At 46.5% G+C, this 134,764-nt stretch overlaps 5 protein-coding genes across 5 annotated transcripts in view; 1 reads left to right on the top strand and 4 right to left on the bottom strand.

Annotated features, from left to right (window-relative positions):
- The first annotated feature begins 15,964 nt into the window (after positions 1–15,964).
- LOC119405505 (facilitated trehalose transporter Tret1-2 homolog) lies at positions 15,965–31,486 on the top strand. The gene is made up of 6 exons (XM_049419424.1): positions 15,965–16,158; positions 22,122–22,380; positions 23,775–24,004; positions 25,366–25,442; positions 27,967–28,190; positions 30,932–31,486. Exons 1-6 carry the CDS (start codon positions 15,965–15,967, stop codon positions 31,484–31,486), a joined length of 1,539 nt encoding a protein of 512 aa, XP_049275381.1.
- A 964-nt stretch (positions 31,487–32,450) lies between these two features.
- Positions 32,451–37,958, bottom strand: LOC125759746 (lysosomal protective protein-like). Its single transcript, XM_049418841.1, has 4 exons — positions 37,845–37,958; positions 35,604–35,764; positions 33,626–33,718; positions 32,451–32,582 (listed from the first exon to the last, which is right to left on the bottom strand). The coding sequence occupies exons 2-4, from the start codon at positions 35,655–35,657 to the stop codon at positions 32,499–32,501; spliced, it is 231 nt and encodes a 76-aa protein (XP_049274798.1). The 5' UTR covers positions 35,658–35,764; positions 37,845–37,958; the 3' UTR covers positions 32,451–32,498.
- Positions 37,959–39,293: 1,335 nt separating this feature from the next.
- On the bottom strand, positions 39,294–45,449 carry LOC119405504 (uncharacterized). Its single transcript, XM_049419423.1, has 6 exons — positions 45,265–45,449; positions 43,489–43,831; positions 42,375–42,617; positions 40,973–41,065; positions 40,266–40,362; positions 39,294–39,453 (listed from the first exon to the last, which is right to left on the bottom strand). Exons 1-5 carry the CDS (start codon positions 45,438–45,440, stop codon positions 40,339–40,341), a joined length of 879 nt encoding a protein of 292 aa, XP_049275380.1. The 5' UTR covers positions 45,441–45,449; the 3' UTR covers positions 39,294–39,453; positions 40,266–40,338.
- Positions 45,450–48,896: 3,447 nt separating this feature from the next.
- On the bottom strand, positions 48,897–90,051 carry LOC119405126 (lysosomal protective protein). Its single transcript, XM_037671922.2, has 10 exons — positions 89,879–90,051; positions 71,226–71,388; positions 68,385–68,630; positions 67,576–67,667; positions 63,749–63,851; positions 61,744–61,935; positions 60,021–60,148; positions 57,427–57,586; positions 52,648–52,740; positions 48,897–49,084 (listed from the first exon to the last, which is right to left on the bottom strand). Exons 1-10 carry the CDS (start codon positions 89,887–89,889, stop codon positions 49,004–49,006), a joined length of 1,269 nt encoding a protein of 422 aa, XP_037527850.1. The 5' UTR covers positions 89,890–90,051; the 3' UTR covers positions 48,897–49,003.
- A 29,675-nt stretch (positions 90,052–119,726) lies between these two features.
- The window catches only part of LOC119405124 (receptor-type tyrosine-protein phosphatase kappa), a 52,220-nt gene continuing 37,182 nt past the window's right edge, over positions 119,727–134,764 (bottom strand). Inside the window, exons 17-22 of the mRNA XM_037671920.2 lie at positions 131,516–131,574; positions 129,717–129,854; positions 128,522–128,641; positions 123,641–123,783; positions 122,218–122,353; positions 119,727–119,837 (exon numbers count right to left, since the gene is read on the bottom strand). Of these exons, the coding sequence (XP_037527848.1) occupies positions 119,760–119,837; positions 122,218–122,353; positions 123,641–123,783; positions 128,522–128,641; positions 129,717–129,854; positions 131,516–131,574 (674 nt within the window). The 3' untranslated portion in view covers positions 119,727–119,759. The remainder of the gene's footprint in view (positions 119,838–122,217; positions 122,354–123,640; positions 123,784–128,521; positions 128,642–129,716; positions 129,855–131,515; positions 131,575–134,764) is intronic.

Here is a 134,764-nt window from a genome sequence, read left to right as displayed (position 1 = left end):
TCGGTCACGGACAACGCTGTTTCTATCTAACCGCAGTTCACGCCGCCTAAGCAGAGAACGAAGAGGAAATGAAGAAAAACAAAGGAGAAAATAGGAAACAAAAGATAACAAGCCTGAAAGAAATACTTATATAGTAATAAAAACTGAAAGCCAAGTGTCATCTGTAACTGTACGTGCATACATGCCTCTCGAGTTCCTTGCCCCTATATATCACCATAGGAAACCACACGTGCAGAATTAGGGAGTATCGTACTCGTCGGTATTTTCTTACCTATACGTTTGATTTTCCATAACAGACTGCAGCTTATGCACCGGATGAGTCTGAAGCTATTCGGCGGCGCTCATACAAAACAACATATGCTGTGAACCTAGGAACTTCTTCTCCGAAACAGTTTTGTGTCAAAAAGCAAGGTGTTAAAGGCCAACTCCGGCGATTTTTCGATGTCAATGCATTTCAATAAAATTCGCTGGTTACATTTCTTTTGACGTTCCTGTCATTCATGACAAATTACACGCTGGAGAGATACGCAGATTCATTACAAATGAATTTTATGGATTGCCCGGACCGCCTCCACCTTGCTGCCCAGAATTATCGGCAACATTGCGAGCGTGACGTCATTTTTGGCGATTACCTTGACAGCCACGTAACACTCCTACCTAACGATTGCCCCGCGTCTTCATATTAGAGTGCTTGTCTGAGCTAGCAGGACGGAAAGTGCGGCACCAAGATACCGGCTGAAGAGTGCGCATTCGCGAACGTTACTGTGCGCAAACACTTTCCGTAACGTATACAGGGTGCACCGTGACCGGGCCAATCGGTATACGCTGAGCTGCGCGACGGGCAATAGGTGGCTCGTACTTGGCTCATATTAAACTCCTTCGGCACTACCTACGCGATGTTGATCGCCGCTATTGCCAAACTTATGCACTCTTCCCATAGCAATAATAGGAAGCTTTAGTTAGCCCACAGATTTCTCAGCGATAGCACTTTACCCGATTGCGTCCCCACAATCTTGAGCCGCCTGGACAGGTTGCGCAATCTGGCGGCGAAATGCGCAAACAGGTGTGTTCTACTTCATCGAAGAGGGATGGTTCTTTTAGTTGGCCTCCAAATGCGTCCAATCGCAGCTGTCATTTTCCGACAGCTCCGAGTAACTTGTGCACGTACCACGGTCATTCACAGACATGGTACGGCTGTTGCGACGGGGTCACCTTTCCCCTGAGCGTCTGCCCTTCGACGCTTTCATACTACGCACTGGCGGATTTCCACGCCACGCCTCGCACGATTTCCGGTTTTTGCCGACTTATATGTCACGGCAAGACAGTACTGCTCGGGTAGGGTTTCGGTTTCGGTGCTGCTCTTTTTTGCTTATTTAAAATTATTGTCCAATTTGCCGAGTATTTCTGCCAACGGACCCGTGACAGGAGCGTCTCAGGAACTTAAGAGCACCATAACATTGACATGGTCAAAAAATCGCCGGAGTTGGCCTTTAAAGAGGTCATCAACCCCATCTCGTGCTTGGTAAAAAACACACAGGCTGCGGAAAGCAGACACTGTTATCAACAGCTCAGCCAAATCTTGCAGTCTTGAGCGGCAAGGAGAGGTTAGAAGGGGATAGAGAACTGCACGGGCCGTGATTCTTGACCCGAGCCCGGCCCGAGCCCGGCACTCGTTGAAGTTAAACCGCCCGAACCCAGCTGTTGACTCAAAAGCAAGACCCGGGCCCGGCCCGGCCCGAACCCGAGAAAAAGTTTCACCTACACGGCCCGGCCCGGCATGAGCGCAGATCGGGCCAGACACAGGCTCGAGCCAATTATCTAGGTGGTGTTGCCCGCACAGGGAATCGACAGCAAGGTGTTTTAAGTAGCAAATATCTACGTTTTATTGTCGCATGTTACGCTAACAGTTACGCTTTAATCTACGATAATTTCTTGTACAAAAGGCCGTCAGTCACTGTGGTAACAGTTGACCGGACATACTGGGTACGATGAACCGTTATGCGCTAGCGGTATACTGTGCATATTTTTTCTACAAACACAATGGAATAATCAAGAGAGTTTGATAGGAGATATTGTAGCAAGAAAAGTAATTTGCAGCATGCGTTCAGTTTCAACAGAGAGCGCAGTAAAACAGAGGAGTCAGAGAACAGAACGCTCTCTACCCTTTGTTTTTATTAGCGCCCTTTCTTGAATTTGAAGCATGCTCTACCATCAAACCCAATCGTGCCACATTTTGGATATGTAGCCCTTGTGTTCAGCCTATTAGCACCTTGCCACGGCAAAAGAAATGCAGGAAAAAAGCCATATTTATTACCTTTGTTGTAGATACGCTAACCTAGATAAACGTTAGCGCCGCTTGCACAAAGTCCCTCAACGCTGGGCGGCAGCAGAGCTGCTGGTCACCTATAGCTTTTCCTGGCATGGCTATGCTTTTACCCTCTCATCTCTCTCTGCGCCACCCCTTGTTACACCATACTATACATGCCAATGCTTTATCTCTCTTTTTCTCTGTCTTTTATTGTCTCTTTATTTGTATCTTTTTATCTTTCTGTATATTTCGTCTCTCCCTATCTTCTCTGTAGTCGTTGTATCGCCTTCTATCTTCTTCTCTTTCTTGCCTTTCTTTCTTTTGCGCTCTCTCTCCTTCGCTCTTTGTACTCGTTCTCCGCCCCTCCTTGCCCTCCTCCTCAGCCTGACTTTCCTTTCCCACCTCCTTGCTATGCTATACTATACAAGGCCATGCTATTTTCTGCTAGAGTGCCTCGATAGCCGAGTAGTTAGGACGCTCTCCTTCGGATCGTAGGTATGCGGGTTCGAATCCCGCCTCGCCAACAATCTCTATTTCGCTTTTTTCTCGCTTTCTTTCTCTCTATCTCTACTGCTTCTCTCGCCCATCAGAGTTATTGCGTCAAACATATCGGGGCACGTGTTTCTGGGAGCCAAGCAGAATATGAAGAAGAGGACAAAAAGAGCGCATGGCGGTTCATGATGATAATTTCCTTTCCACGACGCATGGAAAACATCAAGTATAAGAGCTCAGCTGTAAAACTATAACGAACTCCGTACACCGCGTGTACTTTTCAAAATACGTACAAACAGCCGACAGGCTAAAAAAAGCAATTTTTTATAGCATTATTTCCATATATCACGCAACTGCTAGTATATACAGTCTATAGGGCCGAGGAACTTTTATCTTTATTTATGGCTTGCTGCTTTTCTTGCTTGCTCTTACTTCTATTTTTTTACTCACTCCCCTCTGTAATGCCTCTGGCCTTGAGCGTATCAATAAGTGAAAATGACATTAAATATTTTCTTGTGGCATAGTTTACAGTTCACGTTTTCACAAGCTATTGTGCGAAATGCTAAATTTTGAAGAAATTCCGGCTGTAAGCACGCCATGCTCTGTTGCAGAAGCTATCCTGCCGCGCTACAGTTTCTTGAACTGCTTGTGCTAGCCGCAGGGGAGCACTAAGCCTGCCTTGCGAAATGTGAAGGCGTCGACAGTCGTAGTTCTTAGACTTCCACCGCTGGAGCAAAGTTCGGATGTCTCTGCAGACTTCTGCAAATTGAACATAGTTGTGCAGCTCGTCTCTTCATTTCTCTTATTCCCGAAAGTCGTGCTACTCTTCAATTTCATCTATAAAACTCCTTGTTGAGGGTTTCTCCTTGTAGGTTTCAGCAGTGTATATAATGCAGGGTTTCTACTGTGGTCCTTGATTGCTTTTTTTTTTCATTATATTATGGTGTGTGCCTTGCTAAGTTGCTAACGATGTTGTACCGGTAGAAGGTAGCGATTGGAATAGGCGGATAGGACTGGCAGGAGGTGGACGAAGAGAGAGAGAAATGAACTTTATCAGCCATGGCTCGCTGCCGCCGCCCGTGCCCTGTTCACCAATCGTAGCTGGTTGTCAGGGTCTTGCGTCACCAGCAGAGCCTCCCACTAGTCTTCTAATTCTTTCTCTGCATTCGCTCCTTCCTCTTTGATTTCGCTCGGGGGTGATGACGGTGGTACGTCCGGATTGTTCGTGCACTCCAGCACCATGTGGCGCAGGTTGTTGCGCGTGTCCGGTGGGCAAACTTGCAGTCCTGCCTGTAGGTCCCTAGATACACTGCGTGCATCAATGCTCCGTGCGGGTAAGTTCCGGCCTGCAGTCTTCTCTAGGTCACCGCTTGCTCCCTTCTCAGACTCTTGTGTGCCGGCGGGTACAGCTTCCTCTGCTTCCTGTAATGTGCCAAAATGTCTGAATACTTCTTCGGTATGCGTTCATCCTCGTTGTGACAGCCATGGGTACGTGCTCTCTGAGTGTCGGAGATGGCTCGGCGTGCATGATCTCGAGCCGCAGCGTGCGCCGCCTGGTTCCCCGCGAGAGACTCATGTCCCGGTGTCCAGAGGATGGTGGTTTCTTCCACCTTCGTGCTCTTTATTACATGGAGTGCTGCCTTTCCGATGCTTCAATTCATGTACCTTCTGCACGCTTCTTGCGAATCCGTGATCACGGTAACCCGCGTCTTCTTTGATGTAGCGATGGCCAGGGCTATGCCCAACTCTTCCGCTGTACTTGCGTACTTGGCATGTATGGATGTTGTTGTCAGTTCTTGACCGTTTTCGTCGACCACGCTGATTGCAAAACGGTCATTTGTAATGTAAGCTGCTGCGTCCGTGTACCTCACGTCTTCTTCATTGCTGTTGGTGCGTTTTAGTGTTTCCTTTAGCAGTTGTATCCTAGCCTGTCTTCTTCCCTTGTCGTACTCAGGATGCATGTTTCTTGGTATATTGCTTATGTGTAGGTTGTTTCTGATCTCGTGCGGGATACGCCGAGGAACGTGCATGCCATCTTGGACTTGATAACCCAGATCTTGAAGTAGGGCTCTACCCGTATTCGTCAGCTTCAGTCTCTCCAGCTGGTTGATATTGTGCGCTTCCACGAGCTCTTCCCATGTGTTGTGCACTCCCGTTTTAAGCAGATTTTCCGTGGATGTGGAGGGCGACAGGCCCATGGCAATCTTGTGTGCTTTTCTGATTAGAGTGCTTATTTTAATCCGTTGACTGTTCTTCATGTCTACGTATTGGGTCCCGTACGTGATAATGCTTGTGATTAGCGCTTGTATAAATTTCGTGCAATCGTCCTTTTTTGAGTCCTTGACGTTTGCTAGTCACTATTTTGATCAGATGACTAACTTGTTGCACGGTTTTCTGAATCCTTTCTAACTGTGCTCCCCCGGCCCCGTCCTTTTGAATCTGGAGTCCCAGGATACGAAGCGTTGAAACCTGAGGAATTATGACGCCTCCTACCTTCCCTTCCGGGTCTCGTGGGTTTCTATCTATTTTTGGGGTTCGTCCCAGTTTGTTGATAAAGGCCTTTACTAAGCTTCTCAATGCTCACTCATTGTGTGCATATGCTTCGAGGAAAGGGTACATCAGCCGCAGGGGCGTAGCCAAGGGCGGGGGGGGGGGGGGGGGTTGGGGGGGTTCAAACACCCCCCGAAATTTTTTCAATTTTGCTTGCTCATATATACACGCACACATGCACACGCAAGCACGAACATACATAAAGTATGGTTGAACCCCCCCCCCCGAAAATATTTCTGGCTACGCCCCTGATCAGCCGACACGGAATTATAACTGTCTTTTTCAAGCCACATATATCGTCAGGTGAATACGGTTACCCCGCACCTTGTTTATTGAACCTATGCTATTCCTGCACAATACAACGCTGTTGCGGCAGTATCACGTAGCTCTCGCACCATATAGCAGAATACGACAAAAGACGTTAACAATGTGGGAACACAAAGCAGGCTGCATGTCCATGTCGCGTCACATGACCACTGGGAGCCGTGACGTAGCCACTGAAAATGAACGTGTCTTTATGGTGATTCTCTGTAACGAGACTCAGCGAACGCCTTTCGTTTTAGTGGACTGCGGGCACTTTCAAGAACGTTGCCCTGCTTTGGAGCTCCGTTATCGCTCTTTCGATGATAAGTTACAGTTATAACTTTGATATAGAAATTTATGATATGACATTTATGGTTGCGATTCCAAATTACATTACGGATATAAAATAAAACGGATGCAAATAATAAATCACAGAACAGTTTGGCTTGGAAAACTTTATTGCACAGGATAGTGAGATGTTAACTACATAAGCACCTAGTCTATCAAGTAAAGAAGATGACTTTTAAGGGCTAGTTTTTCTTTGTTAGGTACAATATTAATGAGAACTAACAGACACCAGTCTAAATCTATAAGTACCCAATAAGTCTATCAAGTAGCCCCATATGCAAGACGCAAAAGAAGTTCAGTATTTGTTTCTCATAAAACTTCTCCAAATAGTTTGGCCCAAATAAAAGAAATTGTTTTTTCGAGATTCAATATGTGGAACATATATGTGTGCACAGCGTATGTGGAACAATCTTAAGAACTGACCAAAGTCCAAGCCCGGCCCGACCCGAGCCCGCCACCTCAAACTTGGTTCCGACCCTAAGCCCGGAGCTTCAGGCCCGAGCCCGGCCCCGACTCGACGTAAAAACTACTTTACCCGGCCCGGCTCGGCCCGGCACACGGGCTGGCCGGGCCCGGGTTTTCGGCTAGGCCCGAGCCCGGGCAGTGCTCTAGAAGCGGAGCGCAAAGTTGCCATTTTCTCGGGTGCCCCAGTATCTCAAAGAGTCCTGTGCTCACTCTCTTCGGAGCTGCTAGTGCCTGCTCTTTGGCATGAAACAGCCAATAGCGCGCTATTGGCCTATAGCCGAAGTAACTCAAGAGCCGCGTTTGGATCAGATGCGCATCATGCTGCAGGGTTTTCTCCGCGGTATATCGTGGTTTCTCCGCGGTAATAAACTATTATTCCACAAAGCAACGCCACTGTCTGAAAATGGAGCCTATACAATCGCTGTGCAAATCGAGCCTATACATTCGTCATCTCGGGCCAGAAGTCGCGTTAACAGATGTAAAAGAAATTTCACCATCTCCCACTAAACGGAACCATGTGGGGATGCGAAGGAGCGCATGGGTTCCGTTCCGTTCATCACGGGCACCTTGTCCGATGTTAACGCGTCCTTTCAAGCGGAGCACACCATGAATTCACTGCAGTTGCTGTTACTCGTCTCGAACTCTTGTTGGAGCGCGCCACGCGGGGTTCATCGCGCGTCTGCAGAATCTCGTTCCCCGACGCCATCACGTGATTGCTGAGAGAGTGTAAGGGGGAGAGGCCACAGCGTCTTACCCAGCCCCTTACACAGGCCAGATCGCGCTACCGCGTGCCAGCGCGTTTTGACTAGGATACAACGCGTTGATTCATCGCGCGTCTGCAGAATCTCGTTCGCCGACGCCATCACATGATAGCTGAGAGATTTTAAGGGGGAGAGGCCACAGCGTCTTACCCAGCCCCTTACACAGTCTTACTTGAATGAGTTGAGCGCATACGAGGACACGGACAGAAGGAAGAGACGTACACACACTGGCGCTACTAACAACAATGGTTTATTTCATTCTCCTGCCGATTCATATACCAGTTTTGCGCACGACAGTCACGTGAACACTCTTTCATAAAAAACAACAATTTGATAACAAGCAGGGAATTCACCTCACGAGAAGATAAACAGGGTGCACAGGCAATGACAAGCAAATTTAATTATTCATGCGCAGAAAGTGTAATTCTTTAGCACTCAGGGACATTGAGGGATTGCTAACACAAGCGTCTCCAAGAAAATCGATTTGTTCGGCTTCAATGATCAGCCTAGTCATTTCGGACCGGTTCCTACTGACGACAACGGTTCCCTCAAAGTTCGGTTTGCACGCACAAGCATGGCAGTGTTGCGCCAGGAAGCCGTCAGGTGGGAAGTTGCCCACTTTATTACAGTGCTCTCCAAGCCGGACATTTAGGCAGCGGCCAGTCTGCCCAATGTAAGCACGGCCACAAGACAGAGGAATGCGGTATACAACGTTAATCACACACTGCACAAAAGGTTTTCTGTGCTTAATGGAGCATTCAGACTGAGCTGCCTTATCTGAATTAGTTTTCTTGCACAACTTGCTGAGTTTAAACGGGGCGGAAAAGACAACACGGGTGTTAACTCTGGCGGCTATTTTTTTGAGATTGTGCGATACTTGATGGATATACGGGACCACTGCCACGTTTCTACTTTCAGCGTGGGGCGATGATTGGTGCTGGCATTACAGTGCATACCTTTAGATCTTTAAGCAAACACTCGGCTACTGCAACATGAGGTAGGTAGGTACCCTGCTGTTTGTAAACGTTGAAGCTTGCTGCCTAAAGCTCTCGTCAAGCATTGTGCACAAGGATTACTGAGGCATTTTTGAGAAACATTTTTACGATGCCCTTTAACGCTTAGAGTGACTCGAGTTAACGCCAATAACGACTTATTTGCCCTGGCTCGTAACACCAGCAAATTAGATCATCGGCAAGGGTGAGCGATACGTCAAGGAATCTGATGACACCATCTGCAGGCTCCCAGTCACAACCAGGGCAAAGACAGTTACGTATCAATGATACAAGGTCATTACACTGATCATTGAATGATTAGACGTACATTTAAAAACACAATAAATCGTCAACGAACCTAAAAACTGTTACACTGCTACCCCTTGCGTCAAGCTGCGTGGACATCTGTCGGTCAATTCCAGCTAAAAACAGATCGCTTAAATAGTGCTAGCAGGAGCCGATACATACTCCTGCTTTCTGTAGGAAGGAAACTTGCTTCCTTTGGATGAAAGTGGAAGTTAGATAAATTGGAGCAGCTCCAAGAAAGCACCCACCGAAACACCGGCTTCGCCGGAAAACTTAACGGAGCCAAATTCTTCAATAGATTCTTCAATGCAAAAGCAAAAGCTTGTCATGGGGCAGAGGAATAGTCGAGGTCTTTTTACGTCGACAGAAAAGGTTTCAGGCCTTCCTTAGAAGTGTGGCTAAAAACTCTAAAACCTGGTTGGAATTTTTGATAAGAAATGGATCCCGGACTTCGAGAGCCTAAGCTTATCGAGTAGATACAGCAGCAATCTCCTTCTGCCACGTCCCTTTTTCGGATATGATAACCCTGAAGGGAATGTCAATTTGTGGGTCTTCGCGCTGAAGAACACATCTAAGGATAATTTGCCACTTTTGTCAACACTTTTGCGTAAGTCTATCAAGGCTAAGCTCTTGCACATTTTCACTGCTCTTTGCCTTGACTTTGGCCAAGGAACCATTGTGTGCTCGTTAAACACTTCCGACACCGTTTTGCATGCTTTTTCGTTAAAACAACTGCGCGAGAAGACGGCAAGCCGCTTCTTTATCGGCCGGTATTACCAGAGAGAATGTTCTTGAGGTAGGAGCACGCACGTTCACAGGAAGTCTAGAGGCTGATGGTTTGCAGCGGAAGCAACACGTCAACTCCCTCCGAGTTGATTCTCGGCTCGTCCTGATTCTCGGCTGTCCGTGTCCTCGTATGCGCTCAACTCATTAAGTATGACCAACCACAAGCACCGCATCGCCACCCTTAGCCCGAACGCGCTAGCGCGTGCCAGCACACGTGGTTTTGCCTGCGTTACGCCAAGCTAGGACAGCATACGGCAGCCCGGGCCCCTAAAGTGCTCTGCACGTATCATCAAGGCGGTCACGAAACATGACGAAGAAGTCTTCTCCTTGGCGCGAGCGCGCGCTCAATATGTTACAGATGGCTATGGTAGGTTTTAGAAAGCGGATGGTCGCCAATGGAACTACGGACAAAGCCCAGCGCAAAACCTGCTTCGCATCTAAAAACTGAAGGAAGCTTGAGCTTCGCCTTTAAAGGGCCCCTAAACCACCAACAGACACTCGCGTGCTCCCCTCCGTGCCTTTCCTATCGACAACAGCTGTCATGACGTCACCTGTATGATTAGTGACGTCGTGAGCAGAGACGCTGTCAGTGGGCATACAAGAGCCTGTTTTCTGCTAGCAGATGCGCGCGCTTCTTGCGTTGCCACCTCGGACGCTGCGGAAGGGCATTCGGATAGGTGGACAGACAAGCCGAGGAACGCAGCCTAGCGAAGGGAAGAGCGAAACAACAAAGCGCGTGCAACTCCGGCGGCGTTCGCAGTAGACTCGTGCACAACTGCAACGCCACAACTAAATTTCGACCTCTGCGTGGTTTAGGTGCACTTTAAGAGTAGAATGTGTGGCGGAATCGGGCTCCGTGCGCATCGCCATCAACCATACCGCAAGGAAAAGGAGCGTTTGGTGCGCGTAACATTGGTCATTTGAAGCTATTGAAGGCCTACTGCAAGTGCAGTACCGAAGTGCCCACTACACTGTAAAAAAAAATTACTCCCAGGTGGGAGTATAATGCTTGTCCTCTAGCGACCCCCCCATTCGGAGTTTTTTATACTCCGGTCTTCCGGAGTAAAGCATTTACTCCGGCTGGCCGGAGTTATTGCGTGGCGCCTCCGGAGTGTTCCTGCCGCTCCTTCACTCCGGCTGGCCGGAGTTATTGCGTGGCATCTTCGGAGTATTTTCACTGTTCTTTTACTCCGGCTGGCCGAGTTTTTTGCGCGGCACCTCCGGAATATTTTTGCCGTTCTTTCACTCCGGCTGGCCGGAGTGACTGCGTGGCACCTTCGGAGTATTTTTCGCCGTTGTTTCACTCCGGCTATCCGGAGTTTTTCGTGTCACCTCCGGATATTTTACGAATCTCCTTACTCCGTCCGGACGGAATTTCAGTGAGATGCATCGGGAGTATTCTTCTCTTTGCTTCGCTGCTACAGTTTCTTCACTCTATGCTGATCGTGTCACGCTTGGTTACATAAGGGATTCTCATCGAAACACTGCAGAGTCACTGTGTACTTTTATCCACAGACCTCTAGCAGATGAAAGTCAAGAGACACGTGAGTTCTTTTATTTCATTTATTCACAATAAGCTGCAGTTTTCTGTTCATGAGCCAGCATTTGGGAAAGCAATACAAGAAACAATATGCAAAAGGCCACCAAAAAACAAAGCGAAGTCAGATCCACGTGAAACCAACGGCGTTCAAGCTTTAAGCGCAGCGTGTCGAAATGAAGCCCAGAATGCTGCAAAAGAATGCACAACAAACGAAGGAAGCGTAGTCGCCGGAACCATCCACGACGGACCGTCCATCAGATTCATTGACGACGCAAGGATTCAGCTGATGTCTTCCTGCATAATTTAGCAAAAAAGTAGTACATGAGAACTAAGTCATGCCACAAACAGGAAAACTGAGGACACTGAAGCCACAGATACTCATATTACATACAGGGTGGCAGTCCATGGAACACCCAGGTTCTTACAGCATAGTCAATACTAAATTAACGACAAACTTTGACAGAGCAGCACTAATTAAACGGACCACACAAAGTACACAATATCACAAAGAAGTCAATATAAAGAAGCACATCCCACGTACTCTGGTGTCAGCCAGCCGCTCTATGATAAAACACACCTCCGCGCCGCGAACAAAGTGCAAAACGCGCGAAACTTTTCCATACAATTATAAATCGATACCTCTACTTCTGCTCAGTCTTTCAAAACTTTCTTTTCACTAAAATGAGCGAATTTCAGTACTCTCGACGAAAGTATCATGAATGCCTCTCCCGATTAACTTGCTAATTTTATAAAATATCATTACTGGTTATTACAGTTGCATTTCAATCTGTTCTTATCGTCCTACTTCCCGCATATTAGGCGCTTCCAGTTTTCATGCTTACGACCGCTCCATAAGAAAAGCGTTCCTCTATTCTGCTTTCCAAAACAGGCTTCGAGGCAAGTTGGCGTTGTACCTTTCTTTCTTAATTTGCTGCGCCCGCTCTGTCATGAAACTTTCGTAACGGACATTTTTCAAAATAGTTATTGCCTGGTAACGACGATGTGTACAACTACTGCACTTAGAAAAACACGGCGATCCACTTCGTAACGCTTGGCCCAACACACACACAAAAAAAATGCAGCCTCCTCACTGCTTCGCATGAAACCGATTGCCACAAGGCGTGGGATCTGCCGAATATTTAGTACCTTGTTATTCTGTCTACATGTTAACATTGTCTCCCAACATTTGAAAAGGATACCCTACGTCTCTTATTCGATCTTCGGCTTTCTTTACGCAATGCTTCGCCGATCGCACATGTTGTTCCTCCGGTGTACATCGTGCAAACTCCTGTTCCCGTTTTGCTTTCATTTTCTTTTCGATGCGTCGCGGATTCTAATATTTCAAGAGCTATCTTCAGTCTATGTATTTCATGTAGCTTGATGCAACGAGGGCCGTCGTTGGCGGCCGGTGCGCGAACAAGGCCGTCGGCAACGGCGATTGCAGACGGGATCCGATGGAACTGGATCTACTCCCCAGCTTTATCCCTATTTGCATAGCTGTTTGTGCCGCCTGCAGTTCAGCCTGTCTGCTCGGCTTGGTTCCCGGGCCTTTCGGCAGCGCAGGACACAAGCGACGAGAGCACAATCCAACATCCAGCACCGCGTCCCCGCAGCTAGCGCCTGCTCCTTTCTGGCACTCACATGCCATTAGTCCGCGCCTCCACCCCCAACCCGTTTCTGTGCCAAGCGACCCCTGCCTTCCTTTCGCATTTTCCGTCACCCACAGACTGGTCTCGACACACCTCTCTCCCTTTCTTTTTGGACGGACCACATTCTCGGAAGTGTCATTACATTCCTACATTGATATTTCAGATGCCACTTATCATATGAAATAATTTTTTTCGCCAAAATGAGCACGTTATGCGTTCTAAAAATATTACCAAACACATTTCTCTAGCTCAATTCGTTAATATATAAAAAATTAATACTGGTTTCAGTTTTTCATGTCCTATTAGTTCCGTTTATATGAAAGATCAAGATTAACACTTAATGATAGACCCCGACCTGGCGTATATTAATATCGAAAGCGGAAACAAAATTACCTTTTATTTATACTAACCAGGCCAACAATATCTCTTTACCAATTAGATTTACTTATCACTTAATACTCTTTATTGATTAACCCACAACTATGATGTTTTCCATGAATGCATATCGCTAGGGTCACTCTGCGCTGCGAATATTACAGTGCTCTGTTTAAGTTACCGCAGTATCCATATTAAAAAAAAAGAACACCTGGTCCAAACAACGCGTTTTCTAAATTTCCGCTGGATTTTTTTACTGCCATCCTGTAATGCCACCCTAGTCTTCGTAATCTCTTTGGTTATAACATAACAGTACCCAATTTTAGCACTTTTCGAGAAAATGACGCAGATAATTCAACAAGAGCTCACTCACCAGTTTGCGCCGCAGCCGCGACCGTCCGCTTGTTCGCCACTCGCGAGATCACAATGTGTCGTTTGCTGCACGGCACCATCACGCGATTAGGGAACCGCAACTTGCTGCTGGTCGATGAGATGACAACCTTCCGTTGACGCTTTGTAGTCGCTTGTAATGTCCGCAATGTGCATGGAACGATTTCCTTTTCCGAACGCGGCCGAAGGCTTCGGACAATCCTCGCTGCACTACGGACGGGGACACACGCGCTTCAGGCAGGGTCACTGAGGAGACAGGGGATTGGAATGCAAGGCAAGCGAACTCGTCGGACGGTTAGACTGCCGCGGCTTGTCCTCAAATTCTGCTCGCAGGCCTGAAAACCTGTCTAGGAGGTGTTGGTGGAAAACCGGTCGGCCGGCGAGGCTGCCTACGTCACTCCTCAGCAGCCAATGAACGTCGCTGAGCGATGCCGCCGACGTATTTGCGGCACGTGCACCGGAGTTATATTCAGGGAAAGGGCGCCCTTTTCCTCCCATCCGTCGCCCGCGGGAGGAGAACGGCGGTGAATGAACGTATATACTCCGGCAAATTTCCGATGTGTTCGAGTTGGGGAGAGGTCAGCGGAGTTTAGGCGGAGCATCATCCCCCAAGACCTCCCAGCTGGGTACATTTTCGTTTACAGTGTACGACATAATTATCTTTTGGGAACATTGGCAAAGCACCCACTGCGCCTCCGTAAGCTGACAAGTGCACCTGCGCACCTGCTCAGCTGCACACCTCGTAATGGGTGGGCACCTTTAAACCACCCACTGTGTGCGCAATTCACATGTTTTGACGCCTGGTGTGACTGCACGATTCTTCCACGTAATATTAAGTCGCTAAGGAGGCTGCTCCCACTACATGACATCTAGTAGCCTATTCGTTTTCTTACGAAGCAATTTCAAGTGTTGGCGTGGTTCTTTAGTAGGGCACCTGCTTGCCACGCAGAAGGACTGGGTTCGATTCTCACTCGTACCGAAATTTTTTATCGTTTATTTATTTATTTGCATCTACCTCGAATTTTCGCTCACGGACAACGCCAACTTTTCTCGCACGCCCAAGGACGCCGACACCGGAATATCTGCGAAACGAGCTGTTTAACGCTGGCGCGTTAATGTTGCGTCTGCAAAAATGTAGAATCAAAGGAGGTGTCGCACCATCTCAATTGCCTATCGAGGGGCTAGTGAAAAGCGGCCAACCCATTACAAAGGGCATATTAATCATCATCATCATCTGCCACAGCAGCAAGAGAGCTGTTCGCGTCACTCTGACAAAAGTCACATGACCGCCAGCACGCCTCATCGGAAAAAGATTCGAGTAATGATTCCGTAAAGAGTAGAGAAAACATTCATTGAAATCTTGTTCAGTGAAGAGTAACGGAAGGTGAAAAAAGTTCATTCAGTTCCGTGCCGTGAAAACAGTCCAGCCGCGAGTCTGTAATGATTATGAGCATGAATTTCGGAGCAAAAAGCCATCATCAGCGTCATTTCCAGCATCATCATCATCCACATTTGGTTTTCTTTATTCGCTACCCCTCTGGTCACTGACCTGCGTGACGACGATGACTGCTACTACTACTACTACTACTACTACTACTACTACTACTACTATGACTTCCGCCACCCGCGGTGGTGGTCCAGTGGTTATGGCGCTCGGCTGCTAACCCGAAGGTCGCCGGATCGAATCCCCGCCTCGGCGACCGCATTTCGATGGAGGCTACATGCTAGATGCCCGTATACTTAGATTTAGTTGCACGTTAAAGAACAGCAGATGGTAAAAATTATCGGAGCCCTCGCGTCCGTCATACGGTGCTGGTCATATTGGTGTGCGTCATATCATATATCTCGTTGGTCCGTTCGATTCGCCTTCTTTATTCGGAACCGGTTCACGGCGGTACACGCGAAGTTGAGAAGTTGTGCAGCGCCAGTTCAGTGGTCCAGGCACAGGAGAAACGAATGAGGAGGTGCCGAGATTGTGCAGGCCTTATGTTTGTTCCCTTAATTTACGCCGTCCACCTAACAGTGACAGGTGGCAAAGCGCGCATGTGGACAGTGTATGAGGCGCAAACACCTTGGCAAAACACACCACGTTAGCAGACGTGGGTACAGCGCCTACGCCCAGCCTGAATGCTGCGTCGTCTCCTCAGCTGCTAGTGCGCACGAGTGCGACAAGCTTTTGATTTCTCGTCAGCATAGGGGGGTGCAAAAAGAATCGTGAAACAGCGCTACAGCTCTCCTGCATCTTTTGAAACGAATGACGTGGTTGAGAGGTCCCCATTGCTCCACCGCTCTAACGAACGGCAAGATGCAGCCCCTCGTGAACTGGTTCAGGCGATGCAGGCGAATCGAACGGACGTCGTGGTTTTGCAACGTAAAACCCCGTCAATGACTACTACTACTACGGTGGCAGCGGCGGCGGCACAGGCTGGGCTAAGTTGGCTTCGCTGTGAAAACTTTCGCGTGCCATAAGCAGGATCTAATCACTTCGGCAATTTCACTACGCGCGTGGCCTCCGCGATTAGCTCCGGCATGCTACACGGCACCGCGCGTGCGCGCATTCCGCAGCTGTATCTCTATAGTACAAAGACGAAGAAGCAGAAGAACGCATTCCCAACTCGGCGAGCAAGAATAAGGGCTCCCAATCACCGGTCTTCTCATTTACAATTTGGACGACAATATCAACAGCCCTCGGGATCAAGATGCCCTGGCACTTCACCAACTTGGCGACGGGCAACAAGGTCGAGCTAACGGGTCCCATGTTAATGACGCTCGGCAGTACCTGGGCCGGTTCACTGTGCGTGGGCACCACCATCGGCTACACGACGGCAGCTCTCACGAGCCTCGCCGGCGGCTCCACCGGTCACAAGTTTGACACCGCTCTGCATGGCGTCTGGTGAGCGTGGATATTGAGGCAGCAGTCTCACGAAGCCCCGCATGAAGTTGACAGAGCATTTTCGAATTGGGTACCCAGATATAGGGTTCCTTGGGTTCCGTGGGTTTGCGTAAATGCATCGTGATGTTTTAACGCGATATCGTTAAAGAGCTACCCGCCATGGTGGTGGTTATGGTGCTCGACCGCTGAACCCAGGGTCGCTGTATGGAATCCCGGCCGCGGCGGCCGCATTTTCGACGGAGGCAAGAATGCTCGAGGACCGTGTTTTTATATTCAAGTGCACTGTTAAAGAACCCCAGGTAGTCGAAGTTTCTAGGAGCCCTCCACCACCACTCATAATCAGGTCCTGTTGAAACGCTGGCTATATCCAGGAAACCAGAAAACAAATACGAGGTTTCCTGGCTACATCTAGCACTTTGAGTGGGACCTGATTAAGAGTGTACAACGTTCCTCGTAATATGATGGTTTTCAGACGTTTAACCGAAGCAATTATTATTATTATTGTACCGTTCAGAAAGTGCTTTGTCATTGCCCGCGAAACTTATGCGCTGTCCGTGGACGGAAATATCGATTGATGTAAACAAAAAAATCACCGCCCGAACACTCAGTACAGATGGTGAACTATCGAAGCTGAAACGTGCATCCCCGGTGTTTATCAAGAGCTGGGATTTATCGAACTGTCTTCCGTGAAGCTTTTGATTTCTCGATCACCACTTATATGAGATATGTGCTTCAAACTTTTCGTTTGGTGACGTTAGTTTAAAGGATATAAAGGACACCTTAATGATTTTATGTGTAGCGATTCATGCCGCGGGGGGTATGTTAGGCATTGCTCCGTCATTACAGAGGTCTGCGCGCTCCAGGACCGCCACATTTTTTCTTACTCCACCTGCCTAGCATTACATTAAGGTCCCCTCAATCCGGGTTGACAATTTTGAGGTAATGAGCGTATGTATACGCTGGGCGTTTCACGAATCACGTCTGCCAAAATTTGCAACGCTACGTCGCCGCGGATGGGATCAAAATTTCAGGTGAAACGTCTGCTTGCCCGTCACTCTCGCGGCGCGCGCCTTTAGAGATGAGGGGAATGACGTACATGAGAAAATGGCCCCTACGTAGATGGTAGTGCTGTGACGGTCGGGCTTCTCTACGTAGACGACTGTGGCTCTGACCGTCGGCCAACAGTAGCACGTGACCCACTGCGATAATTATTTGACACGACATATGCAGTTGGTGTAATTTGTTGCTTGAACAGATTAATAAAACTTGAGAGAAATAATGAGACACACAAAGGGAATGTGTGCGTCTTTTTCATTTTTTTTTTTCGTGAATTGCAGTGAGATGCGGGGCTAATGTGCCTCCCTTTCCCATGCGCTCGTGTCCCCGCGGTTAGCGCATCGAGCAGATGCCAGCCCTGGAAACGAAAGTAATGTTCTTGCGCGTTCGAGCAGTCATTATGCTCATTTATTCTACCGCGTCCAAGTAAACGTTAATGCGGCACTGGCTCATGATACCGCCACTCTCGTGCCCGTACAAATGCCTCAACTTTCATGCCCGTCCCGCAGAAACAGGCAGTACACCACAGAGAACGCCGACAAAACGCCCACGGCCGCTACATAAAAAAAAAACGCCAGGCCTGCGCTGAAACCGCAGCACAGTCACAGCGAAAGCTGGAAGAGCGGCGTTTCTAGAGCCCGTTAAGCTATCTTGGGGCTACAATACAAAGTACACTAGAAAGGTACCCACTACGCCACAAATCAAATTTTTGTGAAGTTGGGAAGCACCCACTAAGCCATTATTCTTCATTCTATGGAGAAGCGAGGCACCAGCTACACGTCTGTAAGGCATTATGTGCCACTTTGTTGACGTGACGACTGATGACGATGAAGAATTATGGCTCAACCTTTTTAATGAGTTGGAATCTTTAAACGGGCCCACCACTTATGTAATTTGCATTGGGTGACGCCCGGTCGCTATTTGCCTCTCCCGTCATGCTGTATACGTTGACGTGGAAGAGAGACGGGGGTGGGGGGGGGGGGGGGCGAAGAACTTTATTGAGACCCCGAGGTAATGGATCATGCGCTTATGGGGCTTCCTTGGCAAACCAATGGCAAGTGCACTTGCGAGGGAACCCACTACGCTATAAATCATTGTAATCTTACTGAGACCGCGAGGAAGTGGATCTGCGCTTATGGGCTTCCTTGGCAACCAATACAAGTGCACTTGCGAGGAACCCACTACGCTATAAATATTGTAATTTTTTAGAAGTAGGCAGCAGGCACTGTGCCATTTTTCGGTCAATTCTACGGAGAGCGGTTGGTACCTACTAACGCATGTAAGGCATTATGCGCACTATTGTTGATGCTGTGCCTGATGAAGAATTATGGCAGAGCCTCTGTAATGGGTTAGAAGCATTCAACACCTACTCGTTGCGCAATTCGCAATTGTTTTGACCCTGGTTGCAGAATTCGCGTTGTGCGACGCTTGGTGCTTATTTTAATCTTCTACCACGCTATATTGCATATGCTATGTGGTTCCTTCCGACATGAAAGCCTGTATAGGACCTTTTTGCAAAAGCAGTTTTCAAGCACCGCATGGCTCAGAGGTGATACTGGGCTCCCACGCAGAGGGCCCAGGTTCGAACTCGTTCATCCTGGATGTTTTTTCTTATTTCGTTTTTTTCTTATTTCGAGCGATACTGGTTACGGGACACCGGCGGCGGTGGCGGCGGCGGCGGGCAGCGGCAGCGGCGGCGGCGGCGGCGGCGGCGGGACAACTACGGCGCCAAAAACGGCCGGAGAAATGATCTCATAACAGCTTTCTCTGTTAAAACAAAGGTAGCGGCCATGTAGCGGCCGTGCAACGCCGCTCGCGTGCTCGGGCTGGCTCGGGCACGTCATGCGCACGTGACCATACATGCGCATGACTTGTTCCTGCGTATGTGTCAAGTGAAGAGGGCAGGGAAGGATTGGCTTGCTAAGCTACACGGGGCGAGTGGCAAGGGTTTGAAAACCCCGCCTCCTCGCATCATGGTTTCGCGCCGCTACAATTATTTTTTCTCAGCTCGTATGAACCGATTTGCAAAATTCTTGCGGCATACTGCTCTTCATTCGCACACAACAACTTCCAGCATCTAACTAAAAATTTGCTATGTGGCCTGGTGAGGGGCCCTTTAAAGAGCATAGCGCATGAATAGCCATGCTCATGTTCATGGATAACCAACTAGCATAGGCGGGTGCAGGCTTCTCCTCTAGGGGGGAGGGAGGGCGAACTCCCACCGCAGCCCCTCCCCCTCAACCCCGTTGGGGTGGAGTTCGAGAAACAAAAAACAGCAAGCCTCGCAGTGAGGCAAAAATGGAAGTGACACGTTGGCGTGTTCCACACAACGGCCTGTCTTTGGTCTCCGGCTTTCGGGCGGTAAAAATGGGTAGTAAACAGCTCTTTGAATACAACATCAGTAATCCTCGGCGGCCATAGTTGTCACAAAACTGCATGGCCAACACCTCGCGCTTTAAAGAATGACGGGATCGGTACGACTGAGTAAAAGTGTGGGACGGAATTGGCGCCCCCCTCGGATGATTACGGGATGGCGGCTCGCTGCCGTCCACCGCCTGGTTGTGTATTGGGTGCTCCGAGCCATGGCTCTCGTGATAGTGCAGATATTTCGGGATGTTATATAAGTTTGTAAGCCGTAGGCCCAATGACGCTATCGCGTTGCACTCTTAAAGGGGCCGTCTACCGCTCGGAAATTCTTTTCTGATTGTGGTGAAAATGAGAAGATCGTTCGTCACATCGGCGGCAACGAGCATGCTTTTGCCCCATAAAAAAGGAATTATATTTTTAGTTTGTTGCAAATCGTGAAAGAATGACCGCTAGCGTCACCCAACAGCGATGTGGTCAATCTACTGGTAGGACAAGAAATCCTCGCAGGTAGACTCATTCCGCTTAAAAACACACATGTATAACTTGAAATTGTATTTTGCGCACTTGAGGCAGCTTTCGGGTGCGTCAGAGTAATTTTTGCTTTTTTTTTTCTCACGCAACCAAAAAGGCGTCCGGTGGCGCTGCTTGCGGCACCGTCTTCGATTTCGTCTGATTCAACTCATGCGCTATACCACGCCGCCGACCGCGCTGGTCGTACTGTGCCGCTGTATTGTTGTTACGATGTCTCACATGTGCTGCGCTGTGAAGACGCGTGCATTTATCATATCTTTTGATGACACGACTGGGATTGCGGCAGCAGTGCTAAAGTAAACGCATAGACTGCGATTACAGCAAAACAAGTGTTCTGTATTCGTATAATAAGGCTTCATTTAACGCTAGCGCGCTGAAAAGGACTGTTACATTTACCACATTCGTGTTCAGCGAAAAGAAAGTAACCCTACAGAAATGACAAGTGCTTTCGGTTTTGATTTTTACCGGCACTACAATGGTCATCGCGTCAACCACCCAGTGTTGTGGGCATGTTTCACGCCAATGGAAGAAGACCGAACGCAGATCGAAAAATTCCGTTTTAAAAATTTCTACTCACTTTCCAGAGAAACCGCTGCAAGGTTGGACACATCAGACGGCACGCTTTCTATTGCGGTACAAAGCAAAAAAGCGACGAAGGACGGTAGACAATTCCTTTAAAGGCGAAGCTTAAGCCTTTTCAGATTTAGGAGGGCGTTTGTTTTCCGTAAATACAAACACAGGATAATCGCGCTCGAATCTTCACTGAGATCAACGCAAATCAACTTGTCGGGCAGCTTAGCTACGCACGCTATTTCCGAGAAATAGGGTCAACGCTAACACAAAGGTTGTTAACGTATGACGTGTAATCTGTGGCAACAATCCAAGCCGCATGTGTACGCAAGGTTCTCGGTATTATAGTCTAAGCTGTCGGTCTATTAGATGGTTTTGCTGGTGTTGCGCTAGCAGTCTTTAAGGCGGCACCCAACGAGGCTCCCGGTCACGCGTGTCGTCCGTCTACCGGACCAGAAAAGGAAAAAGGCGTTTTAAATTATTGTTCAGTGTACTGGGCATCTGTTTCTTTACCTTTTCAATTATACGGTACGTTCCACATAATTCTACAGTGAATAAATATGTATTTATTATGCCTTACGACAAAATTATTCCGTTGGCTTGAAAGGAGCCCCAATTGAAAGCATTAAAAGTTAACTCGCTTCCATTGTGGCGCAACGCGGACGCCTTACACGTTTGTCCCCCTTGCCAGCCGGGTATTGAGCAATGCTGGAAACTTTCGTTGGTCTCCATGTAAACAGCAATAAATGCTGTACTCTTCGAAGCAGGTGTCACTGTTCAGCGTATGACTTATTGCATCTATTTTTTTTTTGATTTAGTGCATGTAAAAGTTCACTACATGAGTTTCCAGTTCTAGGATATTGCAAAACTCTTACCCGCGAGCTATGACGTAACTCTGAAGGTCGCATAGTACTTCCTTAATCAATGTTGTGCGCCTATGAAGCCCTAATAGGTAGAGATCAATGATTTGTGATGCTGTTACTTAATATTGGGTTACACCCTTCGAAGCCTTTCACATCTCTCTGTCACTGTTTTTTCTATGATGTTTGTTAAGAAAACTCAAACGAAAATGCAAAATGCAAACGGAAATACAAACTTTGCTTGCACGTCTGACAAGCCTTATAAAAGGTGATATCTCCACTCATGAGGCTGGCAGGAACTCCCATGGCGTATAGTGTGCTTCCTTCAAATAGCTCTTCAAAATCGACGTGCACGATTCCATATGCATGTTACAGGACACATTTATTTTCTTGCAACTCATCCGGCAATGAAACGGCATCATTTTCTGTGCGTTGAAACACTCCTTGGGGTGAGTTGAAGTGATAGCGTCAGCTCTTCCCATTTCATGCAGTTCTGGTGCGTTCAGACGGCAGCTCGCGTGACTCACTTCCGTGCTTCCTTCGCACCCCACGTGACAACCTTCTCAATTTATGACGTAGGTTCGTGACGTTGCTGCACGTGGGCGCCATAACGGGCTGCATCATCGCGGCGCTGGTGGGCCAGTCCATGGGACGCCGCTTTGCGCTTCTGGCCAGCGCGCTCGGCTACTTTTCGGGCTACGGTATCATGTCGGTGGCGCGCTCCGACTACCTGGTGCTGTTCGGGCGGTTCCTGACAGGTGTCGCCACTGGAATGGTATCCCTGTGCTCGCCGTCTTTTCTGGCCGAGATCACACTGCCAGAACAGCGCGGAACGGCGGTAAGTGAACGCCTCGCTTGCTTACGAAAGAAAAAATCGCCAGGCCTGCGCGGAACACGCAGCACAGTCATAGCGAAAGCCGCAACAGCGGCCTTTCTAGAGCCCGTTGTAAACTCTCTTGGGGCAACTAATACAAATACACATGCAAGTTATCCACTACGCCATAAATCATCGTAACTTTCATGAAGTAGGGAATAGAGCACTCTACGGGCTCGGCCCTATCTGAAAACCCGGGCCGGGCCGGGTAAAGTAGTTATCACGGCGGGTCCGCACCTGGTTCGGGCCTGAAACTCCGAGCTTAGGGTCCGGCCCGGGTTTGAGGTGGCGGGCTCGGGTCGGGCCGGGCTTGGACTTTGGTCAGTTCTTAAGATTGTTCCACATACGCTGTGCACACATATATTTTCCACATATTGAATCTCCAAAATACACTTTCTTTTATGTGGGGCGAACTATTTGGAGAAGTTTTATGAGACAAATACTCAACTACTTTTGCTTCTTGCATATGGGGCTACTCGATAGACTAGGCGCTTATATAGTTAGCATCTCACTATTCTGTGTAATAAAGTTTTTCAAACCAAACTACTCTCCGCCTTTATTTTATACCCGAAATGTTCTTTTGTAATCGCAGCCATAAATGTAACATAATAAATTTATATATTAAAGTTATATCTATAACTTATCATCGAAAGAGCGTTCACAGAGCTCCAAAGCAGGCGAACGTTCTTGAAACTTCCCGCAGTCCACTAAAACGAAAGGTCTGCGCGGAGTCTCGTTACATAGAATCACTATAAAGACACGTTCTTTTTCAGTGGCTACATCACGGCTCCCAGTGGTCATGTGACGTGACATGGACATGCAGTCTGCTTTGTGTGCCCACATTGCTAACGTCTCAGTTTTCGTCGTGTTGCGCTATATGGTGCGAGAGCTGCGTGATACTGCCGCAACAGCGTTGGAATGTGCAGGAATAGCATAGGTTCAATAAACAAGGTACGGGGTAACTATATTCACCTGACGATACATGTGGCTTGAAAAAAGACAGTTACAAATTCCGTGCCGCGTCATGTACCCTTACATCGAACCATATGCATACAATGAGTGAGCGTTGAGAAGCTTAGTAAAGGCCTTTATTAACAAACTGGAACGAACCCCAAAAATAGATGGAAACCTCTTCGTCCACCTCCTGCCAGTCCTATCCGCCTATTCCAATCGCTACCTTCTACAAGTACAACATCGTTAGCAAGGCACACACCATAATATAATGAAAAAAAACAAAGAGCACAGTACAAACCGTGCATTACATACACTGCTGAAACCTCTAAGGAAAAGCCCTGAACAAGGGGAATTGGAGCAGAAAGGCTGGTCTTGTACTTATAAGGTGATCATTGGTCATGCAGGGTGGCATACTGCAGGTCTGCCTCACCATCGGCATCCTGTATGCGAACGTGATGGGCCGCTACCTGAACTGGGACGGTCTCGCGTTCCTGACCATGGCCGCGGCCATCCCCCTCGTCGCCGCCTGCCAGTTCGCAGTCGAGTCGCCTCGGTGGCTTATGCTGCAAGGCCGCAAGGCGGAAGCCATCGAAGTGCTCGGCAAGCTGCGCGGACCAGCGGCCAAGGTACTGCAGCACACTACATTTACACTCTAGCTGCAAGCGGAAACTTCATACTACCTCCATGGTGTCATAGGCGTGCGCACGAGGGGAGGGGGGGGGGGGAGAGGCGGGGAGTCACCCCCTCTGATCACCTAAGAGGGGGAGGCGGTGCCAAAGTCTGCCCCATCCGTTTAGTCGCCTGTCCAGTCATTGCTTAAAGAGAAGGGTTATGGCCACGTAGCTTTTTGACGATAATGGTGGCCGAGGGCCCCTGATGTCACATACCAAGAACTGCTTACTTCCCCTCTTCACTCCCGGAAAGCGAAGGACCAAAGGCAGGCCATTGTGAGAAGCACGCCATCACTTAATTTTGATTGTTTCATCCATTGTTAAGCATGTTGTCTCTTGGACTCGACAAATGGGTGGGGGGCACACCATAACGCTGTGGTATATCCTTCGATCTTATCTTGTCCGCGTCGCCTTATCGCGCTGTTTTCAAGGTGTTTAAGTGTGCTGATGCTGTCTCGGCCCCGCTGCTGTTGTTCCCACAAGCGGCGATCTAACTTAATTTCGTAAAAGTGTGAAATTGTGGGTCAATAGCCACGCTTCAACACATTCTCTGGGACTGCAGGGAATACCCCCCTCTCCCAATCTCCTGGCCACTCCCTCGCCCGAAGGGTGGGAGGAGGTTTTGACCTCCACCAGCCTGGGAGTTCAGCTACAGGCCATACAGAGAGCAGAGGAGGTGGCCACCAGGTTCAGCCTGGCGGATCACCTACCTCCATAATGTCTGACGACAATAAAGTTGTGTTCTCTCTCTCTCTGTAGGGTATAACTTCAAGCGGCACGGCAGTGCGCGAAGAAAATGCAGCTTTTGCCACAGGGGAAGCCCCGAAACGTTCGTAAAACGTTTTAGCAAACGCTATAATATTTGATCCCACGCGCTCACCTATTTTTAGTGTCTTCATGTGCAACGCGTGACGCATCTAATGTAGTGTATCTAATGTAGTGGTCACAACTACTGCAGGTGAAATGATTGTGGTTGTGTTTGCGCACTGCACGCATACCAAAAGATTACGAAAATTGCAATTTTTATGGGCCAAGCCTGACAGATATGGATACTCGGCATGGTCTTAGGGGTATTTCGGAATAATTACGCGCGCACTCAGCAAGCTATGCCAACGTCACGTGATTTTATTGCCCAAAGTCGATGCGACAAGGCCGGCGGCAACTTTTTTAAGTATGCTTTGCTTTTTTTCTTTTTCATTGATGTTGTTGTTGCTCTTGAGAGGCATACTAGGGATGGGCGATGCATACAATTATAAGTCTAACACGAAGTGCAGTGCTATATCATTTGCCCTTTCCTGTGTTTCTTTTTTCCTTTTTGATATAGAGGGAACAATGAGGATGGGAGCCTGAAATATAGCCGGAACTGTCACGCACGCGCGGCCCTCTGTCACGGGCCAGATGGTACAATGCGAGCAGCAATTATCTCATAAAGCTACACTTGCCTTTGCGCTGCCATTAGAACATCTGAACATCTGAAATATTGCCTGGCTAATGGATGTTTGATCTCACCGAGAGACGCGTATTGTCGTTCAACTTGCTTTTTAAGCTTCTTTCGCGTCCGTATCAGAGGTTCGGATTGACTGTGCGTCAGTATCTCCTTCCAGTAATTGGCAACGCGTACAGTAATGCACAAAACGCGGTATACATATGTGCAAGTACAGAGAATCATAAATGTACACTAAAGTATTGGCACATTGCACGGAGCTATGAATTCGTGTTCCTTAGTCACGAAGACAACTTTCGAGGAGAGCACCTTGCGCAAAGCGAAAAAATCACGGTCCATCGCAGTTCTGCATTATATGCCGTGATTACGTGATTACAGCAAAACCTCGGTGATACGAATCTCGCGGGGTTACCAAAAATACTCGTATCATCCGAAATTCGTATCACCAGAAAACATGGAAAATTAGCATGCAACAAAATAAAGTTGGCATACGTTTTCATTCAGTGTTTCTCAGGGACGCAGCGACGTCATGAACAGCTTTGAATGATTGCCAGTAAAGTTTTCAGACGTCAATGATCATACTTGTACTCGTAAATATACGGTGCATGCGCGCGTGTGTAATTAATGAGTTAGATGTGTTGCGCCCCGTGACCGCCAGTAGCCCCTTCCTAATCTTACTACGCTTTTCTGCACGACACCGTAGTACTGCGGCGAAAGTGACTTAAGAAGCGCTTTGCACACGATAGATAGAGGCCAAGCTCCTTCGTCAAAATCATCCGCTTCGCCTCTTGGGGTCTTCGTCCACCTTTAATGGGACTTCATGACGAACCCGCAGCCCAAGGTTCAGTCTTGTTTCATAGAACGCCTGACTGCGGTGACATTACTTGCATCGACGTGGCAGTCACGTGTTAACACAATGCAAAGACGCCGCTGCCTCGAGCGCAGGTGCACGCGTCAACGTGTCAAAAAAAAAAAAAGCGCGACGTCAAGTCATCTGTAATCTAAACGCGAAGGCGCCTAAAGGCCTCCAATATTCGCGCGCACTTTCTCGGAGGCAACGACGCACCGTTGATGGTCGCGCAGCGCGCATGCCCGCGCCCGTGCGTGACTGCCGCGTCTTCTGCGACAGCGCGGGTAGCACCTGTTCGTACATGTGCCCTAGCGTACGTTCGTATCAAACGTCGCGGGGTGCAAATCGGTTCGCAACAACTGTACTCCGATACATTGCAGGCTAATGGGCCTTAGCCGGGACCACAGAAAAATTCGTATCACCCCAAAATTCGTACGAGCCGTGATAGTATCACCGAGGTTTTACTGTATACGTTTGCTCGGTGCGTCGACGATGCTGCTAGACGCTGTTTTCTTTTTCTTTTTTTGTTTTGTAGCGTTAGCTACACTGGCCGAGACGGAGCAGTTTCGTGTGGCAGTTCGAGAGCCATGCCGCGCGTGCGCGAGGAACTGTGACGTCACACGGCGCACAGTTGGCGCGACCTCATAGCAGTGGCAGACGCACTGGCGCCGGCGCGCGCGCAGCTGTGCACCTCCGTTGCGCAGTGGCCGTCTGACGCTGCGCGGAGCCGCTTGATAGCGTCTCTCATTTTGCGCTCATACGAAGACGTATCAGTGGGGGGGGGGGGGGTTATACATAGAGCGGCGAGGAGGAAAAGAAAAGAGGAAGGACAGGGAGGTTAGCCATTTGTCAGGCCGGCTGGCTGGCGTTTGCCAGTGTGTTATAGCCATGGAGAAGGAGAGCTCAAATGCCGCTAAGCGGCGCCAAAAAGCGGAGAAGCTTGACAACCAGGAAAGCTAGGAATAATCAGCTGAACCTTAGCTAACGCTACGTATATCCTGGCATAGCCGAGCTAAGCCACTGTAAATGTTTTTTTTTTTATTTCTCTGACACGAATACCAAGTGACACCATGTTTTCTCTTCCAAGAATATGCGGTCGGGCACTAACTTCCGGTTTTCTGAATAATGATAAAAAGTCTTCTGGAAAACAGAAATTGATGGTTCTCGCTCAACTTAATAGTTATATTGGATACATGTGATATCGGGGCACAACTTATCTCAACGGCCAACTGTCTGTCAGGATAATGGATGAAAATTTATTCATTGAGTTCATTGAATGATTCTTACCAGCTGCGATCGTTGCGGCGCCTGGTGGAGTAGATCTCAACCACGTGTCTATTTATGCATGGCCTCTGAGATCCGCTTCGGCAGCTCGCGAAGTTAACCCAAGGATTACACCAATGCACACGAACGCCGACGTGCGAGTGGCACTACGAGACACCTAGATCCAGGAATAGGGTAGCGTCCAGAATTTCTTCCCCGGCCGTGCCATCTTATTTCTTCTTTTTGCGTATGAAATACTTGTCAAGATATTAGCTGCTACGGTGACAAGCTTTGGCGAAGTTCCAACGAGATCTGAAACGTTGCTAGCAAAAAAAAAATAAAGGTGACAAATGCTATCTTATTTAAAGAAGAACTGGCGAACGTGCAGCTGGACGAAGAGTGGGCCGACATGGAGACTGTGTTCTCGACAGTGCCCACGCCTCCGGCTCACATCCTGATGGCCATGCACGCGCACTTCACCCAGCAGTTCTCCGGCATCAATCCGGTGCTTTTCTTTTCGCAGTCCATCTTCGACGAAGCCGGACTCACCATCAGCGGTCAGGACACGAGCATCATGCTCTCCGGCTTTCTGGTGCGAACATTTTTTATTCCGTTAGCAGTTATGTGAAAACTCGAGGCAGATTTTGGCCGTCGCCGTCGCTGTCATGTTCCGTAAAAAGTCTAAATTGATAACATCGCCCCGCGCGTGGTATGCTCGTATGCTGCAGGCTGGCGCGGCTAAGCAGAGTTGATACGCTCCAGCCGGCTCCGTCAAGCGAAGGAGCATGAAGTGGTGCCGGTGGGGTAGGCTACGTCGCTCGGGCAGCAACTGTGAGTTTTGACCACAAGGACGCGGTCGCACGCGCTATTTCGACAGGCATCAGTAGACGGCTTCTACCGTTGTACATACGCGCTCTGCTCTCACCGCTCACTTCGCGCTGGAACGACAGGCAGCACGAAAGCCGCTTAGCTCCCTGGAGCTGCCGTATTGCCTTACGCCAGCGTTTACTAGAGTTACATGAGATGGGATCCCAAAGGAGCTAGGTGCTAGCCTTACTTCATATGGAATTTCGATTTGTTGCTATAGCATTCATTGCTTCGCTCTTGCCACGAAACTGCGATTTTTTATCTACAAAAACTTGTCACTTACTTCTACCATGGTCGAATAAGGGTCGCAATTGCAGATTAAGGGGGGGAGGACCACGTAACAAAGGTGTACGTTGTGTGCACTCGAAGCCCAAGCCTTAGTAAATACATAGCGAAGCTACAAAGACGGACCAACAAGTAATTCTCTAGCATAATACGCAGAGACAAGGTTGCATAACAAACGGCCACTGTAGGATACGCACTCACATTGCTTTAAAGGGCCCCTAAACCCCCTCCGACATTTTCCAAAACATTTCAAGTAAACAAGCGCATCGCGTGCAGAATGCCACACGCCGCAGCGCTACAGGTCGCGGGCGCGCCACAATTTGGAAAAAACAATAGCTTCTCCTTTCCGGTCCCCGCCATTCCCGCCACTGACATGTGTGACATCACCAGTGAAACTCGATGACGTTATCACTTTCGATGCTTGCGATTGGCCGAACGACGAACGACGACTTCCGGTTACTCTGCGAACAGCTGTTCGCGCACACCTTGCTGTTCTTGGTCGTGTTGCCGCTTGCGAATCGACATCTGCGGCCCGTAACGCAACCGCCAAGTCGCTAGCGTAATTACACATCCACGCCTTGCGGTTTGATGAGCTCCGTGAACTCGAGCTCGGCTCCTCATCTCGAGCCGAGGTGGTCTGGCATGGCGTGTCCCCGTACGGGTCCATCACTTTGGCGATCCTTTAGGCGTGCGCGCAACACAGCGTCCATACCGGCACGATTCGTAAGGGCACGGGCCGGCACGGCAGCAACAGCGGTTAGTCAACGAACAGTGCACCCAGATACCACACAGAGTTGACGGCGAGCTGGAGCGTCGGAGTCGCGGCAACCGGAAGTAGAAGCTGTCTCGAACAGCGCGTCAGCGGTGACGTATGCCACGCGAGATGAGGAGGGGCACTCAGTGAGGAGGGCAAAGCGGTTTTGGAAGAGGGTAGCGTAGGAAAGAGGGAAAGAAGCGATCGTCGCGTTTCGATCATCGAACGCGTGTAACTCCGCTACTACGGCACCGTTTCGAAAAATTCTCACGGCTACGTGTTCGTTGTAAACTCGAGCACAACATCCTCACCTCAACTAAATTTCAACCACTGGGTGGTTTAGGGGCCCCTTTAAAAGGTCTGGCCGTATGAAAACAGTATCACAAAAAGGTTTTCGGGCACACAAGCACATGAAATATTTGCCAAGTCACCCGTCAATCGCAAGATGCCTGCGTAGTGTACACCAAATTGAGGGTAAATACACCAGATTCATTTTTCTCCCATGCTTCATATTAGAAAGTGGACAGGAGCTCACCAAATGGTCAGAAGCGGTCAGCAGTGGCTTTTTCGAGCAAACATTTCGACAATAGTATTCATCACTGAAATGTCAGGCATGCGGACCCGTACGCAAGATAAGGGAACAAAGCAACTCAAATTCTGACGAACCTTCTTAGCATTGCCTACTTAATGATCGCAGGAAAGCCATACAAGATCTCCACATCTACACAGCTGACACTATTCCGGACTAACAGAGCCCACAAGTAGCAACAAAGCCACACTATTCCACATCGGCAGTGCGACGAAACACAAAGCTAGCCCAAGGAATTCATCAGGGTACACGGACGTCGAAGTGTGAGGGCCACTACCAGATATTTAATTCAAGAGTTAGGGCCGTCTCCATACTTTTTGTTCCTAATAGTCAACTGCAACCTAAGGTTAAATGCAAGCTCCCGCCCCCCCCCCCCCCCCCACCCAACCGTCACTGTCCCACCCAGAAAACAATTGTTGTATATATGCCCTATCCGATCACATTTGCTCATTTCCGGGACGTCAAGCACATTTCGCCTATGTCAGGTATGTCACTTTCCTGTACAGACACCTGTCCAAATTGATAGTTCTCGGTCGAAAACTTGAACGTAGTGCCAAATTTCAGCAAATATTCCGACATCAATGCTCAGCCAATCGAAATACTTGAAAGCAGGAAAATGGACTTTCGATTGTTGATATGCGTAGTATTTATTATTAGCAGGGAAAAAAAGTACTTGCCGTTGAAACGGAAACCACCCAGCATGATTTTCTTGAACAGATAAATGGCGGGCGCGCCGCAGCTCTGGGGGCGCAGCTTGTATGTATCCTTAGGTTGTTAACGACTACAGTTTCGTCATTCACCGGGTCGGCGCTCTTACGGCGTCGCGCGTTCGGCGCAGGTCGCTTCCACCGCAGCCGGCGTGAAGCTGATGACCGTGTTCAGCCGAAAGCGTCTGCTGACTGTGTCCGCGTACACGTGCGCTTTCGCCATGATGCTGATAGCCACGCTGTACCAGCTCAGCATCCAGGTGGACGAGACGGACCCGAACGCGCCCATTTTGTACATGCGCCGGCTGCCCATCGTGTTCCTCGCGCTCTACATAATCGGCTTCTCGGTGGGACTCGGCCCGATCCCCTGGCTCCTGGGCGCCGAGCTTGTGCCGATGCGCTGCAACGGAGTCTACTCGGCCATAGCGGCCGCCTTCAGCTGGCTCTGCGCCTTCCTCCTCACTTGGTTCTTCGAGGAACTGCACAACACGCTGCAGCTGTCCGGATTTGGTCTCTTGTTCAGCGCGATTACGTTCATGGGCGGACTCCTGGTGTCGTTCTTCATGCCAGAGACCCAGGACCGGACACTCGAGGAACTCCTGCTCGAACCGCACAGGCTCGGCCGCGAGGACGCGGCATCGGTGACCTCCAGGGGATCGAGGGGATCGCGACGGTCGAAGCGTTGAATTTGGGTGCTTTTTTGTATTCGCTCCCATATTATATATTCCTCGCTTTATCGAGGCTCGTAACGCGGTAGTATTTCTTCCAGACGGTATTGGTTCAGTAAACGTTCACAAACACTGATCATTCCTCACTGCTCTCTCATGCACAGCTACGGTAATGATAATTGTTGGGGTTTTACGTCCCAAAACTACGATATGACTGAGGCGCGCCATAGTGGAGGGCTCGGGAAATTTTGACCATCGGGTGTTTTTTTAACGTGCACCTAAATCTAAGTACACGGGCCTCTAGAAAATCGCCTCCAGGGAAATGCGGCCGCCGCGGTCGGGATTCGATCCCGCGTCTTTCGGGTGAGCAGTCGAGGACATCCTTGTGCTCTGCTGAACACTGCTGAACACTGCTGAACACTGCTGAACAGAGCTACGATCCTTGTCCCTTTTCATTTGTTCGCCTGTCGAAGTTCACCTCATATGTGTGCTAGTTCTCCTGGCCAATTACCGCACGTGTCAATCCATAAGGGACGTATGTTGCGGGTGATCGACGAACGATCATTTTGTTTTCTCGGAAATTATTGCTGTCAGCTCGCGGTTGCACAGTCCGAGGTATTTTATGTTGTTTTTCTGGCCTCACCATATTTTTTGTCACCTCGTGAAATGTTTTACTTTTATATGGGTGCTGATACGCTTAGGCCTACCTGACTGTCGCCTCAATATCTGAAACACAGGCTGAGGTTGCAAAGACTGAGTACCCGGAGCACGTCGGACATTCCTACTAGACATAGCTTTATTGATGTTCAGGCGCTGCTCTACGTTTTGGCCTTATTGAGCAATGCTTATGCAGCGATGCTATACGTTACTTCGTCCAAGACCGTGAGCGCGATAGCTCGGCGCATCAAGTAATGCTAAGAGTTCTTGAGATTTCGAGTGATGATTAAGCACAGCGTGTCTTAGGGGAACAACGTGAAAGTTTTCATGATCATATTTGTTTATCGTAAGAAACAAGCACGTGTTGGTCCATTTAGAATGGTGCATTCGTAATGAAACGCTTCACTACTTGAAGTGACACTGGTGGTTTGTCCCTTGAAACTCGGTGTCCGGCGCCCTGTAAGAGTAATAAGAAAACGTTCATTTCACTGTAACTCACACAAGCACTGCTTTCACTCCATGCCGCATTGTCAGTATTTGGAAGAAAAAAAAACGAGCAGAAATCGACTGCTTCATGACGAGCTTTTCAAATAGGACTTATCGCGAGCGCTTATAAATCTTTGTACATACGCACCGCACAAGGAGTGCTTCCAAGAACATCTAAAGAACTCGGTGACATAATAAGAATATCTTTGAAAGGGTGCTGTCACGCGAGTCTCGAAAGTTGTTCTTAACCTTCTGTTGAGTTTCAAAGTAAACTTTTTGCTGAGGCCCTATTGCTCCTTAGTGTTCCTTCTTTTGAAGCTTCTTTCGCGGGAATATAGTTGTGTAACTTGTGCACTTCGTTTGACTCGTTATTTTTTCGCCTCGTCCTGTTTGATTTTCTGACTACAGCACCTATTTTTTTCTGAAAACATAGTCTGTAGGTATTCATGCTGCTATAGCCACCAGAGCAGGTAAACTTGCAGCACACGAGACGCAGCGTCTCATGCATGCTTTCGAGCTTGGATGGTGCTGAATAATTGTGGGCTGGACAAGCGACTGTTGTCCCGCACCCTTTAACTGCCAGCTTTAATACATAAATGAGAACTAACAGAAAATAATACCAGGGAAAGTATAGGGGGCGTTATTTGTAGTAATTGGGATATAAATGTGAAGAAAGTAAAGTGGACGAAAAGATAACTTGCCGCCGGCAGGGCCCTTCTTTCCCTGGCTATTATTGTCTGTTAGTTCTCGTTTATATTGCGTCTAACAATAAAGACGAGCCCTTAAAAGTCATCTTTATCTTTAATACGTGTTACACACGGCAAGTAAATTATGAAATGCCTTGTGCACCCTCCTAGCTATACCAAGCTTTTGCATCTCTAGCTATATAATGCTAACTGCGTACACATATGAGGTTCAGTGTCCTATATGACATTCTTAATGAGTGACATAATATCTTACGGTACTTGCTTCATTGCCGCATGCAAATAATTTGGCCACGAGCCATGCACGAACCTTTATTGTGAGGTAGGCTATCTTCCCAGCGTAATACTCCACGTATCCACCAATTTGCTGTTCGAAAAGCCATTGCTCGTAGGTGACTAGCGTCTGTAGGAGATAAAGAAAGACCAGTTGTGATAAGCGCTAATTCACCTGGAATAGCCTGAAGCAGTTACTGACAGAACGGTATGTTTTCCTGTAAAATACTTGTTAGTTATGGGCCTCACTTCATGTAATACGATAGGCAGCATCCGAGTTGCGAAAATATGTACTGTGATTTTAAGTGCTTCGATATAATAATTGCTCAGGCTTAACGTCCCGAAACCACGATATGGTTATGAGAGATTCCGTTTTGGAGAACTCCGGAAATTTCAACCACCTGGGGTTCTTTAACGTACGCCTTAATCTAAGTACACTGTTCTCTATAGCACTTTCGCGTCCATCGAAAATGCGGCCGCCGCGGCCGGAAGTGCTTAGGCGAGTCCATTGAGCTATCTGTCGGGACTGCCTCTTACGCAGCGTTTTCTTGCGCACCACAAAGCAATAACTCTAGGCGCACTAAAAACAGCCGCTGGCACCTCCCGTTGTAAGGTATGTATCCGTTGCTAATAATGATAACCCGAGCTAAAAATGAAACCTTTTTTATCTCCTCCGGCTAATCATATTATACGTTATGCGCTCCACGGTCGCTCAGTGAATACGTTGTTTCGTTGTACTGAGTAGAACGTCGCAGGTTTGTTCGTTTTTTGGTCCCACATATATAGGAGCGGAAAGCAGAAAAGCTTATCTGCCATGTTCATCGCGAAAAGTAAAAAAGGTTTCCCAGTGACGTGCTTATTAACCGCATATTGGGTATTTTAGAAGTCACAATGTGATCTTCACTTTATCGAAAAATGATGTCGACAGCGCTCGCTCGTTCATCCTCCGTACTGGATTTGCGGCTACAAGCCATTATGCTTCTAATCGTGATGTCGTGGGTTCGATTCCCGAACGCGGCGTCCGCAATTTTACGGGGGGTTGTGAAAACACCCCCCATAAGAGGACATATATGAAAACATCCGTGTGTTGATATTTAGCTCGACATTAAAGAACCAATAGGGGCGAAATTTATTAAGGCGCGCGTCTTAGATGCCTCCCCGAACGAGCCAATTGGCCGGCGTCCCGCGTGGGCATCCCCCGTCGGCAGCTTCAACGCGTGTGATGCCAAAAAAAAAAAATCTTCACGTGATGACGTCACCATATGGCGTCATACGTCACAGATCGCGAAAATTTGTCACATCGTCATGAGGTCATCATGACTTCGCTGTGACGTTACATAACGTGACGGGACATGACATCATTCATTGGTCAAAGGTGGAGCGATCCTGCAGGCAGTGCAAAACAAGGTGACGTGCAGGAAGCTTGCAGTGCCTTCGATCATGGAGGCACTGCAAAGCCACGTTAGGTGCAGAAAGCTTTCGGAGGGAGTTGGAGGGGGGGGGGGGGCAGTTCAATACATCGACTTAGAAGAAAAAGAATAAGATGGCATTCATCTTCTAGTAGATTGTGGCGGATGCTCAGGGGACCCTGTGAGTGTTTCGGAGTCTCCAGTATAGCGCGCATCGTAATCAAACCCTGGTATTGGCACGCGAAGCGCCATTCGTTAATGAAATTTTCAGCTAGCTCGGTGGCGTAGTATTCGTTTTCTCGCAACGCGTAACCTGGCAGAAACGTAAATCGCGGATGCGTTGATATAGTTAAGGTCCTACATATAGCGTAAACAGCCTCCTTGTTAGGAAACAAAGCGTTTCGAATATCTCGTGTCTTTTGTTGCCTTAAGGATATTTTCCATCTGTTAAATGTGCGTGATTCGCTGTCAATTCTTTCAGTATTTTTATGGCATGGCTTCTATAAGAAACATATCAGAGTGTTGTTGTCTTTTCTGTGTTTGAGTCGCACGACCTTCAGCTTCTTTGGAAATGAGCGGGAACTCTGCAGCATTCCGGCACATCACCTGTTGTCGAAGGTCTTCGACGAACCACTTCGCACCGAGGAAGTTTGACACCATGTCGACGTCGCCGTAGTAGAACAGGGCCCTTACCTTGTCAGCTGGACGATATCTTTTTGATTATCTCCCGCATGTCGTCGTATATGACCTTATACTTGACCACGTCACTGAAATTTACAAAGAAATGGAATCTATTATTTCTTTTAATCGTATTCAGATTAGCGACCACTATAGTTCGATAAAAAGAAAAGCCTTACGTGCCTCATGAGAAGGGTTGAATTGTGTCGCCTAATCCAATGGCATTTTATATTCTTACCTCCGTTTGTTATCACCTTGATATGTAATGAACAATATAAAGTACTAACAAAAGGAACTAAAAATAATGGCCAATGAATACACTACACTCTTTTTTTATGCAGCAAATTCAGTTGGTTTGTATTGCCCCACAGCATAACAATGTGATGGTGGGACAAAACTTCAAAAATATTTTTGTCAACTAAAACAAAAGCTACTTTGATTAAACTTTCTCTGGACATAGTTACTATGATTCTCAATCGTATGCGCTTTTCCGCTTATTTTTTCTTGGACCACCTCAGGGTGCTATAGACGTCTCAACAGAGGCCAATATAGCCTTTTTGCCAAGTTTAGGATTTTATTTTAGAGCCTATGCGCCGTACACAGGCAAAACAAAATTTTAGGTGATAGTAAGTTTTGTGGAGAGTTTTATAAAATAATTTCTGCATTTGATCGCTAATTGTCTTTTGTAAAAAAATTCCTGAAAACACGACAATTTACTCAAATTTACCTACGCGCTAAAAGTAAAAAAATATAATCTACCATAAGGAACTGTCCTATAATGAAATCACGATGCTCGAAAAACGCAAAAAAGCAAGTGCTGAAAGAATGCCTGGAATGGCTCAACTTATCGCGAATTTTTTTTCGTACCTAGTCTTTCAACATTTCGTTAAGTTCAAATGGCGCTCACGTGCCCAAACATTTTTGCCACTCAAATTATTTTGCGAAAACACTGCAGAACTAATGTCTACATGAGTATAATTTTCTCAGATTTTTTAGAGAAATTGATTGGTGTCGAGCACCCTAATTAGGACAGTTGCGTGGAATGACCCAATATGCATAAGTAGTAATTAACCCCCCCCCCCTTCCCAGAAAAGATATCTGGCTGCGCCACTGTCCTTTGTTTACATAATTCTGAGTACTTTTCTTAACAAAGAGAAATAATAGCATAAACAAGAAAGTACACGTAAACGCCTGGCAAAAGATGGAATATCTTTTTTTTTCCTATTCACGAGCCCTCGTTGGCGCACATGCTAAAGTACATTTTTCTGCATTTCTCTCCCCATTGTTTACAGATATGTCCGTACTGTCTTCAGTTTCTGTTGTGAACCGGTTCTATCACTTCGCGTAATACGCCATAAGAAGAATGTTAATGGAAAGTGAACTAGCCAATCAGCGACCCTCCTGTGATCACGTACCTTAACTGAGGAAACGGTTTGATTTCACATTTGCCTTTCGCAGTGTCCGGTAACGTAAGCAGTGTACCCATGCCACTTCACACTATCGCCGTTGAGGAATGTGTAACATGTGAAAGATGTCGCACATTTTCATTCACGTGTCACACAGCGGGCTTAAGAAAACCACGCAAATATAGCGGCTGTGTTGCGTCAGCTGTGTAAGAGAGAGAGAGAGAGATCGTGTGTGTGCGTGTCTTCGCGTGTGTTTCTCCAATCACGGGCAGCCATTAACCGTCTTTCTACCCTGGTAAGAAAAAACAAAGGGGGGGGGGGATCTTTTCACTCGGTCTTGTGAGTCCTTCTTGCCACGTAAATAATTCTCTTTAAAGAAACACGTGAACTCTCTTAGGAGATCATATACTCTCGTCGGAGAGTCGCGGGACGCGTTAACTCCGAAAAGAGAGTTAACAGGTTTCTTTAAAGAGAGTAATATACGTGGCGTGGCAAGTCGGAACTCACCCAATAGAGCAACAGGTACTCTTTTTTTTAGTGCTTATCACCGATTGATTGATTCGCCTTGATATTCCAAATGAATATTCGCGAGCTGGTTATGGCACGATCTGCTTTAACCGTTCAGTTTGCGCGGTTATTTCTCCTCAATTGCTCCAGTAAAACGCCATTGGCGCGGAAGTCTTGCGCGAGGTGATAGTGCAGCTAAGAAATAATACGAGCGGGCATTCTCAAACACTGGCGCGATATATTAACCCATCCTCACCTGCAAGGTATCCATTGATTAGGCGACTCGCCGACATGCAACGCCTTTTTAACGTCTTGCCTGTTCATGTAGGCAGTCACATCACCCGTGTCCAAGCATTGAGGGCTCGACCTAATCTACTCGGATAAAAAAAATTAAACGGGGATCCATTGGAAGAAAGTTACAAGTGCCTACTTCAAGTCAATATTAGACGCAATCATGCTTCATTTCAACGGTGATAGTCTCATCAAGAGCGATAGACTCATCGACGTCAATGTGTGCGTAAACAAACACACAAAATAAAGAAAATATTCTTGAAACCTACATATATATAAAACGTTTATATAACATAAATAACAATCGGCAATACGCAAACCCCGTAGTGTTTTCCAGGAGGTAGGTGCCTGGAGGATGTCAATACATTAACAGCACGAAAAAAATATATACACGAAGGACGAAGCGAGGGAACACAGACGAGCGGTTGTCGGTGACCCCTCACTTCGTTTTTCGCATATATTTTTTCGCGCTGTTAATGTCTTGTACCATGGAGTACCAACTAGCTCAAACCTTCACGTGGGTGTTGTCAACTATCTGTCTTGTTGTTCAACAGCACAGTAAACTGTCTTAAATTGTATCCGGGTGAATATGGGTTCGTGTTAGATGTATACAGTAGTTTAATGTTACTACCAAACGTTATAGGGCAGCGAGTTGAATTTTCACTACTGCTCACGGGCCAGAACTTCTTCATAGGAAATGGTTCTGTGACAAAGTGTATGCTTTAGTAGCAGCAAGATACACCCAATTTTATGTAACGGGTATATACCGGGGGACCTGAATTTTTCCTCTGTTCAAAAATTTTTCTCGGCGTTCTGTTAATTCGCAGTGTCACGTCAGAAGCGCCTCCTGGCAATTCCATCAATAAATAACACCAACAGTTTTCAAGTTTTCAGGCGTTTATTACAGTACGGTTACGCCGCATATCAAAGCATCTGCAAACTTAGCTGCACAGCAGCTAACCTTGGTTTCTCGCTCTCTCTCTCTCTTTTTTTTTCTGTGATACAGGCGCGTGAGGACTACGGTCGCTGCTTTAACCAGGAAAACCACAGCCCTCATTTTCATTTGGCCTTGGACCCGCAAACAGTAGCTAATTCGCATTCATGATGTACTAAGGAGCGCACGCCTATGACGCGGTCATTTTTAAAAGCATGGATGTTGTTACCATCCGATAAATCTGCGTTTTCGTACAGAAGGGTTCAAATCCTAAATAGCAAAATGTTAGTGCAAGTAAATCTTACGCTAAGTCGCGGCGCATATTATGGGCTCCTTTATTTAAAGCAGATCACTTCGGGTGCCGATCCGAAGGCTTTTAGGTGGGTTTACGAAGGAATTTCGGAGCAACAACACGTCGAGCAGCGTCCGTTGCACGTATAGGTACATAACTACAAGACGCACTTACCTCGTATGTCACGCCCGAATGGCGAGCGAACGATTTTCGAGTCCTCCGGGACATAGGGCTGCATCCACCACTCTCGAATACGCAAATAGAGTCGTTCTTCGGTGTTTCGCACTTCGCGTAGATGTTGAACGTGTTCAGCCCTTGTGTTCCCAATATGTTTCCAGCTTCTTTTACCTGTATAGAACGGAGGGAGAAGTTTAGAGGGACGCTACGTATAAAACATTTATTAGGTGTATTGTTGCGAAAAATATCATTTAAAACAACTAGAAAGTCACTCTCACAGGGCCACGGCAGACATTTTAAGCTTACCAGTAAAGGCGCAAGAACAAACGACGGGGGGTCTCATTGTCTACACACTATTTCGTGACTTCATGGTTATCGGCAGTGTAGGCTGAGGCCTAGCTAAGTAATTAAAGAGAAGCATCGACTACATCGTGTTCGTAAAGAAGCAAAGGCTGCGATTCGAAAAAAATCTAGAACTTCTGCATGCTGATAAAGGATGGACAAAATCGAACTTCGCCCTTCGTTTATTCTCGCAATAATGAACGTAACACAACGGTATTAAAGACATATAAAATTTATAACATCGTATTATTCATTTTGGTTCATTTGTCTCGTTCTCTTCAATGACCGATCTCATACATTAAGAGATTCTTATAATAATATATGCACTCTAGCTTCAAATCCACTAGGATAAAACATTTAACCTCTATTTCAAACTTACATAACTCGCATGAGCAATGAAAAGTGGCTTCAAACGAACATTGATATGAAGTTTTATCGCATAAAACGAAGGAATCTCGGAATGTTTCTGAGTGATATTTGTACTTAACGTATAAGCCAATAAACTGTGCATAAGAATATAGGTCGTGCATAACAAACGTTAATTTTTTTGTTTGTGTGCCTGATATGAATCTGGTATAAAGCTTAACTGTATATCTACTCATCACGGTGGCATGCACAGAAGTGGAAGGCGCCATTCTTACCGCTTCCTGACATGTGGTTGTCGTGGAATCCACAAAGTTACACGAGCTTCGCGTAACGACTCCGTTGCAGCAGTTAGTAGTCAGCTTCTTCCACAGTCTTTAAAGGTAGCGTGAAAACAAAAGCAAAGCATGATTAAAGGCTGTCGGCGTGTCTTAATGATGTGTCCATGAATACACGGAAGAAAACAATGATCAAAAGAGTTCGGGGAACTGAGCGCACTTGTCAGACTTAGACACCTGTGACTAACCAATTTTAAAACAAATATTTCTGAACTAATTCTCCCTGGACATTGCCAACCGTGGCCGTCGATGCCTAGCCTAATAGGCACCTGTCTCACGTTGTGAAGCCCGTGGCGGACGCTGCTCAAAGATGTGACCGAACTAGGCAATCAGTATAGGATACTTAACTTCGTTTCAAGATTTAGTCCATATCCATGAAGTAATATTATTAAGAAACATCGTGTTTATTGAGCACGACCTCTTTTCTTTATTTATTTTTGTGGGGTGGGCATCACGGTCGTAAGCTTCTGCTTCTTGTGAGTGGCTGCTCGTATTATATCTTATAAAACAAAGTATTAGCTGTCCATGATAAAGGTCAGAAAAGGGCATGCTCATTACTTTAAATGTCTTTAAGGATATACTTCCGGAACACTCAAGGAGTCTCGCTGTGCAGTTCATTTGCACGAGAAGCAAATCGAAGGCAGTACCTCCGTCCAAAGAGCCCGTGATAGTAGCCAAAGAACATTAGACCATTCCTCCTGAAACGCTCGTCCAACACTTCCGTTGTTGATGGCATATCCCTAAGAGGAAAAAGAAATCGATTGAATCAGCTTTCGTATGTAAGATATCATTAGACGAAAATCGAAACCAACCGCAACATTACTGTCGCTCTGCCTTCTGACTACTTTCCCTCGTCCTATGTGGAAGTCAAGTGCAATGGTACGCAGAACTCTGCCTTGTCACGCCACAGGGACTAGAGAGTGAACTCTACACACAGAGAAGGTAGGTTATTGGACGTATGAACATTCCCTGATAATCGGAAGCAACAATCCTTTCTCTCTACTTTCGCACCTCATTTTATATATTTCTGAAGCCACAGACCAAGGCTGGACAGCCTCCGGTCCGCGAGCAAGCTCTTCATTCGGTGAAGGTACATTGTATAATACAGATACGTACAATACCTGGTCAGATAGTGTGGGTACAGATATAGACACTGTGCCCAGTATCAGCGCACTTGTCAATACGTTCTGTTACAGACGGATAGGTAAACGGACCGAAGGCACGGGTAGTAGGCCAAGAATGCTCACTCATTAAAATGTAATAAGGAATGGCAACACTGTCTCTTGCGCATGTGGTCTCTTTCCATCGTTGTACAGCGACTCCAGAGCGCACATGAGACAAGAAAAGACGTCATAACGAAACAAGGCGAAGTTACACCTGAGGTCTATTGCTTCGCCTGGCAGTATTCATACCGCCTGATGAGAATACCCACGTATTACGTATAGCGCCAGGTCCAGCAATATAATCACATGGTCCTTTAAGCATTTGCCCAAGACGACTACAAGGCCAAAGCCATCTTATTTTTCTATAGAATCGTTCTATAGATTCTATAGAATAGTCCATAGAATCGATCCCGCCCTAAAGCTTTACGCATCCAACGTGGATATGCACTGCCTCCGTAATCGGAGGAATTGGAAGCTTTCTGCATCTCACGGGGTTTTGCACTGCCTCCGCGATCGGCCCACATTTGAGCCAGCGAAGTTGTCATGTGATGACATCGTCGTGTGGCCTCACGGGATCTGACGCCATAGTGACGCCACGATGACGTCATGACGGTGTCACAAATTTTTGCGACCTGCGCCTTCTTGATGACCTCATAGGGCGACGTGATCACATGATGATCTTTTGCATCGCTCCTGCTGACGCCGCCGACGCTGACGCTCACTTTTCGCGTTTGATGAGGCACCTAAGGCTTTCGCCTTAAAACCTCAGTTGGCAGGGCGCATTATTTCTGTACCGATGGACTTTCTTTTCTCGCGTCGTCTCTGGCACCGTTAAATATAGCCACGTTGAACTAATTGTCCAGACAATACGTGATTGCATTCTCACCATCAGCTTGACCGTAGGCTCTTCGAGTAGTCGTTCGACGACGAGAGTGACGTGCGTGGCCGCTTGACCCTGACCCGCGATGAACACATCGTTGCTGCCGTAAAGAGAGAACTTGTGGTAAAAGTCCATGATGGCGAGGTACGTGTCATCTGCGGCCTGTTCGTCGTCGGTTGTGTAGCTTCCGGTGACATCGTACGAGTAGCCGGATCCGACCGGTGCGTCCAAGAACAGGACATTGGCGACCTGTTTATGGGAGAAACAGTGAAGTAGTCACTCATCATTGCCTCTGGGTCGCAACCAAGGTTTTAAAAAAAGATTGCTGGAGTGCAAATTACGCCTATGGAGTGAAGTCGTACCAACGCCAAGATGGCGACCGCGGCCACCATCTTAGTAGGGGCAGGATACAGCAGGATACAGGCAGGCAGGATAAGCAGTACAAACCTGCTTAGTGTATTCATTTCTTCATTATATTTGCGTTCGTTGAACACAGCTGCAACTGGAATTCGAATGCAATCGAACCCAACTGCGGGCCTTCTTTGAGCGTCCGGCGCTTAAGTCAATACAATACATAGCGTGGCTTACATGATAAGGCCGTTACTGGACTGAGAAGCAAATGTATATTGTTTTCACGAGTGACTTTAAACTTCACTTTGCACTTGCAGCTGTATCCTTTCTAATCATCTAAGGAGAGCGCCAACTCAGTCCCATACTTTCACTCAGTCTTACATCAGCTGTCATTGTCTGAAGTGCAGGGTTATGGTCACGCAAGTATTAAAACCGGGTACTAAAGTCAGGCCGTTCTGAGAAGCGCATCATTGCTTCATTTTCATTTTCGCCTCCATTGCGAAGCCTGCGTTCTTTCTGACTCGACCAGTATGGGGGAGGGGCAGGGGCGGTGGTGATGCGCTGCGATAAAACGACATCCCCCCCCCCCCCCCCCCGCCACCACTTTGCCCTCATTGGCGAGCCCTGTGCAGGGTTATGCCAGTAAGGTTACTTATCCACTATGCATATATACAATGCACAATCAAGGTCGAAAATTTTAAATTAAAAATGAAGTTCTTTTACGGAAAACTTGAGGTGCGAGACGTTCTGTGTGGTTTGTACCACGAACAGAACGTGTGCACCACAGCGTAGCCCACGTGGGAGCAGTGTGCGGAAAGAAGTAATGCATGGGATCGTCGTTGAGAGGCAATCCGCCTAATGAAGGCTCGTGGGAGAAAATGGAGGGAGCGACGCCAGCAGTGCGAGTAGAAGCTGAAAACTCCGAGAGCGTGTCGTTACTTTCCTTGTTCCAACTGAAGTCGTTAGGTACGAGGCGTAGCCCGTTATCCGTTGGCCGGAATGGACCGTGTTCCATCATCAGAGTGAGCATCGAACTGCAACTTCCCGGTCCTGCGTTCACCCAGATGACGACTGGGTCCAGAGATGCTTTCTTCGTCTGACTCGCTGCAAACCTGCAGTGGATACAGATACCACGTACTATTTAGTGTAGATCGCCGGTGTATATCTCTGGAGAAGGGGGAGGGACGCATTAATTTTTTTTTATTAACGCTGTATGTGCCTTTAAAATCACTGTTTTTCAGCAAGCCTACGAAACGATGGTTAGGTCATGGACTTGCTTGGTGTTCCTGCATGTGAGTTCGAACGTTGTTACGAAAATCTTTATTGCGCCTTGCTTGTTTACTAAGATACCGGCAACAGCAATTCTCCTCTCTCATTGCGTAACAAGGTGCGGCAATGTTCGATACCCGATTTTTTGACGAAAAATAAGAGCTTACCTCAAAAGCACTCCAGGCTAACGAACTTGAATACGTTTGGTCAGCGGCAGTAACACGGGGGCGTAGAAATATCCACACAGGACGATTGCTAGACACAACTAAAACTTTACTTCAGAGACATGACCTATGAAGCGATAACACTAATCACAAAAAAAAAACATTTAACGTCACCATTACGTGAAAAGCTACATGTGTCAAGCTCAATGCGTGAGTGCGTAAATGCTGAAGTGCGTCCTCAATCGCCCTCACAAGTGTCTAAGTGCACTCTGAAGTAGGGGTGCACTTACGAAAGTCCGTAAGGGTACCCTCAATGGCACTCACAAGAAAAGAGAGAGAGAGAGGTGGTTAGCTTGTGGCAAAGGTGAATGTGTGACACGTAGCTTGGCAGGCATAGCTTTTCAAGTAATGGTAACGCTACACTAAGTTTAGAGGTTTTTTTCGTGGTTGTCATAACTTTATATGTCAAGCGTCCGAAGCCAAATTTCATTTAAAAACTAGCGATCGTCCTATGCGCATCTTTCTTCGTCCCTGCCATATTTTGGCTGGTAAAATGTATTCAAGTCAAAACGAACTAGCCAAACCTTCCCTTTTATTCAGGCTAACAGAGCGTCTCAGTCACGTGGCTTCAACTGCTGTTTGTAGTGTAATACCAGCACACGTTACCACGGGCTAATACTGACTAGTGTAGGTTAAATCACAGCTAATGTTGGGGAATGTTGGCGCAAAAGCTTTGGGTACACCGGACAAACTAACACTCATTAGTTAGAATTCCTTTGTAGGAAGGCGGTTGCAGATGCCGTGGACGCGGCAACAATTTTATAATAGTGACACATATTGGCGCTTTATGAAATCGCAGTGCGTTTGACATGTGTTCGCGATACAGGAGTGTTAACAACAAATAAGAAAGCCGCTCTCCTTGCTAGTTACGAGATAACTGCTGAGACTCAATAGTATCAAGTAAAAGAAGTATCGTTGATTACTCAAGAGTCATTTCTTTGTTTCTTCATCGTTCGACTCGACGTCACCAGATGGCGCCACTGAACGCTTCCTATTTGCTCTCATTTTGGCGCCATCGGGAGCAGTCCACTATCACCGTGTCATAACCTCACCAGTAATGGAGGCGCCGATTCCGTCCAGCGTTGAGAAATCCCGAGTACTGCTTGAAAGTCGGCTTGACAGAAAGCCCCGGAAGCGACTTGATTTCGTCTTGTGAGGGCCCTTGAGCTGTGACGCTGAGCACGGGCATCGCGGAGACGAACAAGGCAAGGAACTTCGGGAACCGCATTGTCTCTTACTCTCTACGTGTCTCCTGTAAGCCAGGTTTTGAAGATTCAAGATTATAGTGCCACTTTAATAACAGCTTGTAGAAAAGTGCCTTACGACGAATAACATTGACAGTGCTACCTCGATAAGTGCAAGCCGCGCTGAGCGCATTTTCTCGTGTGTGAATTGTCTTCTTTATACCGGACGTATTTCTAGCAATATAAATATCGGACTCGATTATCTACGCTGTCTGCGTAAATGGGAGGTTGACACGCATTATTCCATAGCTAACAATTTCACTAATAGCCTTTCTCTAGAATTAGAGTATATCTAGCGACTTTGCTGGTAGAAGCCAGTTATCTGTAAACTTTCATATCCGAAGCTTACTTGGTTGCTAGAGTGGACAGCATATTCATATATGTATGAGCAGACGCTGCGAGCCCTCAGCTTAATTGCCGTGCTGATTGTCTCATGCATTTTACGTTTATGGCTAGTGGGGAGAAACTTTCTAGCCTTTGTTGCCTTTTGGGCGTACCACCCTTCTTAATCATAGAAAACTGTTATTCCCTCAGATATTGAACATCATGGGTTTAAGCAGATAGGTCATCGATGTGTTGTTTCTTCAAAGTATTCAAATATGAATGAGATCGCAGGCAGGTGTATGATTTCATGATGTATTCATTTAAGTGTATTTTTTCTTGAACTTGCATTTCCATTTTCTTGGCAAGGATCTATACCGATGTAAGTCGGGGCATATTTTGCTGTTGAACTCGTACGTGTTTATATTCTTCAGTGTTATTCGGCTCTACATCAATTTCTGCGCTATTATGCTTGCCTGAGCACGTGCTACGGCGCTCCTGCGGAAACCGTGAGGATATGTACCCATATGAATCCTTTCGTTGAGGATATATTCATTGAAATAAATGGCAAAATGACAGATAATTTTTGTGTGAATGACTTGCAATAGTGTCCGTATTCATGCGCAAACGCGAACAAACCTAACTACTTATGGACAGCGATGCTACGTACCTTCGAAGACGTCGCTGTGGTGACTTCGAGGTCCTCTAGTGGTGAGAGCTGTTGCAAGTTCTGCTCTAGTGCATGTCACTTTCTAAGCTTCTTAAACGGTATTCAGCTATACCCGTTTATATATTATAGTCGATACTTGATGAATTGTAATGAGTTGCCACTTAGTGGGCAGCGTGGAAATAATTTTCCCCGTCTGACATTCCTCCTCACCGTGGCAAGCTACAATTGTTCTACCACTGGTAGGTACACATCCAGTGTAATTTCTTTGTGAGCTCAATATAGCGAAAGGTTGGCTAGGGTCAGCAAAGGCAAAAGGCGGCGGATGTGAACAAAATGATATCTAATCCTTTGCCATGCTATCTCTACCATTGTCAGAGATAGCATTGACACTCGCTGTACATTATTACGGGGCTACTGTCCCTCAGCCTTTGTATCTTGCATGCAGGTCGATTAGGCGCAGAAAAAAAATTAATTTATATTACGTGTCCGAGCCCGGTACGCACAACCTTTCACTTATGAGCAAAAGGTATGGAAAACGTAGCGGACGTGCAGTCGATAATATTAGCTTGTGTGTACTTGTAATTGTGCTTCTTGGTTTTTCATCATCATCATCGTCGGCCTGACTACGCCCACTGCAGGGCAAAGGCCTCTCCCATGTTCCGCCAATCAACCCGGTCCTGTGCTTTCTGCTGCCACGTTATACCTACAAACTTCTTATTCTCATCTGCCCACCTCACTTTCTGCCTCCTCCTCGCGCGTTTGCCTTCTCTTGGAATCCAGTTAGTTACCCTTAATGACCACTGGTTATCCTGCCGACGTGCTACGTGCCCGGCCCATGTCCATTTTTAGTTGTTATAGATTGATAAGTCAGTAGGTGAGAGCAGACCTATATCATTTACCCTAACATGCACCTAGAACCGTATACTACGACCACTTCGTGCCAGCGCTTGTTGCTCATAATGTAGCCGCTATCGGTACCGATCGATTGAAAAGGAGGTCCCGTATTTTACAAGACCTTCTTAAACCTCACGAACGCCTCACAGAAGGCGTTGAAAGCGTAACTGTTGCGATCTTTAAGGAAAATCGGCCTTAGAGACATACTTTAAAGGCGGTCGTATTCTACTTCCTTTCTTTATTTTTTTTTTTTTGCTTCTAGTCGTTTTCTTTTTTTTAGCGTCTCTATTCTATTGTTTTTCATTCCCCTTACGCCTTTCCCCAGCACGAAATGGCCAGCCGGTCTGAGAACTGGCTAACCTCCCTGTCTTTCCGCTTGCCTCTTCCTTCATTCCTTCTTTCGATATTCCTCACGATGGAGTATAGCGTGTATTGGGCATTTGCTGCCGTTGTTCATTGCCAATGTAATGGTAAGTTTGCCTACTGATGAGATCGCTGTCGCAAAGTTATACAGTAAAGCACTAAACCAGAGAAATATTAATGGACCAAGCGCTACCAACCATTAATCTATCTTCATGGGTAAATGCGCGGCATCCACGATGAAATGTCGCCACCGTGAGCTTCTTTTTATCACGCCTACTGCTAACACGAGTGTCGTGCGTCTGCACAGCACTGACGAAGAAAAACTAACAGTCCCTTATACACGCACCTAAGACTACTGGAAGGCGAAAGCCATCTTCTTTTTCTTCTCAGTGGATATATTGTTCCTGCCTCGACACCCTCGGGAAGATTTCTGCGCCTGACGTGGTTTTCCATTACCTCCAGGATCGGAGGCACCTCACCTCGTTTTGCATTGCCTCCGTGATCGGCGGGCCACCATTGACCAATCTACGATGTCATGTGATGACGTCATCATGTGATGTTACGTCACGTGTCGTCACTGTGACGTCATAATGACGTCATACAGAATGTCATCACGTGAGGGTAGTTTTTTGCATCGTTTGTTTGGACACCGACGGGAGACGCCGACGCCGGACGCCGGTCACATTTCGCGTTTGATGAGGCATATGAGGCTTTCGCCTTAAAAAGCTATTGAATAAGAGAAGTCATGGACATACGTACCCAAGGGACACGTTGAAGAAGCTTCTTTATTCATAAGCGTTGTTTTATTGCCATTGGTTAGTTGTCTTGGTTACAAATATGCCAAGCATCAAGTTTGAGTGGAAGTTACTTTACGAACAACATAATTAAGGAATTAACGTAAGAAGGGAATTTAAGGGCTGGTTTTTCTTTTTCAGACGCAACCTTAATGAAAACCAACAGACAACGAAGCCAAGGATGGTATAGGGGACGCTATTATACTGTTTGAAGTCTATTGAATTAACTATGTTATAAATGTGAAGAAAGTAAAGCGCAGGAAAAGACAACTTGCCGCCGGTAGGGACCGAACCAACAAAGAAATGTTCTTATTTATTTATTTATTTATTTATTTATTTATTTATTTATTTATTTATTTATTTATTTATTTATTTATTTATTTATTTATTTATTTATTTATTTATTTATTTGGGGGGGGGGGATACCGTCGCAAATGTCACAGTGAACGAATAAACCGCTCTGACTTTCTGAGATCCAGAACGTTCGCAGATGCAGCTAACTTCATTACGCATCGTCCTTGAGGAGTCGGGAAATGACGTAAAATGCCTCCTCCGCCTTGGTTTGTGCAGCGAGGTGCCCGGCTCCCTGGAAAATAAAGAATAAAATTGACAATTTAGAGGCGTTCTTCTTCCGGTCAAGCAGATGTCACGTACTATTCTCATGAACGTGTAGTCTAGACAGAAATTTAGGGCAAGAAAATTCACTACATTTCTTGCGTGTTAAACGCAAGAAATCCTACTCATGGTGTTTTAATAACCGTGTCACATGAGCATGTGGAAGGCCTTCCAACCGATAGCCTCTTGACTGAATGGTCAAGCACGAGCTGCTAGACGGGACGTTTCGAAGGTAGTCGATTCGATAGTCTATCGAGTCGACGGAGCATCCCACAATTATCTCGAAACTTCGATGGCCATTGAGCAACGGAAGCGAAAGCAGCGAGAACGTGCCCTCTCGTTCACAGTGTGCTCGTACTCACAATTAAAAAAAAATAATTTATTCAGTATGGTCTTGAAACATTATATGTGGGCGTTATGAATTATTAAATGCGAAGCATTTCTTAGCGAACCTCAGGCACTTTGGGCGTTTCTATCTACGTATCTATCTATCTATCTATCTATCTAGCCGCCTACGTCTGGGCGCTCTCCTGGTCGTCTCCATAACTTGTAATATACCGAAATCGGCACAGCAGGGGATCAGTGTATGACGAACACGATTCACTGGTCATGACATGAATAACGCAAAATACCTGCGCGTACGTCATGAAACCCTTTCTCTCAGTCACGTGTGGCACATACCCGCATTCCAGAGTTCATGTTATGCGCGTATGTGCCACAGGTGATACAAAGTCTCAACCAACACAGCAACCGCGAACACACACATTGACACGCAAGGAAAGTGATAATAATAATAATTGTTGGGGCTTTCTGTCCCAAAACTACGATATGATTATGATCGAGAGACGCCGTAGCGAGGAGCTCCGGAAATTTTGACCATCTGATATTCTTTAACATGCACCGAGGTCGCACAGTACACGGTCATCTAGCATTTTGCCTCCATCGAAATGCGACCGCCGCGGCCGGGATCGAACCCGCGACCTTCGGATTAGCAGCCGAGCACCGTAACCGCTACACCACCGCGGCGGACGCAAGGATAGTGAGGATGCTGAAGACAGAAGAGCCCTGGAAGACGCTCAACCAACGTAGTCCGCCACGTGGACCACGTCGTATACACAAAAGCCGGGGTCAATGCTTCCTACAATAAATCTGCCAAGAGAACCAGGCCTCTCAACATTACCGGTGACTTCAACATCCATTTATCAAGACCAAACAATGCCTGGTCTTTATACTGCGTGAAAGAAGGCTTGAATATGGAAAGCTCATCAAGAAACCTCGCTGCCACGTCCAGGACAGACGTCATCATGGATCATTTCATTATAAGAGGCATCCAGGATTTCCACCAGCTGTGCTATACCTCGCACTTCACTACACTTAGACCGCTCGTAACCGCCTTCACGAACGGATCCGATTAACAAGTCTGATCCAGCTGCTGGTGCTCACTGACCACGCTGATGATGACCTTGTTCAAGAACTGTCAAGAACCCCTTCTACACATACACGCGGCTTGGTGAAACGGGTGTGCGTTCTCCGTCATGACGGACAAGCATAAGCATAGCAACCATAACGCAACTGTAACAACTGCAACTGTGAATGTAACGTACGCGCAGTGCGCCCGCGCGTGCCACTCGGCTCTATGTATATCCAGGGAAACTTTAGTGAATCAAGCTTAGTTGTGAGTAACGCCTGTCCTGTGCATGTGTGTTTCTTCTTTGTGCTGTTCGGATTCGCGCTATCCAGTATTTAAAAATATAAGCACTACATGTCAGCTTAACGGGTGTGTTGTTGGTAACACCCATGTTGTTGTTGGCATCGTCACGCAACTGCACACAACTGGTTATATAATACATATGGGACTCTTCAACATATGAGTGTGCGTATACCACTTCCACATTTCTCTAGCGTCATTCCGTAACGTTTCGCTCAATGTAAAAATATTATGCCACAGTCACCATCCCGCGCATGCTTCGCATAACATCGATTCCTACGATACGTGGGATCTGCCGAATTTTTTAATAAAATAGTTTTGCCACTTGAATTGTGCGAACAGCATACACTCTTGACAACACCAACATGGTTGTCTTCATCGTGCCGTCATGCCGTCTATCGCTCGCCACAGTTTCGCTGCTCAACAACTTAAAACTAAATATGTGTGCAGAACTACAAATAAATAACTTATTGAAATGTTTAAACAAAAACAAAATACATATTTGTGATTTTAAGTGAATTGATGTTATTCAACTCGAAGTGAGGGAAATACGAAAATAAAGATCTGCAGCGCCACCGAATTTTTGCGAGAAACGCCTCAATCACTTAACGGCCGCTCAAAACTGCCGCGTAGCAGCGCTGAAACTCCATCTAGTGGATATATTTGTGGCGTTTCGATGGTCATCGAGTGGATGGCCTTTCAGAAGTGCCCGTGTGACACAGGCGTAAGTCTCCGACCAACGGTTTCGGTTCCACCGCCTAGAGCTGATATCGAACCTCTGGTTAGCGCTCTGCCTTTGAACTACAAGTCTACACCAGAACAGATTTGTAAAGGTTATCAAACATCGCATCGATCAGACAGATAAATAGGTTGCGCTGGTCGGTGCGAATTGTAGAATTGATGCTTATGATATTAACGATAAATGTGATGGGATGGGAGCGAGACCTGCTTGAAGTATACTCTCGTGCCCTGTTCTCATCGAGCATAATTTTAACACTAGTTCAACATGCACTTGTCTTGTTTAGATAACCAGCTGTGTGCATTAGTTCAGAGTTAATGACATGTATTACCAACAACTACACATTTATAAGAATTCTGTTATGCACATTCGTTGACGTACCCACACAATGGCATACCATTTAATTTGACCTAACTGAAAATATCTCCGTGGAGAAAAATATGGCCTTCCGACCGCCATCTGTATGCAATGTTAAGTGTGCTCAGTGTATATATCATAATCATCGCCTAACACGTGGAGTATGCATGTCAGGCGAATAGCCAGGTTAACATGTATAGCTTTTCATTAAAACATTTCTCTGTCTTTCAAGTGTCTTTCGAAGAGAGTGATACATCCAATGTAAGATGTCAATTCGGATGACGCCATAAATACAACTAACGGAAGATTACGTCAGTCGTCTTGTTTGAAATTTCTAGTTCTATAACCAGACATTCTGTGCAATGCTTGCAGGGACGAAACTCCTTTTTTTAAAGTATGAACGGCTGCAGGTGCCCAGCCGTTCCGGATGACGTTGCGTTAAACCGTTTGTAAAGGACGGTTATATTTCAGTTCGTGACATCGACTGGATACACTATAAACTTAGTTATAATGAATGTGCCAGCTTCACGAGTGAGTCATTTCAAATAGATTGTAACATAAGCTGTAGATCAGCGTAAGTTTTTTGGCATTTTAGTGTCGTCAGAATATTAAGATGTGACCATTGTAGTTGGAGGAGCATTTCGTTTAGCTACGTAGGTATGACATGTTGATCCCGGATGACCTCGTCCTATAAGCAACTAAGGTTATAAAAGCGACGCGAAAAACCCACCTTGATTGTCACGAAGGTGATGTTTCCTTTGTAGGTCTGGTAGTACCCTGCTACCTCGTCACGGAGCTTCCAAGGCTTGTACTCGGACAGGACCTGAATGCGAGAGTTCGGAGAGACTAATAGTTGGCGCTTCAAGCGGTTACTCATAGTTCAGTCACTATATTTTAAAGAACAAAGCCAAGAAAAAAAATTGGCCGCGTATCTGCGTGCTTCGCTGCAAATGTCGTCTAAAGACGATAGAAGAGGCGCTGCGTGAGATATGGACGCTATCTGGCAATACGTCGGGAAACATGAGTGCTGCCCCGCCACGGTGGTCTAGTGGTTATGGCGCTCGGCTGCTGACCCGAAGGTCGCGGGATCGAATCCCGGCCGCGGCGGCTGCATTTTCGATGGAGGCGAAAATGTTTGAGGCCCGTGTACTTAGATTTAGGTGCACGTTAAAGAACCCCAGGTGGTCGAAATTCCCGGAGCCCTCCACTACGGCGTCTCTCATAATCATATCGTGGTTTTGGGACGTTAAACCCCAGATATTATTAAACATGAGTGCTGTGTTGCGGGCTGGTAGTCCCGGCGGAGCGGCAGGCGAAGACCGGCGGTGACCAACGCGACCGGCGGGGACGCCGGCCAGCCCGAACACGCGGTTTGGCGCGATGCGCCGAAGGAGAAGAAACGTCCCCACTCAACGAGTACTCTCCACAAACTCTCTTATTTACATGTCGCCTGAGTAAAACAGGAATGCCAGAGCGGCGCCCCCTGTCATTCGTACAATGCAATACTGAACCGAAACCTAAACACAACATGAGCTTGTGCGGAGGGCACGGAGGAAGACAAGTTTCAGCGCAGTCGCATTTTCAGCGCAGCTTAAGAAACTAGGGTCTTTAAAATTGCGTATCTATGTATTTTCTATTAAAGGAACACACCACCCAATATTTACCTAATGATGTTGCGCCTCAGATATGCGTAATATTTACTTTTTGATCGACAACGTTCACAAGTATGAACAGCCGTACCAGTTCAAGATGGGTGGGCGGTATGCAAGTGGTTCAACTTTGGCCGGGTGGCTGAATCGAGTGACGTGCCGACAAACAGAAAGACAGATTTCTGCGTTTAAGTTCCCCAAGAAAGACTATCGTCTTTAAAAACTAACGCACTTCATCCTCAAACTTACCAGGGGGCATCGTGTCCTCCTTCAAGGACATTAATGCCGGGTGTTCGGCAAAAACGTACTCTTAATTAACATATTAAATTTGTGTTACGTATCGGTATATATATATATATATATATATATATATATATATATATATATATATATATATATATATATATATATATATATATATATATATATATATATATAAGACCTAATCAACAGTATTGCTCTAGTGAGTTCCAGGGAAGAGAAAAATTAAACATAAACACTTGAAGTTCAAATCAAGACACACGTAAATGGGTGATACATTCTTGAACAGGCGATGTTTCGACAAGTGGTATTGTCTTCGTCAAGGCTGCAACGTTGCTGCCTTGAAGAAGAAATGACCACTTGTCGAAACGTCGCCTCCAGCGACAACGGTTATTCAAGGTTTTTCCATCTCTTCCAGCTTCCACCTCCTCCTGAACGTCTGCCTTGTTCGGATAAATCAGTGTTTGTTATTGCCTACAGTCGCATACAACTTAAGTCAGGAGATGACGACCGAAGCGCGGCAGCCGAACGTCTCCGCGAATAAAGATATAGTCCCGCTCCTGCACTCGACAATGTTCTCCCAAGGCGGGGTCACCGACCGTCGGACTCATGATGTCAGTCTGGAGCGCGCACCCATTGGTGCAAAGCTTCTGTGCATCAGCCTTTGAGAAAGAAATGCCTCGGACTTCTAAAGTTGTATCTGACCATAACACCATCGCGTCCTTGTCGACTCCGTTGGTATATGAACTGCAATGAGACGTATTTAACACGAGTTCTTATTCTTGGTTGATACCTATCCCTCTGGCCTAAGCAACGCAATCTAATCATATCGTGCATAAGTAACCTCGTCTTTTTTTGTCTTTTTTTACCTTGCACGTTGGCTAGTATTAAGCTGCGCTTCATCGAACCGGCTTTTCCACGACATAGCCAAGATAAGAAAATTTGGGTTTCAGGTTCTTGGCTTCTAAAGAACATGGGCTAATAAAATACTCTGATGACAGGCAGATTGTTCCTTTTAGCAGAACATGGAATAGCCAGGCGTTACATAAATGGACGCAAGTGAGCGAATTACGTTAAATGTAAGAAACTCCCAGGGTCTCCATGAATTCGCATAAGACGAGTGGAAGGCGAAAGCCGTCCTGTATGGCTATTTCTCCGTCCACATTATGCCACGCGAACGTCCTTCTTTTTTTCCTCTTTTTTTTTTGTCACGCGAGCACCGCAACGATGTACTGAACACGGAGTTCGCTCACCTCAATCCACGATGAGCGTGGGTGGTCATGTGACTTTGCGCGCTACACATTTCGTGCGCGCAAAGGACACCCTCCTCATGAGCTTTCTAAGGCGAGCACTTTAAAATGTAACGTGACATTATGACGCTACAAAATCCACGGAATAATATCATCCCTATACACCAAAGATGCTTAAAATTGAGACCTCCTTGGTGTACATATAGCCAGTTACAACGTAAGCAAACGCACAGGGTATCTTATGTATTCGCGTAAGACGACTCGAAGGTGAAAGTCATCGTCTTTCTTTTATTTTTCTTCTCATTAGATTGAAATGATCCCCCCTCTCCCGAAAGCTTACTGCACCTAGCGTGGTTTTGCGCTGCCTCCGGGATCGGAGGCGCTGAAAGCCTTGTACACTTCACGTGCCTCCGGGATCGGCCCACCTATGATCAAGCGACGATGCCATGCGAGGACGTCGTCATGTGACGTCATGGTAACGTCACAAATTTGGCGATCTGTGACGTCATGATGGCTCCGTACAGTGACGTCAACACGGGATAATGATTTGTAGATGCGAAGCATCTCTTGCTTGGGGGTATGTCCCGCGGCGTTGGCCTGGGTGTCCGCACTCACACTACGCATGCGCAACTCTCCTCCTTCGCTCTCTCCAACAGCTGCGCGTTACTCTCTCCACTTCTCTCCCAGCATATATATGCTTGCGCTTCTCCTGCGTTCTCGCTTCTGCTCTCGCGGTGCATGCGCTACTCTCCTCCTCTAGTCTCCTCTCCTTCAACTGTGAATATAAAGCGGGTACAGAGCTGCGCGCGCTCAGTTCAGCGCTTACTTCGGTTCACTCCGCTTGACTCCGTTGATGCTACTCTCCGCTTCTAGTCTCGTCTCCTTCAAGTGGTAGAGCGCTGCGCGCGTTCAGTCCAGCGCTTGCTTCGGTTGACTTCTCTGAAATGCGGGCGAAACATGCCGAAATTCTCTCCTGCGCAACGCAGTGATGAGCGCCAGCGCATGCGCGTCCCCTCCCCCTCTCTCTCCTCTCCTACGCTGCCCCCTCTCGCGCGCCTGTCGACCGCGTTCCCCGCTCGCCCTGTGAGAATTAACGGCCAGGCTTGAGGAACACTACGACGCGCGTAGTGTTCCTCTTCGCGTTCCACGACGCGACGTCGGTAGCATGCCCGAGGTCGGTAGCGTGCCCAACGAACGCCAACGGAACGCGATCGTGCAAGTGCTCCGGCTTTGCATCGCTTCATGGTCCCCTTTAGCGGGAGATGGTGTAATTTTTTGCATCCATGGTGTTGACGCTGACGGTCACTTTTCCTGTTTTAGTAGGCATCTAAAGGTCTGACCACACGTACGCGTTGCAGCGTGTCAGCGCGGGACATTCTGACGCGGCGCCAAGCCCTCTCCCTATGGAGAGAGAGGGCGCACAGCTTCGCGCAGTTGCGCGCCCTCTCTCCTCATAGGGAGAGGGCGCGACGCGGAGTCAAAATGTCACGCGCTGACACGCTGAAACGCGTACGTGCGGTCAGGCCTTAAGGCTTTCGCCTTAACAAACGTACGCTTCGTCTGCAGAAGTGCGGCTCGCGTGCCCTTCACTTCTCTATAAGAGTTAGACGAGCTGTTTTTCGTTCGATGCCTAAGCGCCTTCTTTCTTTCAATGTAAATATTAAACGTAATAGAGGATAAAAGTCCGTCGTTTCTGACCAAAGTCTTAATTTTAGCGGAGAATTCGCATCAAGATATTTGATAAAATTTGCCGCGTATTGGCGCTTGCCGTTAAAGAAAATCTCTCTACTGTGCTCGGTTACGACCAAAGTAAAAATTAACGCAGCTTCGCGCTAAGGGTGCCAAGTCCGAAGGAAGTGCGTAGTTGGGCAGCCCTCTTTGTTCCTCTTCTGTTTTCTCTTTCTTTCCTCCTTTCTTTATTTCTTTTTCCCTTTTCCAGTTTTTTTTCTGTCTTTGTTTCTCGCTTCATTTCTATTTATTTCTATTTTTCTTCGTCTTTTTTTTTCTTTCTTTCTCTCGCTTTCCATTACTCGCTTGCTTCCTCTTTTTTCTATTTTTATACGTGGTTTTGCCTGCGTTACGCCAAGCGACGACAGCATACGACAGCATATGACAGCCCGGGCCCCTAATGTGCTCCGCATTTAATATCATCATCACGGCGCTCCAAGGACAAGAGGAGAAATATTTCTCTTTGGAGTCAGCGCGCGCTCAATATGCTACAGGTGGCTATGCTATACGTGGTTTTGCCTGCGTTACGCCAAGCGCTGGCAGCATACGCAAACATACGACAGCATACGACAGTCCGGGCCCCTAAAGTTCTCCGCACTTAAACAAATAAGCAGCACTCACCTCGTAGCCAAGGCTGTCGACGAACATTTGGTTGCCAACAATGTTGCATGTCAGGTCTGTGTCCCCGTTGTAGAACAATGACTTGAGTTTTCCGGAATCTACAAGTTTTTTCACGACGTCTCCAAGCGTGATGTACTGGGTGGCGTAGACTAGACGGTCGCTTCAGAAAAGAAAGGAAAAAGGAAGACGCAATGCTCAGAAAAATAAGCTGGGATTTGCAATTCGTATTATTAATGACGGAGCAAGGAAATGCGACATGCGAGGCTTGGTAATGTGGTGGTGGTGATCAGAACAATTATTAACCATTAAATGGTTACAGAGAAGTGATTGGGTTGGAGCCGTATTGGCCTCCTACCCTCACAGTATTGGGTGGAGCCCCTATTCCAGGGCTCTGTTGACAAGCAACGCCGCCCGCGTCCGTTGTACCAGGACCTTTTGGGCCTTGAGGTCCTGACAGCCGAGCAGGGCCGCCTCACAGTCCTCTCTCGTGGGTTTGGTGTTGGGGGGGGGGGGGGATAGATGGGTCTGATTGGCACGCCCAGACTATGTTTATGGTGTCAGCCACCTCGCCACAGAACTGGCACGCACCATCAAAGAATGAATTGAAATGTTTTAGCACCGCCGGGCACCGTACAGTGTTGGTGAAAATTTTTTAAAGGAGGCGCTCGTCAGCGCGATCCAGTCCCTTGGAAGGGCCCGGATAGCGCCTGTGCTCCTCGTCGTAGTAACAGGTGATGTGTTTGAAAGAGACTTCTGGCCCTGGCGCGGTGAACACGTTCCGGGAGCTTCGAGAAGCCCCACCTCGTCAACCAATTCACGCGTCTTGCCCAGATCCATTCCGGTCGCCGCCTCTTGGACCGGCTACGCATCAAACACGACTACCACTATGAGGAAAGGGTGAAAGTTCCAGAGCCCTGGAGACGCGCCCTCAGTGTCCGACCCCTTCCCCGCAACATGTCGTAATGTGAAACTACGCAAAGAAATACTCGTGTCCACGTAACGTATTGGTAAACGCGATAGCGGGTAATACATGCCCGTACTGTTCTGTTCCGGTGATGCAAGCAGATGCATACCATCTTATATGGACATGCCAAGGTTTACAGTCGGAACGCTCCCGTCATCTCCTGCAAGCTGGCCTTCGCTACAGTGACACACACAGTTATGACCGATGGATACATCACAACAGATTCCACAAGACACTTCTTCACTTCATACACATCACCGGCCTAACGGCGCACATTTAATAAAATATACACAACAAATATTATGCCTTAAGGGCAAGTCTATGTCGGAAAAAAAAAAAGTAACGTATTGGACTGTTGTGGTGCTTAGTTAGCTTAGAGAAAGAAAGCAGCGTGGATGCGACGTATAATGGAACAGACATCGAACATACCGATAAAGGTTGCATCGCGTCAGGAGAGCTCAGGATATGCATTTGAAGAATCGCGCGTGTGTTTTTGCGGTTACTTTTTCTAATCATGAATCACCAACTGGCCTACACCTTTAGAATAGATGCTTGAGCGAGTTGCTAGGGATTCATACTTTTATATGCTTGCGTTACACGATGTTTGAACGATGGACGAAAGGAGCCCGTCCTATCTACTCCCTTCGCCTATCGTCCAGACGTCGTGAAGCGCACACACTTACAAGTATGAATCGCTTACCCCCACACTCTTCTAGAAAGAGACTCCAAGATGTAAACTCAACGCCTCCTTTGAGAAATGTACACGCGATAACTTCGTTCGGTTGTCTGCTTTAGTCCTTCCCACACTGTGTGCTTTTATAGAAATTAGATTATACAGTTTCATGTTCGACAACCATGATATACGAGCTACGTAGCAGTATATTATGAGGCTCCTTGTAGCGGGGGCTTTCGATTAAATTGGACCACCTGGGGTCCTTAAAAGTGAACCTAAATAAGAGTACGCTGGTGTTCTTGCATTTGGCTCGTCATCTAAATGTGGCCGGCATGGCCGGTAACCGAACCCGGGTTCTCCGGCTTCGCAGCACGACAAATGCCTGTGCTTCTTTGCCACGTACATAAGCATACCAAAGTGTGGAATAAAGAGCCTAATGTGATCGCGTGTGAAGAGCCCTACATCGACGCTCGCCGTAAATTTTGGGCTAGCTGTTGACAGATAAATCAAGGTACACAGCAGGCGTGTTGTCCCTGCTGCGTACCTCAATTAGAAATTAGCCCCTGCTGTGTACCTCAAGGTAGAATTTTTTTCGGAGGGAGGGGTGGGAGTGGGGATTGTCACCATACTTTATGCACACGTATGTTAGTACGTGCTTAACAAAATTCGTTGCTGTGTTAGTTCGTTCATAGTCATAAATACTGGATAACGTAGATTCGACACAGGACCTAGAAAGAAAGTCCTGTGCTTCAGCGTTCTTTCTTTCTTGGACCTGTGTCGAGTCAAGCGCTATCGAGTATTTAAGGTTAGTGCGTGTGATTCTATGTGTGCGTGTATATGCACACAAGGAGTATTAAAAATTTTCGGGGAGTTTTGAACCCACCCCCTTAAACCCACCCCCACCCCCCTGGCTACGCCAGTAGCACTAAAGAACGCATTGGGAAGAGGGAACCCCACCTGCACGGTGTCCAGAGCATCGGTGAGTCCGCACTATGCAAAGCCTTCCGCACCTGGGGCTGATTCAGATAGGTGGCCACATCGTCGTACGTCACACACGGCGGGTTTGACTTGAGATTCAGTTGACGCTGGAAGGACAGCAGAAAGCAATCTTCACCAGAGGGTTCTGTAAACTCAACTCTAACCGGCTTTATAAAAGCCTATCTGAGTACCGATTCCGCAATCGAAGAAGAAGGAGAGATGATCGAATGATAAACACGTTACATGTAGGTACCATCAGCAGCTGTATAAAATTCGGCGCGGTTGACGAAGAACGCAGCAAATTGAAAGAAATGACTTCTTGAAACATTTCGTCTTCCAGTGGACATCGCAGGTCTCGTGGCGATTTCGTTGATGACGCAGTCAACTACGTCACCCCCGTACACTGCGAATAAGGATTGGGGATCGTTAACATATTTAAACTGCGCAGGTATACTGCGCACTTACAGATGATATCAATTTAAAAAATCGCCTCACACACCGTGTGCTGTTTACCTATAATAAACAAGACGCCTTTGCGTAGTTTTACGCGGAGTGCAATTCGATACAGAAAAACAAATCTTGACGTTACCTAGCCGCTGTAGGGCGTTCTGTATCAGCTCATCGAATTACTATACGCATTGTCCTAATACAGTGACTTGCAGTTTCTTTTGCGCTGGCATATTTGCATATGCTCTATTTATCTAGCTGTGGGCCGTGGTGCCACATAGAAGCTCTTATGCATTAACTACTGCAATTAAAGTCTCCGAAGACTCTAATTCAGTAGTTCAGTGAGGCACTAATTAGTGTGATCAAACCGCCAGCATTTCGGAGCCATATTTAGCTGCAGGAAAGGCTGGGTTGCTACTCGGACACGCGAATAACCAATTTACCGAAAGGTATAAATACCGTATATCATCATGTGATGGTTGCACTTGTCGCTTTTTCTACCTGTGTAGGAGCTAATTACATAGGACAGGTTAGCTTCCTACAAGTTTCCCGGATATGAATGGTATGGTATATCCGTGCTCTCTGCGCCGGAAAAAAAAGGGTATGCTGATATTTTCACGACATATTCTTCTCGGCCATTATATGATCACCTCTTTTTGTATGGGCCATCGACGCACGTGTTTTTGTGTCCTAGCCCATGTTATCGACAGTCGCACGGTAGCCGTGCTGCTAAACCTAGCCGCAACATCTAGCTTGAGTGCAGCACCATGCTTTGTCAGACTCTTTATTCTAGCATCGTCTCGCTTAGAATTCAGGTTTTCCTTTGAGGATGGCGCTGAAAAGTGATGCCTGTAGCTATTACGTGGTGACGACCCTTATTCGAGTATATACGGTATCTTCTTACCAATTACCTTACGCACAACCACCAAGTCTCTTGGTCGCACCTTCGCTATGGGAGAAAGTCGTAAACACAACTAGCCTGGAGGTCCAGCTCCAGGCCACAGCTGGAGCGGAGGAGGTGGCTGGCTGTCAGGCATCGCCTGATAGACACCTTACCTTTATGAACAGTGAAGAATAAAGCTTTGACTCACTCACTCCCCAATTAACTTAGCTTTTCATAAGAATATTGGCTCAGCTTTAGATAGGTTGCGACTTTGCTTTCCGCAGACGTAACGCAGCACTCGTTGGCCCCCTCTTATGCCTGGTGGCCAAAAGTTATCAATGCTTCACTCTGGTTTTATAAAACTTCTCTCACCCGTGGTTTCACGCTGAGGCTTCGCAGCACTAGCTGTTGCGCCCTGAGGTGCGGCGTAGTAAACGTTGAGTCTTGCATTTCATGCTCAGTCTTTGCCCCGTTCCCCAGGTTAGGTTGAAAGCCGATGCATTGGTCATAAAGGTCGTAGTTGTTGAGGCCTCTCTCGATGATCAAGTGCGCCGCAACTTCTACCTGAAAAACAGAGGATGCTTAGATAGTAACGCGTAGTTCAAGTATTCAACGTGGCCGATCCGACATTGTTCATAGGGATATTCAAAAAAAGGCTGCATTCGCTTACACAAATGCCTTTTTCCATGAACTATGTGTGGGATAATTTCAGCGTGCCAGGTTAACTATAAGTAAGGAAATGAAGCTATGATATCAACACCGATTTGTTGTTGTAACGTCACGGATGTGAAAATACGTTCTCCGTCAATACCACCGTTGTATCGCTGTGAAAGTGTTCGAAGCTTGCTATAGGTTAATTCCGTAGCTTCTAGAGCGTAAAATTTAGACCGGCCAAATAACTAGGCACGAGCAGCTGCGGTTAACCCTTTGACACGCTATGTACACCATTGTGCACACCACTTCTTTTTGGCTAGTTGTAACGAATAGGGGCTATGAAAGAGCATGATAGATTGAGCTTTGATGAATAGAACCTCCGGCATAATAAATTTGTCTTCCTTTAACTTATTTGCAGTGTTCTGTTGCATACGATCACTTTGCTGAAGGCACAATCATGGACATAACCGAAAACAAGTTTGCACTATATTTCTAGCCTGAGATTTCATTCTATTTATGCAAAAACTGAGCATGAATAGATATTTAATTACAGAGTAATTTCGAATGATTACTATAACACACTTAAATAAACGTATTACGACATTATTTTTGTTGCAATATAATATCGAGTGCTTTGAAATAACATTTTATTGATTTGACGTGTTTACAGACAGTTCTTCATAGGTGGCATCTGAAACGGTTAAAATAAATGATGTCACAACACGCTAGTGTGGGAACTACACGCAGGCGTCACCGCCAGATGCTTTTTTTTTTAACGTGAATATAGGCATGCTTAGAAGGGACCATTTTAATATTGAAAAATATGTATATCACCATTGCAAGTTTCCATCTGAATCGTTTTCTTAGCTCGTGCGATAATACACCGAGTCTACACTGTCTCTGTGTGGGACCCTATGCATGCGAAATTAACCACTGCCTTACAACTCGTCCAGTTTCTTTCTCTAACTACATCGCACTACTAGCATATCAGCCATGAAAGCCATCCTTTCTCTTTCATTCATTCTTTCACTTTCTTCTTTCACTTTCATTCTTTCACCGCAGTATACGTCCCATCGCATTGATAATCACCATAAGGTAACGGTTTCATTTTCAAACACGAAAATATTCTTCGAATCATTTTTGCCGCGCACCGCGACCGAGTGGAAAAGCCTCCCCGCTGAAATCGCATGAATCACCGACAATCAACGGTTTCACGAAGCACTAACCGACACATGTTTTACCTTGCTATTATTGCTCACGGTATTTGTTTTGCCTTATGTATGTATGTATGTATGTATGTATGTATGTATGTATGTATGTATGTATGTATGTATGTATGTATGTATGTATGTATGTATGTATGTATGTATGTATGTATGTATGTATGTATGTATGTATGTATGTGTGTGTATGTATGTATGCATGTATGTATGTGCTTTTGTTCACACCCCCTGTATTGCCTTGGCCTTGAGGGGTAAAATAAGTAAATTATTAAGCATAAATAAACGAAATAGTCTAACTGACTCGGCTTCTCTTTTTCTGTATCGATAAGTAATGAATATAAGCACCGCATATAAAACGTGCGCAAGAATAAGCTTTCTACGCGTCCTGCCTTCACGCTTTGCCTGTATGCGCAATGCGCAGTGCATGCGTGGTCTGTCGTCTCCCGGCGTTGCGGTAGAAGGCCGCGCGTATGGTCGTTCAAGCAATCCTACGTACGTACTGCGGTGTCACATTCCAGTGATATGAAAGGCGGCTCGACGAAGCTGCACGTCTCTTCGGATGCGCTTCCGTTGCAACACGATGACAACAGCTGCCTCCACAACCTGTTGTACAACGAGAGGTGTTCAAAAACAATGTCTTTCACGAATTACATCATTTCGCATGTCATCGCTCATAAAAAAGGGCTGCGTAGTTGAGTTACTGATTTTACATTTCCAGTACTTAGCATGAGAGAAAGGGGGAGACAAAGAGAAATGCTGTAATGAAATGCTGGAGATGCTAGCCTGGCTACTCGCCTGACATGCTACTCCAGGTGCTGGGGGATGATTATGCTGTAAACACTGTTAAACACATAACAGCGCATACAGCCGCACACACAAACGTAGAATACACTATATTTTCAAAGTTTCGCTAAGGCTCGTGGCCCTCAAGAACGGGCCATGAGCCATCTGTATCTATGATATCTATACGTATATCTACGATGGTGGTGTAGACAGCGCATAATTGTCCTGGAAAAGAACAGAACAGAATGTAAAAGGACAACAGAAAACAAGGAAAATAAACGCTGCTTCCTCTCTCTTCTACCGTATCCTAATTTGATTCTGCGCTGTGCACGATATGATGATGTTTCTACGCTTTCGTGCACACGTGTACAGTAGTCGAAATGGATTAGTGCCACCTGTGCATCCTGTGCTGCGAAACAACTTTCTACTACACGTGTTGGCCTGGGACCCAGAGCAGCTTTCCTGCTTCCGGTGCTGGCATGAACGTCGTGTGTAAGCACTCATGTTACCGTTAACAACGTGGGCGGCCACGCGTTGCAGATTATGGCTCTCAGGGGACAAGGAAGTCGTAATCAGGAGATCCGTGTTTCGCGCAATTCTCGCTTGCTTTTGTTGGCGAGCAACAAAGAGGGAGACGTATGGTGCAGTATACGTTGGTTCCTGTCCTGCATTGTTTTACGAATGGGGAGGCTTCTACGGAAATTCCAGGAAAAAAAATTTAAGTTCTACTCTTGTCTAGACTGAATATTCTAAAAAGACACCTCATCGTAATTCCTGTCGCAACCCAGTCACGCTCCAGCACGGAGGACAGCTCGTTTAGAACTGCGTGTTCATGTATGAAACGCGAAGCTCTGAATGAGCATAACGAGTACGTTGAAAGTGAACCGAAGCCAGCAACCGAATGTGCGGTATACGTGAAAATGGCCCGAGTGGCTGAATGAGGGTATAGGGTTTCAAGAGGAATGCGTCATAAGAATAGTTGCAAGGGTGGCCAGGAAAACGGAGGGACATGCTGAGAGCAGTTGAGAAGAAAAAAATCATTCCGGATCGTTGGGGCTATAATGAAACAGCTCCACTAACGTGATACCTGTGGAGGGGCGAAGCATGCAGTGTGCGCCGGTATTTCCCACAGAAAATTCACTGCTAATGGGTAATGAGAGACAGAAGAAAGATTAGACACAGAGACCCGCACTCCGCTTTTAGTTAACGTGCACGCTGCGAATCTTTATTGTTCAACTACGCACAAGAGAACTCCCCCAGCTGCACTACATTGTCAACATCAGTGGTCAAGATCCAGTGCCTATATATATGGGGTGGCCTGTGAACGGTTGTGCAGCGCGAGCAGTCGGTTTTTCCAAGAAACTCGCTAGCAGACGCTGCCTGCGTCGGCGTTGTCTCTCGCGGACGAGGGCGCGCTCTCATTCCTTGCGAGCTGGTAGTTCAGCGTTCACCGCAGAAAGAGCGTTTCCATAGTCAACACGTGCCGTTCGCTCTCTCTCGCCACACGGCGAGCGCTTAGACGATGGCGCCCTCTTTTGCGCTCAAGCAAATCGACAGGACATGACGATGCCCGCCGACCCGCCGAGCCCCTAAGGTGCTTCACCCCGAATAAATACGCGAAAAAGGATTCGTACAGTTCGAAAAATATTCAGACATTGGGTATTCATTTTGTATACTCCATCTCACAAGCTAGTTGCAGCACTGTGGAAGCTACGCGACTGCTTAGCCACTAGGAAGAGCGAACACCCCTCACAATGTCTTTATCCCCGTCGCGTCGACTGTTAGATGGCGTCTGCGCCCATGCATTGGGTGATAAGAGCGAGCACGCGGCAGCAACCAACGCTGTTAGCGTTGGTCAGCAACACCAGAGCCGCAAAAGAACAACTGCGCGTTGGAATGAACGCAAGAAGATTACTTTTAAGGGGTCGTTTTTCTTTGTTAGACACAATATTAATGAGAACTAAAAGACAATAACACCAAGGAAAGTATAGGCGGTGTTATTTGTAGTAATTAGGATATAGATATGAATAAAGTAAAGTGGACGAAAAGATAACTTGCCGCCGGCAGGGACCGAACCTGCGACCTTCGAATAACGCGTCCGATGATCTACCACTGAGCTACGGCGGCGGTCATCCCCCCGTCCACTTTATGGGGTATATATGTGCATTTAAACCTAGGAGTGTTAGTTAGCGTCGATCGCAGCCATGCCGGCGAGTGACTCTTTTTCTGCCTGTTGGCGTCACGTAGCACGTGATCTTTTTACGAGCCGGCAGCTGACCAATAATCCCTCGCATACTACCTGAAGGCATCAAGTCTGCCAGAACGAGGCGCTCGCTAGGAATGAAGGAAAGAGGATTACTTTTAAGGGCTCGTTCGGTCCCTGCCGGCGGCAAGTTATCTTTTCGTCCACTTTACTTCATTCACATCTATATCCTCTTTGCCACAAATAACAGCGCCTATACTTTCCTGGCTATTATTTTCTGCTAGTTCTCATTAATAATGCGCGTTGGAAGAGTAAAGTGAGCATATGGTAGCAACCAACGATCTTAGCGTTGGGCAGCAATGGTAGCGCCGAAAAAAACAACAACATGGCAGCGCACGTCGACGTTGGTTCCTTGTGTCTCGAAATTATGAAGTTGCCGTCGGGAGCTGTGTGACCCGAAAGTACTAAACCGACGCTAGTTTTTGCGTTATATTTGCATCCTGGCGGTTCGACAGCAATCTATTCGTATCTACTTTGCACTGTTTCCAAGATTCATATTCAAATTATTGCCCCGCCACGGTGGTCTAGTGGTTATGGCGCTCGACTGCTGACCCGAAGGTCGCGGGATCGAATCCCGGCCGCGGCGGCTGCATTTTCGATGGAGGCGAAAATGTTTGAGGCCCGTGTACTTAGATTTAGGTGCACGTTAAAGAACCCCAGATGGTCGAAATTTCCGGAGCCCTCCACTACGGCGTCTCTCATAATCATATCTTGGTTTTGGGACGTTAAACCCCAGATATTATTATATTCAAATTATCGGGTACAAGGCTTAGCAGGCGTGCCTGAACAAAGAGCTAATCTCAGTAACAAGGACAAAACGTACCTGACACTTTGTGCTCAGCGTGAGATGACACAAAGCGGTAGCCGTTTCCACTGTTTATTTATTGCTGTCAGGACAGTGGGCGAGTGGCAAGCGTGAGTTCGGATCGAAGCGGGTGATCGCGTCTGCATGAGCGCTGCCATGTTGGTTCATCGTCAGAACTGTCGGCAGTTACCAGCACAAAAATATAAATGCTTATGACGCACACGCGAATTGTAATTGGTGTATCACGTATTGCTGTGACGTAGCACGTTTCAAACAAACGCGGTCTTCTTAACCTTATCGAATTATAATGCAATTACAAACAGAACTATATTTTGTTGCGCAAGCATGTGGTTTGTTTCCACCTCGTAGCTTCAACCCTGCTGCAACAAGCTTGTGAGTTGGAGTATAGTTCTCGGTTCACAAATGAAATACATAAATGGAGGGAGCAGGCAAGTGACCCGAAGCTGGCTACTTACAATGGATCGAGTATGCCGTGGTACTGCCCGAACAGGAGGAGAGAGTTCCCGTTAGACCGAAAGTCGAGCGCACCGTTTCCGATGGCATATCCCTAGTGAAAATAAAACGAGCGTCTGTGTTATCTGATCTGCCGAGCAGCTACTTCTCGGCATGATAACGTTGGTGGTGTTGTACGCACACACACCTACGCACGCATACAGGCTTTAGGTCGTCTTGTGAAGTAGACACAGTGCAAAGTGTAGTCGTTCGGAAGCCAGAATTTCGTATGGCACCAAAGAAACAATAACGCAGGTGTAAAGCTACAAAACTTATTAGCTAATGTGACAAGTGTAAGAGCTCGAAGACTTAAGGAAACGTAACACGTGACCGTCACGAAACCGTTCTACAGTACCAGATTGAGTAAAAGCCTCCTAAACGACCCTCGCGAAGCATGAGATTCCAAGACTGCAAAATTGCGTGGCTTCATCTTGAAAGGGTGCTCCGTGATGTTACTGCACTCAAGTTCGTGTCATGATTCCCGATACACCATCCTCTACATGTTTCGCTACGCCATACGATACAACAGTGAGATAAAGACGGAATCGGCCAGTCAATAAAGTCGGCAAAGTGACGTCATCAAGTTACTTCGTTATCATTGTAAAGCTGGTGTCTACATTGCTTCAATGCTCTTCGCATCAACGCACACAGCCATTGCGACGTAGGTTCTGTGCATTGTTTTTGTTTTTTTTTTGCATTACGTAAAACGAAAGTCAGAGAATTCCGTCTCATAATAGAATAAAAATTTGTTAACTAAAGGGTGCGCGAATACCTTCAGCTTGATTCCGCTAGGATCTTTGAGGAGGCGGGATGCCAAGATGGTGACGTAGGCAGCAGCGCTTCCTTTGCCAGAGAGGTAGAAATCATTCCCCTTCAAACTGCCAAATTTCTCGAAGAAATCTGTCAAAGCGCCCTGTATGTCGTCTACAGTGGAGTCGTCGTTGCTGGTGTAGTTGGCCGCTACGTCGTAGGAGAAGCCGACAGATGCGGGTGCCTCCAAGTAGAGCACGTTGGCAAGCTGCGAAAAGAACATGTTTTTTTTCTTCCAGTGTACACTTTACTTCGGCACATTTACGTATTACGTGAGCTGTCTTGTAGATGTATAACACTCATATTTCTACTAGCATTCATTTGGCAATGTGTAGAGATATTCATAAGATATGACAAGGTGAAAAGGAGCGCTGTTAAATTTCTTTTTCTCGTGAATGACTAACCACTAGCTACTTGATGAAAACAAGCTGGTTCATATTTTGAACGGAGGTTGAAACAGATCGATCAAGTCAAGCACACCAAGAAACAAAGACCACAGAAAAGCACCTGCTCTGTGGGAACTGTTTCTTGACATCTTTGTTTTAGTAACACGTTACTAGTGTCAGCTCGATTACATAACAATTTTGTCTAAATTTTTCTGTGGCGTGAACTTTATGCGCACAATTTGTTTTAAAACGCTACTAATTTACCCACAATTACTCCAGTGGTTCTTTATTCACACTATTCTTTGTATTTCAGTGCCAGATATAAGTGAAGGCAGCTATTTCTCAAAACGAGAGTTGAGGTACACCCTGAAGCAGGATGACACATTGCTTTCATTTTTTGAAGCAGTCCTAGTTTATTTTCTTTTACCTCTCGAGAAAACTTGTAAATTTGAGAGAAAAGAGAACTCTCATCTCGTATTTCGTTAAATTATTCTACTCTGCGAATATCACATGTTCCACAAAATTTCCGGATGATGCAAAACACACATATGTTGTCAATGTCGTAGAGTTCCTGTCACTGTCATATCCGTTTTTTATGGCGATTTTTGCGTTCAAATAAGTCTACGTAGTGTTCCTCGTCCCATACTCGTTTCTCTCATTCCTAATGCGAAAGAGAAGCATTGAAAATATTGAGAGTAGCTTGCTGATTAGCAGATGCAGCTGCACGTTCCTATCTGTAACGTTTTAAGCTTAATTTCTACTTGCAGAACACTCGCCCTTACTGAAATGGCCCATTCTTCAACTGACAAAGCTTATTTCCGTTTTAGGGGCGAAGCTCCTTAAGGCTGCACCCGTTCGTCCCTCGTAGTCGTAGTAGTGCCTAACCAGTCGTAACGCTAGTACCAGATCTTGGCCTCCAAGGTGGTGCCGGTGGGAGATTTTTCCTGTGCGTTGTTGAACAATAAAAAATTCGCAGCGTGCGCGTTAACTAAAAGCCGAATTGTTCTGTCTCTCATTCCCCATTAGCAGCCATTGGCATGTTCCAGTAGGAAACGTTAGTAGAAGTAGAAGTGTAAGTGTTAGCTAAAAGCCGACTTCTTCTGTCTCTCATGCCCATTAGCAGCCATTGTTTACCTCCAAGGTAGTGCCTGGTGAGATTTCTCCTGTGCGTGATTAAACAATAAAAATTTTGTTCAAAACGCCGTTGATTGATGAAATAAACCAACGAAAGACGCCAGATGTTTTCTAAAAGCAAAACGAAAGAACGCCAGATGTTTCTAAAGCAAAACGAAAAGACTCCAGCTGCTTAACGAAAGACGTCAGATGTTTTCTAAAGCAATGGTTTTCTAAACAATGAAAATTCACAGCGTACATACATGTAAAATTAAAGTGAGCTGCAAGTCGTCATAACTCATCGAACCTTTAGTACAAACGCGCCCGATCTCACGTCGGTGATGATGTACTGGGCAGAATTCACGGAAGATTCACGGTTTACCGATGAACCTCCGCAGCTTCGCCCACTCATCATCATTCACTCCGTGGATATGCTGTGATTTTTAACGCGATAGCGTTAAAAAGCTCGTATCGCAGAAATTCCGCCGTCGGCGTCGGCGCCGTTGGTTGTGAGCGAAAAATCATCATCTTGTCCGTGACCGAAAAATCGAAAAAGCTGCAAATAAAATAAATAATAAAAATGTTGGGTCCGAGTGAGTATCGAACCCAGGCTTCTGCGTGACAAGCAGGTGCTCTACCACGCAGCCACGCCTCCGCTTGGAGCTGCGCTGAAAGTAACTTTCATACTTCCCAAAAATACGCGTCCTGTATACAGGTGTCACAGTACGAGATGTAATATCGCAGTAATATTGCGTGGTACAAGCGTACATTGCCATCGGGCGTAACACCATGACCGTATCATAACGACTTGGTGGTTTAAAGACAACCACCCATTACAAAAGGCACACACATTACTGCGCGTATTCCCTTAAGACCACGTAGTGGGTGCATCGCAACTTCGAAAAAGTTTCTCGCGCATATTTGCTCCTGGTTAAAAGCATGCTACCCATTACATAAGGCACACACCTTAGTGCGCGCATTCTGTTAAACACTCGTAGTGTTCGAGGTGCGCACTAGGGGCAGGTGATCGCTTTCGCGCTCAACTCTTAAAGGCGAAGCTTAAGCGTCCCCCAATTTTTTTTTTGCGCCACATTTCGATTTACTTCAACACTTCTTTCAGTTATTGCTACTTCTAGTTAACAACAGTTATAATTTCGCGAAGACTATTTTCTGTCAAAGCGCAGTCTCGCGCTCTTAATGCATTCCCTGTTCGGTAAAAACAGTGACTCGCGAAAAAAAAAGTCTACACCACTGTACAGGTCAGTATGGAACAGCTCTGTACGGTGCTTCGGTGCGTGTCTGACCTTGTTCCAGCTGTAAGCGTTTTCGACGAGGCTTTTTCCTTTGTCGGCGACACGGAACGGGCCGTGTTCTTTGAACATGGTCACCATGGAGCTGCATCCGGGTCCCGCGTCTAGCCACAACAGCACGGGATCCTTCTCAGGTGTTCCTTGGCTCGCTACAAACCTGCGAAATGTGAAATTCGTGCAATGCTTTAGTTCACCCCGGTTGTTATGACGAAAGCATTATATATCTGATAAGTCACGAAATTTTCGAGATTTCGCGAGACCTGACCATACGTCGCGAGACTTCGGTAATGGTAAAAAAAAAACAGCTAGGTAATAAAGGACGGTCAAAAGTCACGCTATACCTAAGTTGTAAATTTGAGAGAAAAGAGAACTCTCATTTCGTATTTACTTAAATTATTCTACTGTGCGAGTATCACGCGGTCCACAAAATTTTCGGATTATGGAAAACACACATACGCTGTCAATGTCGTAGAGTCCCTGACACTGTCATATGTATGTGTGCCTTCGGCGTACCAAAGGCCACATGACATAAACGTCACATGACATCGTCAATGACGTCCTCCGGTGACGTCATTATGACGCCACAAATCGCCTAAATTTGTGGCGTCGTCATGACGTCCTATGATGATGTCACGTTACCGTGATTCGAGATCGCTACATTCTGCTCGAAGGACCTCGTTTTTCTCGAACAATTTTTTTTGTACGCACAGAAGAAATGACGATAAGGTTGCGTTACCTGCTTCCTCTGATAACTTATTCGAAAAGCTCTATTTCAATTATTTTTTTAATTCAGCATATCATTCATTCTTCCATATTATTTTCTGCTCCAAATATATATCGTTTCTGTTCTGGATGATTCTAGCTTTGATGTCCATCAATTGCCATTAAAGTACATGAGAATAATTGTGAGCTCAATAGCAGTTAGAGAGAGCGTTTCAAGGAAAGCAATAATTTGATGGCAGGCTAACTGGCATGGATATGGATATACATAGAGCAGATTTGCTACGCATCATGTATTCATAAAACTACGTATTATCGTGTGCTTTCAGAGCAGCATCTCACGCGATCCAAAGCTATAGTCGCTAGGCGCTTATGGTTGGTCGTTTCATTTACGGGGTTTAATAAATAGGATACAAAGCGACTAAGGCTATAAGAAACGCCGTAAGTGGCATGCTCCCTGCAGCGCTTGGGGTTTTTTAACGGGAACTTAAATCACATAGGCGAGTATCTAGCAATTAGCCTCCATCAAAATAAGACCGTCGCGGCCGGGATCGAATCTACGCGTTAATGACGTTAAGGCAATCATAGAAGTCGAAGCCAGTGCTTCTCTGCAGCCCAGCATTGAAGTGCGTCGATGTTTATATTTTGTGTATTTACTAGGCAAGTATAATTTCCTGATCTGTCCGACCTATTTTTATATTAAACGAACAATGAATGCCCGTAACTAAAGACGAAAAGTATTTATTTTCTGAATTGCCGCAGAATATAGGTGAAATTTTGGTAAACCTCAAACATATAATCAACACGCGTGACTCGAACGCATGGCGAAAGCGTTTTAATTTCTTACCACTTTTGTCGTAGAAGACTGACTCCTCTTCTTTCATTAAGCACTTAACAAGCACCGTTGGCTGCTGCGAAGTACAGCTGTGTTGTCTTATACTGCGATCGTGAAGACGAGATATAATGCATTATTCGTGTCCTCAGCTCCCTGACTACAGCCTCATGTCGACGCAGTATGATGCGTCTCTTTATGTCATCTAAGAGAACAATTATTTTAGTATTTATGATTGAAACCACATTTCCAATTACAGCAAGATATTTTTGACCGGCCCGATATAAAAGTTCATTGCTATGATCAAAGTCGAGGTGTGTCCATTACTGATGAGCGCGCTATGATTTAAATAGTGTAATAAGCTCAGCGTGCGCTTGCTAACGTTCACTAGTGATACGCTGCAGGTTCGAACGATATACGCCGAACGGCCGACGCTGTGTTCAGGGCGCTTTTCCAACATTAGGTTCAGTAGGACTAATATGACCCGCCTGTGACAAATTTTATCTGAACACGCAGGGCAATTTCAGCCGTCATTTCTGACAAAAGGGAATGGTGAAATTTCCCTATGTTGACCAATACAAAGCGGTCACAATGCGCTTTCGGATTATGAAGTCGGTTCTGGCGCACGTGGTACGCAAGCACAGCCTTTGAGACTAGTTTCTGATAGTTAACTCCGGGTGTCAGACTCGAAGTCCACGTATGACCGCAACGTACTTACAGCACATGAGTTACGTAGGCCATGCTTTTGTGTTGTGCAGGAGCGCCTGCGCTATTCAGCATTTTTTAACATGAAAGTGTTTTATGCCCGGGTCCATCAAGACTTCAGTGACGTATTTCCGTCACGGAAATGACGTTGAAAAAAATCAGGATGCCGTCGATAAACGCTACTGTCGGAGAAAAAAAATCACAGCATATCCATGGAGTGAATGATGATGAGTGGGCGAAGCTGCGGAGGTTCATCGGTAAACCGTGAATCTTCCGTGAATTCTGCCCAGTACATCATCACCGACGTGAGATCGGGCGCGTTTATACTAAAGGTTCGATGAGTTATGACGACTTGCAGCTCACTTCAATTTTACATGTACGCTGTGAATTTTCATTGTTTAGAAAACCATTGCTTTAGAAAACATCTGGCGTCTTTCGTTAAGCAGTTGGCGTCTTTTCGTTTTGCTTTAGAAACATCTGGCGTTCTTTCGTTTTGCTTTTAAAACATCTGGCGTCTTTCGTTGGTTTATTTCATCAATCAACGGCGTTTTGAACAAAATTTTTATTGTTTAATCACGCACAGGAGAAATCTCACCAGGCACTACCTTGGAGGTAAACAATGGCTGCTAATGGGAATGAGAGACAGAAGAAGTCGGCTTTTAGCTAACACTTACACTTCTACTTCTACTAACGTTTTCTACTGGAACATGCCAATGGCTGCTAATGGGGAATGAGAGACAGAAGAATTCGGCTTTTAGTTAACGCGAACGCTGCGAATTTTTTATTGTTCAACAACGCACAGGAAAAATCTCCCATCGGCACCACCTTGGAGGTCAAAGCGTAAGACTGGTTACGCACTACGACTACTACGACTACGAGGGACGAACGGGTGCCGCCTTAAGGAGCTTCGCCCCTAAAAATGTACACCATCAGACGGCAAAGAAAAAAAAACAGCATATCCACGGAGTGAATGATGATGAGTGGGCGAAGCTGCGGAGGTTCATCGGTAAACCGTGAATCTTCCGTGAATTCTGCCCAGTACATCATCACCGACGTGAGATCGGGCGCGTTTATACTAAAGGTTCGATGAGTTATGACGACTTGCAGCTCACTTTTATTTTACATGTACGCTGTGAATTTTCATTGTTTAGAAAACCATTGCTTTAGAAAACATCTGGCGTCTTTCGTTAAGCAGCTGGCGTTTTTTCGTTTTGCTTTAGAAACATCTGGCGTTCTTTCGTTTTGCTTTTACAAAACATCTGGCGTCTTTCGTTGGTTTATTTCATCAATCAACGGCGTTTTGAACAAATTTTTATTGTTTAATCACGCATAGGAGAAATCTCACCAGGCACTACCTTGGAGGTAAACAATGGCTGCTAATGGGAATGAGAGACAGAAGAAGTCGGCTTTTAGCTAACACTTACGCTTCTACTTCTACTAACGTTTCCTACTGGAACATGCCAATGGCTGCTAATGGGGAATGAGAGACAGAAGAATTCGGCTTTTAGTTAACGCGCACGCTGCGAATTTTTTATTGTTCAACAACGCACAGGAAAAAATCTCCCACCGGCACCACCTTGGAGGTCAAGGCGTAAGACTGGTTACGCACTACGACTACGACTACGAGGGACGAACGGGTGCCGCCTTAAGGAGCTTCGCCCCGAAAAAGTTGCGTCAACGGGCATGGAACCCGCGACGGCTCGGTCCGCAAGAACAATGCCGGGCACGCCATCCACTGCGCCACTGTCACACACTCTAGACGCTTTACAAACGCGCCTTTTATATCTAACTCTCTACTCTCGCAGTGCTCTCGGACGGCGGGGTGTTGTTACCCTCTATGAGCGGTAAAGTAAAGCAATTCGTCATTACTGCGGCCTCCACGATTAGCACCTGCAACCCTTGCTGCTAAACGTCCGTCCCATTCGGCGCATTTTCAATAGAATTGCAATTTTGTCAATGCCTTAACACACCGCGAGGTGGCGATCTTAGCCCAAGCGTCGTAAAACGTCGGTGTCGCTCATAGCATCCCTCTAATCCAAACCAAAAATACCTCTGCGAAGCGCGCCTGTCTCATCTGGCTGTAGCATCGCGGCCGGGCTACAGGGGTGGCGCGACGCGCGTTGCGTTTCCCTCTAGTCCGGCCGTGGTGTTCAATCACACTTTAACATGCCGCGGGATGGCGACCAAGTTCTGCGTCCAATATGCGACGCTCTTCTGGCTATCACACCTCGTTCTCCGCTTACGTTTTCACCGTTAACTACTACAGCTACCACAAGAGTTTGTGTAATCATCTAACGTGTACGCTGGTCGTCGGGATGGATATGGACCACTAAGCGTTAAAGTGCGTGCATCGACGTTAAACGGTGCTATAGCTGCTAGACATCTATATACATTGTACAAACTCTCTCATATAACCTCCCTGTCTTTCCGCTTGTGCTTGTTTCTTCCTTCCTTCCTTCCTTCCTCTCATATAAACGTATAACAAGCATTCATCTACTTCTGTAAGGAGACGTTTTACTTTCGTGTTATTCCGATTTCTATGACGGAGGGATCAAGCATGTTTTTAGATGCGAAGTATCTTAAGGCCGAGCTCAATCCGGTGGTGTGCGGCGTGACCACCCTTACTGCGCATGCGTATACCCTCTCCACACACCTCCTCTCCCCTTCCCCTCTCCACATTCCCTCTCCCCTCCCCCTTTTCACTCTTCCTCTGAAACGCGGGCTAGACATGCCGAAATTCTCTCCTGCGCAACGCCGCGATGAGCTCGAGCGCATGCGCGTCCCCTCCCCTTCTCTCTCCTCTCCTACGCTGCCCCCCTCTCGCCCGCCTGTCGACCGCGTTCCCCGCTCGCCCTGTGAGAATTAACGGCCAGGCTAGATGGAAGATACGACGCGCGTAGCGTCCCTCTTCGCGTTCCACGACGCGAGGTCGGTAGTATGCCCAACGAACGCCAACGGAACGCGATCGTGCAAGTGCTCCGGCTTCGCATCGCCTCATGGTCCCCTTTAGCGGGAGATGGTGTAATTTTTTTAATAAGCCTTAACACGTCCTCACGCTCATTTATAGTGCATATACCGGGTGTTTCAAGAATTGTGTCAAAAATCGTCAGAAATCAAGGAAATGCGATATTTGCTCGCTGCCTTCACAGTTGCTTTTTCTGTAGCGGCAGACCTCTTAAGATGGTTACAGACATCATTTGAAACAGTAATTAAGAAAACTAAATTAACTTCTTAACTATTTGAGTTAGGCGGTTATGTTAAATGGGAGAATTGAAGTTCTTTATGCGAAGAACCCGTCCCAGCTTTTGAGACAGAAAAAGCGGCCTCTAGTTATCACTGTGGCGTAATACTGTTGTGGCGAAAGCCGTTGAATTCGGGTGTGTGTGTGTGTGTGTGTGTGTGTGTGCGTGTGTGTGTGTGTGTGTGTGTGTGTGTGTGTGTGTGTGTGTGTGTGTGTGTGTGTGTGTGTGTGTGTGTGTGTGTGTGTGTGTGTGTGTGTGTGTGTGTGTGTGTGTGTGTGTGTGTGTGTGTGTGTGTGTGCGCGCGCGCGCGTGCGTGCGTGCGTGCTGTATACAATTGTTCAGGGAAAGATGTCCGAAATAGAGAACTTTCATGTCTCCGAATGGGAATCCTTCGGCGTAGTACGGAGCATCACTGCTCGAGATTAGAAATTGCGTTCAAAGGCGGCGGCGTACAGCACATTCGATCTTCCTTTAGGGACAGCTGGATAGAACTGCCCCACAGTAGAGCTAAGACTACTCGTTTGTTTACCATTTATTCTGAACACATACGCTTCGCCTCCCCTGTGGGAGCGCAGCTCTCGGGAAAGAGCTTGCCATGGCACTTTTCAAGCCAAGGGTGTATTGACTGTCCTGCGTAGCTGGTGATCGTGGTTTTCCAAAAAACCCTCCGCTGCGGGAAAAAAAAAACATGTGACGCATTTCGCTTCCATCGTAATGCGGCCACCGAGGCCGCGATTCGATCCCGCGAGTTTTGTGTCAGCAGTCGAGCACCGTAACCACTAGCACCGTGGCGAGTGGTGCATTTGTCAGTGTTTCTTATATTTTTCAGCCATCGTGCAAGTGGGCTGCGCATGTTCAGTTCTTTAACACATCCGACGCAGGCGCGGTCCGCTGCATGCTAGTTCACGCTCCGAAGGACCTAAATAGAGTTATTCCATTCTAATCTGTTCGAACTGTTAGTAGAAACGAAATAACACTATAGTGATTATGGTTCTGTCGATGACTCCGTTCCCATTTCCGCGGTTTTATACGTCGACAAAAGATCTTGCCTGAACGTACCGGCGTGTGTTGGTGGCTGAGTCGGAACCGTGGTCGGCGGCGTTCACATTGAGTCCCGAAAATTTTAATTAGAGTTCTTAATAATAGTCTTCTTGATTTTTGTGATGTGTCATTCTACTGCACATATACACAGGTAATTTACGATTGTACCCGGTGCTAGTTCAATTACGTCGAGCGCGACAGCGGAGCACCATTAGCTCGGTACTTGGCTAGCTTTGATCACGAATGTGAGTCGCGTTTCCTTGGTCGCGAACACATGTCTATAGCTAACCATAGGTGATATCTCCGATAAAAAAAGATCGACCAATATTCGCATAAATTCCATAGATACAAAGAACGTTTGAATCAAGGTAATAACTTCGTAGCGTGCTTACTGGCGTGCAGATGGATAGGCAGTGTTTCAGGCCCGTGTGCTCAGATTTTGGTGCACGTTAAAGAACCCCAGGTGGTCGACATTTCCGGAGCCCTCCAATACGGCATCTCTCATAGTGCTTTTGGGGCGTTAAACCCCAGATATTATTATTAGACGAATAGGCAGAAAACAAATTTTCTACGCATCATTTATTCAAACAAGTCGTATTAGACTGTGCTTTCGAAATTGCAACTCATGATCCAAAGCTGTATTCGCTAGGTATTAATGGTAGGTCGGTTGACTTTTGGGGTTTAATATCATAAAGCGACTCATATGCTTTAAGAGACGGCGTAGTGGAGGTCGCCGGATATTTTCGACCACCTGGGATTCTTTAACGGGCACTTGAAGCACACAGTACACGGGTTCCTGGCAATCAGCCTCGTTCGAAATACGACCGCCGCGGCCAGTGTCAGATCTGAGGGGCAGTTAAGTTGTGGTCTAGGTGTGGAGGAGTCAGCAATGAGAGATGTCTAAGTAGCAGGCCCGTAGCCTGCAATTTTTTTCGGGGGAGGGGAAGGGGGGGCCACTTGCTGAAAACCTTGACGATTTGAGAAAAACCCCTATTTTCATCATTTAATTTTGGTAAAAACACGTATTTCACCGAAATTTCGGGAGGGGGGGGCTAGCCCCCCCCCCCCTTTCCTGGCTACGGGCCTGCTAAGTAGGCGGTTGCTTACAGCACGGTATTAAAGTGCGCCGTGGTTTCGAATCTGTACACCCACTATACAAGTGTGATTTACATATTTGTCTGAACACTTCTGAGCATTAACAAAGCTATGGCAGTCCACAGGTAAACAAAACATTTATTTCCTTAATTACCGCGGACTGTATCTGAGAATTAAGCAAACGACATAGCCATAGTGAACCCGCAAAACTAGGATGAATGACGAAATTGTTTCAATTTTCTACAACTAGAAAACTGCGTCGCTTCTTCCGCTAGCTGCTGAGAAATATCGTTGCGTAAAATTTTGCTGCAATCCCAACGAGAAGATATAATGCATTCATTCTTGTCCCGAGCTCGCCGACTTCAGCCTGATGTCGATTGGTCTTTTTATTCCAATGAAGAACACAACTACTGCCAAAATTTATGCTTGATGCAACATTCCTCATTAAAGCGAGATTTCCCTGACCGGCGAAATATAAAAGTTCATTGCCTCCGTCGAAGTCGAGGGTTTTGTTGAGTAATGAGCGCTCCATTAATGAAACAGCTCTACATCCTAAGCATACGCGTGCTAAAGTCCACCAGTGCTACACCGAGTGTCGAAATATATCACTTCTTAACGCCCTACACCGTGATGAGCGCTTCTTGCAAACATAAATGCCCGTAAACAGAACCGTTTTCCAAGTGTTCGTAGCGTCCTACGATGGAGAAACCTTTTCAAAACAAACATAAACTCCCATAGTGCATGTAGTGCATAGTACTCAAAATCGTCGGTCATATTTATATGCGAAGCGGCTTTTGCGCTGGGCTGTGTCTGTAGTTCCATTGACGACCGTCCCACCTAGCATTGCCATCTCAGCGCGCGCTCGCGCCAAGGAGAACTCTTCTTCCTCTTGTTCTTCGACCGCCTTGATGATGATACGTGCAGAGCACTTTAGGGGCCCGGGCTGCCGCATGCTGTCCTAGCTTGGCATAACGCAGACAAAACCATGTGTGCTGGCACGCGCTAGCGCGTTCGGGCCTGTGTAAGAGGCTGGGCAGACGCTGTGGCCTCTCCCCCTTACACTCTCTCAGCAATCACGTGATGGCATCGGGGAACGAGATTCTGCAGACACGCGATGAACCAACGCGTTGTATCTTAGTCAGAACCAGCGCGCGCTGGCACGCGCTAGCGCGTTCGGGCAGAGAATATCTACCACTTTAGAGAACGGAAACTGTACCTTCGACTGTAGTACGGAAATAAGGGTAGCGGCGGCGTACTGAACTGCAATAGAGCGAGGCGAGATGGCGCTGCAAGTACTATCATAATCATTAGATAAACGCGTTTTTGCGGTTGGTTCGCCCTGGTCGCGCTACTGCGCTTTTTGCTCCCTGTGGTATTTTGTTCTTTGTCGTTGCTAAATCGCTGCTTGCGTGTGTAATATTTATCGCCAGGTGACCAAAATGGCCTCGACTGGCAAAAACAACGTCAATCAAGTAAGGTTTGCATCGTTTATTGTGAGTGCCCAAGCTGGTACAAGCAATGTATACAGTCAGGTCCAAGCAAAACAAGTCACTCATACACGTCGAAAGTTTTCAACCCGTACGTGTGTAATCAGTCTGAAAGCTGACAAATATGTGCATATAACTATATAACTGAACACCGAGATCGCTGAAAGAACGTTGCTCTCGTTGTGTAGCAGTGTCCGAGTTTTAACAGCATAGCTTTAGGACAAGGGTCTTATCCTTCCGTTAGTTATGCGGCGCTTTCCAGGTTGTGTTGATCTTTGAGTGCATGGTGTGGAGTCGGAAACGAAACGTGCGCTACGCCGACAGATAGTTGGCGCAGTGAGAGCAATGTAGTTTTGATTAATCTTTTACGTAAACAATCGCGGATGCGTACAATTCTGCGTCTTTCTCGCTCTGCGATGTCACCTTCAATGCGTTACAAATAAGAAATATCTCGTTGTGTCTACAGGGCAGGCACGAATTTCTCGGCTAAATTCTAGGCCGTGAAGCCATACCATAGGTATTACGTATTCAGGTAATAGGTGGAAGAAAATATTTCAGGCTCGTTTTGTTCCTCGATATAGTTCAGTTACACAGTTTCTACAGCTAGAATTTCTTGGCGCTAGTAGTAATCGGACTGCTGAGTATGCAGCATAGATGAATGCTAAACAAACAGAGATATAAGGCGAGTGCTTACAGATTCTCGAAGCACAATTCTAAAAAAATAAGCTTTAGGCATGCAGTATACATCTTTGTTGGTGTTCGCACAGAACACTAAACAACTGCTCAGCCGTAAGCACAATCTCTGTATCACATAGATATGTCGATAGAACTTAAGCACTCTATTGCAAGCAAACACTCACGAAATCAAACTGTGGGGCATGATGTGAACCTGTGGCAATGCTGGATAAATAAAGGTCATATATATATTGCATACTTGTTATTGTGTTATTTACTTTTTCAATATATTTGGGCTTGGGAGCTCAAGTATGTATTCTCCCTGCTACTTTTAGAAGCTCCGGCTTGAAATACTGCCACATGCGCTCCTTTCTTTCTGTTTTATGTTATTGGCCAATTGCACGTGTACTTCCTGCGTTGCGCAAACCGTGCCAGAATGTCTGGTAACATTCCAGATTATTTTAGAATCTTCTGTTAGGCTGGAGCGTGCAATTGCTAACAGCTCAGTTTATTGTCGAACTAACGCAGCCACCAGTGATAATGCTCGAATGTTCGATGCCGCAGGTATAAATGCCGACGCGCCTTGCCACAGATCAGTTTATCGACGGCCGACGCCTGTTCGCCGCTATCAATGTGCAGTGTGTATTGCTGTAGTTTGACTTTTCGTTTCCCGGCCACAAGTTCGGCCGAATAAAGTTTCATCTTGGACACACCGACTGCTGCTTTCGTCGACGTCACGACCCCGTGACTATACGTAAAATCTTGTAGTGTGGCTGTAGATAAGTCCAAGTTCATGTATGTTTTAAATTACCTCTTCGATTTCCTAGGTTTTTTTCGTGACAGTAGTTTACAGACTTTCACTTCATAGTGGTAGGTGCTACAACTGTGACATGTTAATTTAATCAAACAGCAGAAGTAGGTGTATTCAACAAATTTGGGACGTTTCTCTGCTATGTAAAAAAGAAAACACCACCATACTCACTGAACTCAGTCTCACTCATCACGACAACGTAAACGTGCTTGGTGAAGCTGTGCTGGAAGAAGTGCTCGTCACACTTATAATTTGTTTATTAGCTGTAAATAATTTGAAGGAGCCCATTGAACATATGTGCAAAGGCTAATGTAATTGAGCACAGCATTGTAAAGCTTTGTCGTATCTTTTTGTAAACTTCTATGATCTAAACACAGTTAATTAAGGCAAAACAGTTTTGAGCATAGTTTGTAAACTGTCTCATAAGGCACAACTAAATGTTGCATTAACGTTGCGCGGCAGCTGTATTTTCGATGGGGGCGAAAATGTTTGAGGCCCGTGTACTTAGGTTTAGGTGCATGTCAAAGAACCCCAGGTGGTCGAAATTTCCGGAGCCCTCCACTACGACGTATCGTGATTTTGGGACGTTAAACCCTAGATATTATTAGGTGTTGGAAAGACTGTTAATTCCCCTCACTGCCGTGATGTTCGTTTTGTAATGTGATTTATAAAAAAAAAAACACCCTACGTTTCGAGACCCGTTTGGTCTTTTAGTTTTTTTTAAATTAAGAAAACTAATGATTAAATGTGGCTGGAGAGTCTTTTTATTCCTATAACCTTGCCCAGCCAGAGAGACTTCTATATATTTACCCTTAAATTTATAATTTCTGATGATTCACATGCAAACCATGATATGATTATGAGTCAAACAGTAGTGGGCAACTCTAGATTGATTCTAACTGACTGGAGTTAAACAAACGCAGTTGTAGCCTTGAAGAAGACAAGAGAGAGAGAGAACAACTTTATTGGTTCGATCCGGCAAAACAGGGGAGGGGATAGGGATGGAGACTCTTGCGTGCCCGCTTGCCCTACGGAGGCGGGGGCCGTACTACAAGCCCGAAGGCGAGCACTGGCCGCCTCGCGCTCCAAGGGGAACGTGGCACGTGCTGGATCTTGTCTCTGTGGGTAATCTTGAAGAAGACAAGAAACATTTGCTCCAACGACACCTCTTGTTCACAAATTTTTCGTTTCTTCAAGCTTCCGTCTTTCCCTGAACTTCAGACGCAGATCTAAGCACACGAATGTCTTTGCATTTCGCCCCCAATGAAATGTGACCACCGTGGCTGGGTATAAAACCTGCGTCGTTGAGCTCAGCAGTGCCAGGTAACGTAACTAATGCACGGAGCTAGTGCTCAATTTCAACGCTATTGCGATGTAGATTGCATGACACAGTAGACAGCTAATACTTGTGGACGATTGTAGGCACACCTCCATGAGATGCCTGGTAAACCATTCACAAATACAGCATTGCTAGCGTGAGGTTCAAGATGACCTGTTGTAGCAGACGTTCACATGTTTCGCAGCACTTGCAGAGTGGACATTCGGGGGTAGTCACCCTGTCGTTGCCTGGCAATCCTCGAAAAACAAGTAGTGACATCACCAGATATTGATAAGCATAATCAATGAAATATTAAATTTTGCAAAGGTAAACATATAAACATAGTGAACAAAAACAGCGGTCTGTTATACATATATGTAAACGTACCTCATAATGCATGTTGTATCACTCGGGCTAGCTTCTTTACAAGGCGTGTCACGTAACAGGTGCCTTGCTCATTTCACACCGCTGTTTCCTTGTCAGGCCAGGAGGCTACAGCAGAAAAAAATATATTTCTGATTATAGTGACGGTTTTATATCACACTAAAGTGAAAGTACACTCATAATTATGTGAAGCTTTTGTTACACTAAATGTGTAGTAAAGATAACCTAAACTGACAGCAGGAGGATTGAGACCTCTAAACCTGGCTTCTCAAATGCGATCCGGCAAACTATAACTCATATGTTTTTGCACTGATATACGGGCTAGTTACGAAGATACATGCGAGGCGTTGGTGATGCAATTGCCTCCCTTTATTTATTGCAGTGGCCCGGTTAATGTTAACCGAACGATAAACTCAGCAACCCGCTCCCACGTGAAGCCACGCCGCAAGGAACGCACGTTTTCTCAACGACGGAGTATGACGTTGAAAAATTGAATATTGCAGTGCGTCGCCTCCGTGTGACACCCACATAAAGCCATTGGTTAAAAAAAAACTGAAGCAATGGGTTTTTACTCACCGGTCCGTATATTCTCGGGCTTGAAACGAGTGTCATCCGGTGAAAGCTTCAACGGTTCCTTCGTTCCCTTGAAGTCAGCTGAATGCACTTCGCGAAAGGATTTTAACGAGTCAAAACGAACAGAACAAAAGCGAGTGTGTCGGCCGGCAGTGGCTCGAAACATTTACAGCGAAATGAAACAGCGCGAGACCCAACCCAATGCACCGCGAACCGTTACCTGTCGTTATTTGCGCCGCCGTATATTTTGAAATGAAGATAATGATGCCGATAGGCTGCTGACAACTACGAGTCTGTTGGAGCAAAAACTATTACAAAAGATTGATGACGTGGTACCTGGCAAGGCAAGGCCGCTTCGTATAAACAGCAATTTGTTTATTGAAGTGTAACAGTAAGCAAACAACTAAACTTCCTTATTTCAAGAATATTTTAATTTGAAGTTTGGGCCCGACGAGGGCGCCCCTACATAAAAAGTCAAATAGAGCGAATGGCGGCCACCACAACGTCGCCATGTTATCCTAACGCAGAGGTTAGTAGATCCACTCCCTGTGTTTGAAGCTGGAACTCGCCGCGGTCGATTTTTTCGCCCTCTGCGGCGATCGCTGGAACTTGAGACTTTCCGGGGCCTGGTTCGGGCCTGTGTAAGGGGCTGGGTAAGACGCTGTGGCCTCTCCCCCTTACTCTCTCTCTCAGCAATAACGTGATGGCGTCGGGGCACCAGATTCTACAGACGCGCGATGAACCCGTGTGACCTGCTCCAACAAGAGTTCGGGACGAGTAACAGCAGCAGCAGCAACTACAGTGAATTCATGGTGTGCTCCACATGCAAGGAGGCGTAACATCGGGCAAGGTGCCCGTGATGAACGCAACTTTAAGTCGACCCATGCGCTCCTTCGCATCCCCACATGGTTCCCTTTAGTGGGAGATGGTGAAATTTTTCTTCTGAATTATTTTTCTTTCTGCCTTTTTCTTTCGGCCAGCCTTCGTCTGACGAAGGCTGGCCGATATATATACATCCGGGATATGACGGCGACGGCGACGGCAAAAATCAGCAGAGAGTGTCCATATAATTGCTATCGCAATAAAGAGCGAGAAAAGAACAACACAGTCAATATCATTTTTAATGCAACTAGCCATCTTGCGCGAAGCTCCGCTTGTCTGCGTCAGGTGAAAAAAAATCGAAAGAATGTGTCACCTCAACGTTTGGGTCGCATGGGAAAGCTACGACCAGACGCGGAAGGGCACAACCGTTTAACGCGTGGAATTAGAAACAATCGCAATTTTCTTCTTAAACGAACATCGCGTAGCAGTGCCCCAACCGGCACGTTATCGCAGATGAAAATTTTTTACAAGAGCTCGAAATTAATGCGCGGGGCGAGACCTTTTTCGATCGTGCCGAAGCGAGAATTTTCGAGGCACGTGGTACTTCGCGCTCCTGCAAGTTAATTTGCGCCAGGCGTTTTAAAAACGCGAGCGATGCGCGTTATCACCTAATCGCTTCAAACGCTCGTTGCGTTTCCAACACGCTAGCCATTTGTTTACACCGAATTATCGTCATCTGATAACGTGAGTGCCAAAAGAAATGCGCATCTGGGGAATATGAAAATCGTCGCGAACCTTTCATACGTTTACGACGAAGCGCGCGATTCGTAGCTACGGCGCAGTTACACGTCCAACGTACCCCAAGTCAAACTACGCATTAGCGCGGGTAACAAGCTTACTACGCAGTATACATCGAAGGACACAAAAAGTGAGGGTTATCTCCTTGCTGTCGTCATGTGCAGCAGACGACAGCGTATCGCCGTGCTGAAAAGCACCACTGTCACACAAAATATCGCTCAATACCACGACTTCTCGGAGTGAATAAGCAAAAACAGATGCCGTCGAAACACGCATGAGAGCAGCCCTGCTTCAATAAGCGCCATAGCTGGTCTGGTGATGACATCGTATCGCCGGTGTCGCTTGGTGGTGGAATGTTCTTTCACGAATTTTCAAATTATCGTGAAAGAAAATATCTTTACACGTGGAGGAAACAAATTTAAAAAGAAAACAAGCTATATATACATTCATGTTGCACACCTCTTTCTTTTTTTTTTCTTGCGCTACTTGCGCCACCTGAACTGCTCTTATGTTCTCGTGATCAAGGTCCCTGTGATTTGACGCGAAAATCTCGAAGGCTATTGGACGAGAAGGTGGCGGGGAGAGCTCGATCCGCTTATCGCTGAGTGTCCCATCTTGTCTTGTTTTCCTTTCTCTAAGGCTTTTGTTGACATCTTTCTCGTTATATAGTTGCTTAGTAGCGTAGTAAGATTGCGTCTAGCCTTTGCATAAGTTATACTGACGCAATTTAAAAGTATTTAGTGTATAAGCAGTATAAGCTCCTCTAGCGCTTGCTTATATTGGTTCAACGAACTTTCTTTGTGGATATATCTCCACCATGCGGAATCTATATTACCGGACGGCTTTATGCTGTTTTATAGTAGGGTACTTATGGTGCCCTTAATCGTTAACCATTTGTTCTAAGCGCACACTCAAAGCCGGAGGTGTACAGGATATTCTATCTTTTTGTTAATGACTTCTGCATGCAGCTTTCCCATAGGAGACTAACTCCAAGTATTCTACCATTTGGTGTGTACCAAGACGCCTCATTTCTCGGGATGGAGCTTGTGATGGCCCGTGGCCTCCGCGATTAGCTCCGGCGACGTGCGCTGCTTTGCCGAAGCTAATCGCGGAGGCCACGCATAGCCTTTCGCCTAGACGACTTCTCCAATGACGTGGTGGCTGTGGTATGCACTGGAACGCTACGTGCGCTGCCAGCGCGATCATGCCCAGACATATATAGCAATGTTTCTAAACTTGGGCTGTCAGATCTGTTCGAAGATTGTCTTGAAAGTGCAATTTCTCTGAAAGGGACTTTCACATCGGCTCTGTACTCAGGGCCTCTGTGGAAACTGCTAGTTACCCGGACCGAAACAGCAGAAAAAGTAACCTCACACAGTTTAAAGGATATTTGTATTGAAGAGTTGGAAGAAGTGCCCGGGCCGTCTGCGTGGCAGCCTAGTATTCCACCCCAGCGTCACGCTGGTCCTTGAAGCTCCTTTGCAAAAAGACCTTATACAGGCGTCATGGCGGACAAGGAATCGCGTTAACATATGTAATATAGTGTGGCAGAAGAGTAATATAATAACCAGGCATGAGACAATGTTAAGTGCGCAACGAATGTGTGGTTTGAAGTTTTCCACCCACTACAAAGTTCTCAGTCATAATTCTTCGTCGTCATCAAACACATGCAGCATCAACAAAGCGCCCATAATGCCTTACAGATGTGTAGCTGGTACCTTGCTTCTTCGCAGAATGACGAATAATGGCGTAGTGGGTGCTTGCCAACTTCACAAAAATTATGATTTATGGCGTAATGGATACCTTGCATGTGCACTTGTATTAGTAGCCCCAAGAGAGTTTACAACGGGCTCTATAAATGCCGCTATTCCAACTTTCGCTGTGACTGCGCTGCGCTTTCCGCGCAGACCAGGCGTTTCTTTTTTATCGTTGGTACAGCGTATTCGTATGGCTCAGATATATTCACATTTTGTAAGCGTGGGTATGTAGCCCATTCGATAGAACACTTACCTTCTGAGCGTGCGGACCGTATACGCATGAAACCCAGCACTGCCAAGAAGATTGATTTTGTTTTCTACATTTTTATATACGTGTGAGGATGACGGACACACATTTGTCTCGTTGGGTCGCCGTAGGAATGCTAACGCATTTAAGGATAACAGCAATGCATACAACAAAACGGCAAAGGTGGTACCTTGGTCACGTTCATGATCAGCTGCCAGAGTACGACTGGGCTCAAGGACGCGCCCACTGGACTAACCAGGGGGGGGGGGGGGATGGCGTTTAAACCTCTGATATGTTTAAATTTTAGCGTGTCTATACATACACGCACACATAGAAACGAACGCAAAAACATACATAAAGCTTGGTTGAACCTCCCCCCCCCCCCACCCCACCCCGAAAAATACTCCTGGCTTCGCTTCTGGACGCGAGTGCATACGCGTCGGCGATTTTCACGCAGGAGTAGCGATCTAAATGACCACTGCCCCAAAAATGGCAGAATGGTGATGGCACATCACGTTTCTTGTTTTTTTTTTTTTTCGTGGAACAAGCAACATATGGCCCCCTTGTTTCTCTTCCTAGCACTTCCGGTCGAGCACTTACTTCCGGTTTACCGAATATTCAGAAAATGTGTTTCAAAAATAAAACTGGTGCGAAATCCGTGGTTCTGGTTCGAGATTAGAGTTATGTTGGATACATGCGATATCGGAGTGTAAGTTTACTTAAGATGAGGGTCAATTAACTGTGAGGATAATTAATTGAATTTAATCGAACGAGTTGATTGAAAGAGCAGGCGGTTTCCTCGTGAACAGCTAGGTTCGTTGCGACACCTGGCGGAGCAGGTCTTGACCACGCGCTCCTTGATACGTGGTCTTTGAGATCCACTTCGGCAGCGCGCGATACGCAAAAGTTAACCCATAGAATACACCAGGGCACGCGGACGCCGACATCCGGGTGCCACTACGGGCCAGCTATGTGAAGGATTAGGGTCGAAGTCAAAGCTTTTTTTTTTTTCGGTTCTCAGGAGTTAAGGAACCCTGAGACTCGCGCAACGCCTCGTTGGTGTCTTTACTTTCTGTATTGAAAAAGATCAGGAGCTGCTTCCACATCTGGTTTCAGCGGTTCTGTGGCGGCACCGCTGTTTAGAAGATCGAAACACTCCAGGGGCGTAGCCAGAAATTTTTTTCGGGGGAGAGGGGGGGGGGGGTTCAACCATACATTATGTATGTTCATGCGCGCGTTTGTATGTGTGCGCGTATATATACGCAAGCAAAATTGAAAATTATTTTCGAAAGGGGGTTTGAACCCCCCCCCAACCCCCGCCCCCCTTGTCTATGCCCCTGAAACACGCTACCAATGTGAGCAAGCTATTTACTCTGTGCTAAAAAATGCCCGTCTCATTATTTTGAATTACTTCGAAAGGAAAGCTGGAGGAACACAACGTAAAGCTTTATTTCTTTTGTATCGTTTGTTTGTTTGTTTGTTTGTTTGTTCGTTGGTTCGTTCGTTCGTTTGTTCGTTGGTTCGTTCGTTCGTCTTCACATTCTCTTACCGTCTTGACTGTCTCTGTACGTTGTCCTTTATTGCCTTGTGACCGCTTCCCCTTAACGCATCCTTGATTCGCCTTAAATGAACACCGCGTGTAAAGGAATGCCACTTGATCGCAGGTGAACGTGATCGCCTAGGACAGTATCGTTAGTTTTCTGCCGCGTTATATTAGGGGTTCAAGCTTAAATTAGGGATACTTTGAATCGCAAGTTGTATTCGCAATCGCAAATCTGAAGTAGTCGTATTAAGAGTGTTACGTTTGTCCGCAAGGGTTGGAAGCCATTTTTGGCTGGGAAAACTTGGTTTCGATTACTTCAATAACAGTACACGTCCTTACAAGAGCTGTTGTCATACTATTCTTTTTAATGAACGCTGTGTCGAAGTGCCGAACTTGATTAAGTATATGCTCGACATCGTTATTCTTTTATGCAATTCCGACCAGCCTACTTGGTTTAACATGCCTTCGAATGCATTAGCTATGCATGCATAATTTACATAGAGTAAGGCCGCGTGTTCATTTAATTTATCGAATTTACGGTTCCCGGATTTTTCCTCCACCCATACGCATACGTTACTTATATTTAACAGGTCGTACCAGTAGAACATCTTTCGCGTTGCTCCCACACTCAAGAATCCGGAGTACTGCTTGAAGGTTGGTTGTTCCGCCAGACCCGGAAGGAAAAGGATCTGGTCCCCGGGCTGGTCCTTGCGAGTACGCCAGTGATGCTGTTGTCAAGACAACGCCAGCCAGAGTCCAGAGCCTCATCGCTACAAGAAAAAAACACCCTAATGTAAAATGGACAACACCAATTGGCATAGTGCTATTACACCAGTGCAATAACGATTTCGAATACGTCGATTTCGAGACTGTCGCTTTATTGGGCAAAGTTTGCGGCATAAGTTACATTCGCCGCGTTTTTAATGATTCATGATAATGAGCAACAAAAAAAGAAAAAAATAACAGGGCCAGCAATCAAAAATCAAAGTACTTACTCCAAATCTGAAGCGCAAACTGCACACAAATATGGTTTATATAATGGTTTATTTTAGACGCTTGTCCAGTTCTGGCTTCAGAGTCATTGTGTGTGAATGCCATAGATATACACAATCTAACCAAGTTGCCCCACTTTATGCAGTGTAAAGAAAATCAGGTCGCTATACACTTCCCAATGAAGAAAAAATGAATAGGTTGCTGGGACCTGCCAAGCGGCTTTGCGGAGCTTCACAATTCCCAGGAACGGTTTAGTTTACGGTTAGGCTCAATGAAAAAATTAAGATAGGCCTACAAGATTTTTCTTCATTACTTTTAAAAACAGGTAGAAAGTTAGGTATACTCAAGTGTCCATTATTTCCGGTTGGGAAATAATATGAGGTGCATACGAAACTATTAGGAAAGGGGAATGGGCAACCCCCTGTTTGCAGCACGAAAACACAAGGAAATCTATACGGATTTTTCAGAGAGAGAGCTTTTTAGTTGCCGAAAAATTCGTCCCGCTCCAGCGACCTAAGCCGTGACCAACGACTTTCCGGGGCGGTCGCTCTACCAATTGAGCTAACCAGGAAGCTAGCGATTGGCAGCGGGAGGGCGAATTCATCGACAACTCGAAGCACATGGACATATGTTATTACAAATGAGTTCTGCGGAATCCCGCAAGGTGGTGCAAGGGTTAAGAAAGGTAAATTGACAACCACCCGTCTGTAGCACGAAGCCAAAAGGAAATCCGCACTGATTTCTCAGAAAGAAAGCTTCTTAGTTGCCTATTATTCCTATTGTAGGCAGTTTCCTATTCCTAATATCATCATCATCATCATCATCATCATCAGCCTGTCTACGCCCACTGCAGGGCAAATGCCTCTCCCACGTTCCGCCAATCAACCCGGCCCTGTGCTTTCTGCTGCCACGTTATACCTTACAAACTTCTTAATATAAGGATTTCCTATATAAATTCCTAATATTCCTAATATAGGGAGTTTTAATATATGGTATTAGTAAAGCGTAAACGCTGTACGTTTTTATGCCCTACACAACAGTCCTTATACAAGGCTAAAGAACACAATTATGTTCACAATCATAATGCAATACAAGCGCAAGTACTACGTCAAGCTCTGCATCAACGCATCCACACAAAACAAAAGTTCATTATTTGCTTGACATAACACAAAGCGTAAAAGTCGAATATCCGTAGTGACTTGCTGAACTTACGAGACGAACGACATGTACTAAGTACAGCCCAAAATAGGTACAAGTCTGTTTAGACTGATAATGTACTGTTTCAAAATTTAACTTGTGTGAATTTCACGCGTTGAGAGAAATTATTGGAAGATTTAGTAACACAGTGATCGTTATTTTGCTTGCTTTTAGTTACGACCCAGAATCCCAGAGGTAGCTCGGCCGTTGTGGCTTACGTAAAACTTTTTCAAAGCTCAGGACGGTTAGTACTCAGCTGCTCTATCACGCGACGTTTTAAATGTTTACATATAAACAAAAAAAACTATACTTGAGCAGATGTCGCTAAATATTATGACAGCGGGATGGTGTAGCCACCTACGTTTTCTTCTCTTCTCAATGTGCGATTAGCTCTTATATTTTGGCACTGCAGATAGCCCATAAAAATTCCAGTTATCTTTATGTTCCCCTCTAGCTATTTATCTTTCACGTTCTGTATATTCCAGCAAGTTTAAACCGCGTTTCCTTCAAACAAACCGACTATGATTTTTGAGCTTCAGAAAACAGGTACTTACTGAGTTCGTAGTTACCAGCACCGCAATGAGGCTGCGCAGAACCCGGGCATATCGTCCATTCAAGTTTCGATTGCGAAACGCTAGCGCGTGATAACGGCAACGATAAAAAGCACTCGCGACATTCCTTTGTTGAGGAGGCCTTATCGCAACTAGATATCTTCTAATTCTTGCTCGCTGGATATGACATGATGTATATGTTCAGCGTATCAGTGGCGTTTACGAGAAAGCGTAACCAGCAATGGTCGTATCTAACCCGTAGCGAGACTTTCCGCTGTACGAAGAGTGTGTGTGTATGTGTGTGTGTGTGCGTGCATGCGTGTGTGCGTGCATGTGCGTGTGTGCGCACGCGCGTGTGCCACAGGTCAAAACATGACCTGAATTGCATATTTCTGAGATGGCGGAAACGGCAACAGTGCACTTTAACATGCGTTTAGTACGAAAAGAACCCAAATGTATGTATGCTTGTTTTTTCAACACCGTGTTTGGTTTGCTCTTGATGACCCCTGTGGACACGCTTCTTTTACTCTTTCAGCCCCGTTTAGAGCAAGCATTCATAATATTTGGAGTAGTTGTTACGCGTCGGCGCGGCAAGGTGCACGGGCTGCAGGTTCGGTTACGTCACTGCTAATGGCGAGCGAACACTGGCGACAAGCCTGGGACGACGACAGGCCGCACGCTATTGTAATAGTCCATTTTTTTTATTGGCGCAGTATGCCCTACTGCATAAGTTAAATAAAAAGAAAGAGTTCAGTTTCGCGGATAAAGGCCAGGAGCGGTCGATGCAAAGGCCCGTGCGTCCAGCGCGTTAAGTCAGGTGGTCGACCGGGGCGGTAGTCAAGGCCTCGTAGGTGGCGGGTGCGAGCCTTGTGAAGGCCCGGACAGGTCCCAAGTAGGTGATCGATCGTTGCGTCTGTGGCTGGGGCAACGCAGAAGATAGTCTATTCTACCTAAACCACAGTTATTTGTCAAAGATGGCTGCATCCTGCAAAGATGTAATATTCTGGCCGACAAAGACTATTGATTCCGAAGAAGGAGGGAAGCCTCCACCTTTCTTTTGACTGTCCTCTAAGTTATGCTTTCCAGCGTCACTCTCAACTGTCGGAACGTTCAGCGCAATGTGCTTGAACGCGGGCACGACACGTTGATGCAAAGCAGCAGGCATGGCAACCTCCCCTGCGCAGACGGAACAGTGTGCCGGCAGCTGTCCGACATGTCACAACACTGGCCCGATGGCGGGGTTATTGTGCATAGCAGGCCCGTAACCAGGGGGGGGGTGCACTAGGCCCCGCCCCCGAAATTTTGGTGAAGTACGTGTTTTTACCAAAAATAAATAATGAAAATAGGTGTTTTTCTCAAAAAGTCATGGTTTTCAGCAAGTGGGCCCCTTCCGAAAAAATTTCCTGGCTACGGGCCTGGTGCATAGAGTTTCCTAAAATGTCTTGTAGGGGGAACTGTTGCGCTGCGGTCGCTCAGCCCATGGAGGAAGGAATACTAAGGAGAGGCCCTGACGTCACATTCGTGAAGCCTCCACATCGCAAACACCCGCATCGCCTCCTAGCGAAGGCGCAGCGAAACATTTCGCGATTTCCGTCGGGACGTTTGCAAGCGCATGCGCGCATCGCGAAACTTTGCAGCCTTTTTTCGTTTGTTTGTTTTTCGCCGTGCAAGCGGTGTAGTCGATTCACGCATGCTGCTCTTTGTGCTGTGTGTGTTCTTTAGGAAAGCTACGCAATACCCAGCTGTTGCGTATACCCGGTGCAAATCGCGTGCACTGCGGACAGTACCGGGTGTCACTTCTCATGTGTACGTATACATTCGCTTCATTGCTGATCACTAAGGCATGGTATTTGCGTGCGAAGCTTTCGGATGTGCGCTCTGTTGCCTGTTACTCATTCTGTCAACTCAGAACTCATGTGAACTTTTGTTTGTGGCGTCTGACGCGCCGTACATAGCATGCGCTGAAGGCATCGTACGTTTTGGAGGCTGTGTCGTTCAACGAAAGGGCAATAAACAATTGTTATTATCGGACTACGTGATGTATGTATTGTTCGGTGTGCGCTCGCTGCGTGCTTGTGTTGTGTGCGCACTGGAATTACAAACTTTACGTGCACGATCGCCTATACAATACAGCGGTGTCCTCTTTTCGACGTGAAGACTATAGGTTGGCGTTGCGCCGAATAGCTACTGCGCTCATTCCATATACACGAGAAAGAACCGCTAATCGGGCAGTAGATCGGGAAATCGGGCTACGAGAAAGGAAAAGAAAGATCTAACGTCCAGCAGAACGCGTAAGTCACTGCTAGGTGAGGTCGCATACGGTGATGGAGGGGCTGAATGTTTTTGATTAGGGCACGTACCGGTACTTTCTGTACTGTTGCACAAAAACGCTCCACGAAGAATTTCAGCACGCAGTGCTCGGGCCTGTCACGCACGAACAGCCTGGTAAACGTCTGCTTGCAACGTTTTACTACGTGCGAACCGCACAATACGCGCTAAGTTTACGCCGGGACTACAAATCTGAGCAGAAGCGAACCACTACGGAGAGCACGCCGCGGGGCGTCTGCTGTTTTGTTTGCCCCATACCGGTTTGTTTGCCCCATAAATCTGACGTCACTTCCGCCACACTTTTCTCAATGCATTGGGATACGATAGGGCCTCTCCTGAGTTTTCCTTCCTCCATGGCTCAGCCACCATGGGAACGACGGGTAGTACACGGATTTGCCCAGTCTTCGTGCTTGCGTCTTCGAACACACTTGTGGCTTTCTTTATGGTTCTGCTTTGGCTTTTGTTTCGGATAAAAGAATGGCTCCTTGTGAATCTCGTGAGCTTTTTTGAATTGGTGAGTATAAAAGGGTCTAGGTGGGGAAGTGGGACTGCTGAACTTCGTTTTGTGATAAAGCAGCTTCAGGCCACACGGATACACACGGATCTGAAAGAACGAAGGTTAGGCAAATCCAAGTGGTACCCATCATTCCCATGCTGAGTGAAGCGCCTCGAGTTGCAGCTCCCATTGACACTAGAGCCAGATTTCCCTGTAATGTTCTATATTATTAAAGGGACACTAAAGAGAAACAATGAATTCGTTTAGATTGATAAAGTGTCCTCGGAGAACTCATGTGTAGTTTATTTCACCACCATAGGCTTATTATTAGAGGAGAAAACCAAGTTCAAAGTCTCATTTTTAAATTTCGCGCCAAACTTTGTAATTCGTGACGTAAAAGATCTCAAAGAGCATTTAACGTATTTTGGCGCCACTGGCTCGACGAAATTTCTACAAACTCGTTATGTCAAGTCGCAGGCCCCCTCAGAGGACAATGTGCTTCGATTTAACCGATTAGGAACCACGTAGGCCCAACCAGGCGCCGTCAAAAATATGTGACGTCACGGCAAATGGTGCGGCAATTCCAAGGTGGCGTCGCCACCTGTATTTTCTTTTTGCGCGTTTTCTCGATTAAGCGTCTTCTCGCAGCAAGCGTGCTGTTTTAACACGAAAGTGTTTTATGCCGGGGTCCACCAAGTACATCCGTCACAGATATGACGTTGATAAAATGGACGCCAACGGGTGAGAAAGAAAAAAACCAAGAAAAAGATACCCTGCTGGGAATCGAACCCACGAAGTTGCGGCCGCGACGGCAAGCGCCCGACGCATTACCGACTAAGCTAACTCGAGAGACACTAGTCACGGCGCGAACGCGCCTTATATCTTTCACACACTCTCTTTCGCGGCGGGCGGAGCGGGGCGGTGCCGCCGTCTGTGAGATGTGAAAAGAAGTAATGCTTCACGCTCGACACTTACTAGCGATTACTCCGAGATTGCACGCGGTATCGGAGGTCATGGTTAAAGCGTCTCGATACCAGAGCGGTAGACTGGCCGCGCTGGCGTCGCCGAGGCACCCTTGACGCAGTTACGTTCTTTGCCTTTGGCTTCGTATTAGCGTGCGTCGGCTCATCGGAGTAGTGCAGCTCCCACGTCCACCAACGGGATTTCTCCGCCGCCGACTGCTTCAATTGCGAGAGCACCGACTAACAAAACTGCTGCAATATGCGTTGCACAAAGGACGCAAGTTGGACGGGCGAATGTCGTGCCTATGGAGCGAGAGCAGCGCCTGCGAGACAGAGGCCAGCGGGACGCACGCGTTTGCGGCTCAGGCTACGAACCTCCTCCCGTGTTGCTGAAGCGCAGTGTGTGTTATGTATGCATGAGCACAGGCGTCGGCTACCCTTTACTAGAAAGCGCACACCGTGCCGTTTCTCTCCTTAATTGACGACGCTTTGAAGAAGTGCATACCGGGTACCAATGTTGATTATGAGCTTGTTGATATCATCCTTACGCGGGATTCACGATTCGCTGTGTCCAAATATATGTTCACACCGTCAGCTACCGTGCGCAACGGTTTAATCATGATCATGGGCGTTAGTCGTCGCGATATAGACATGCTGTCAACATGGGTGCATCCACGTCAAACGGTGCTATAGCTGCCAAACACGAATAGACATTGTACAAGCTCTCATATATCACTACACAATAAGCAGTACTTCTGTGAAGACACGTGTCACTTTCGTGTTATACCGATTCCTATGACAGAGGGATCAGCCATGTTTTTTTTTTTTTTTTGGTATCGTGGAAGACTACTCTACTAATGCAAGAAAAATCGTTTTGCTCTTTAGTGTCCCTTTAAACTCTATGGTATTGTCAGAGTCGAAACTCCGCGGTTCAACACTTCTACCCACGGTATACCGTCGCCACTACAAACGTCGTCCGGTAAAATTTGGGAGAAATATAGCTTGCCGTTTACTGCTCGTAGCAATGATATTTATGTATTTGTGAAAAGGGACAAGTTATGTAGGAAGTCTAGACCAAAAACTGTTGGGAGGCTTCTCAATACTCCGTTCAATGCCAAATATTACGTTCACTACCTGTGCAATTTGGAAGGTGGACACAAGTGCCACCCACTCATGTAATGCCATAATGCGTTGTACAAATAAGCTCTGGACGCGTCATCCTAAGTTCACTAGAGCACTGGCAGCAAAAGCAATCTCTAGGTAGTTCGCTGATCCGGAATATCCGGGAAAGAGCTTTCCTAATATGCTGCACAAATACACTAAAGACTACGTTTACAACGGAGAGGTACAGTGGACCGCAGGGTGAGAGACCACTAAAGTTTTACAAGACTGTGTGCGACTTTAAGCGCGCAGTAGATCAAAATTGTAGTGGCTTAGCTCGGCTATGCCAGGATATACGTAGCGTGAGCTAAGTTTCAGCTGATTATTTCATAACCGGCGCCACGTTATCGCCCCACTCAGGCGCCGCCGCTAAACTCAACGTTTCACGCATGGTACTACTTAGCGGCGTCAAGTCTTTCATGTGCCACAGTCTTTCACACACGTCACACACATATCCAAACGGATTGTTTACGAAGTCCGTCTCGAAGGTCCGAGTCGCACTGGCGCTTTCACTAAGTTTCACCGTATAGTCAGTCGTTCGGCGAGCCTTGACGCCATCGACGGCGTCTTGTTGTTGCTGCTGCAGAGATGATCGGGCACGTCGCTCATTAACCTCCTTGGCTCAGCCTCCTGGCGACGCCGCTTTGCTAGACGTTCCTCCATTTGCTCCAGCGTCTCCGCAGCACGTATAGCCTTGTGTCGTTCGTTGTTGCTATGCTCAACCGCTAAATTGCCAGGCAACTACTTCGGGATCCGATGAGTTAAGCTTCTCCGCTCTTCTGCGCTGGTGAGCAGCATTTACCAGCTAGAGGCGCTATCAAGCGGCTCCAGCCAACACCCCCTAGACAAGAGAAGGCCTGCGCTCTCCCTCCGTGACGTATGGACCTTGCTCGACGTAGAGGGACGCTATCGCCCGTGGCGCAGTTCGCGCGTTCATGCAGTGGCAGCAGTGGACGCACTCGGTCAGTCGACGCTGCACACGCGACAGGGACGCGATTCTCGACGCGCCAGCTGTGTGACATCACTGCTCCTCGCGCATGCGCAGCACGGCTCTTGTACGCGCACGCGAAACCACGAAACCAAATATTTCTTTTTTCTGAGGACTGACGACATAACCTCTTAAAAGAATGCCGGAATATTCGGCTTTCATCTAAAACCAGTGACACAATCCTATGACTCGGCAAGATCAAGTATATATAGAAAAGCAAAGTTGCTTGACGTCACAATAATTAGCGCGCGTAATTGGATGAAGCATCTGTGCAAGGGTTTGGACGATAGGGTGGGTGGGCAGCAATGGTGGGCAGGGCTTATACTTTTAGATGCCAGGTATCTTAGGAGTTCAATCCGGTGGTGGTGGTGGTGTGCGGCGTGACCACCCTTACTGCGCATGCGCATGCCCTCTCCACTCCCCCTCTACCCTCCCCGTCCCCTCTCCCCTTTCCCTATCCCCCTCCCCACTTCACCTCTCCCCTCTCCACTTTCCCTCTCCCCCATCCCCTCTCCCCTCCTCCTCTCCACTTTCCTCTCCCCTCCCCTCTCCACTTCCCCTCTCCCTTCCCCCTTTCCACTCTTCCTCGGAAACGCGGGCTAGACATGCCGAAATTCTCTCCGGCGCAACGCCGCGATTAGCACCAGCGCATGCGCGTACCCTCCCCCTCTCTCTCCTCTCCTACACTGCCCCCCTCTCGCACGCCTGCCGACCGCGTTCCCCGCTCGCCCTGTGAGAATTAACGGCCGGGCTAGAGGGAAGACAAGGCGCGCGTAGCGTTCCTCTTCGCGTTCCACGACGCGAGGTCGGTAGCATGCCCAAAGAACGCCAACGGGACGCGATCGTGCAAGTGCTCCGGCTTCGCATCGCCTCATGGTCCCCTTTAGCGGGAAATGGTGTAATTTTTTTTCTCAGATTTTATCCGATAGTAGCGTTTATCGATGGCATCCTGCTCGTAGCATGCCATCTCTCACAACTGAGCATTGAACCAAATTACGTTTCAAGTGCTGAACAGCTTGAAATAAGATTTCATGCTTCTTGTAAAAAAGAGTTAGAAGATGCTGTGTCGAGGAGCTATGATCTCAGGTAACATGAGGAGTGTTGGAAACGTTATTCAGTCATCTTGTACTTGTGTCGCGGTTGAAACAGTAGAACCTCCTATTTGAGCCGCTCTTCGTCGGCTCTATCAGCAGTGCGCTTGCCCGGTATTGACGGTTTCGCTGTTTACTAACACAGGCCCTGGACCGCTTCCGGTTTCGTCCGCTGGCGTTGGCTAGCAGAATTGGCGGGGACCCTTGGCGAGTAGCCCATAGAGTTTCAACACTTTTCTCCCTGTGTCTAGAAAAATATTTGAATTAAATATTCTTCTAAGCTACACACAACACTAAAAGAGTTAGTACTTCACTATAAGGGCCTTTCTTTTATGTGATAGTGGAAAAAGAATATTCCATTACTCTGACAAAACTTAAAACAACGCTTTACGCTTCGGTGTTGCAAAATAACAAACGAGGTGACCGGAAGTTTCTTGGGGTACACCACGTGCTCCTGCTATCGCAATCTTGAAACCGTCGTGTAGGGTGGTGGTGAAAACATTTATTGACAGAATTTCTGCGGAGAAGCTCCGGATATGCGGAGGTTCTTGACTTGCGGTGGGGGGGCCCTCAGTCCAGGGCTCCGCTCGCAGCAGCCGCTCTACGGGCCCGGTCAATTAGACTCAGCTGATCATCCAGGTTCTCGCTGGCCAGCAGCTGTTCCCATCGCTCCAACCGTCGTGTAAGGCGCCTCTAGCTCGTGTGTGTATGCTCGCGGACAACTTTTCTTGGCAATGAAGCGAAGGCTACAGAGCCACAATGCACGTATCGTACCGCTAATGAATGTAGTCCCACAATTACATCCGCATTTTCTGCGTGAGATATATAAAATTCTCCTTCATTTTCTACATGTAGCTTTTTGAGACGGAAAGCAGCGCACACAAGCAAAATATTTGCATTTCTTTTACATTATACGTTGTCGCTTTGCTGTTTTGCGTGCGTGAAAAAGTCGCTCCTTTTACCCGTACCTTAGACGGTAAGCAGCGTTTGCGTCGAAATGCAACACTAGCCATCCCTTTTTTGCGGCGTTACGAGACGCGCGCCAAAAGCGGACTACTTCGCGTAGCAGTACATGTGCAGCCGCTCCGCCCCCGTAACTTTCCCTTCATTGCCAAGAAAAGTTGTCCGCGAGTATAGGCCAGTCTGGCTAACGCTACGAAAACGGAGGGGAAAGGGTTTGAAGAATAAGCTACTTGCTGATTGAAGAGACGCTAGAAGACGAAGATGAACGAAAAAAATCACAGCATATCCACGGAGTGAATGACGATGAGTGGGCGAAGCTGCGGAGGTTCATCGGTAAACCGTGAATCTTCCGTGAATTCTGCCCAGTACATCATCACCGACGTGAGATCGGGCGCGTTTATACTAAAGGTTCGATGAGTTATGACGACTTGCAGCTCACTTTAATTTTACATGTACGCTGTGAATTTTCATTGTTTAGAAAACCATTGCTTTAGAAAACATCTGGCCGTCTTTCGTTAAGCAGCTGGCGTCTTTTCGTTTTTGCTTTAGAAACATCTGGCGTCTTTTCGTTTTGCTTTTAGAAAACATCTGGCGTCTTTCGTTGGTTATTTTCATCAATCAACGGCGTTTTGAACAAAATTTTTATTGTTTAATCACGCACAGGATAAATCTCACCAGGCACTACCTTGGAGGTAAACAATGGCTGCTAATGGGAATGAGACACAGAAGAAGTCGGCTTTTAGCTAACACTTACACTTCTACTTCTACTAACGTTTCCTACTGGAACATGCCAATGGCTGCTAATGGGGAATGAGAGACAGAAGAATTCGGCTTTTAGTTAACGCGCACGCTGCGAATTTTTTATTGTTCAACAACGCACAGGAAAAATCTCCCACCGGCACCACCTTGGAGGTCAAGATCTGGTACTAGCGTTACGACTGGTTACGCACTACTACCAATACCCGGAAACACTGCCGCTCCGGCGTCCCAAAGAATTACGTCATGATGACGTCACCGACACCATCTTGAATAATTTGCTAGTTCGGCGGCCTTTTGAAAGGGGCCGTAACTGAAGGTGAAATTGGCGCTAGTGTTCATGGAGATTCAAAATTAAAGCAGCCAATGGCAGCCTGCCGCCGTGCCGGCAAAGCCGTGGACCCCGCGCCGGCCGCGGAGGCCGCGCGCGCGCCGCGACGCTAGTTTTGAATTCCTCGAAAGTTCCGTTGTAGCACGAAGCGAGTGCTGAGAGCGGGCACCAGGCTGGCCGTGCAGGGAGGCTATGCTTGGCGGGACACCTGCAAGTCTCCCGTTGTGGTTAGCGGGTCATTGTTCGCTCTTGAGACTTATCGGAGTGGTCGTTATGTCAGCCGTGCTCCGTCGCCGCCATACAGGAGCCCGTCCTAGTCGCCGGCCTTGATATGAACTTTCGTGATGTTCCGTTACATGAAGCGAGCTTTGGCCGGCGTGTGGAGTTTTCGTGGTGTTTGCGTGTTGTGCGCTCTTGCCGCCGTGGTGGTTACGGCACGCACCATTCGTACATCATGCAACGGTGCACGGATACTTCAAGACCGGCCGAGTTCCGCAAGAGTCTTCGAGGTTCCGAAAAACTAAAGGTGAGCATGCGGCTTGCGTTCGCAGCCACACATTTACGAATTGCAGTTGGACAACACAGTTATTGTTTTTTTTAATTACGGCTGAATCGTGAAAAGCACGATGTTGCAGTTAATATCGCTGTTCCTAGAAGGAATGAAATTAAAGAACTTGAGACTCGTAGTTCAACTTTTGCGTCTATGACAGAACTGCGTGATGGAAGTGCGTTTTGCTTTTTTTGCCTGTTTATCACTCGCCATCGTTTAAATACGCGTTCCTGAGACTCAATAGGCAGTTTTAGAATAGCGTACGAAAAGCTTTTGCGTGGCTTTTCGCCGCAACTGTCATGCGTCGTACGACTAACCGCTTCTTCCCGTAGTGACGGAAATAGCGAGCCGCAACGCTAAAATAGCGTACGCTATTCTAAACTGCTCTAATGTATCGCAGCTTGCACTGAGCCGAGACGACGAAACTACGTTTGCCTCAGCGACTGCGTAATTTGTATCGTTGGAATTAATAGTTTTCAGTGCTTTATTTCAGGACGGAAACGTTTTCGGAGTATTCGAGAAGGCAAGAACTGATGCGTTTGCCCAAGGAGGGGTTAACAGCTGTAGAATCAGCGCTCTGCGAAGTCTCGATCCGCAACTCAAGTGGACCAGCTTTCTACCCTGCCCCCAGTGCTTCTTCTCGGTGCGTGAATATGCTATGTACTTACGGCTGAAGAAGTAGTTTGTGTGCTTATATATTGTCTCTGTTATTGCCTATGGAAAAACCGCTCTAAGGATTCATGTGTAGGCATGAGACATGTCGTATATGCAGAATTTTACGGTTTGTGTTTATCACAATGAAGTGCTCAGTGTACCCAACATGACGTCCTCCCTTCAGTGGCGTTATATTCAGCTAGGCATTGTATCCGCGGTGAAAGAAAAGCTGCGTATAGGCTTATTTCACTTGGTCGTTGAGTAATACGCTTTTCTTCGAATGTCATGGGCTGCTGCATAAACTGACCATGGCCTGCATCCCGTTGCCACCAACTAACTTTCAAGTAGTGTTCAAGTACCATATATTGTGTCTTGCTCTTTTTCGCGCAATGTACTGCTTACTGTGCTAAATCTTATCTTTTTCATTTTGTTTATCTGGTGAAGGTGTCCAGCATTTCATGTATATTTGTGCAAAATCTGAGCAAATATGTAAGTGGTTGTTTTGTGTTTCGTATCATTTGAACGGTTAATAAGTAAATCATTGCAATATTATTTCATATTTACATATTTTGCGCTTCGTTATGTTTTTGTCATGCACTGACATTTCTTTAAACTACATGATTACCTCTCATCAGAGGCTCCTCTGCACTTTGTTCGGTGTTGCACCAAATGAAAATCGTGTTTCTTATATGTGTGTACGTCAAAGGGCCTACACTTTCCAATGTGTTCGATTTTTTAATTTCTAAATTTTACAATAAACTCTTGTGTTTAGTCATGCACACACTGTGAATTCTTTCCTTCTGTTCTTCTCCTGAACTTGTATCGTGCCCCATTACATGCAAATCTTGAGTTTCGGAAACAGACAATAAAAAGAGGTAACAGAAATGTTGTAGGTGGATTCGTCCTTTATGCTCTAGCACATGCTTGCTGCGGGCAAACGCGAATGCGCGGCCAAGCACAGCACGCGCGCGAGCGCACGCGAAAAAAAAAAAATCCCAGCGCGGCGCATAGGAGAGGAGAAAAACCAAGCGTACAAAATAAAAAAACGGTGCGCGGCATGGGAGAGGAGGAAAAGCAAGCGCACAAAAAAAATAGAAAGAAAACGGCGCGCGGAGAGGGAGGAAGAGGGGGTGGAGGCGAGCGGCTGTTGTTACTGTTGCCCTGACGACGTAAGCAACGTAATCGCTACGTCATCGGCCTTTGAGCTTGGCGGCCTTCTGCAAGGGGCGTAACTCAATAGCGCTCTCGGCGCTGTCGGCGCTTGCGTCGGCGGAGCGTTTGAATTTCGCGTCCTATGGGAGGTATACGAAGAAACCGACCCTTGCTACTACTTCTACGAGGGACGAACGGGTGCCGCCTTAAGGAGCTTCGCCCCTAAAACGAACCCAAGCCGATGGAAGACATGCAATGTTCCCGAAGTGGTTCGCGATTTTGTCTGGCTGAGAAGATGGAGAGTGTTACCGATGCGCCTGCGCCTCGCTAGCTGGCACGTGACACCGAATGATAAGCGCGTGAATTGTGGGCAGTCCGAGACCAATGAGCATGCGTTATTCGAATGCGTTGCTACTAAAGGTGTACGGCACCTTCTTTGGCGCACCTTTGGAGTTAGAGCTACATCGCTGTCGCAAAGTAGTAACGGCATGTTTGTACGATTGATACTCTTCGTCACAATGTACGCTATCTGGAGTCGTCGGTGCCAGGCAGAACCTCGTCGACAGCTACAGCGCGCAGCGTTCCCGGCTTTACATCGAATTTATCAAAATTGTTTTCGGATACCTAGTAGACTAGCTGGATGTGAGTGGTGTTGATGCCATTTTAAGACGCTGGCACACTCGGTTTTTCGTATTAAGTGGAGAAAAACTGCAATTTCAAGCAGCGCCATCCTCAGTTAAGGAAAAAGAAACAACTTATCCGGCTCCCCAATCTACTCACAGCCCCCCCTTATTTTTTTTATTTTTTCTTCGCATCCTTGAGAGGTATCATTCTTTTGTTAACATGTTTCTTGTTGTATAGTTTCTTGGTAGCGCACATTGTATTATTGGGCTCTACGTAAAATTGCGTCTAGCGTTTGTACAAGTGATACTGACGCAATTTATAAGTATTTAGTGTATAAATACCTTTAACGCTTGCGTATGCTGGTTAGATAAACTTTCGTTTATGCGAGACATGATTCTCATAGCCGTTAAACGCTCCGTCACGTCACGGCCACATCACCAGCGTCCATCATGAGAGACAACGAACTTTATTGAGCGTCCATCATTAGCTGCCGTTTTTGTTTGCTGGATTCCCTTAAGTAATGGTACGTAAATGGCGTTAGCAACAGCCAGGTGTCTGTGTCACCTGCGAACTATTATTTAACAAAAGGTAGCCATAAAACGCCATGTCACGACGGACACAATGCCGTGACGGAGCGTTTGACAGCCTTGGGAGTCTGGCTTTAGTGTTCTTAAGGGCTCGCCATTGCATATTTGTAGAGACAGCTTAAAGGAGTTGAGACACCAAAGAGCCTGCTGTAGGCTTCCTCTGTGTGCAAGGACAGTCAACACGGTGTTTTCGAGACAGCAAGAATGTTAAATATATCCTAATTCACTTCAAAAGAGTGCCTAAATGCTCGTACTCGCGATCGAGACACATCGCTGGTGGGTCTGACACCTACGTCACTGTGTTGAAAGCCCAAAGAAATCTTTAATGAGATTAGGTGCCGCGCACACCGCAAAGTTTTCTATTGTGCGAGCCGGCGCTACCCAATCGCTGAAAAATGGAGAGCGTTCACATTGGAGCTCTCGTCTTGCGCGACGATATGCTTATTCACGGCAGCGTTGGAATCCCGCGGTAGCGTTTCAGTGAGGCCGTGGTCCATTCCACCCACCTACGGTCGGGCTGGAGTGCCAGCAGCGTTGCAAGCGCTGCCACTGTGCAAAACATGCACGGACGTGCTGGTAGCGTTCCGACGCTGCCGCAACTCGCGTTACTCTGTGTTTTATGCCGTGTGCAAGAGCAGACGATGCAGCATTGCGTGCGTCACAGCTTCGTGGGCGCACGTGACCAAGCTTCCTAGTCAGTGGTGTCCCTGTCCAACTCTGCGTCCAGAAACACAAACCGACAGCCGTTTACATAAGTAATGTGAAATTCAGTTATGTACTGAGCATACGTGAATCTCGAAACGTGTATCTCGCGCCACATAGCAATAAGAAACACTTGAAACAAAACGCGAAAGCCGCAAATTTGATGTCTCAGCCTTTGAAACGTTGCCGCAGGGTAGAGACTTTAAATTGTGTTTGTTTTGAAACAAACATTAAGCTCGGCCTCCCATACTGCTTATGTGTGGATGTCCCTTTATGTTTAAAGGGACATCAGCATACTGCTCTCCCATAGCAAAGTACATTAAACTCTTAATCGTTTAACTCTTTTTTTATTTTTTTTGTAAACAGATACCCAGCTGCAGTGATTCAAAATCTTTAACGAACGCGTACAGCTTACCGCTCTCCCGTAGTGGAGCACAATAAATCGTAGGCGATATATTGAAAGAAGACCCTGCGATTATCTGGCGTCCTGGCCACGAGGGCATCTCGGAAAAGGAACGGCGAAAGATGTGCTACTACGAAGTCCGGCAAGAGTCACGGGACATCGATGGACGATCCGTGATGCGATGCGTTGAAAATAAATCATGAAGAGCGTCTTCTTGCGGTATCGTAGCTCGCTCTTCAGTTGCGCAGAGTGGCACACAAGGGGATCGCAAAATTGAATGGGCTGTAGTGCATTCGGCCAACGCCTCCTTTAGAAAGAAGCCTGCCGCGTGAGCCAAAAAAACCTCCTGCCCTACCCTTTCCCTCCTTCACCGTTTCTAATGAGAGCAGTAGCTGGCGATCCTTACGGTGGCCGCTTGCAACACACATTTGCGCATGCGCACATTACCCCCCTCGACTTTACACCACGTCAGCCCCATTGAAAACAATAGGAGAGAACGTGGCGCCATCTCTCGACAAGCGACCACAACTCAAGGCAGGACGGCTACAATGGGATAGCCAGCGACGCCGCAGGCATGTTTCTAGAGGAGGCGTTAATTCGGCGAGCGAGGACAACGTTGCTGCGCACGCCAGCCAAAGCCAGCTTCGCGAGTGGACCGCAGTAACCACAAATCATTGCATAAACCATGAAAAAACTTCAAGAGTACAGTGTAAAAGAGAAAGGCCACCCAAGGAGGACCGACTTTTGGGCTAGTTGGTTTGTTACGTTCATTGAAGCCATAGCGCTGATAAGACAGGGACCACAGAAAGAGGACAGGACGTGCGCTTTCTGTGGTCCCCGTCTTATCCTTTCCTCTTTCTGTGGTCCCTGTCTTATCAGCGCTATGGCTTCAATGAACACCCAAGGAGAGGGCGAAATACGTGGGCATTGCGAGAGAGGATGAAGGTGGTGAAGTGATGAGAGAGTGGGGACGGGGTGAAGAGGGGGAGGGAAAATCGGGGTTCGTGTCGCCCACCGTCAGCATGGCTGCTGCTTACGTCACAAGCGACGCTGTTTCCGGGCCGAATCGAGCCATGTGAAGCGCGTGCCGTGCCGGGACGAGTGTTCTTGTGTGCTGCGGGCGTATGCTTCTTTCTTGCAACGTGGTTGCCTGTCTTGTGGCTTGGCGTGAGCCGTGTCGCCGGTAGTGACGGGAATTCTGACTTGGTGTGCCCGTGGAACGTGGCTACCAGACGTCTACGACGTCCAGGAACTGTGGGACCACGTGTCTTCGGAAAGCGCCATCGATCCAGCGATTCTCAAATGGTATGCGGCGCCTACATCTTAGGTTCTCCGTTTTCCGTGCTCGTTTAGTTAATGATATTTAGGAATCGTTAAGCGTTTACATTTGTGATCGTTAGCACGAGTAGAGCCTGCAGCTTCTCTTCCGTGCTACTACCTGAACATCATGGTCATGTTGACGTGCATGGTACATATACTTCGCGTCGGTTTGAGTTCGATCGATGGTTGCAGTTTTTTCAGCGGGTGATCGCATTTCTCGATCAGTCTTTAGAAGCGAGGCGTGCCTTTTATGCTGTCACACGTCTCTTGTACGCAGCTTCTTAACACGCTAGAGCCCTACAGTGAGTACCACGATGATGCCAATACAAACCATTCATTGCAGGTTGCTAGCTTACGCGACAACGTGACTACCGCACGTCTAAATGCTCATTTCGTAACTGGCTTTAGGTTCATGACATCTTGTTCACACCACGTGTGGCTAATACAGCGGGAGTTGTTTTCTTTAACAATATTACTTCCTGTCAGCATTGCACACTGTGCATTGACTTACAGTAGCTCCGATTGCTTTTTTTGTTGTGGCTTTTGTAAGGTGTACACTCGTGCAGCGTTTGGGTCCTTCCCGCTTCGTTAGCTTAATAGAGTGCGTTGCTGGGCGAGTTGGTGCATTGTCTGCAAATAAAAGCAGAGCGCAAAAAAGACGGGACACAGTGAGTGCCCGTCCCGTCTTCTTGTCTCTTGTGTCCCGTCTTTCTTGCGCCCTGCTTTTATTTTTTAGACCGCTTCGTTTAGGTGTTCGTCCTATCAGCCCCCTCCCCCCTCCCTAGACGTGTCCTCTGATGAGGATAAGTTCTTAATGGTCGTGCTCACACACTTCGTGTTTTGTGTGCGGTACGTTATAGGACAGGACCGCTGATTTAAGCCCGCACGTGGCGAAATATTCAGGGCGACTAGAAAACCGAGGCAGATCCAGCAGCGATGCTTCGGCGCTTCCATCTTCAGCAAGCAATGACGGCCTTACCGCATGCCTATATATTTTCCCGTAGCCGTCTACACTTGTCTGTATAACAGCGTAAATTGATGTACACTGCAAACGCAAACTAGCCGAATTGGGCGTTTTAAAGGGCTACAATCCCCCTTAATACTACCTCCATCTGGACAGTACTACCTTAGGGTGTAATGAGGTGGGTGCAATAAAGTTCTGCGTCCTCAATTTTACTTCGTTAAGAAAATATGTGGAAGAAAGGAGGTAAATTCACTATCTGACGCCATTCGTCGAATGGAGTTAGAGGAACAAAAAACTCCCATCTCATTTCCTCTGGCATGTTTTCTTTTTTTTTTTTTCCGAAGCTTTCCATAATGCCTTCAGTGCTGGCGGGCATGCATGCAGCTGTGCGGGGGAAAGAAGTGAAAGAAAGAGGCGGCATGCTTCACCACACTAAAAATCCCTTGCACAGATAGCCCAGAGAACGAGATATACGAGACCCTCCGAACGGCTGGAGAGGAAGCGAGCAAGCCCTTTGGCCTTGGCGGCTGCAGCCTACTCGGCCCGCCCCCGCCAGGTCAAAAGCAAGCCAGACGAGGCGCTACCGAGTGAAATGGGACAAAGCTTCGCGCCGCATGCGCGCGCGAAGAAAAAAAACAGAAAAAAAGAAAGAACGTGAGGAGGGAGTCGTTCCCGCGGCGGCGCGATCGTCGTAGCTAGGCAAGGCCGGCTAGGCCTTGTCAACACCACCTCTCAAGTGATCAGCTGTGTCGGTCGTGTGTGCGCGTTTTGTGCCTGCAGCCTCACTGTGTTCTCGCCGCTGGATGTGATATGCGTGGTTTGACGACAGTGCGACATGCTGTGCTGCGAGTGGGATAATCGCGACGGCCTGTCGACTCAAGCGAGCGTGCCGCTGTGCATTACCAAGCAGATGATGGGCACCCTGCGTGCTCGGCACATTCAGGAACAAAAATGGTAAGTAATGCTGATGTTCTCTCTCTTTGCGTGCCCTTATCGTCGCTTATGCACCTGTAGATGACCTTCTGCACATTGCGTCGCGTGAAACGTGCAATGAAAAGCAAAAAAAAAAAAAGAAAGAAAAGAAAATCGGCATGTCAAGCTTGCGAAATGCCCGCACCATGAGCGTGGCATGTAACCCATGCTGTACATTACACGCATGTCATTCATTGTTTCCATGTTACCAGCTGTCATTTATGTACGTCATACAGTCACGTCACGCTATGCCAATCTTGGTATGATATCAAGTTAGAGAACCGGACGCGAGTGCACCAGGCTCCATGCCGTAAATGACATACATGTCGTTATTTTCATGTTACTATATGTCATTTATGTTCGTCGCACAATCATGTCACGCTATATCAATTTAGGTGTATGTCAAGCTAGCGAACCGGCCGCGAGCGCACCATGAGCGTGGCGTGTGTACATGACATGCATGTCATTATTTCATGTTGCCAGCTGTTATTTATGTTGGACGTGCAGTCGCACAGCACAATACCAATTTTGGTGTATATGGAGCATGCGAAACGGCCACTAGCGCCCCCGAGACCATGTTGTCAAATAACGCCATACATGACAAGCGTGTCATGATTTGCAAGTTAGAAACTGTCGTTATGTGCGTCATACACTCTTGTGACGCCATACCTATTTTGGTAAATATCAAGTTAACGAAACAGTCGCAAAAGAACCAAGAGAGTGACGTGTAAATCATGTCGTTAATGAAATGCATATGATGATTTTCAAGTTAAGACCCATCATTCATGTTCTTCATGCAGTCGTGTCATGCCACACGAATTTTGGCATACATCCCATTAATGAAACACCCACACGAGCTATGAGTCGTAGGCGGCTAGATAGATAGGTAGATAGATCCGTTCAAAGTCGTAGAAGTGTTTAACAAATGCTTCGCATTTAAATCGTTAAACTCGGATAGCAATGATGTGTGATGCATGTTTTGGAACTTCTGTGAATATCACTCATGCTTCATACGACCAGTCAATCGACCCGGAGTGCGCCCTGATAAAGTTGTTTGCACGATATAATTTTCTTGCCTGCGATAAAGCATGAATGAGGCATGATGCTTTCAGGGAATATACATTAGAGCAAAAGGCCACGGTTATCACATTGTCACATGATGGAATGTGCATAAAGGACAACTTTGTTTTGGATTTATTCTTTTCTCCAACTTCATTTGTTTGTTTTAATCCTTCGTCATCGTGTCAATTTGCGCACATTGACATGTGACAAGACCGTGCGCTCTCATTTTGCAGCATCTACCTTGGATGAAGTCAACTACCCTGGACATCTTTCTCCCGCCATGCAACTGTGAGAACCCACCGAAGCACAGATTGTCAGGAAGTGAAAAGACTTTTTGGCAACAATTTTGCATTGCGCACTCTGCCCGTCTCCTGAAATAGCATATTAAGGTACATAAGCACTGTACCTTCATACATATGCATCAAGGAACAGTGAAATAGTATATCAAGGTACATTAACATCATTAGCTTGGATTCATTTAGCTAGAACAAATAAATCATGTTAAAGCTATACAATGACGGCCATATCATGTGACACATCTGCTAAGTGCAGTGTGTATTGTGAAGCACATGCGTTTTATGGTATTGAATGAATGGATAAATGTTTATTCCAGCAAATACAGGAAATGGGCCTCAAGTGAAAAGCGACAATGGTAGCTTGAGAAGTGCACAAGGCCAGTGCACAGTGCACAAGGCCCAGTAGAGCAAAAAGAGAGACAGAGCAGCAGAAACGTGTGCACGTTCAAAGGCAAAACATATACGCATACAAAAGAAACAGGAAGACAAAGCAGAAGAAACGTGCACATTCAAAGGCAACACCTACGCCATCTGCAAAGTGACAAAATCAAAAGGGTGAACATTTATGCTAGTGAAAACAATCAAAATCAGAAACAGTGAAAACAGAAAAGAAGGACGGCCATTCAACGTCATGGAGGAATGCAACTTAATTGGTCACGTATCAACAGTGGAATTTGCCAAGGTTACATGTGCATATTCTTAGCCATTATGAGATGTGCAAGGCTAATTTAATCGCATTGATATAAGTCAGCTGTTGAGTCTGTTGAACCAGATTGTTGAATCATCTTGTCTATTCCATCTCGTTAATTTGCTGTTTTGCATTATGTTGCCATAGTTTCAAGGTCAATACATAGTATCATGACTGTTGACACAATTGACAAGGTGAAAGCGCTGTTATTGTGCCCAGGCCTTAGTTTATCCTCACTAGAAGTGTGCTGTTTATTTTTGCCATGGTTCAGTGCCAAGTTGCCCAATCTTCACTCCTAAACAGAGTAGGTGCGGTTAATCAAGACCTTGCTAACATTCACAACCCTCTTAAAGTGTACTTATAGTGATAACTTTACTGACATCAAAAACTACCCACATAATGGTAACACGGCAAGAGTACACTTCTGGTGGTGTTTCGCATTTTTTTTACATCCGTTTGTTTTTCGCCCTGTGCACACGAAGTGAAACGCTCACAAGGAAGTACTTAGCAGCATCTCAATTTGTATTCATTTCGTGTTTTGACAAATGTCTGCAATAAGGATAGTCAAGTGCGAATCTTCGGTAAGACATTCATTTTTATGTATACAGAAATCTCAGTGGACTTCTTTTTGTGTAATTTTCAGGAATACACTTCTGGCAAGCAGCAAGTGTTGCTTGCCCACCAGTCTGTGTTCAAGTCAAGTGTATTGTGGCCATGAGTGTCGGCAGGATTTTGTCTTGGGGGTGCAAGGCGGCGTAACGTGTCGGCTGGTGAGCAGGAGAGCATTGGTGTAGCTTGGGTGGGGTTCAAGTGCTGGTGTGTCTTGATGGCAGCAGGTGCCCTTTGTGCAAACCCCTGCCGACACCCATGATTGTGGGGAACACCCTGATGTGCCTCACTTTACGCTATGTCGAACAGCTCGTACATCTTACCACATTTAGGCCAACACTGGTATGATGCAGAGTGTTATGTGTAATACTGCGTGTAACCTTTCTGATATAATGTGCATTTGAAAATTTCGCATTGTTTAAAAAGACGCTGAGTGGACCCAGTGTTATTCAGCAAACATAAGTCTTAACAGGGGCAGTTGGCGAGTTGGTGTATATCATAGTTAAAGAGGGGGGTGCAAAAAAAAATCACAGCACAGAGAAATGAAGGGGACAGGATGACGTGCTACTAGCAACTGAAGTTTAATCGAAACCACAGAAAGATGTAAACACACAGTACGAAAAAATTACAAAACTAAACAATCACACATCCATAGAAGAATGAAGGGGGCAGACAGGACAGTATGCTACTAGTAACTGAAGTGTAATCAAAACCACAGAAAGATATAACACGCATGACTAAAAAAGCGAAGCACATGTTCAACTTCAGTTGTTAGTAGTGTGTCGTTCCGTCCCCTTCGTTGCTATGTGTTCTGATTTTGTTTTCATGTTTTCCTTACCTATGAACTGAACTCCTGACTGTTTCACAGTCTCTATATATGTGTAGTCAATTTTTATTCATCCTCATGGCATATCAAGTCCTAGGATCCAGTGTGCAAAGCGACCAGTCACTATATTTACAGGAATTTTTGTATTTAGTGCCTGTGATTGCCTAATTGCAAGTTGACGTTGCAGCCATGGTGCTTGGATATTTTCAATGTGGTAATTATGCGTAAGCCATCAAGTGAGGAATTAAGGATGAACTTTTGAGTTACAGATGGCACTAGCTGGCATAAAAACATAGAAGCATGGCTATTTGTTATGCATATTAGAAGTATTGGTACATTGCAGTCATGTGATTATGCCGACAAGTTCCCAAGCACACTTCCAGAAATTACGATGGCTTCCAGGTATCTGTGAGTAAATATGTACAGCAACATATGAAGCAACCTTGTAATTTTTGTGGGCATTGCTGAATGCTTTTATGCACCTTGGTAAGTGGACCTACAGTCAACCCACAGGTCTATTTTGGGCTTTTTTGTAGGAAACTCAACTCCAAAATCATCTGCGACATGTTTTGATGCCATAGGGCAAACTAATGCAATAAAAAACTGTACAACTGCCTGTCTACACGGTTTCATATTTCCCCAAAAGTGATGCTAGCCCTTATTGTACTAATTAGTTGCCTCGTGGTAGGCTGACACCAAGTTCCTTGGGTAGCTTATTTTTTTGGATTATACTTACATACTGGCACGGTGAAGTGCACACGTTAGTGCGCATCATGATGAGATTTACACCCTACTTTCGTATTGCTTTACTGCTGTGAATTATGTATAGTGCTTAGGCCTCTGTACTGTATATGTTGTTCCACGTGTTCAGTTTTGGGAGTAGGTTCTGTGCACGACGATGGAAATATATACCTATATCCTTTACATTGACACGAGAACTGCTGCTGTTTTGATTCCAATAAAATGTTGCAACCACTGGTTCTTGTATCAATTGAAGTATGACTACTTGTCGTGCATGCAAATTGAAGAAATGAATTTGTGCTTGCAAAACAAATTGCTGAAACACTGCCTGCTCAATGTAACTGCTTGTGTTTTATTACCAAACACATTGAGCAGATGATTCACAGATTATGACACATTGTAGAAGATAGGCAACAGAAAGACAGAAAGTCATCACCGTGTTCTAACGTAGATTGGGTGATCTTTTATCAATAGTAGCATAATTGAAGGTTGCTGTTGTATAAATCAAGTTTAACGTAGTGTGCAGGTGGACGAGGGAGTGCATATATGATAGTTTTTCCAGTTTTCTGCATATTTGCTACAGTCATCGTGTTTCTGTGTTACGATTGTGAAATTCTGAATTGCAAACAAGCCAACCTCTCTGCTGCTGTGGTGAAGTCATTCAACAGAACCAATATTTCTCAAGAACAGCTGTTCCATTGAGAAGAGGGTAATGCTTTTTTTTAATGGGTACTGCATCATCTGTCTGAGGGGAGGGCCAAGTACACATGGACGTTCACAAGAGAGAAGTGCAAGTACATTAACTTTTTTTGTTTTGTGGGAGACCTGTCACTGGTAAACTGGGGAGGTTGACCTTGGGGCACGCGTTAGGCATTCGCTTTAACGCGGTGGCGTGATGCTTACCAATAAAAGCTAATTAGTAAGGAATGTAGGTAGTATCCGAGTATGAAAGCAAAGAAATACTGAATATGTGTTATAGAGAATCACTGAATGCCGTGCTAAAGCGTGCATTGCGAATAAGCGCCAATTGCGGAAATAGATAAGCGTTCAGCTGCTCAGAAGGCGCTGCTCGCTGCTGTACGCGTGCATTCAACGCGCTTTATGTAGGCGCGTTACAATGTCCTTGTAACTCTGAAATTTTCTGCGTGTGTAATTTTCATATGCGAACGCAGGCGGTCCGCGCTAAAGGGTGCATTGCGAATAAGCGCCAATTGCGGAAACAGCTTTTTGTTCAGCTGCTCAGAGCGCGCTGCTGCCCCTGCGTGCAGCTCGCGGCAGTACGCGCGCATCAAATGCACTTAATGTAGGCGCGTTACAATGTGTGTAACTTTCATATGAGAACGCAGGCTATCTTCGAACCGCTCATAACACGCTGCCGCATCTGAACGCGCGCAGTCGCGGCTGCAGAAATAACGAAAATTGCTCCACAGCATACGCTCATGGAATGCACATACGTTCGCTCATCTGAAGATACCTTTGTCACGCTGGTATTCACGAATTTAGCGCAAGCGAAGAGGGCACACGTTTATAATTTTTCTAGCGGCACGACACGGTGAACCGGAGAATTCGGAGCCGAGGGTGTTTACGCCGATCGGCTCGGCCTGCATGACGCCCCACAAATTATGTATTGACCTTCCGCAAGAGCAAACACACGCCGATGGTACAAGAAGAGAAGTCCGAAGTTGTGCCGACGGGTTACCAGCCGCTTTGTACATACATTGGTACATATATAAGCCCACGAAAAAACCATGCTTGCAAGTGGTGGCGCTGTGGTGTAATGGTTATAGTGCTTGCTTTGAGTGCGTGTGGTCGCGAGTTCGATTCCTGTGTCGTGCGTACTTGTATGCAAATGTCATGATTATGCATAAATACTTCGATGTCCATTTTCTATTATGTCCTAGTGATGAATAGTAGCGGAAATTCGCCGGTGAACGTAATATACTGCCTCAATATACTTTTTTTTTCATTTCGCGACCGCTCTAGGGCCTCGTATAAAAGGAGGCTTTCATCATCATCATCATCAGCCTGTCTACGCCCACTGCAGGGCAAAGGCCTCTCCCATGTTCCGCCAATCAACCCGGTCCTGTGCTTTCTGTTGCCACGTTATACCTGCAAACTTCTTAATCTCATCTACCCACCTAATTTTCTGTCTTCCCCTCACGCGTTTGCCCTCTCTTGGAATCCAGTCAGTTACCCTTAATGACCACCGGTTATCCTGCCGACGTGCTACGTGGCCGGCCCATATCCATTTCTTCTTCTTAATTTCAACTATGATATCCTTAACCCCCGTTTGTTCCCTGACCCACTCTGCTCTCTTCCTGTCTCTTAAGGTTACACCTATCATTTTCCTTTCCATCGCTCTCTGCGTCGTCCTCAATTTAAGTTGAACCCTCTTTGTAAGTCTCCAGGTTTCTGCTCCGTGGGTAAGTACCGGTAAGATGCAGCTGTTATATACCTTCCTCTTGAGAGATAGTGGTAGACTACTATTCATGATTTGATAATGCTTGCCGAATGAGCCCCATCCCATCCTTATTCTTCTAGTTATTTCACTCTCATGGTTCGGCTCCGCGGTTACTAGCTGTCCTAAGTAGACGTACTCCTTTACAACTTCCAGCGTCTCGCCACCTATCGCGAAGCGCTGTTCTCTGCCAAGATTGTTCCACATTACTGAACTGGATACGGAAAGTAGAAGAGTAGGTCTGAAAATTAATATGCATAAAAGGAGGCTTTAACAGCTCTCAAAAGAAGCAGAAAAACTCTCAATGCGCTCTGTTCAAGCCCCCAAAATGGCTTACATAAAAACACCAACTTTACCTCCAAAAGGAGGCTTTAAAAGCTCTCAAAAGAACCAGAAAAACTTCCAATGCGCTCCGTTCAAGCCCTCAAAATGAGTTCAATAAAAACACAAATTTACCTCGTTAGTTCCGTCTAATCACTCCCTTACAGGATGTAAATAAAACCTCCTTTTGAACCTCCTTTTGAAGGGGGTTTTGCGTAGTACCTTTTAGATGCACGTTATGCGTCGAGCCCGAAACTCCCTAAAGGGCTCAAACCCGTTTGCAGTGTACTTGAAGCTATACGCTGTAACGAGTTCTAGCCATTCGTTACTCTACGGCGCCTGGCCGAATCGCTCGCAATCGCACTAACAAAAGTTCCTTCTATAATCGTTGGGCACATTGGCTGTTAATTCGCGAGAGCGCCCACGGCCATGTCTCTTGATATTCGTGAGGCGCAACGGGGAGCCTTAACTACTCGCAAGACTCGTTGCGCGCATTATTCTGCAGGACCGGGTTCATCAGGGTATCGCAAATAGCAAGGCCTGGCGATATTATCACGTTCACAACGTATTCTTGTAGTCGTACGTAAAGACGCGGGGATGACGAACTAATTTCTCGGGACAGCTTATCGCAATGACGGAAAACCGCCCGTGTTCTATCGACGAGCGAGCGGCGCCGAGAAAGTGAACTTAGCAGCCAAAGCCCAGCGTCGGTGCGCTATCAGTTCCCCGCGTAACGCGTCGGAAAGCGCCGCATGCGCGCTGAGCTGGGACTCTTTTTTTTTGTTTTTAATTGTTGGGCTTTTACGGGTCCCAATTTTCGATGGATTCGAAAATGCTAGAGGCCCGTGTACTTTAGGTTCACTTTAAAGAACCCCAGGTGGTCAAAATTTCCGGATTCCTCCACTACGGCGTCTCTCATAAACATATCGTGGTTTTGGGACGTTAAACCCCAACAATTATTACTTTGACGTCCCAAAAGCACGATATGATTGAGGGACGCCGTAATAGAGGGCTCCGGAAGTTTTCATCACGTGGGGTTCTTTTAACTTGCCCCTATATACTCCGTTTCATACATCAGGTACAACGATGCAGATGCTAGCCAGACTCCTTGCACTGGATGCATTCGCATAAAGAATTAGTTCCATGTAACCAGAACGGATTTCTTTATTTTTTTCGTTTTTACAGTGAGTAGTAATTGAAAATATTTTGTGCCTTACAAATAAACAAACGCCGTTACACATGTCTTATTACGCAGCTGGATCACTTAGCGTTTAGTTTCTCGTTTTTTATTTTTTTTTATTTCATTTGCGACCCGTCGCGACGCGTCGTGCGCAGGCTCGTGCTCGGCTCGCGCGAGTGTTTACAACGACAAAAGCCGATCACTGGACGCGCGGAGTTATACATTTTGCTGACCGAACTCCTTGCATAGCTTCCACAGCGTTGCACCTGATGTGTTAAACGGAGTATAATTCTAAGTGCGCGGGCCTCGAACTATTTCGCCTCAATTGAAAATGCGACCACCGCGGCCGGCATGGAGCCCGCGACCTTCAGGTCAGCAGCCGAGCGCCGTAACTACTGTACCTACGCGGTTGCCTTGTGTGCATGAGAGAGAGAGAGAGAGATCGAGATGTTTTTTTTGTTTGTTTTTTTTGACGAAAGAGAGAGAGAGAGAAATAATGCGCTGTAGATATAGGAATTGAAAATAAGCAACGGTCCGCGGCCTTAAACCGCTCGGTAATGGCTTCTTATAAAGCATTTCCCTCGATTCCAAGCGTATTTCTGTATAATTGGGCGTTTTAACAAAAATTTAACAATTGCGCGAATGCTTGATATTCTAGACTACAAAAGTGTTTTGTCATGCCGTGGGTTATTTTGCTCGTGTTACTCGTGTCTTTCTTGAACTTTTGGCAATTTTATTTTGCTGTCCACCTGAATTTCAGGATGTGCCAGTAAAAACAGCATCGCTTTATGCACCAGGGATACGCCGTTTTGCACCCTCTCTTTAACTTGTTCATACCGCGCTAGACTCAAGTCTTGCGTCCCTTATTCTCAACCATGCACGACTTTTAAACCTGCTGCATAGTTATTTTCCTTTCTCTCTTTCTTTTTAACAATGCGGCCGCGATACTGTGTAGTATACAGTCGGGAACACGCTTAGTGTGAACACGAGAGCGCGGACCGCACTGTTCGATTGCGACACATACCTTACCGAAACGCAGGTATACGCTTATGCGCAGTTTGTTCGCGACGTGCTTATTTTTTAGATGCGAAGCATCTTATGGCGGAGTTCAAACCGGTGGTGGTGGTGGTGGTGGTGGTTTGCGGCGTGACCACCTTTATTGCGCATGCACGAACCTCTCCACACACCTCCTCTCCCACTTTCCCTTCTCCCACTTGCCCTATCACCTTCCCCTCTCCCACTTTCTCTCTCTCTCTCCACTTCCCCTCCCCCTCTCTCCTCTCCCTGTCCACTTCCCCTGTGAAACGCGGAGTCGACATGCCGAAACGCTGCTTCGCGTCGCCTCATGGTCCCCTTTAGCGGAGATGGTGTGATTTTTTTGTTTGTTTTGCTAGTCCTTTGGCAAGTTACGGAAATACGGTACGGTATTAGCGCAGCGCTCCTCCTTTCTGGCTCGTTGTGCTTAAAGGGACCGACAACCAATTTTTATGGTGCCCATTTTCTTTAGCGCAACGGCAAGCTTACCGATGAGAGCGACTAATCACCGAACGGTAACGTGGAAAACGCCGCGAAACATTTGCAATCAGAATTTTCAAATGTGCGGTGAGTATGAAGTCGTAAACACAAGTGACAACCCATGCTGCAAACAGTGAGAGCGAGAGCGGTTCGTGTTCGAGCGCGACGGTTTGCTGCGCATGCGTGCACTCCGCGCGCATGCGCCGCGGCTCGACATGTTCCACTGGTTACCGCGAAGACAGCGCCGCTTCTCACCGTGCAACTCCTTTTACCCCGTAAGCAGCACGAGATAAAGCGGGGATAGATAATAATATGCGTACTGTAATTTTCAGGACTAATTATGGTGCGTGTGACAGCATGAAACTACGTGACTACGTTCAGGAAAAAGTGATTGACTCCATAATCCCGCTTTAAGGTTTTTGTTACTTTTAAACACGATTTAAAAATGCAAATCCTGCTCACAACGCGAAAAGGATGCTGGAATCTGTCACTCTACTTCAATGTATTTTCAGTTTTGCCGGGATCTAACCACGTTGTGGGTTGCCGGTCCCTTTAAGCCGCTCCCAGTTCCAGCGACAGTGCGTTCTCCTAACGACAGGTTCCCCGTTAACAATGCGTATATCGGCTGAGAGGCCGCATGGAGGCGTGGCAACCCCATAGTGATTTCTGAAAAAGGCATTTGTGGTGTTAGGGTGCCTTCACCGGAATTAGGTGCGGCAAAAACACAACGGGCGAGAAAGGAGGAGCGGTACGCTGATACCGTGTATTTCCGTACCGTATTTCCGTAGCTTGCGGCAAGACTACCATTGCACGAATCGCCTCATCAGTCGTCGCCTTAGGCGACGCGGTGCGCTCAATGGCAAAATGTCTCGGTGCAAAAGCGGTCTTCCGCATGCGGTCTTCGCAACAAACGGTGCTTGGTATGCGGCGGTGACGACTACGGTCGTCATCGTAGAGGATCGCTTTCAGAAACGACACTAGACACTTGTTGCTAACACAACCTTTTTACTGAGTTGCACGTGCATGTGTAAACCTTGTCACTGGCGGAAGTTCGCGTACATCTCAAAGGATTCGAGGTAGGCAACGGCGACGTCGTAGCAGAACTTGTACTGGTCCTGCGATAGCAAAAGACGGAAAAAAATGCTTGAAATGCCTTTGGTTTGTTTCCGCAAACACTGGCTGGGATAACACGTTGTGTGTTCTCCACTCGGAACTGACAATTCGTGTATGGCCCGCGTCAGGTACACCCTTGTAATTGTTTTCAAATAACGCAGCGCCGACCCCAGGATATTGTTTCGTAATCGTACACTACGAACATAATCAGGAGGTGGCACACCAGGCACGTGCTCAACCCCTCCCCTGAAATTTGTGCAATTGGATACACAATGCAAAATGACACTCGACCACACTTGCCCGCCCGGCCCCCATTTCACATAAAAAATGTGGCCTCGCCCCCCCCCCCCCCCCCAAACAAATTTCTGCCTAAGCCACTGAATGAAACCAACACACAGCTAATCGAAGGATAGCATAGCGGCCATAATTTGTTGTTCTTTTTTTCAACTGTAGTGTAATTATTTTGACCTAACTTGAAAGAAATTAGCGTCGACGAAAAAGGATGATTTTTTGTCCACTAATTCCTTTCAACTTAGATGAAAATCGTTACACTAGAGGTAAAAAGATAACAATAAATAATGTCCGCCATGCTATCCTTGGATTAATTGTGTGTTGCTTTCATTAGTTGTGCCTAAAAAAGAAACGAGCCCCTTGAACAATTATGCCCTTCTTTCACACCGTATGGTAGTACACTAGAGGGAAATCTGACACTGGTGTCTATGGGAGCTGCAATGCATGCCGCTTCATTCAGCATGGGACTGATAAGTAGAACATGGATTTGCCTAACCTTCGTTCTTTCGGCTCCGTGTGGCCCACGACTTCTTTGTCACAAGGCGAAGTGCAGCTAAAGTTCTACAGCCCCAGTTCACCACATTGACCGTTTTAGGGTCACCAATTCTAACCAGCTCACGAGGTTCACAACGAGCCCTTCTGTTATCCGAAACAAAAGCCAAAACCCAACAGTAAACACAGCCACGAGTGCGCTGGAAGCCGGAAGCACGAAGACTAGGCAAATCTATGCACTACCCATCACTCCCATGGCGGCTGAACGATCGCAGCACCGCAGTTCCTTCAAGTAAATATTGTAGGGAAGTCTATGCTCCAGGATACGCTAGTTTCTACTATCGGTGAGAAGCAACGAAATCAGCGTCGCACTGACTTTCTGAACACATGATCGCACAGATAAGGCCGATAGTGCGTATGCATCTCTAAGCAAACAGCATAGAAGATGGCGCTAGCAACACAAGTGCGCACTTTGCGCTGGCGCATCACGTAGAAAATCTCGTTACTCCTCGCCTATATTATGGGCGCTACTTTATCCAGGGGTCAACGCTCACGTGACATTAATAAAAAAGTATGCAAAGGTGTACATGGACGATTAGTCAGACGAAGCTGCGCATTTTCGAGTGATTCCTAAGCTAGGGCTGCTCGAGCGAATTGACGCTGTATTTTTAATAGCGCCGCAGTGACGTTAGTAACAGCTGCAAACCGCCGGAGATTTCATGAAAGAAGCCATGTAGACGTACGCGGGGGTGCATTGTACTCTTCCATTAACTGCTAAAGTTTAATGCCCCGAAGCTACACCGGTACTCATTCAGGGGTGCTTAGGGATGTTCTCTGTAGTAATATAATATATATATATATATATATATATATATATATATATATATATATATATATATATATATATATGTATATATATATATATATATATATATATTACGCGATATTCCTAACTATAGGGCTGTGATTCATCCGGTTCTCGAACTCTTGACCTTGTTATCCGCAGCAAAATGCCTTAAAATTCACTAAGCCATGGCGGCGGATCACACGCTGAAAAAGTCGCCCATGGCTTGAAGGCAAAACCCATTTCTTGCTTCTCAGTCGATACTCTTGATAACCCCCCCCCCTTTCCCCCGAAAGCTTCGTACACGTAACGTGGCTTTGCACTGCCCCCAAGACTGGAGGCGTTCTTTCCATGTCTCACGTGGTTTTGCAGTGCCTCCAGGATCGGCCCATTTTTGCCAAAGTGACGATATCATGTCCTGATGCCATCATGTGGTGTCACATTATGTGACGTCATAGTGATGTCCTCATTAGAAAAGGTGACCGCGAGAGCACACGGGACAAACAGAGGTGATTATGAATCACAGACTGGCCTACACCAACTGCCTTCTAAGATAGTGATGGCATGTTAATGTAGTAATGACGTGACAAACGTTGGCAATGTGTGACGTCAAATGACGTCACATGATGACGTCATCGAATGAATATTTTTGTACCACTTCGTGTTGATACTGGCACCGACGGTCATTCTTCGCGTTTGATGAGGAATCTGAGGCATTCGCCTTGATAATATGCAGGCAACGAGAAAAGCCTTACGCTGTCCAGGATGAACTGCGGCCGGTTTTCTCGAACAATCCTCGTCGCGTAGAAGACGTCGACCTCTTGCTCGCACTTTAGCTTCTCGAGGACAAGAAAGCAGCTGCAGAACAGTCCGCTGACTGCGCATCCGTTCCTGGAGAAAAAAAACGGTGGGGTGGTAGCTCTACGACGTGCATGGACAACTGCGCACGACTAAGACTTAGACCCTAAGTTGATATAGCACTCGTAAGCCGTAATAGGAAAGCGAAAGTCTGTGCAGCAGCGAGCGGGACTTGAAGTTTTGACTGGTCGACGATTGACGAACGAAGTAAACAGAATAGATATTGCTATGCAACAGTCCCAGTAGAGAATTTCATATTTACGATAAATGGCAGCGCACATCGGGTTAGGACACATACACGAAAAAGAAGACACAAGCGCTGATGCGCTGCCAATTATCGTAAATATGACCAATCAACTAGCCCACCAGTATATTTTGAGAAGTTCATGATTTCGAAAAGGCGAGAATGACGAAAGAGTCATAACAATACACTGCGCGTTGTCATCATTACTCATCAAGTCTAATATAAAATATTCGGTATAAAAGAACTTTTTACACCAACACAAACTGCTGAGTAACTTTAACTGTAATCATTCTAAAACTATGACTAATTAAATTCTTGTTAAAATTGAAATATGCAGACTGCATATGCAGTAAGTTGATCGTATAAGCAGTTGAGAAGCAGAGACGGGGTAGTGAAGCGCCGATGCGTCTGGGAAGTTGACCATTGAGTTGTCATTTATGAATTAAGCTGGTATTCAAGAACTTCTCATACTATGATCTTATTGGTGATCATTGTAGGCATAGCCAGAAGAGAGTGAAGGGTTCAAAGTTTCTACCTTCTTGTTGCAGGGGAGCAGCGCGAAAGACGAGAACAGAATATAGCACACACACAGTCACACGTATATGGCTGCGTGTGGTTGTTTGTGTGCCTTTTTCTGTGCTCGTATTTCGCGATGATCCTCTACAATATGTTCAACCAACTAGCCTTCAAGTTCACCCCTACCCTCCATGAACTTTTGTTTCACTTCACACGTCTCTATATACACGCACAGGTACCAGTACGCATACGTACGTATATACGTATCCTAGTAGCACGCATTGTTGCCATAGCATTGAAGCAATGTCTGCAACGCTATGGCAGCATTGACAACGTTGTTGCAGCGCCGGCCAAAGAGGTTGTCTGGCAGCCGCTTCGCCAGAACCAGGCATGGAGGAAGAAGATGGCTCACTAGCTATCGTTTGAGAAACTTGGTGTAACTACGTTTTTCTTTCCTCTTTCACGTACACACACATCTCAAATGAATATGTACGTCATGAAGAAGTACCAAAATTAGATCACCCAGACGACAAGATCACCTGTAGCTCTTAGAATCTCACCTGCACTGAACGAGGATAATCTTGTTGCCCGACTGCTGCTGCCAGCGTTCCACGTGGTCCACCAAGTCCACGATCTGTTCCGCGCTGTTCCACGTGGTGCGGTGAAAGTGCCTCACGGTCACCGCGCCGGCCGACCCCGGGCCCTGAGGAACAGTCATCGAGGCATGCAGAGATGTACAGCGGCATTTCATAACCCGTCACGAGCGTCACTGATGTTCAAGTACGCTCTCCTGAGTTCATTAGGTAATCGTCCCCACGGTGTTAAATTGCTCCCTGGCACATGTCGTACCTAATAACAGCAAATGTGCCTCTATGTAGCCTCGTTCGGTTCAACAAGGGGGAGGGGTGTTTCTTTCCCTTGCAGAAATGAAAAAATACACTCACATGAAAAAACACATTCACATACCGCGCATCGTGAATGCGAACTTTCAGTTCTTAATTGAGTCACTCATAACCTCCGCGCGGCCGTTATAGGCGTGTTTTATCTTTCCAATACCGCATTTGAGTTTGACTCAATCCTGCCTATACTCACACCTTCATATCTGAAGTGACGAAAAACCCTTAAGAAAAGGTGTTGCTGGAGCCAACGTTTCGACAAGTGGTGTTGTCTTATTCAAGGTAGCAACTGCCTTGAAGGAGACACACACTACCTTAGCACATGCATGCGTACACGCTCTGAGGCAGGCTGTAGCTGCACTGAAGAAGACAAGACAACATGTCGAAACGTTGGCTACAGCGACACCACTTCTTCAAAGAACCTATATGTCTTCAAGAAAACAATCCTGCGTGAAGCCACCACGCCAGCACACAGTTCACTTAATGCGATACCGGTAAAGAGCTCGTTTCACAGAAAACGCCAGGCCTGCGCGGAAAGCGCAGCACAAGTCACAGCGAAAGCTAGAAGAGCGGCATTTCTAGAGCCCGTTATAAACTCTCTTGTGGCTACTAATACAAGTAAACTATAGCAACGTGTGTGTGTGTGTGTGTGTGTGTGTGTGTGTGTGTGTGTGTGTGTGTGTGTGTGTGTGTGTGTGTGTGTGTGTGTGTGTGTGTGTGTGTGTGTGTGTGTGTGTGTGTGTGTGTGTGTGTGTGTGTGTGTGTGTGTGTGCGTGCGCGCGCGCGCGCGCGCGCGTGCAGATATCGCTATCGCGTTCAACTATTCTCTTAAAAGGGAAGCTTAAGCGTCCCCTTTTTTTTTCGGTGACCGATCTTTAGGGCGGACGTCCGTTGTCCAGCAGCGCATGCACACAGGTGATGCCAACTCTCTTCACAGCCGCCCCTAGAGAGTGTCCGCGTCTGAGCGGAGCGTCATACAACGGGAAATTATTAATAGCTTAATTAGCCTAATCACGCTAATTAACGTACTTGGCCTAACATGCATATTCGAAGTTACTATATTACAAATTATGATTCGGACGTACATGCATGTCGAGTGTGAAAAAAAAAATGTTCAGTATACGCACGAAGCTATTCTTCTGCCATAGACAATTTTGTATAACTTCGTTGAAGTATTACTTCGTGTTTCTTTATCATGGCAGATCTTACGCTCTGTCTTGATTGCGTTGTCCCTTTTACAACGATTTCTGCATATGCTATTTCTACGGCTGTTCTGACACTGCTGTTTTCTGACATTTTATTACAACTTGATGTGGGAATTAACCCCTTGCGATAATTTCCAACTCCGGCGCTGTAGGTATTTGTAATAAATGAAAAATAAATAAATAAGATAAATATAACAAAATAATTGAATAATAGGTAAATAAATAAATATAGTACAAACGTCAAACACGCATATTTTAAGGATGTGTAATGGTACATTAGAGTCTTGACGAATATTTTCGTGCGCTAATCTGTATGTTTTCCTTTTAACTGACTATAGCAGCCACAGGGTCGTGAACTGGGCATTTGGGCCGAAAAAAATGTTTGGTGCATTCCTCGGGGAAGTCATCACGTGGAGTTTATCGACGCGTTGCATTACACAGGCGAGTCGTTGCAGCGGTGATTTTGCCACACATTCTTTGTTGTGATTATTAACATTACCATTATTATAAATGCGCTAGTGCAAGGCTTTGTCGTCATGGACGGTTCCTGCTCCTCGTACTCTTATTAAACAGCAGATAGTTGACAAGTTCCGGCTTAGAACAAGCAAGCAAGATAACTCTATTTTTCTTACACCATACGACTAAGCAACATATTATAACGTAGTTAAGCACTGAACTTAAAGCTGTTAGCACCTATAAGCTAATATTACCGTAAAGCACAGGACCATAATGGGGCAAAAGGATATACTTATGGATGGATTTCTTGATGGTGTGTCCTCGAGAAATTATTATTCTGTGTTGGGGAAAATGGGGCGTTGCAGATTAAGAGAGCAAAAGGGGAACTTTACAAGAGCGTGGAAAGTTCACGAGACCCAAACCGCAGAAAGACCCTGCACAAATTGGATAAACAAGTAAAAAAATTAGTTTCACCGCAAGGGTGAAGCAAATGAATGCGATAGCAATAAATTTTATTGTTATACGAAGTAAGGCTGGCAGTTAACTCTTTTAGTTCCGATCTCGTGTAACTCTACAAAACGCCAGTGCAAGAGAATACGGCCACTCCAGGGAGAGCAGCGGTTTTCGCAGTCTCTTCGCTTTGAGAGCACAGCACGTGGAAGGGTATGCGAGCCGTCTGCTGATGGCTGCCGAGATAGCGCGCACGCGCGAGCAATCGTGACCGCGTCCTTATGATCAAAGTTCACAGTTGCCGCGCGAGCAAACACCCCGTCCCCACCCCCCACCTCGCGTCCTGTCGTCCCCTTCAACACAGGCGGGGCGTTTCCTCTCTGCTTGAGCAGCATTCGACGGCAGGCCTCGCACGCGAGTTGATGTTATCGCATGCGCCCTCCGAACGACGGAGATGGGCCGGCTTGTTTGATCTCTGCTTCAGCCGCGTTCATTGCCCCGCTCTCGCGCTTTTACCCACGGTAGAACATACGATGCGCAGGGGGATGTTATAGATTTGGATTTTATACGGAACATGACGGCGACGGCAAAAACCTGTCGAGAGTGTCCATATAACTGCTATCGTAATAATAACGCATGACTAACGTATTCAAGCAAGAAGTTCGACGAGACTATAGTCGTGACCATATATGTGGGCAAACTCACTCATGAATCGACTCAGACTCAGATCGAGCCATGAGCCTTAGTCTGAGTTAGTTGGGCGAGTAATATTTTAGTGAGCCTGAGTCCGAGTGAGTTTAGTTGAGGAAAATTTTGGTGAGTCTGAGTGAGCTCTAAGAGAAAAACATATTTCAAGCGTGAGACAGAGTTACCTCCACATTTTTGGCGGACCTGTGGTCGTGACGTGTTTCAAGGTGGCATAGTACAGGTGTCGTTGTTAACTTCAGTGGAATGCCGGTGACCGAGCTGAGTGCTCTAAGTACATTCGGCAGGTCTTTCATCACCTAACCTCTAGAATGGCGCTGAAATGGCCCTTGACCGTGAAACTTGGCACATTTAGGAGTTTTCGATCCTTTATGCGTTATAAGCCCAGCCAGTCACCTCAAACATTAGCAGAAAATCTACGTACCGAATCTTCGCTACAGGAGTCTGGTGTAGGCAGAATTCGGAAGACATGGTAGCTACATCAGGAGGCACGCAACAGCAGAGTGGAACAGAAGGCCTCCAGAAGAGCATAGCAGGGGTAATTCAGCAGCAGCGTCAAGAGAGGCTGGACAGGCACAGCGTAAGCAGCAGAAGCAAGCATCAGGAGGAGCGTGAGGAAGAATAATCGCAAGCTGAGTAGACAAAGTGCGAAAAAGAGAAAACGGTGGCAGAAGATATGTGCTACGTAATCATGTGATAGTGCAATAATTGCAAAATACATTGCTTATTTTGAAAAATTTGAAGTTGGCAAGAAACTTGACACAGATTTGGCATGAAGCAAGGGAGGCTAAGAAGACGAATTTCTACATGGGTATAGGTGAACAAGCTGGCACGCTCTTGCACGCAAAACGCTGCCGTGTTCACGAAAGTTGGGGGCTCCAAAGATTGGGAAGAATACTAAGGACACAATCAGCAAGCACTTTATGGCAGTCCACAAAACCTCCACATCGTGTCTTTGTGATCCAAGGGATTATTACTTGGGCAGAAGCTAGCCTTTCGCACCGCTTTAATACCAACTATGCGTGCGCCTGTGTTTCGCTACTTAAAGCTGTACGATACGCTTTCCCGCCTGTGCCTTCTGCGGTTATCTGGAAAAAGATTTTTTTTTTCTTTTTAACACTGTTGATCACTGTCGTCCCTTATAACCCTTTCAGTCACGGTGTGTACATATGTACACATCAACTTCGAAGTCGCATCACGCACAGCGTGTTTCTTCAAATGACCTGAAACTTAGTGTGCACATTCGTGCAGGCTTCCTGAGTGGAAAACTAGCGCTTATTTAACTTCATTATGCTGTATATTGCTGCAGATGATCACTTTGCTAGGGACACTACCATGTTCGACGATCGTTGGACGTACGACGTTCCAGGACCAACGTCAAGAGTATTTTTTTTCTTCGCTTGAAAAGCATACAACCAAAAAACACACTGTACATGCATTTTGGGCCTAATAGCTGATTCATTTTATGCAAGGATTGAAGCTGACTGACTGCAGAATAATTAGATATATAATTACACACTAATTAGCATTAATTACTGTAACTCACACAAATGAACACATTCCTTCATTTTATTTCTTGGAATGTAATACTGAGTGCCTTGAAATCATGCCACGGAAGTTTGATGCACTTGCAGACAGTGCATCATAATTCGTGACTGAAAGGGATAAGTGTGCCGTTGGTCGCCGGTACCGGCCCAATCGTGGCGCATAACCAACAGTCGAATGTTACCTTGTGCTTTTGTGTAACCTTGAAGGCTTGTACGGACATGTCGTTCACATTTCGGTTCTCCGTGCACTCGATCCTGTGATCACCGTATCGAGCTGAGCCGCTCGTAGGCCAGAACTGCACCTGCGCAGCGAGAATACAAACAGTAAGCGCAATACAAACAATGCTGACATGCTCGGCAAACGCGCCTGTATCCTAACAAGCCGTGATGGTTGTACCATTGTCATAAAATGCATTTGGTCAGATAAAATATGCCCGAAAGACCTTGCATGTGCTACTTTGAAGAAAAAGACAGCGGGAAGACCGGGCGTATGAATAGAATCACACAACACGAGCGCTGACGAACAACTGGGCACAGCTCACTGCGGCAAGAAAATATACAAAATGTAAAGGCGAAGAAACAATCGGCATGAATAATTAACAGCGCAGTAAGAGGAAACCACAGCATGCTCAGCTACAAGCTTTGTTACAAAACGTTGTCAAATTTATTACGCAGCGTAAATAAAGCGCAATTTCGAGTAGTAACCACTTAGAGCTTGGTGTGAACGTAGCTAGTGCAAGAAGTCACGCTAGCCTCAACAGCTTTGCAAGCTATTCTCTAAGGAAACAACGAGTAAAAAGTGTGGCCAGCTCCACTTCGCGAACACTGTGGAAACAGCGAAGCTAATGCCCCCCTTCGGTAGGCTCCTCCTGACCCATATTTGTGCGCCTCTCATTGGTTCACCCTTTCCGCCAAGCCTCGACGCTCCCCCTCTTAGCGCACTTCTTATTGGTTCACCCTTTCCACCGAGCTTCGCCCTCGCCCATCTCGGCGCGGCGCATCCCTTCCTCCCCTACCGTGTCCCACTCTTGCCACGCCGCTAGAGCCCGAGACCAGCGCTGCGCCAACGGACGAGGAAGCCTCGACTAAGAACAGCTTCGTTCTTAAAAAACGGTGTCGTTTTGTCCGACCAGAACAATCGTCATCTATATTCCGCGCCTTTTTTTGCATTACCAGCGCGCGCCCGCGTTTTCCAGGTCACGAACGGCATGTGCGTCATTTGCGTGACATAGCATTCTTGATATATGGCGAGCGCAGAGTTTTCAAGAAAGAAAACGCGTGCAAGCTAGATGACGTTTATTGTTGTCGAACAAAAATACGCTCATTTTACTGGATATTTTCTTAGAGTGTACGCACGAAATGAAGTACACAGCTCACCACATCAGCGTCGTCGCTAAAGACGTCCAGCGTGACGATAGTCCTTGTCCCAGACTCGATCACCAATTTCCAGAAGTCCTCTAAATCCCTGCTGGACGGTGTCTGTGTCACCAGGAACCTGTCCTTCTTGTGAAAGCCCTGTTTTATATAAGGCAGTCGAGAGCAATCGCGCATTAAGTTATGCCGGTCATTGCTTTGCAACTCCCGGCAAATTTCTCACTTTATTCGCAGCGAAAACACCAAAGTGAAGTCCACAATCCCTCCTTCATTCACACATACACACACATGGATATATAAAAAAGGCTTTATTTATCTATGTGTGTGCATGTGTGAATACAAAAATAAAATAAGGACAGGCGCTATGTAAACCCTAAATGTGGGTAGGCGGAATTGGAACACGACCATTTGCGTTAACGCGACATCGCATTGTGCGCCTGTCCGCACCAAGTTGTCCCGTGTTGCCTCTTCAGCTAAGCCTTGCGTTCATCCTTTTACTAGGCAGCAGCGTGCTAAGAATAACACCTCACGTCAATTTTGTGGATATCCGCAAAGCTAATTGGTTAAGTCACTGTAACTGTGCTTCGAATTATCGTATACTTCGATATACGCGATCTGAAATAGCCCTCCACTGTCTTCATCGGATATATAATGCGAGCACACCGGAGAGGGGCTGCTGTCTTAGCAAATCTATCACTTTTCTTCTTGGCAACCCTGACCAGTTTTCCGACCAATCCTGTGCCCCTGTCGGGTGGACCACAGTTTATTCTTTCAGTATTAGAATTATGTTCCTTGCATGGGTAATCGAACGATCTTGATAATATTCTGCTGTGGATGGCTATCAACCGTGCATATTATAGTTAAGGGTGTAATTATCTGCCTGAATGGCATCCTGGAGAACCTGAAGAAACGGCATTTCTACTTTAGAGTTCAACCTTAAGCAACGTAAGAGTTCAAAGCAGGTGGTGAGTAGGGGGGGGGGGGGGGAGGAGCGGTATTGTCGGCTACCTCTGCTCACACGGCTATGTGTTTCACCAAGAATGCACCACCATCGAGCGAACCAGCCAAGCGTTACTTTGAGTGGTCGGTCACTCTGTACATGCCATGTGTAGCCTCCTGTATCTCCGATAGGGTATAGGAAAATAGACAACGCTCCTGTTTAGTGTGCCCTGTTTCTCTTCTCTTGAGTCGGCCTGCTTTGTCCTACAGTGAAATACCTTGTAAGCACAAGGCACCGCCAGTATGCCCTAGCGCATGAAGCACTTTCTAGAGTGAGTGTCGTCTGTTACGGTATTAGGTTTACTAAATGCACATGCCATACCATTGTTATTCAATTAGAAGCCATTTTAGCTGGCCAGTACCTATATTATGCACTCCTATCATCCCACCCTTTGTTTTTGTTGACCCTGACTGACTCTTGGGCTGTTCCTAAAAATATAAACGCGAATAAAAAAAACATGTAGCCTGCAGATTACACACATTAGTACCTTAGTCATACGCATATTCTCCTTTATTAAATTTGTTATTATTATTATTATTATTATTATATTATTATTATTATTATTATATTATTATTATTATTATTATTATTATTATTATTATTATTATTATTATTATTATTTGTAAACAGTATGGGCGTAGATAACCCATTCAGGGAATGTCCCAAATTGAACAGCGTAGCAAGAGTTGCTTCGACTACAATTAGCGTAGCTGTTTCTAGAAATGGTTGCTATTTCTGTCTAAGTACAGCTGAGGAATGTTCAGGTTATTTACAATGTGTATAATCGGAAGGTTTTGCTTACGTTGACGTAGACGGCGTTTACAAAAGTCCCGTCCCTCAAAAGTGGTCGACACCGGTCCGCTGCAAAGGATTGTCGAATATTTCAAAGAAAAAGGGTGAGGGAATGAGTTGAGACGGCAACGGAAATACCTTATCAGCTACCCCACAGTGCGAGAAAACTGGGATGTGGGGGTTGGGCTGAAAGCTGAGACAATAGGGGGAAAGATACTGGGAGTACAGGACACACAAGCACAGAAGGTCAGTTCGCGAATACTCAAAAAACGTCGCTTTGCAACGCGAAAAGTGCATGAAACCGTTGACGCATGCAGCTTCCATGTAAAAGTGACGTTCCCAACCTGGGCACTTTTGTTATACAAGCAAGCGCCTAGAGAGAAAGTACAAAGGGTAACTTCTCGAAGCTGACCATGTATAGAACGTTGAAACAGATCCAACAGGTCGATTCGGGCTCTACCAACCCCGAAGTTCCCTCGCGTGTTCGTCCTTCATGTTATATTCATACGCGCACGCCGTGCAGTGTTATTCTGGGACCATTTCACCCATAGGTTGCGCAGGACAGGGGGAGGGGTGCAGGAGAAGCGCCTCCCCCCTCCCCTTATATCATCTAAGGGGGAGGGGTGCGCAAAGTCTGCTTCATACTTTTACACAGCAGGGCCTCTCCTGTCATTGTTTACAGAGCAGGGTTATGGCCACGCCGGTTTCAACGATGAAGACGACCAAAGGCCCCTGATGTTGCATTCCGGGAACTGTTAACTCCCATAGAGCCATGCAGGGACCAAAGGCAGGCCTCATTTTCGAAGGCTTCATGTTCATTTATTTATCAGTTGTGAAGCATTTTGGATGACGAAACTTTGACCCCTCCCCCCCCCCCCCCTCCACGCGAATGGTGATTCCTCCGAACACCTAAGATTCCACCAACTTTTTATGACTTGGTCGGAGATGGCCGTCCACGACGTCGGCGATCGTCTCGGAGGCCTTCCTTTGTTACGCTAAAGTTTGATGTCAGTTACGAGATAAAAAAACTGGAAGTGCAGTGTTTCTGAGTTTCTCGTCGCGCCGTCGCAGCCAGCACGCCCATAGTTAAATCCCGGATCAGTTCACGCAATGAACTTGCCTTTCCTCAAATCGATTTTTTTAATTTTTCAGAAGAACAGTTTCTGGAGAAACACATCGTCTAAAAGTTGTTAAGGACTGTTTGGCTAAAAGTTGTTGTGGACTCTATGGACTGTTTCGAGTGGTTGGAAGAAATATATATATAGCTTCTGAGCCAACTCACTAACTGAATTGAGATTGGTCGACGACAATGCTGCATCTTTTATTCTTCTTGAAGTTGACGCGTGTTATATCGAATTGCAAGTGGTAGCCGGATGTGGAGACCGGGAGGGACTGACGAGACTTGAGGAAGGAAAGAGAGATTGAAAGACGAGGAGTAAAAACGCGCATTATTATTATTATTATTATTATTATTATTATTATTATTATTATTATTATTATTATTATTATTATTATTATTATTATTATTATTATTATCATTATTATTCTGTACTTCTCAATTGTGTAAATTTTCGAATTCCGCGTAAGTTAACCAGAGAGAACAGACCGTTTCATGTACCCGCCTGCTTCTTCCAGCACTCTACCGTTCACAGAATACAAAGTCTCTATAATGTTAATTTTCTTGATCTTGACGTTTTTCATAGCCCACAATCATTGTTTTTATCCGAGCTTTGCACTGTTTTGACATAGTGTGGCACAATGTACAAAGTCTTCCCTTCTCAGTCTTTCCACATAGTTGTATATATGCAATCTAATTTTTTATGCCCCGTCAATATTTCTCGTGTTGTCTTATTTTACTCCTCCCCTTTTGTGTTCATTTCTCTTTTTCTACGTGTTTTCGCTCTTTTTATTTCTGAAAACTGTCTGTATTGTATTGTTTATTTTTATTGTTTTTTTCTTGCGTGCGCCAGCACAAAGACCTTACGGTTGTTCCTGGGCACGTTAAATAAATCATTGATTGATTGATTGATTGATTATTATTATTATTATTATTATTATTATTATTATTATTATATTATTATTATTATTATTATTATTATTATTATTATTATTATTATTATTATTATTGGTTGTTGTGTTGTTGTTGTTGCTGCTGTTGTTATTGTCATTAGTACTAGTATAATCTTCTTGCGTGCGCTAGCACGACAACCTTCCGGTTGCTCCTCGGCACGTTAAATGGTTGATTGATAGTGGACAGCGTGCATGAGGTCTGCTTCACCTCCACCATGGGCCGGCCCGGCTACGCTCCCTTACTTTATTGTTTACGCACTAACGCACAAACGCGAAAAATACATGGGACCGTAGACATACGCAGCTTCGTTGTAAAGTGACCTTCTGAACCTGTGTACTTATTTACAGCGAAGTTGGGACAGCGAGTTTTACGTGCGTTGCACTTTAGGGTTCCGGCTTGTCGTCCACCCGCCGTCTCACGTCGCGTGGTCACGCATTGACCAATATAGGTCTATAACAAGGCTAACAATGCTCAAAACCAGTGCAAGATAAACTAACAAGGTCTGAAGTAATATAAGCTACGGAAATAACCGAGAATTACACGCAATAATTTACCTCAAATTACGAAAAACGCTTCTGAAACATCCTGCTGATACCCGCGCCGCGTGGGCGCCACCGCCTCGGCAAGCGCGCGATTGTGAAGGGAATCGCTGGGTTGCCCGTGCTATACGCACTTGGTCAGGTTTCACGGTAGTGGAGCTGCACTTAACCGCAGGATTTAGAGCTACACCACGAACTACACAAGAACTACAATAGCATTACATTAATCACAGAATTAGCGGTGGATTAGAGCAGAATTAGTGCTACATTAGGCGCTGGATTTAGAGCATGTTTAGAGTTCTTGTTTTAGTCGTGTTTTGTGCGAACAGGCGAGCTCGGTATCTATACTGGCCACTTAACTTGCGTCAGAGTCTAAAGGTGTTTACCTGAAAGGGATATTTTTAATATTACAAACAAAAAGAGGATTTCTCTGCGCGACGCATGATCAGAGGAAACCTTAATTTCAAGGCTTTATTGGCTTATGCCCCGCACATATTGTTTCTAAGATTGCATTCTACTTGATCATCTGTGGAGGGCGGCTATATCTATCAAGAGCCAAATTTATAACGCGCCGCGAGTGCAATGTAACATTCGTAGTTTCGGGGTACCGTCTGTGGTAATAAACTTTCATAAACACAAATATCGATTA

The sequence above is a fragment of the Rhipicephalus sanguineus genome, chromosome 9 (genome assembly GCF_013339695.2).
Source record: "Rhipicephalus sanguineus isolate Rsan-2018 chromosome 9, BIME_Rsan_1.4, whole genome shotgun sequence".
Taxonomy (NCBI): domain Eukaryota; kingdom Metazoa; phylum Arthropoda; class Arachnida; order Ixodida; family Ixodidae; genus Rhipicephalus; species Rhipicephalus sanguineus.
The sequence above is the reverse complement of the archived record's forward strand: the minus strand, read 5'-3'. Positions and strand labels throughout refer to the sequence as shown.

Bases quoted from the DNA above. Each gene is read 5' to 3' on its own strand.
- LOC119405505 (XM_049419424.1), top strand. From the start codon at position 15,965: ATGCCCTGGCACTTCACCAACTTGGCGACGGGCAACAAGGTCGAGCTA. The intron at 24,005-25,365 runs GCACACTACATT...TTTTTGATATAG, and splicing joins CCAGCGGCCAAGGTACTGCA to AGGGAACAATGAGGATGGGA. The intron at 28,191-30,931 runs GTGCGAACATTT...CGTTCGGCGCAG, and splicing joins TCATGCTCTCCGGCTTTCTG to GTCGCTTCCACCGCAGCCGG.
- LOC125759746 (XM_049418841.1), bottom strand. From the start codon at position 35,657: ATGGTGTCAAACTTCCTCGGTGCGAAGTGGTTCGTCGAAGACCTTCGA. The intron at 33,719-35,603 runs GTGATGTGCCGG...TATCTCCTACAG, and splicing joins TCGAAGACCTTCGACAACAG to ACGCTAGTCACCTACGAGCA. The intron at 32,583-33,625 runs GTTCGTGCATGG...TTACTCTTACAG, and splicing joins TAGCCTACCTCACAATAAAG to GGCGCCGGACACCGAGTTTC.
- LOC119405504 (XM_049419423.1), bottom strand. From the start codon at position 45,440: ATGCGGTTCCCGAAGTTCCTTGCCTTGTTCGTCTCCGCGATGCCCGTG. The intron at 42,618-43,488 runs GTTCGTGGTACA...TCCCATAAACAG, and splicing joins CGCTGTGGTGCACACGTTCT to GTCGCCAATGTCCTGTTCTT. The intron at 40,363-40,972 runs GTACTGCCTTCG...CTACCTTTAAAG, and splicing joins CACGGGCTCTTTGGACGGAG to ACTGTGGAAGAAGCTGACTA.
- LOC119405126 (XM_037671922.2), bottom strand. The intron at 61,936-63,748 runs GTACGTACGTAG...TCTGTTTTTCAG, and splicing joins CACTGGAATGTGACACCGCA to GTAGAAGTTGCGGCGCACTT. The intron at 60,149-61,743 runs GTGAGAGAAGTT...CTGTCCTTCCAG, and splicing joins GCCTCAGCGTGAAACCACGG to CGTCAACTGAATCTCAAGTC.